We start from the raw sequence: 144,179 nt of genomic DNA on the forward strand, positions 1-144,179 counted from the left end.
GAATATTTCTGGGATACTCTTGCAAAAGTAAAGCATATAGATGTTTGAACTGGTCTACTAACAAAGTCATGGAAAGTGCACATGTGAAAGTTGATGAGTTTGCAGAAAGGACTGAAGAAGAAAGCAAAAGGGAACATAAGACTATAGAATGTTTTTTTTCATAGAATTTTATACTTTTTATATCTAAAAAATAATATTATCTTTTACATTGTTTTTAATATTACAAGTACCCTTACACAAGGCAGGGACTCAAGCTCACACAAAGCTCTTTTTATGAAATAAGTGCACTGCCATAATGCACTATCAAATATTTTAACATTAAATTCACTTTGCACAGTAGTTAGTTAGATTCTCCTTTTTTAAATAAAAAATCCAAATAAATTTCCACATTGCACCATCTTTTTAATATAATTTATATTGATAATTATAAATAAATCAATTTAATTTATTTTTCATGAAATGCACTCCATTATTGTACATTATAAAAAAAACGTTTTGAAAAAAGTTGGAAGAATGTTTGATAATTTTAACATTTAACTTTGTTGAATGATTTCATTTATGTTTCAAAATTTTAAGGAGACTAGAGTGTATTTAGATACTAAACTTATAAGATTGTGTATTTTGGTTTATGCAATTCATTTATATTTCAATTTTTTTGGAGTTTTTTTAGATACAAAATTTATAAGATTGTGTATTTTATTTTGTACAACATCATATACTTTGAATCTAAAAGAAGTATAACTACCTCATACTTATCAATTTTATTTTATTTTTAATTCTTACCATATGATTTTACCAACATTGAATGTTATATGTCAAAATGGTATTTTTACTTCAATTTCTCAAGGACTCTAGAATATATAGTATAAAATTGTTATGATTCTTTATGAAAAATAAAATTTATAATCTTGTAAGTTGAAATATCTAAAAAAACGAAATTTTATTGAGTACGACCAAATTTATATAGTACAATTTATTTTTTACACTTTGAATAAGATTGCATATAAGTCTAGAATAAAATAACTTACAAATAAGAAAAATTCACATCAACACAACATAACAACTTTACAATTCAAATTGAAGCTTATTTAATGTGCATTATGGCACCATTATTATCCACAATTTTAGTCATAGGATGATCAAAGAGATGCGAAGTAAGAGGTATATAAGATGATGAAGCATTTTTAGGAAACATTGATATAGGTAAAATTGAAAGGTGGGGCCTTACCTTTATAATGGTCTCCATAGTCATGTCCCTACAATGCCTTCTCTCTTGAACACTATGTCAAAATGAAAAAAGAATTTCTATAACATTATTAGAAAGAAAGAAGAGCCTCTCCAATAGTTGCTCTCACATGGTACTCATGTATTTTATGTCTACCACACAACCACTTTGATAATTTTATGGTTCATATGATTACTTCATTTACCTTTAGCATATTTCAACTTCTAACACTTTTTAATTTTACATTTTCTATAGGTTCAATCCAGTTGTCAAGATGAAAAAAGTGGATGAATTATTGTGTTTCAAACATTTCATTGCTACATTTTTCTTGATTAATCTACTAGCTTAACATTTTATTACAACACTATAATTTAAATTCATCATGATTAGATAATGCTCTCTAAAGTACTACTTTTTGTAGTAAAATTTTATTGTATAATGACACTTTAATAACTTCATTCAATTTTACAAACCTTCAAATTAACATGTAGATTAAATTCAACATAATTAAGTTTTTTTTTCAATTAGGACAAATTTTTTAGACTACAAATGCACTTCACATTTCAATCACCAAAATATTCTTTGTTTGCAGCTATATTTCCTCTGCTTCAAGAATTGAGTTGGATATATGCAATATGTCATTCGAAAGAGGAATATTAAGGTTTTTCATCTTTCTTGATTTATAGACTCAAGTATTTTTGTGTTGTTTTTTGTTTTAGAATGTTAACTTGGGCTATGTAAGATGTATGTTCCTTGCTCCCACAATTTGATTCATTTCATCTCTTTTATGTTCTATAGCTCACTTCTATTCTTCGTGGATACTAATGGTGGAATGTGTAAAACTAAAATGCATTTAGTTTGTAACTATTCAAACAAAATGAAAATGGAAAATACTATTCTTTCTTTATGCAAGATTCAAGTTAATTTCCATTTCTTGTTGATCAAAAATTAAGTTTTGGTTCATACTTTCTTCCTTTTGTGCCTCTTATATATGAGTTCAAATATACACCATTTCTAATGTGTTGGAATAAATTGAAATGGAGCAAGCAACACGTACAAAATATTATATTTTGGTAAATGCTACTTTCACTTCTATGACCTATCCACATACCCCTTGCACCTTTTCTCGGTGCAAACTTGCTAGTTTATTTATGATTTCTACAATAGGCGAGGATGACTCCTCAAACATAAATTTTTTTTATTAAAGAATTTCAGTTCTAAAAGTATTGATATTTTATGTTTTGGGTCTTCTACATTAAAAATCAACATTTTTCTCATTTCCTTATCATGAAAATAATGTAGCAATTGATTTTTCTAGGGTTTGAAAGTTGAATAAACAATTCTATTTTTAGAAAAACATAGCACATTTGCAAAATTGGTTTTAAATTGCAGATTAAATTTACATTATCATAGAATCTCTATTTTAATTTTGTGCAATAGAATGATAAGTCATCTTTCTACACACACACACACACACACACACACACACACACACACACAAACACACACACACACAGAGTTAATTACTATACAAATGTTCCATGTTAATAATAGTATAGGATAGATATCAAATGTTTAAGGTAGATAGGAAATTCAAATATTTGATTACATTGATTGGGAATAATCCAGTGGAACCCACAATCATTAACACTCCCTCTTAGCTAGGGGCACTAGTACATTTGGGATCATTTTTTGACCTTTATTGTTCAAAATTTTGATGCAATTTTTGACCAAATTTTTACCAAACTCGACCAACCCACTGGTCTCTATTTTTTTGGTCAAAATTTTGACCAGTTTGTTGGTTGGTCAAAATTTTGACCAATGTATTGGTTGAAAACATTTTAGAGCATTTTTGCGAGTTCCACTAAGAATTGGTCAAAATTTTGACCAACAAAGGTAGTACAAATTTAAGCGTTGGTGGAAATTTCAACCAATGAAGGTGGAAATTTCAACTAACAAAGGTAGAAAAATAATTAGGCATTGGTGGAAATTTTAACCAACAAAGCTAGAAAAAAATTTAGACGTTGGTGCAAATTTCGACCAATGAAGGTGGAAATTTTGACCAACAAAGGTAGAAAAAGATATATGCATTGGTGGAAATTTTGACCAATGAAGGTGGGAAAAAATTTAGGCATTGGTGGAAATTTCCACAAATGAAGTTAGAAAAAAGCCAGGCATTGGTGCAAATATCAACCAATGAAGGCAGAAATTTCCACCAATAACTAGGTGTAAATTTTTTTTAGGCATTCTATAAAATAGTTCACATGCCTTGCCTATGATATGACATTTTGCATGCATTCTACACTCCCTCATCTAGCTGATGATGTATTACGTAGAGTGATTTGAAACCATGATTCTAGAAAACACACAAAATCAAATCCAAAATGAACTTGCACTACAAATGGATTGTGGAAATCTAATATTGTTAATTTTGCATGCATGTCTACTATGACAAATATATGTTTAAGTTGTGATTGTCCTAGTAGACATGCATGCAATTTTACTAATATCAGATTTCCACAATCCATTTGTAGTGCAAGTTCATTTTGGATTTGATTGTGTGTTTTTTAGCATTATGGTTTCAGATCACTCTCCGTAATCCATCATTAGCCGAATGAGGGAGAGTGCAGGATGCATGCAAAATGTCATATCATAGGCAAGGCATGTGAACCGTTTTATAGAATTCTTGAAAAACACTAACAATAACTAATATGAAGAATGTATAATTATTTATATGATTCAGACAAATCATGTACATTGTATGAAGATAGTCCATGGCTGACAGGGCCCACCAAAAGATAAAACATATGATAAAAATAATTGTTTTCATATTTTTAACATATGGGGTACACATATAACATGACTTATGAAATTTCACAGTTCAACTAAGTTAAGTTAATTTCCACAGGGATTGTCCCCATTTAATGGTGAACGTTTTACCACATTTCAAACCTTTTGATTATATAAAGAGATGGATAGCATGAAAAGTTTAAGTAATGTCAAGCCATTTATTTACTTGATATATAATGTGAATAGAACTATTATGTTGCTCAACAACCACCAAATAAAATTATCATCATATACCCAAATAGGGATGGATGGAATGTCAGAATTGACCTCCAACTAACTTCTATCACCATCTCTCTATAATATAAGTTAGATTTTCTCTATTCCATCATACACTTTACCATAGTCCATATCAACAAGGTTAGAGAGATCAGTTTCATTTGACTGGTATGTGGAAGACCTTGATGTTGAGAAGTTGTGTGATTCACGTGGAGTGGAAGGTGTTTTGGCCCCTTGGAAGGAAGCTTCATCTCTTTTACTAGCTTCTTTATTTTTACTTGGAGAAGCATATTGCTTTGAATTGTCCCCATGGCTCCTTGCAGATTATGCCAAGAGTGTCCTTGCTATTTTCTTCTACCATAACATAATGCTCACAAAGTATTAGAAATGTCTCTAGATGAAAAGAAAGTATAGAGGCTTAATTGACATGTGATCTTAGTTAATGTACTATCTCGCAATCAACTGGACCATGAGCTTCCTCGAAGAACTGAAGAGGTTTTAGTCAAAATTTTAAACTATTTAAGTTTCAATACAATATATTAAAATCAAGAACAATCTGTTGGAAAACAAAAGCACTTTCCAGAAGAACTATTACTAAGCACAATATAACATAACTTACATTATAGCGAAAGTTGTGTGAAAATTTGCAAGTTATATCATAGCACCCACTTCCAATTACGAAGTCAACACCATACTCACAGCTAGGAGTTGGACACCATTTGGTCTACAAGTACATCCAAACAATAGTTTTAAGAAAATTACTTATTTCATACTCTCTACTAACCCCAAAAAATACTTTGGAGATGGAATAAAGATAAATCTATTAATAACAAACACAAGACCACAATGCAGAGAAAGTTCTAAATTGATAAGCAATAAAACATTTAGCACAAAAGGAAAAGATACTCTAAATTATGTAAACAACCAAGAACAAAAACTTTGTAAATTTCGTCCTTGAGGAAAATCATGAATTTAGATGATATTTTAGTTGCTTTGCTTGTTTGGCTCTACCAAGATCTAGGAATAATGGTGTATAATAATCATTTAGTTTATCTATTATTAACTGTATCATGGTTAGTCTATAGTACCATGCCAAAATAGGTTAAGGCCAAAATCATATTGTGAATAGTAGAAATGGGACATTATATTTTCCAGGTGAACACATTACAATTCGAATTAACTATTGCTTTTTAATAACTATTGAGGCTTGGAACAGGTCTCCCCTTCTACTTTCTTTTTCTTCCAAAAGTAGTCAAAGTGAGCACTTGCTCTTCTAGCATAGCTTTCATTCATCTTTTTAGTATAATGTTGAGATTATATATGTCCATGACATTAGTTTTGTTTGTTGTCATGTCAAGGCCGTTGCATGAGAAAATAAAGGGAGTTGGCTTTTTTGAGTGGGGAAGTTGTTTCATGGAACTGTACAAAGGAACAAAGAAGATAGAGAAACTTATAATTGTACTGATCAAACAATATCTCTGTATGGACGCTAAATTTTTTCATATCACCACAAGTGAAGATGATATCATTATAAGCTCCTGTGATAGTTGAATAGGAAAATGGGTGGATGCCATCCAAATTGATGGCATAATGAGAAGGACTCCTTGCTTTACGAATGGGGAAAAAGGTTATATTGGTTAAAGGCAAGGTGATAAAGGTGTTCTTTGTGTGAATACTCTAAAATAAGCTTTAAACATGCTCACACCTAGAAGCTATAGGTTCAGGACAAAATAAGGTTAGTCTCCTTCTTTCACCTACTTGAGGTCTCCCCTACAATTATCACCATGTCATTTCCTGTACTCTATCCTCATTCAGTGGCTACTAATCTGGAATATCTGAGGTGCACATACTTGGTATAGTTAAGAGGAAGTATAAAGTATTGCTGATTCGAGATTTTTGTTGGGTTGTTTAAAAAGAACATTATGGTTTTTGAGGATTTAGAATCTAGAGTACGAAATTGTAGGCAGAGGTAGAGTAGGTGCATTTGAAGTTTTTCTAAAGCATGTATAATGGAGAACTTAATGGTGCATCCATACATCAAGTATATGTTAAAAATATCATGTTTAAAAACTCTTATTTTGCAATGAACATTCTCTCAAGTATAACTATGGATCAATTCATATTAAGAAACTTCATACTAATTTATAGCATAAAGGATAACAAATAATTTGATTTATTAATATCCTCTAATCTATTTTATCATGACATTCTAGTACAACTAGGATTTAAAAAGAAAAAAATGTATGCTAACCTCATGGTTGACACTAACAAGAGGAGCAGCATGAGTTGATGTTCTTTTTCACGTAACAGGAGTAGTAATGGAGTCATGTTTCCCTAGCACACGGTCCAATTCATCATTCAATGCAAGACCCTAACCAAGAAGCTCCTCATTCCATGACATCCATCTTGTTCCATGAAATGTACCCTCCCATCAACATATCCAATCCAAATCCTTGTTCCTAAAGCACACAAACATTGAATAGCAATAGATGAATGCATGAATTCCTTAGTACGATTACCCTGGCAATCCCACTGCACAAGCAATCCATTTACATATCTAGTTCAAATCATTTGATTGCTCAATGTTGCTAAAGCTTTTGTTCTTTTCATATCATCTTCAATTTGAGAACATCCTGTAGCATGCCTAATAGCATCAGCAACCTCCAAAAAAACATTTTTTGAGCGCTGGAAAATGCTCAAGGCACCCTTTGTCTTTTCCTTTAGAGAAAATGTAGCGAACTTTATATTAATCTCATCTTTAGAAGGAAATTTCCTTGTTAAAGCAATGTCTTTGCTACAAAACTCTGCATTTGTTACAAATATTTTGAGAACATCCCTTGTCTGGGTATCCCTGTCAGATAAAACAATACAACTGAATATTAACATCACCAAAAATAGGTGGAATAATGCTCCAACTAAAACAAACATTTTCAAGATGAATATGCTAGGCAATGACACTAGTCTGAGTATGGCATTGATCTACTGAAGGAGAGAATCCTAAAGAAGAATCCTAAAACATGTAGGAAGTACACCCCAATTTGGAGGAAGCCAATTTAGATGTATTCCTTCCAAGGCTACTCTATGTGCTAGAGGTATTAAGGCATCAAGTTGAATTAATGAAACAAAGGAATGTGGCATTTTTTTGAAGGCTACACACTATGGAAAGAGAAAATATTCTTGCAACATGGTGCAAGATAGTCATGTGAACATAAGCAATAGTGTAGATCTACTACAAGCTTATGATAATTTAAAAACATGCTAAACCTTGAATAGACAACACAAATACCAGTCATTTACCTCTTCAGTTGAAGAAGTCCTTTGATGGGATGCTCATTTAACTGTTATAACTTTATCATCTAGCTTAAATTTTGAAGACAACATGTTCTTCATTGCCTTTTCAGCACATGCTTTATAATAATATTTGACGAAGGCAAAGCCTTGGTTCCTTATTGAGTCCTTTGGATCCTAATGTTAACATAAAATATATATAAGCTAAATACAAATAGGGAAGGAGAAAAGAAGAAGGGAACAAAGATAATTTGACTATAATAGTGTTATACACATAAAACAAAATAACTAGAGCTCAACATAGTCTTTCAGTTCTCACATCTTTATCAACAAACTTCTACTATTTTGAACATCTCTAGTAGTTTGATTAAACATAATTGACAAAATCTATCCCATCTGCACTCTATTAGTCTGATTTTTTATGTATAAATTCTCCTGTGATCATCTTAAAGAAAAAAAAATTGTTGTGAGTTCTTTGGTAAGATCCTAGGGTTTTGAGTCTTGGTCATTTTTCCTTAATACTTTTCAAATCCATGTAAAACCCTAGTTCTTGTTTTTAAGTCTTGCCTTGGCATAGAAAATCTCTTCTCTTCTCACCTATTTTGAAGTGTTGATTAAATCTTTCAAATTTTCTTTTTTTGATGTTGAATCTTGTTAAAATCTACAATTGTCACATACTCGCTATGGAAAGTTGCATGATTTTTTCCCATAGCGACTTGGCGACTATCAAAGAATCTCATTGCAGCGATCAAAACTAAGTTGGGTGCCAGAAAAGAGCATTTTGCAGTCACGTGTTTTTATCCCAGAAATGTTAGTGTTGAAAAGGATGCACAAGGAGGATTTCGTGAATGATGTCACCAGAATTGAAATTTTCTCCGGTGAGTTGCTAAGTTGCTATCAAAAAATTACTCTACAGAATGATGTCAGCAGCAGAACAATTACAAGGTACATTTCAACCTCTACACCTGCATATGCTCAAAGACCAACAGATCAATAAATTACGTTTGGGCATATAAAGCCAGGGAAATTGGGTACAAGATACTAATAAGAAGAAAACACCAATGATAATCCAATTTGACAATCACCGTGGTTGACTCACGAACTCGAGTGCTGGCAGCTTCTAAAGCTTCTAATGTCAACATTGCTATTTAAAATTCCTCTGGTACTTCTTCCTCCTCCTCCTCCTCCTCTCCCTCTTCTGGCTCCTGTGGCTCCTCCTGTGGCTGCTCTCCCTCTTCCTCATCATCCTCAAGAGGAGGGTCAAATGGCATTGGGGGAGGAAGCGGAGTCTTCAATGGGCTAAATTGAGGGAATATATCACGCCGACGAGGGTTCCTTGGTTTTTCCCATTCCTGCAAGTATGTTGACTATCATATCACGTCTAATATTGATGAAACATCTCTAAAATATTATGATGCTTCAGCTTCCTTAATGACCAAGAAACGGCTAATAATGAGGGACCAAGAAATGGTTTAAAACACCCTTTCATTAATCCTCAGAACTTGGAATCGTTAACAGTTCTAATAAATTCATTCAAGCTTATGCATTTTTATTAGACAAGTTCATAGGTCTTATATGTTTGGAATAGGATAAACTCTAATATTCCCAGACATGATTGCTCTACAGGAAAAATAACTAACAGTACTTTTGATGTCTAATTAACCCTATGCCAATTTTGAATTTGTAACAATATATATTAACTTTAAGTTGGATAAATATAATATGTTTATTATTTTAAACAAATCTATTTACTTAAATGATATTTTTTTGATTTTTATGTTAATAATTTTAAAGTTAAATTTTTTTAATAAAAAATAAAAAATTTACCATTTTATTTTATTATTGATATCTCTTTTAAACATTTATAAATATTGATATTTATATATGAATACATTATTATTTTTTAATTCTATTTTGAAATATTTAATTATAAACTTAAAAATCAATATATTTGATTATAACTATTTGGATGTATGCTTATTTACAATTTTCAACATAGTTTAATTTAGTTTTCTATAATTATATAATTTTCTAAATGATTTAATTTAGTTTCTCATCTAACACATTTCAGTGTCATTTTAATTGCTACGTCATTCATGTATTTATATGTACATATGAATACATTTATAACTCTATCAAAAAAATATTTATTTCTAATTTGTTAATAAAGAAATATGATATCAATAGTTATTTATATTTTTTAAATAATTGAACATTTGTTTCTATCTAACACATTCATTATGCTGAGAGGCATTCTATACAATGGCAGCACAAATGCCCAGCATGAGAATATGCCAAGATTCCTTATCAATAAAAAAAGAAAATGGAGCAGTTACAAACTTTTATTTTAAATAAAAAACATTCCCGAAATAATAGCTGGCGAACATAAAAGACAATAAAAAGCATTCCCGAAATAATAGCTGGCAGAAAAAAGAAGCAGCCGAATAGAATCTGAAATAATAGGGTGGGAAAGGAGGGAGAGAGAGAGAGAGAGAGAGAGAGAGAGAGAGAGAGAGAGAGAGAGAGGACATAAGTAAAGAATTAGGCCATAGGAGGGTTTAGGGAGAGAGGCTAAGATAGAGGGATGGGTTGGTTGGAAAGGGGGGGAGAGAGAGAAAGAGAGAGGGGGACGGAGGCAGGGATGGGGAGAAGGAGAGAGAGAGAATATGGGGGTTGGAGGGTAGAGAGGGAGGGTGGGAGGGAGGGAGATAGAGATGGTGGATAGGAGAAAAATAGAAGTAGAGAGAGATGATGGGTGGGGGAGAAATGGAAGTGGAGAGAGGAGAGATAAGTCTAACCCTGGCCCTAACCATAACCTTAACTACTTTTTTTAAAGGAAATTTTAATTTTTAAAATTTATGATATAATTCTCAATATTTTGATATTGAAATAATAATTATTAATATATATATATATATATATATATATATATATATATATATATATATATATATATATACATATATATACATATATATATATATTTCAAATAAAGTGTAAATATAAAATAAAATAGTGAATTTATTTCTTATTATTGATTTAATAAAATTTTTAACTTTAAAATTATTTCTTTAGATAACATAAAACAAATTAATTTAATTTTTGAAGTTTAATTTTTCATCATGTTAAATCTTCATCTTTTAAATTTTTCTAGATATCTACATTAAAGTTTGAAATTTCAATCTTTAAAGTTGTCTCGTAAAATAATTAAAATATATTTAAAAAGTCCAACTAAATTAATGTTTAAGTTTATAGTGAAAGTTTTAAAATTATTTATTAGATGACATAAAATAAATATTATAAAATATTTTAATAAGTTACAAATATATATATATATATATATATATATATATATATAGTGTAATTAATTATTTTGAAATAGAATTAAAAAATAATAATGTATTCATTTATAAATATTATCACCTTTTTTGTTAATGAGTTGAAACATGGTTACCAATGGAGGAAGACTGAATGAAGAAATTAGATAGAACCTTAATTCTATTAAGGATGAGATCCTCATGAACGAAAGAACATCGTCTAGATGGAAGGCCCTCTGGGTTGGACTACTTGAGATGATATCCATTATGATATTTTGCACTAGTCTCTTCCTTTCTCAGTATTTATGCATATGCACTCGGTACTTACTCTAGTGTAACTTTTTTTCAAATCAATATATATCTATGTGTGTGCGCGCGCACACGTGTGTGTGTTTAAAAGAGATATCAATAAATAAAATAAAATGATGATTTATTTTTTATTTTAAAAAAATAACTTTAAAATTAATTAACATAAAAATTAAAAAATAATCATTTAGATTAATTTAAAATAATAAAAATTATACAATTATGCAACTTAATGCTAATATATATTCTTACAAATACAAAATTGATACACAATTGATTAGACATCAAAAGTACTATCAGTTATCCACAGATTAGTCACATCATGGCATGGATGGACAGTCTAGCCTAGTGCAAATATGTTCTATTCAAGTACAATAATAGTTATATTCACATTATATATCAACTAAATAATGATCGTTTATTTATCAAAAGATGGTGCTAAGTATGCATGACCATCCTCTCTGATGCCAGTTTTAATTAGCAATAAATGTGTCCTATTCTCCAGTGCCAAATTTTGACTTGCCTAGAACGTCGCTATCTGGCTAGCCGAGAAGTAGTTGTTTCTCCCAGTAGCAAGGTAGCGACTAGTCAAAATGCTGTGATAGGTTGGAAGCTTTAACTAAAGTGGGCCCTAAGAAAGTTCTTGATTCCACTAGAGCTCGCTATCTCGCTAGCTGAGAAGTCAATATTTCCCTAGTAGCGAGGTAGAAACTCAGTTGAAAATGACAAAAATAGTAGGGTCTAGGAGAGGTGATGACATTTGATATTAAGTATATATGCCAACATGTAAGACAGCTCAGTGATAGTGATACTTTGGACCCACACCCCATGGATAAAATAGGTAAATGATTCTAACTCATCAAATCAACTCGAATCAAGGGTTATCGCTAACTCGCTATGGAAAAATGTCTTAAGGTTTTGCATAGCAAGGTACCAAGTGACAGACCCACCATTGTTTTCTAACATGCTATATCAAATGTTTGCCACAAGATCAGAGTAGAATCAATGGTTATCGCTAACTCGCTATCAAAAGGTGGTCGAAGGATATGTATAGCGAGGTAGCAAGGTGATGACACACGTCCCCAGTTATCAATGGGCAATATTAGAGGAAAGGTATAGGTGGAATTATTTTATTGGGTTGACTACTAGTGTGTTAAGAAGAAATGTGAGTTAGCCCAGTTCTCTTTTCATGCTCGTAAGATTTTTTGGAAATCGAGAGCACAAATTTAAAAGAAAGTATGGTGCTTCTTTGTTGTGCAATTTGGCACATTTATGATGAATGAAGGCTTCACATGTGAGAGAAAATAGAGTATGATCTAGGAGATTTTATCGTTTCCAGTCTCATCAAACAAAGTTTTTCACATCCTCAGAGCACAACATCCTGTTGATTGTATTGAGCCTAATAAAGAGATGAAGCAATTCCTTAGTTGTTTGAAGAGCAGTTACAGAGATTCAGAGATGAACGATTTTGGCCATCAAGTGAGTACTCATATTATAACCTCTGTAGCATTCCAATTCTTTCATTACAGTCCAAATGCCTCCTAAGAAAGCATTTTCTAGGCAAGTTAATTATATGCATAGGAATTTTCATGATGACTTGCTAGAGTTACTGCCACAATCCACTACTGAGCCTAGGTTAAGGATTTCAGATGGCTTGTATGATAAAGGAAATTGCATTAGGGATGCAACAATTACATAGACTGGTCTTGTTTTGTTTAAAAATTGGTTTTCAGAGAGGAATTTGTTTGCCCCGCATGCTAATGTTTGGAATTTTTATTTGGGGAAACTGGTAGTTCCAATTGTTTTCATGGATTATGATTTGCTTGAAGCCATTGCTAAGAAATATGACCAAGCTATTCAGGTAGTAAGAAGAACTGATGAAATGCTTCTAATCTCAATTAGTTCAGAGGAGATTAGGGCGGTTTTCAAATTAGAACCCTTTTCAAACTACCATGTGCCCATTAGTTTACTAGAATTGGAAAATGAGTACAAAGCAAAGAAGGATGAAATTAGGAAGGGTGCATTGAGGGCACATATTGGCACAATAGGAGCTTTTCTAGTAATCACTGTAGCTTCTAGGGAACCTTTTAAGAGGAATCTTTTCACATCTTGGGGTGTAGAAATATACATGACTTTGTGCCATGTTCTTGGTGAAGATGAGTAGGATTTCATGCCCATCGACCTCATGTATATGACGATTCAAATTGCTTCTTTTGGTGTAGATGTTATTTTTTATTTTGCTTCCTTTTTGGCTGAAGAAATTCATGATAATATGGTGGGAATTGGAAAAGGGAAGGTGGATAAAACCTTTGGGCTTTACTCTTTATTGATGCATATGTTCTTGTTCAAAGGGGTGACCAATTTTGGTACAGAGATAGAATTGAATAGAGAAGAGAATGGGGAAGTGTTGCTAGTCTAGTTATGGAGTGCATATATGACTTGGGATGTCAAAAATGCTAGTTATGTCAGGTTTGATAGATATTTTGCATCCAGATTAAGGTGCCTCATTTCAATTGAAAATCCCAGGATCCCAAGGGCATTGATGAATCTCATCAGGCCCATGGATAAGCCCCATAATTTAGAAGTATCACATAATTGGGGAGATATCATTCCTTACCTTGTTTCTACTGTATTTTGAATTTATGGTTACAAGGGTACACCTCATGTGTTGCCCTATCAAGTACCTCTGAAAGTTGGAGTGGCTAAGATTTTGTGGTAGCTAGGAGGTTTGGAGGAGTCTTACTTATTGAAGAGATCACTGGGGTCAATATTTCCTATGTACATAGTTGCACATCAGTTTGTGATTACAAAAGGAGGATGGCTCTTTCTATATAAGTTTTTAGATCAGTACAAAATGGCTATCTCCCATTACCATTTTTGTGATACTGAAGGTTTTTACAATCAAGCCTTAAGATATAGGATTAAATTGGGAAGTATCAAACATGACTCATACTATCCATAGGACATTATAAGGAATGAATTCTCCTTGCAGGAGCAAGAGACCAAAAAGGAAAAATGGAGAGTCTACTCTCAAGTTTTAGAATTTATTCATTGTTTTGATCAGAAATATAATCCTCTAGATAATGCTGGTATAGAGGCTGGTAAGATAAATAAGCTCATGAATACTTTCCCTGAAATAATGGAAGCCATGAATGAAAAGAAGAAATTTTTTATTGATTCATTCCTAGACAAGGCCAAAGAGATTATGAGAAAGCTGGTTTTTACTCCAAAAGTAGGAGTTGGTGAAATAATTGTTCATAAGAGATCGGGATACACTATAATTCAAAATAAAAAGGTTCCTGTAGATAAGGGGAAGCAGATAGTGAAATCCTGGAAGGAAGACCTCTTGAGCCATCCCTAAAGAGAAGAAAATACATAAGAGAAGAGGGGTCAGATGACCAAGATTATTCACCTACCCAATCCCCTTTTAGGATCAGAGAAGAATAGCTCACCAGTGAATAGGTTGAGTAGATAGGGTCAGAAGGAGTTATTTTTATTACCCAAGGAAAAATTGTTGTGGGTACCCTTCAAGAGCCTTCCCCACCCAGTTTGAATTTGACTATAGAGGCAAGGAATTGGACCTTGTACTAGAGAAGGTAACTCATCAATTTCTTTCTGATGATAAGTTTGTAAAATCTAGAGATTTCCATCAGTTCTCCTGGATAGTGAACATGAAATTTTTTAAGGAAAGATGCACAAAATTGAAAGCAGAGCATCTAGAGATGGATGGAGCTTCTATCCAAGGCCATGTAAAAGAAGAAATGAAAAAAGAATTCTAGAATATAAGCCTTCAAGAGGGAAGGCAAATGGTGAAAGCATCAAATATCTTGTTGTTGCCCAATTGGGATATTGTTGATGCTTTAGTCTTTAATTCTGTTTCCAATAGATTAAATCTCCAGGATCAAGACAAAGAAAACTTTCAGGGCACTACCTTTATTCAAGATTAGGCTGCATTAGTCAGTTGGTCTTTAAGGAGAGGGTCTAGAGCTATGACACAACCAGATGAATCTAGATTACAAGGAAGCATAATTTTAAGAAGAGTTGATGATACCTCACATGTACAGGTAGCACGTATGGATGTGGATCATTCTCAATTTACCTTGGCAACTATAGTAAAAGAGGAATAGAAAATGCTTGAATTATAGAGTAAGTATGAGAGGGTTGTAGAAGCATACAATCAAGAGGTTAAAAGAAGGAAAGAATTGGAAAACAAAATGTTAAAAGGAACCTCCAAGCCTAGAATTGCATATCACCCAAGGCAATCTGTAGAACCTTTTAAGTCAACCCCAATTTTTGATATACCAGACACCCCTTAAAGACCTCAGTTTTACAATGTAGAGGATTTTGAAGAAGAAAAGAGTAAACTATATGTACTACATGTAGAGTTAAACATAGAATACGAAGAAAAGTTGAGACATGGTTTCGTGTACATGGTGGATAGGGTGGAATGGTCATCCTTTTCTGATTTGTTAGCAAGGATAGCAACTGCCAGGGATGAGATGAAAAGAAAAGAGGTTGTATTCAAACCCTTGGTACAAAAAAGGAGGGAAGGAGAAATGACATCACTTTAATTTATATGTCTATCATAAGCTTGACTTGTCATCAGGTAGAAAAGGTTTTTTATTTGTTAAATAAATTACAAGATTTTGATGACAAACAAGACTCCTTTCTCAAAAGGTTAACAATTTGTTTCTCTAAGTATTTGGCTGGAAAATTATTAATGAAAAAGGGTATTTGTTGTGGGAAATAACTAATGAAGAGCTAGCAAAGGTACAAATCTTCTACAATGATATCAGAAAAGACCTTGTTGATTTGGAGGCAATGGAAAATTTCTTGATAGCCATGCATAGGGAAGTCTTGAATTTTGATTGGCTAGATGATACTATTTTTGGTGAGTGGAAAGATAAAATCATGCATTTGGAGCAACCTATAGGAGGTGACAGAAAAGAAGATAGTATTGAGGTAACTGTCACCCTCACGGTTGATGAAAAAGATAAGGAAGATCTACGACTTTGATTAAGCATGCAGGCAACTAAAGATGATTCATCTCTAAAAAATTTGAAGGCCACTTACTCTGATGATTTAGAGTAAATCAAGAATCATGTACATGCTCTTGTCTTAAAAATAGAAGGGGACCCAATAAAATGAGCTTTCCATGTCAAGGTCTTTTCTGTTATTCAAATAGTTTTGGCTTTTGTGATAGGTTGTTTTCTTTTAGTCAAAGGACACCTGTCAGTCACAATTTCCCTTTTCTTGTTGCAACTCATGTTATATAAATGAGTTTTCAAGGCATTGTGATGGTCCAAATTTTGATATTTTTTGGAGTGTCAAGAAATAATACAGATGGTCTTGTGTTCATGTAGCTATTTTTGGTTTACATCCTTCAATGGTTTTCTAATGTATAGAATTTAAAGAATCAGTTACATATTCTGAGTTTTCTTTGAAGTCTATTGGTCCTTGTATTAGTCATTTTGAAAGGATAATACAAAAGTGTATTTGCAAAATATTCTGTGTCACTACTTTTTGACTCCAGTTTATGAGTTTATTTGTTTTGAAGTCATTTGAACAAGTTTTGACTGGGTCAATGCAATCTGAATGGATAGTCAATTGAATATATTGTTTCTTTTAATTCAATGAATTATGTAAATGCTTCAACTTATTAGTAAAATTCATAAGTTCATGAAAGTAATCTTATCAGAAGGGAAAGAAGTGATTATTATTGATAAATACATTCACAAGTGGTTTCTATTAGATCTCCTGCCAATATTTTGAAGTTTTTTCCAATGGATAAACCACTACTTTTGGAAGTCAGAAGTTCTTTGAAGAAGTAGATTGTAAATTCTACATGCCAAATTATTTCAAAAATCAAAGTCATTTTCATTAAAGATTACATTGCTGGTCAATCACTCATCTACATTTTCTTTCTAAGTTATAAGTAGCTGCTATTGCCAGGAATTACTGTAGATCTAAGGAGAATTGTGACCAAAATCTACTTAAAAGAGGATATGTATTAAATATGAAATATCAATTAATGGATAAAGTTGCAAGTACAATAGGAATGGAAGATGAGAATCATAATGAAACTAAGATAAGTTTCATATAGCAGTATCTTGATCAAGTATCCTCAAGTATACCCACCTTGGTTTAGTAGGACCTAAAGAGTAGGAAACCATCTTTGGTTTTGTTGAAGTTGGCTTGAAGTTGTGAATTCATATAGCTATGACTAGGACTTAGCTAATCCTTAGGTTATAGGCTTTTTCCACTAAGATATTGGTCATTTTGTTGTCTAGTAGTTTTAGAACTCCAACACACTCTGTTAGTATACTCAACCATGGAGGTAATAATGCTCTAGGGTTTGATATAGGTTTAGTGGAAAATAGATCCCAAGACTGGTTAGTTCAAGTTTGGAAAAAATCATCAAAAGAATGAAAATGAAAAACATTATCTACTAAGTAAGAATCCAATCAAAACTCACAAATAAAAATTACTTAAAAAAACATTTAAAAAAATGATGGTCAACTCAGCAAGAACAAAAATCATAATCCTCATCCAGAACTTCTGTTGCATTCACAACTAAGCACATCTAGGGTAGTAACACACCACATTGAACAATACCAAATAAAATTCCCCGAATGAAAATTATTGAATTGAGAATAGAAACCCAAAATTTATCAAATGTCAAAAAAATTGAATCAACCCCAAAATAAAAAATCGCGTTCACAAAAACCCACAACAACATAGTTCAAGCAACAAAAAAAGTTTATATGAATTTTAATCATGTCATCATGACTTAATTATAAAATGAAAATTCTGAAAAGGCTAGTAAGAGAACAAAGCATCACAAATAAAAGAGAATCAGTAACATATAACGGATAAACACTTCCCATAAAAAATATTTATATTGGGCATACAACACAGACCAAGAAAGCATAATCTCATATCAAACAAACTAGATTGATGCAGACCAAAGAAACATAATAAACAGAGACTAAAGAAGTCAAGCCCAGTTGAACAATTCAAAGCAACTTGTTTCATGCACTCCATCATTATTCTAAAATAGCACTATAACCTATGTAACCTTGAGATGTCAAGGTTTTTAGCAACTCTGAACTTCACTGCAAAGAGAAGCAATAAAATGAAGAAAAGTTCTATTTCTACCAAGCCAAACACAAAACAAAGAATTTGAGCATCCCATCTATATAACACATTGCCATGGGTTGTTTCCTTTATAACAAAAAAATGGCTTCTTTCCGCACTATAGCCCACTTCTCTTGACAAGAGTGCTGTCAGTTATGGAACCAAAGCAAGGCTTGAATTTGCTAATTAAGGATACCAATAGCTTCACACAAAGGCCAAAATTGCTCATAATAACCCTGGTCACTCTTTTCCCCATCTGCCAAGCCCTACGGCAAAATGTCATAAATAACCCTCAACATTCTCCAAGTGTCTAAACGTAGTCCAAACCTCTTTGAATTGCATGTCACAAATTCACGCGTATCCTTTTACAAACCAGTGTATACCACAAATGATGTCACAAATTCATGCTTATCCTTTTACAAACCAATGTATACCACAAATGATATATGTTTTAATCGGCTAAAAGCACAGATCTGTGTCACCGTTTGTGATATCAAAACCTGTTTTGGTCAAATTTCATTTCTCTATCGAAACTCAATTTTACTCAAAAATTTAAAATACCCTTTTATAGATCTTAGATTCAATATCAACATTATATAAATTTTTAAGTGTTTTGATTAGTTATAATATGTTAGAATTTCAAAATATTATAAATCGATATTTCAACATTTCAGAAGATGCTCACTTAAAAAAAGGAAAAAAATAGTAAATCATACCAAAAAAAAAAAAAAATTATATTTATCTCTAGAGGAGAGATTCCTCTTCATGAATATGTAATTTTTTCTCAAGAAGGTGTAGATTTGATTGGAACGTTTTGACAAGAGGAAAAAACTGTTGGCTTCTGAGAAGGTCGAGCTTGAGTACTTATAACAAAGGAAATATAGATAAAAAATAATTATTTCTTTTTTTGTGCACTAGATATACATGTCATCTATAAGATATTTTCAAATCAAAACAAAAAAAGATGATTTGCATTTCTTTTTTTGACAGGAACTACACCCTATATTTTTTATAGTTAAAAAAGGGACTTCAAAATAAAATAAATGAATAAATTCTTACTCAAATTTTTTTAAAAAAATGAAAGGCATAAAATTCATCCAATTCTACACATTTCATCAGTTTACATCATTTCCAAATTCTAAACACAAATACCATTTTTTTTGTCATTAATGTTGAACTATCGCATTTTGATATCACATTTCTTCATAAAAGGTGACACAGGTTTGTGCTTTTACCGAATCATTACAAAATTTCAATCTACCCATAATGGTCATTTAAGTCACCTAATGCATAGTTCAGAATATCATTATTGACAACTATTGCAGAGGGAAAAAAAAAGGGTAAATATATAAAGACAAAAAATTATCAAATATCAAACATTGTAGGTAGCCACACATAAATACCATATCACATTTGCATTGTATGTTATGGGCAGCAGTAGTTGTAGATCATTTTAGACCTATGACATGCAAAGTGTCCATTTTATGTTAGTTTGAGCTTCACTTGGTTTCAAGAATACTATAATATTCTCTACTTAACAAGGCCAACCTCGTGAAGGTGGAAGCTCATCTGGCCTCACCCCTCCCTGCCTAACATCAATCTAAAGTACCCATTATCATCTGATTACATACTTCATTCATTCATTCATCCCTTTATGAACTATAACATTCAATCAATACAATCACATAACATTCATTAATATGATATAAAATTCATTAATACACAATACTAATCAAGACTTCATTAACACATAACAATATTCATTAACATAAAATAAAAATCTGCATTAATACACATCATTCATACAAAATTACATAAAACAAAGTTCTTTCATTATCCAACAAGGCTTATCAAAGGAGATTTTTAAAACATCATTTCATTTTTTTTTTGTCTTGAGAGCTCTCTTAAGATTTTTAAAACATCATTCTACTTCTCTTCTGGCACATGTAATGTCAAATTATGATGGCTCCTTCTCTTTGGAGGAGCAGGAGGTTTCTACACTAAAGGGGGCTCTGTTGGAAGAACAAGTGAATGAGATAAATTGGCACACTTTTTTTCTTTTTCTAACTATTACAAGTTTGTAATTAAGCATGAGTACAACATAAAACGCATTTTTCTTACCTAACAATGCCACATCATGTAGATTATCATTTTGATCAGCCATCGTGTCAACATGTTGAACACTTGGAACATGGTCCACTCCTTCAACATGATGTTCAACATGCTCTGAAATATTCAAAAAAATGATACATGTCAAATTCCAATTGAAGATGTTAAATTGTATCAATAATTACATAATTAATTTCAAATAGAAAACTAATACCTCCACCACTATAATGCACATCATGGCCTTCATCATGAGCAGGTTCTGTGGTAGGATATGAAGGCTGTAGTAAAATGTTATGCACATTGTTATGTAGTCAATTTATGTTTAAAACTAATACGAAAAAAAAACTTCTCAACTATTTAATTTCATTTAATTTTCATCTAACCAATTTACCTATGAGATATCATTTGGTTCATTGGATTGTTGGGCAAGGGTTACAGATTCTTCGCGTAGGCATGCAACCACAACTTTATAGCCTTCCTTCAAGGCAATTTTTCTATCTTCATCTGTGACCTCCACATTGAAATCTATACCCTGTGTTTTTTGCTTGATAACGTCAATTTTCCATGTATGGTTTCATTAAAAAAAACTATTTGCAACATTATATTAAAAAAAAAAAATGAAATTTCATTGCTCTAATTACAAGTCGACATTGGAGATTCATAGAGCCATCAGAGCCAAGTTTGTGTTGGCCAACCTTTTCTACTCTCGCTTTTGTAGCCATGGATGTGTCCTGCAATCTATGAACAATTTCAAACATTTAGATTATATACTTACAAATATCAATAATTAGTGCATGATTGCAATGTACTTAATACTATAATGACATACTTCTTTTTTCACTGTGCTGCTTCATTATCTCTATCTTCACATAGTCTTTTCTCCTTTGCATCTTCTACGATTTCATTCCACTCGATCGGCAGAATCGTAGGAGGACTGTTGTAGTTTGGGTTATCCATAAGAGCCCTTCTATATTGATCACTCATGGTCTTTATATGCTTTTCTGCTCTTTTTAGAAGTAGGCTAGTGTCAAAAATGTTTTTCCCAAATTTCTCCTCAATAGATGCAATCAACTAATTCTTTAATTCCACAGCTTGTAAATTCCACCTTTTAAAAAAAAATAGATTGTTCGATCAATAACTTTAATATATTAGAATAAATAGAAGAAAAGAAAAAACATGTAGCAATGATATGAAACTACATACCTTTTATGTATGGTGGGTTCAAATAGTCTCAATGTGATATGAAAAAGATGTTCAAAGAAAGCATTATTACCTACAAAAAATAAAGGATTTATCAGTCCAAAATGAGTAATGTAAAAGTAAACTAAATTTACACTTTAAATAATAAAAATTTTAAAGCACCTAGAAGCTTGCATTCTTTTAATGGAAACATAGTATTCTGATTCAGCAAAAATGCCCCTTCATACGAACCAGTACTAATCACACGAACTGCTCTAGGAAATGGATTAGCTTTAGTAGTACTACTTTCTATTAGTCTATCACCTAGAACATCATGACAATTAAATGAAAATTTTAGTAATGCTCTCTATTGGTCTACCTCCCTGCCTATGTCCATGTCTCTCTATGTGTGGGTATATATATGTATGTATGTATGTATGTATGTATGTATGTATGCGTGGTGTGTGTATGCATGTTTTTGTGTGTATGCAATATTTTGTATACATCATTTAAGCATTGATATGCTACTTCATTGGTCATCAACTTGTAGAAAAACATTACAAAATATAGCACATTAAAAAATATAGAAAACCAAGGTTTTACCAGTTCTAGTGGGCATAGACAATGATGTTTGCATGGTCCTTGCTGTCGATAATGTAGCAGGCAATACTGGACTGCCAACTGAAGGAGGAGTCCACACTTCATCATGAGCTAAAGAATAGAATATTGTTAGCAAAGAAATTTTCAATGGATAAAGATCAAATGTGATACTAGTGAGAAACATCCACACCAAAAAAAGATAAGTGTTATAATGTTGATTAGAACAAATAAAGTGTTACTTACACGAAGGTTGTGTGCAACAACCCTAACCATGTTCACCATGTGATGTGCAACAACCCTAACACATAAAATTAGAGATGATGATCCATAAGATACTATAAAATATTAATATCTATTGAACTTCTATTACTGCTTTCGTCGAATTACTACTTACCTTTAAAGATTGGATTCTACTGTCCAATTCTATTCTCAGTGCCTCTTTCTCCTCACTTCTATCACCCTTGATGATAATGTTAACAAGTTCATTAGTGTATCTTTGCTTAATTTTTTGGGTGATGAATATAGGTTCAGTACTAAGGGTAATGTCATGTAGATATGACGCCCGTATTTTAGATAGCATTTGATCAGCGATCATTCTAGCTTTTTCCTATCATTTGTGACATCAAATATTCATATAATTTCATCAAAATAAGTCCAAATCCATAAACAAAAGAATATAATAATATGACATTTGTTTCTATATTAACATTAAAATTTAAAATAATTAATGTTTACCTATATTAAAGGTGTCTGAGATGGTGCATCCATATTGCCCTATGAAAAAAATTAATATGTCTTAGAAATCAGCAACGAAATTAAAGTAATAGACTTACCAAAAAAATATTAATAATAAAGTAGATTGTATATGTATATCATTTGTCTTAAAAATTTAGTTGTTTATATGTGCACTTTACTTTCAACCCACGACAAACTCGACCAACATCATGTGCTCTCCTAATTATAATCATATATTATACTATCTGCCCTTTGACATCATTAAAGTAAATAATCAACAAATAATAATAATGATCAAATTATATAAAAAATATTAATGTTATTTTTTAAAGCTAATATATGACTATTTTTCACGAATGTTTTAGATAACATTTTGTGATTTAGCATCAGAATAAAGAAAGAAAGCATAAAGAGATAATTCAACATAGAGAAAATTAAGAAAAAACATCCACTGAATTTATATAAACATGCTTTTATACAGAATTTAGGAAAATGGGCCCGTCCAATATCCCATTAACATCTTACTTGGATTCAACATTCACTAGAGTGTAATAACAATTTCATAAATTTTGAAGTGTTCTTGGTACATGTATTCAAAATTATGAATTGATAACTATGTATTAGTGATATTAGATTTCCACAATCTATTATATTGAACAACTAAATAGTTAACATGCTAGTGAAGGATGTGTGTAAGAAGTATAGTAGGGTGGATTTTGAAGAGGTGTGAAAGGTCTTGCATTATCAGAGTTTAGAACTCTTTGACAAGAAAGACACATTTATTAGAGTTGTTGCATGCATTGAAAGGTATAATGGAGATAGAGATGAAGGTGATACAAGTCTTGCAGATCTCAGGTGTGCCAACTCTTCTTGCAATCTTTTTTTTTCTTCTATTAATGACTCATAGCATTTCCTTAAGAATTTTCAATCCACTTCAGTTTGTTTGAGCTCGCTTTTGCAAAATTCAAGAAATATTTTTAATAATGATTTTGAATTTGATTATGTAACAAAGTTTCTCTTTAGTCAACATTTTAGTTCACACTCTATTATATATTATTTCTCTTTTCCTAATTATTAGATCAACATAATGAGTCATGAAATATATTTAGAAACATTAACTAAAAAAGGTTTATATTAACATTTTAGATCTTTCATTATAGCCCACAATTCATCCGTAGATAACTATTGAAATTGGCACTAAATCAATCGGTAGCATGGAAAAAGGAATGTGGGTCAGGGTGATTATTACCTTTCCCTTCTATTTTGAAACCACACTTCAACTTATTGACATGTTCTACTTAATGTTTATATGTGCACATATGGTTTGGAAAGAAAAATTTGGTCATACAAGATCCCATCATAGTTGACATTGATCCTACCTAGACATTTCATTGATCATCATGATCTATATTCATGTCATCATCATCATCATCATAATCATCATCACTATCATCATACTTGTCACTTTGATCATCATCATCACCACCACCATCTTCATCACCATCATCATCCTCTTGATCACTATCATCATCATGACCATAATCACCATGATCATCACCATCTTCATCACCATGATCATGATCATCATCAACATCATCATCATTATCACCATTATTGTTAGCATGACCAAAATCATCACCATCTTTTTCTTCTTCATCATTGGGTAACTATCATTCCTAATAATCATTTACTTTCTCTTGTGCTTCTTTAATATCTTCTTCTTCAATCACATTATACTTTATTGACCTTCCTCTTTGGTCATGTCTAACAAAAAATGACCAACCTGGTTTGCGTGGAACACCAAAGTAAAATAGTTGCTTGCATTGGCTTGGAAGAACCTAAGGCTCATCTTTGATTGGCTCAAATGACCCTGTATTAATCATAGTAAATCCACTATCGTGTTCAATAACAGTCCTATCAGGATCATTTCGATTCAGTCATAACCTGAACCACTTGATGAAAAATAGAACTATTTTGAATGAATTAAAGTTGCACTCAAGTTTATCATCCAAAATTCCATAGTATTAATTTTTAGATTGTTGAGGATGTATGTCTATTCTAGATGAAATATTTGTGACCACGAAGACAACACTTATCCTAGAATCACACATTTTCTTCGTTTCATCTAACTTTTTTGTGCAGAATTTATAGCCATGGTTATACATAGCTTTGTGGTGTTTGACCTACAATTATTCAAACATGTCAAGAATCTTCTCATTGATCTATAAGTTGATATTAAAATTATTTCTCATGATTAGTAATCTTATGTGTACCTTTCTATCTCTTAAACCATATATTAGATCAAGTACCATTGACATAACATTGTGATCTCCATTACGATGAGCTTCTTTAACCAACGCTGGAACACCATCCCATGTTAATGAGCGACCATTTTTTTGAGACTGTTCAATCCATGCTATCATCCAATCAATATTGTTTACAATATACAAGTGTAGTGGATCCCACTCATGACCAACTATAAAGAAGACAATTACACTAGTTAGAAACAAATTATATATATTGATGATGGATAAGAATTGTTAAATTACAAAAGATAACTTATAATTACCTTTCACCCTCCTCAATCTACCTTTCCTCATCAGGTACTCCCCTTTGAATTTGTCATTACATTTGGGATCCCAAATGTGATCTACATGGATACCTGCTACAAACTTTCGAAGATATTCACTAATATACACCATGGTCTGGTATATCATATATCCCTCTATCATAGAACCCTCAGGATGTAATCTTTTTGAAACCAATCCCTTCATAATTTTCAAGTGTCTCTCAACCATCCACATTGATCTAGCTTGTACAGGTCTACACAATTCAATCTCCTCAACTTGATGTATGATGTAGTGTTCTTGAGCATTGAAAAATGTTGGAGGTAAACACTTTTGCATTTCACACATAAGCTGTGGAATTTTTCTCTTCCAATATTTTATATCTTTTTTATCAATATTTTTAGATGATGACCACCTAAAAGAGATTCAACACACCAAAACACATAAAGAAGATTTTAAATAAAATTATACAATAGATTTCAGATAAAAAGCTACAAATCTAAGAAAAAACACTTCTAACCTCATGTGTTTTCCAAGATCATATATAGCTTGTTTAATACTATTGTAAAACTGGTGTGGAAGGGATAGAGGTAGGACAAACTGCAATCATTAAAAAATGATCATTTCAATATATTATTAAATAATGCAATTGGTAGTACATTCAATCTTCCAAATATACTATAAATAGAAAACATGACTTAACTTGAGGAAGGGATGCCAATCATGTGTTTTCAACCCTAGCCCAAAATCATATTTTTTTGATAGAAGAGTACTTATATTTGTAGAAAATCCTATTGGAAATTTTTTTTTATTTAATTACTTCATTTAATGCATCACTTTGTTGCTTCGTTAATAACCAAGGAAGGACACTTGTATTTATGTGGTCTCCATTGCTATTTGATTCAATGAAAACTTTTAGTGCATGATTGGATTCATGAATGTCAGTACAAATTTTAGCAATTTGTTCTATATTGTACCTTCCATCCAACATTTTCCATATTCTCTCTCTTACATTCTTTCCAATATGCATAGCATCAAACAAATGTGCAATTGAGAGATCCTTGTTGTATGGTAACCTACTAAGTTGAGTAGGCTAAGTTTTCATTCCTCTAGAAAGCTGATCATTTATGCCTTGATTACCTTCATGAGCATCAATTACAACATTAATAAATATACGACAATATCAAAATAGAAATTGTAAACTTTGGATGACAAATTGGACATTACCTCGATGATTTAGTTGATTGTATTCCAACTTCCATAAATGAGGTGTCATTCTTCGTGGTCTTGATGATGTCTCTTCTTTCCCATTCAAAAGATGTTTTTTGACAATTCGATACCTATGATTATTGTGGAGAAAGTGTCTAAACTCATCAAACACTTGGTTTCCTAAACTTCTCAAATGACAACATTTCATCTTTGGACCAAAAACTAGCCATGCAAATTTTCCCTTTTTCTAAAGACCTAAAAGATCATGTATAATTGGATCATTTACAATTATCATGTGCAACTTAAGTATTCAATAGTAATGTGTAAGCACTATAATAGACCAAAAATATGTGATCTTAACAATATAACATACTGCAAAAATGAGTTAGCCTAGGGGCATCATGTATTGTCCATATAAGCATTGCATGGAATTGAAATTGTCAATGTCCTATCGGTCTAGAGATGTCATACATAGTGATACCATTCGATAACTTCAACAACTCACCAATTAGGAGCTCAATATACACGTTCGTATCTTTAACTTGGTATTTAACTAGCAATTGAATGAACATAAACATTACGTAATTATTATAACCATTTTCATGCACTATTTATAAATTGATTTAGATAACTATAAAATAAAAAATTACCTTGCACAATAATTGACAACATTATGTGCTCCCTCTTTATGGACATCCAAGGAGGAATGTTATTGTTAATAAAAACAATAGGCCATACTGAGTAAAAAAATCTCATATCTCCATATGGATTGACACTGTCTGCCGCCAATGAAAGTTTTAGATTACAAGGTTCTTCTTTAAAGTGTGACCATATTTCTTCTATCTCTTTGAATGCAAAACCATCGGCAGGCATTCACATAATGTCATCCTAACTTCTATTGCGTACATGGTAATCCATAAATTCTGCCAAGCTAGCACACCTAAATAACCGTTCAAGATGTGGAATAGTGAGAATGTACCGAAGAACCTTGTGAGGCATAAAATGTGATCATTAGGACATTCATGTATTGTCTAATACTTCATTCTAATCTGATCCATAATGTTAGATAATTCTCGGTATGAATGAGGCAAAATTTTTGATGGTGGTAACAAAAACTCACTAATCAACCTACAACAACAAATATGTATTGATAATGAATAGTAATTGTATGCTAAGATTGAAGATGACAAAAATGACATACCTTACCATACATGAAAGTGCTACATTGGATATACTATTCATAACCTTTAAGTTCACCAACAACACTATAGCTGACAGTAGAGGTTTTTGGGAGCCTTCATATAAGGGCTTGTGTGCCTTATCGATTAAAGGTATATCAAGACCATCTTCATTATTATTATTAGATTTTATAGTACCATCATTGTGAGCCTCTTTATGACCTACCCCAATACCATCTTCTTCAATCATGTCCTCTGGCACATTCTAAATTTCTTCCATGGGAGTGTTATCCTCAGCTTGGATATTCACACCTCCTTGTTCCCCTAGTAGGAAATCACCATTTAGCAATGGACAAAAATCTTGGCCCCCTTCAACATGACCATTCTTCGATTCTTTAAGCCCTTACAATTTTTGCAAGGACAATAACATTTATCAGGTTTTCTTTGGAACTTAGCCCACAATGAAGCGATTGTCTCATTATTTTGCTCTGGAAATTTATCAAGGCCCATCAAATCTCCTCTCTGGTCCTCGCTTAGGAGACTCATTCTTTCATTTAGTGCTTTGACATCTTCTGTTGGGGTCTTGGGAGTGCTTGGTTCTTTGTATGCCTTGTAAGTTTTAGCTACTATCTTTTTGTTGGTTTAGGTTTGCAGGTCTACAGTCTCTTTTTATTTGGTAGTGGTTTGTCTTTGTGGTGTACCAGATCCCTATCAAAATATGGTTGTATGGGGTTTCAAAGTTCCCTAAAAACCAATTTTGCCTTAATCAAAAACATTTACAGACTAGGAGAAATCCCATTACAAATTAATTTAATGTACTTATGAAATAATGTCCACTAGTGGATAAACAAAACAATAGGAATGTTTACAAGTAAAAGATAGTGCTTCTTCGATAAAGCAAATGGCAAATTTAGGAAAGCGCAATGTAAAGCAACAACACTAGTCGGGTGCACTCATAAAGAAGACATTTTTAAATTCTTGACAATATAAATATTCTATAGGAGATTATTTTATAGTGTTATTTATGTCATATTATATATCCTTCTTGATGAATGTTATCCTGAAGTATGAAAATAAAATAAAATCTACAGTAAATGTTGATGGGAGAACCTCTTGGATCTAGGGGACCACAAAATGGCATTAAAGCCATAGCATTTTTAGATAAATTGATTTCAATTGAAATAATATCTAGAAACATATGCCAAGTTCAATTGAATCCACAATGTACTAATTTAGTTATAGGATACCTTTAAGGTATCTACCCAACTTCATGATTGATAACACCCTGTTTAATACAGGACCGAATTGAGGCTACTAATATATTAAAAATAATCGCCTATACATGAGTGTAAGAGGCACAAACATGTATATGGCTCTGAATACACATTGGATGGTAAGCATTTGGTTTGAAAGATATTTATCTATGCAATGTCCACTCCTTGCAAGAAGTATTGATTAAGCTTGTTGCCTCACTCAAACCTATAAAGGGCTAGTGGCTCAGTTGTTAAGATATGGTATTCGAACCGAATACCTTCATTTAGAAGCTTCTTTTACTTTGCAGGCACTAATCTACACAAGACTAGACAAGGAGCATGTATTTATAACTTGCCTCCTTTCAAATTATCATCAACTGGATGGTCTAAACCATTGATGATTAAGTACACTTAGCACTAAATTTAGTGGTCATAATGGTAACTACATACTAAGTCAATACAACATTATCATCTAGTTAACTATAAGTCTAAAACCACAAGAATTCATTGTCAAGAAATTGAATGCACTGAAAATTGAATGAGTCGATCTTTTCTCTGCTTGACCAAAAAAAAGTCAATGATAATTTCACTCAAGCATTGTACAAGTCCTCTGTTCTATGAATCTATTTTATAGTTATTCCACAAACAAGATGCCATCAAACTCTAAAACTAAAGAAATAATGGTGCTCTAGGAAGAGTAATAGATAAGTAAGCAGTTAAGATTGCACCTATAATTAAATAAATATTTTCTTGCAATTTTTATTTCTTTTTAGCCAGCTATGAGAAGTGTAATGAGAACAATCTGGTGCATAGTTCTCTTAGTATAATTATTTGATTTCCCTATGTATTGAATCAACGATAAATAACAGTAGCACTTGTTTTAACCACCTATTCTTTGCTAGATAATAACAACAGAACACAAAGATCTCAAGTGTTGAACTTGATATGTAAGGCTAATTAAAAAAATTGCATCAAAGTTCTTCGATAAGACCTATGGATATATATAAGAGAATGCTTTGATTTTAGTATGCTATATTATGTTGTGTCGAGTCTCCAAAATGATTTGAAATTCAAATGGCCTCAACCCCCTCTATATACATTGTACCATTTTGAGTTGATATACATTATGTGTAGGATTTAAAATTGGAAAATTATAATTTGATTAGAGAAAGATGACAGATTGATACCACAAGGTTTGTGCCCACAATTCCTAGATGAACAATGGTCACTAGTAGCTGTGCACTTGATAGAAGCTTTCAAGAACATCAATTGCAATAAATATTTGAAAATGTCATACGATTTGCTAGGGTGTATGAATTGTACTTTGAAATGCTAGATTTTTAATGGGTTCCTTGTAAGTCATTTAATTTTTAATGGATTCATTCTAAATCATCTAGTTCAAAGCAAATGGTGACTTTGAAAAATTATTTTGTTGCATTGCAAAATGTAATTTATAAAACACATAAACAAAACAAATTTTGCGTAGAAATTGATCCTAATAATTTACCTATGAAAATTTTGTTGAAGCATAAGCCGTTAAGATGCTATAGTTTTTCAATCCCAAATTTTCATTCAAATATTCAAAATTTGCAATAGCATTTTAATAAGCCTATAGTTTAGAAAACTAGAGGAACTAAGTAAACAAAAAATTCACTAAACAATGGAAAAACTATCTGATTTAGATAAATCAGAACAAAGAAATGAATATTCATTGGCATAATGTAGAGCATACTGTCTGCATCTAATTTCTACATAACATCGACTTTGAAGCAAACCTACATAATTCTAAGGGTATACAAAGAAATGAAGAGCTTCATAATATGAAGGATCTCATTAAAACCATAAACCTAACTGCACTGAAATGGGAGCTTTGTAATATGTAACAACTACCATAATAATGTATGAAAGACAAAGAAGCATAGATGAGGCATGTAAACTCTTTTACATAACACCACATTGAAATTGTCCTACCCTCCATGTTCCAAACATGTACCAATCTTTTTTAATAAGTAAAAATATTATAAAATTATTTATGGAATGGAGAGCTCTACAAACTTGTAGACAAAGTTTTTAGTATACTTTGAAATTCCCCCCTTCTCTTGCATCGTGAGACTACAAGTCTCTGCTTCATTGAATGAAGACCAATAATAAACTTTCAAATTTATCCTTAGTTCTTTTGTGAGAACTTTATATCTTTAATATTTTGAGTACATATAAAGAAAACTTAGAGCTAATTTTTTATTGGAAAAGCCAAACAATTTTAGTCACTTGTTAACTAAATACTAAATAGTTTCCTGCCATGGTGATAACTAAATACTGTTCATGTCATGACATCAACACTGCATAATCAAATAAGGGTTTAAAAAATAACCATCAACATACAAAAGGTAGTGTTCACCTTGCATACTACCATCTAATTTTTGGACATAAACAGGATGGCTTAGAATCTCTAGATCACTAGACACTTGAAACAAAAATGCTTTTAAGAGACAGCAAATGAAACCCACTCATTTTTAAAGATTGTTTCACTACTAATCACAAGAATATTGTCCAGCTTTGAAATGATAGAAGCAATGACAACAAGTAGTTTTTTTCACCATGGAAACTTTTGAGGCAAAAATCCAGTACAACTAAAAAATTTCATTATCGCAAAACATCAACAATTTTCCTATACAATAATGAAACTCTCTTACGTCATTTTTTAGTATGTGCATATATAAATAAGACCATTGTAAGAAGTATTACATATTGCATGAAATCTTGCAAATGATGAACATAAATACTAAATGCAGACATGAAAAGAAAGAAAATTCAAAATAATACCTTTGTTTCATTTTTTCTGATCGACTTGTGATACTGATCTCATCCATACTAGTAAACATAGAAACATACAGGTCAAAGTACCAAGGATACTCTCCCACCCATGCGCATGTTAATCATATACAATATGGGCATCAATAATTTGCCAATTTACAGGTCAAAATAGCGAGAATACTCTCCTGTTCGCATGCGTGTTAAGGATATTGAATACGAGCATCAAGAAATTGCCTTTCTACAATGATAATGGGCATCGACAAATTTCCTTTTTACATATTAAGCTCATGTTGGTGAAAATTTTGACCAACACGGGCATGTATTGAAAAGAAAAAAGTGTTTCCTTCCATTTTCCAACCAATTCGACTCTATTTTATTAGATGCTAAAAAATTTTGGTCTAAAAATGTGGTCAAATGTACTAGTGGGGTGATGATTTCTATGCAAATATAACAACACAGAGTAGATTTATTAGCTTATGGTAATATCAAGCATATGGTATGTCCAAAAATACCAACCATATAATATTCGCCATACTAAAATCTTTTCTTGGTATACCCATTGACATTACATACCATACACCATGTCATATCTCAATAACCTTAGAGACACATGAGATATGCACTATCCTATTGTATGGTATTGTTCAAAGATATCTTGACTTGGAGATGTCCATAATAATGGTATCATCTCATGATATTTACCAAGTACTCAAAGAAACGGCATACAAATCTAATTCAAATTGAAGCTTCTTTTTAGAGTGTAAATTATAATTTTAGGGAGTGAAGATCAAATTCAAAGATGTCCATATTTTGATTAATAAGCATTTTTGACTTTAACATAGTGTGCATAAGACTTTTCTTCTTTATTTTAACTTTCAATTAAGGTGGCATCTTGAAATTTTTGTTCCTACCTTGCTATCCTCTTCTCTTGTCTCCTTGTAGTGACCTAATGACTTAAGAGTAGGTTTTTTCACCTTTTTGTGCTCAAGCATCTACACAATAAAACATGATTTACATCATACTTGCAAAGTTTTCAAAGTTTAGGTTTGTCTATTTTAGGTGCTATAAGGTTTTGTATATATGTGTTATAAGACTATTTATAGGTGTTATAAGAATTTAGTAGTAGAATTTAGACAAAAAAGAGAGTATTCTCCATAGGTGTGGTAGTAAGTTTGGTAGATGTTGTAAGAACTAGAATAGGCATCATAATACTTCCTATAGGTGTTATAAAACCTAATGTAAGCATGGCGAGACTCTATAAATATCCTCATGTACCTACAAACTTGTTAAATCTACAACAAAAACACTTCAATTTAGTAAACGAATATCAAATTTTGTAAGATTCAGGCTCCAACTCCAATCTCAGCACCATTTTGTGTACTATAAAAAGTATATTCATGAGAATTTAGCTCAGGATGCTCACTTTGAAAACAATTAATGATTCGACTTCTTAAATTACACTCTCAAAAATGTTTAATGTTCCTTTAACTAAGAAAACTAAGGATGCTTTCACATTTACAAGAAATCTTAAGTCTTAATTCCTATAATGAAATGTAAATAATAAAAAAATTATGAGAAAAATGATAATAATAAAATTGTCATCCTTGTATAATAATTTGTTACTATTTTAAAAAAAAAAATTATTTATTACAAAATTCTTATAATTTTAAAATTTAATTTCATGTATATTTTAAAAAGTAATAACTATATTATTCACATTGCTTTATTAGAACTGAAAACATATTTGTTTCCACATTCTATATGTATACTATAATTGATATAAGTATACATAATTTTAACATGTATACTATAATTGATAAAGTATACATAATTATTAGAAAGTAGAATATATTTCTTTTAATAAAGCTATTATTTTCTTAAAATATCAAACAAAAGTTGGTACTAGGGTTAATAGTCAAATTTCAGCCTGAGGTCTAGTAAAGACCCCCCAAGTTTTCTTTATTGTTGGTAGTGGGAAACATCTAAATAACTAAGTAACTAAAACACTTTCTATAAATCTTGGAGTATGTTCCATAGAGCTCGAAGTGCATCTATGTAAACCCTCCCATTATGTAATTTTTTTGTTATGAAATGTTGCCACATTTTTCAATGGAAACGTCTATCCAATAGACATAATGGACATTTAGATATTATTTAGTATTAAAGTAAAATTATAATATAATAGTTTTATAGTTTCTAAACTATTAATAAATTGAACTATACAACCAATTCATTTTTCAACAATCCTATATTGTCATAGTTACTTTATACTGGTGGGCCTTCCCACATCTTATCCATGTGATGTTAGAAATTCATTTCATTGGCTTGTAAATGTGATGCGTTTATCGAATATTACTGTGGTAGCTCCATCATGACGAGTTGTAACAACATCGTTTGTGAAATCCTATAAATTATCCTATCACTACCCACTATTTACGTAGTCAAGTCTCTCTCACTTAAAAACTAAATCACATCTCTCAATATTTTTATTTCTTCATTTTGGTGGTATTTGTATTTATTCACATAGTAGATCTCTCTTTTCTCTTGTTATGGCAGATTCAAATGCACCAGAGCATTAGGATTGTGGGATTTTCAACTTGTTTGGGAAGAAGAAAGAAGAGTAGACACATCTGCAACATGGTGGTCCTATGGAGAAACACATGGTAGGCATAGCTCCACATGAGCAAGGCCACGTAGGAAAGGATCATGCTACCCCTCTTTCTCATGGCCATCTCAATGGAGGCAAGCCTCACCCTATCTATGGTCGCATCATCAAGGCTCATCCTACTCTCATATTTCATGGCCATGTAGACAAGATTCACCCTGCACCAGTGTCTCATGGCCATATAGAGGAGGGGAAATCCCATGGTGAAAGTGACGAGAAGAAAGAGGAAAGGGGACTCAAGGGAAAGTTGCATTGCAACATTATCTCTTCTTCAATCTTTGTATGTTTTGCATGCCCATAACTTCTTCCCTAATATGTTATAATTTCAAAGTTCACTTATTTGGATGTATTTTTTTTTGTGTAAAATATATTTGGTGTACATGCCTAATTTTCAAGAGTATTATACATCTATCATTTTCATTCTCATTTCTGCAACTCCTTTATAGGAACTACCCCTATAAAACCAATTCCACATTAGCAATCCCCATAATATGCACAAATCAAGGAGAGTTAAAGTCATTTAAATATTGACCAGTCAACATTAGTTGATTAATTATCATTAAATTTAACAAAAATGATAAAAATACATATATGCTTGAATCTAAAAGAAATTGTAATTTAGTTACTAGAATATCAAGATGTATCGATTATGTTAGCCTTTTTGACAAAAGCTCCAGAACCTGTCTAAGAACATAAGAGCGAGAATATTATAGGATTGCTTTACCACCCTACCCCAAAGGTATTAAGTTTTCCTAGAATCTTTCCTAACATAAAAGACCCCCAACTTGACATCGAGGAAGACTAAACAAGAAAAACTAAGAGGAGAATAATGGAATTGTGTACACATTTTTGATAATATAATAAGAAATTTTCATTCATAGTTTAGCAAGAAAGTAACACAACCTATTAAAGCTAATGAAAGATAACATATTTGAATCAATTACACAAGAATAACATTTGTGACTCAATAGAAGCATATCACAAGATAAGAAAAACTCATTCTAATATCATAACTTCATTATGTAGTTCATTCACTCTCATTGTGACTCATAGTTCAAATCAATGTAATCATGTCACAATATACCTAAGTGTTGACCAAACTATAGAGAATATTTACAAAGCTAAATTGTCTAAGCATTATTTCCAGTCATGTTATCCAATGAAGACAAACACCACTATGAGTGTAGACAATAACATCTATTAATTAGAACTATGCAAATTGCATTCTTATAAATTGGACCTATACTTTACAAGAGCACAAATTAAACAAAAATCTACTTCTCTTTAAATCCCATATTCTACACAAAATTACTCACACAAGGAAAATTTAATGAGTAATGAAGACACATCTCATAATCTTTAATTTGCAACATGAAACAAAAAATAATTATTTAAAGGAATTGCAAGCCTCACTCCTTTGAGTAACTCCAATGATGAAGAGGATTTGTCCAAGTGATTGAGATGTGTGCTCAAGTGTGCCTCAAGCCCTCAATGGATGGGAGATTTACTATGAAATGAGTGTGAATTTGAGCATGGTAAGGGTGTAGTTGATGACTTTGTTCTTCAAAAGATGATTATAACTTTAGCTTCAAGTGTGGCTATAAATGTGAAGGGAGAGGGGTTCATTTTATAGGAAAAGGGGTAGTGAATTGGAGGGCCAGGATGCATAGTCAAGAGAAGGTGAGGGAGGGCTAGGATGCAAGGAGAGGGAAGAACATGGATTGTGCTTTCTCAAATCCATAGCATTGTGACAAGTGCCACAAGGAGAGAGGATGTGAGAGCATAAGCAAAATGGAGATATGTCTTTTAAATGTCATATAAATATGCATTAAGAATGTAATTTGGAAATAATAGAAATTAAAAATAGTGTCAGTACACTTACAACATTCTTCTAAAAATAAACATATTCATCAATAAGAATTTAGAAACTTGAATCTTAGAAGGCAAACACTTTCTCATGAGAAAACTTGATGGAAATCTTGTTTTTCTTCATTAGACAAATCTCTTTCTATCCTCTAGCTGAGTTATTTACTAATTACTAATTATATCATTTTGTTATTAATGGAAGTAAGGTTAATCTCTATCAGTTGATAACGTCTAGAATCATCTAATGACAACTTGGTTGAAGGACTGACACTTGTAGCAAACAAAGGTGGAAAGTCGAAGATAGATCTGAAACAAATTAAAATTAAAATAAGTTTTAAAAATATCCAAAACAAAAAGTGAATAAGTTGAGTTCCAAGAAATTGTAGACTAAAAGTGACTAGAAGAGAAAAATCTAACTGTATGAGTTCCATGACATTTTAGAGTACAAGTGAATAAAAATAAATCAGACTTGTGACATTAGAAATCTGCATTACTCTTAAACTTATAGGCTCCAATTGCTAGTAGTATTAATTGGATAGAGCATAAAATCTCATTCAAATTAAAATTAAACAAAATTGAATGCCTTATATTTCAAATTTTCTAAATTTAATATGTCTTAATTTAATTTCGCTAAACGCTCATACCAGAGGGTCCTTGACTAAATTCAATGTGTCATAATTTAAATTTTCATTTGACAGACTTCCATTTTTAAATTGGTAAAGTGGGGTTATCTATAATACTATACTTCTAATAACTTTCTTCAACTATTTGAAACACATACGTGTCAAATTCTCTGATAATGCATGGAGCTCATTCCGTAGAACGTGGAATACATACCAATCGTCCTGACTCCTTATGAAATATGGTCAACTTTTCAACCATCCTCTATTACCGACCTTTCTTTGCTTTGCAAAGAAATTTGGATAAGAGGGACTAAATCTTCAACCCTCTTCATTTTTTGATTGGCTTTATTGAAACTTATTTCATCATAACAGATCACCATGCCCTTGTTTCTAAGTTTCCATTTTCTATTCTATTTTCTCCTTCTATTTTGCATATGATCTAATATTTATGAGTAATATTTAATATAGTTATTAGATAGAATATGTGAATAAATAGATGAAATTGTATTTATCTAACAAGTTGATAATATGTTATGATTCTTCCTATCACCTTCTATGTAAGAATATTATTAGCATTCCTTATTTCCTCAACAATTCAAAGCATTATTCCAAGAATATTGATCAAGGAGTATGTTGAGAAAGAACTTGACCAGAATAATTAGCAACTAAAAATAAGGATAGACTATTTTGCATTTTCTTTCACGAATAGATATAGATGAATCTCAAAAATTCAAGACATGGGTATTGTCCAGAACATGCCCAATTACAATCCCTCATGGCAGAATCTTCAAAAAGTGATTGATGTTAAAGTTAGAGGCTATTTTCAAAACGTGATTTTTCTAGTTTACTATTATGGGTTCAAATTTCAATTTTCAAAGTTTGTTCTATCTTTTATCGGTGTTATAACCATATTACTAGCTCAACATAGAACTCCTACAACATAGCTAAATTCTTACGTGGGTAGCGAAGAATCCAACCAAGCATAAAAGGTTATTGCTGCCATGGAGAAGAGATAGTATAGTATCATGTGGAAATCAAAATCACTCATCCATAACAAACTGTTTCAAATCCATATTTTTGCAAATAATTTTAGTTGAAGACAACATTGTTGCTGCCAAGAATTGCCTATTCTTGGCATGGGATATATTTTTGTTCTAAGCCACATATTCTACCTATACCTACAAAAAATCACATGGCAACATATGGAAGTAAGCTTGGATGTAACAAACCACTATCATTGCTTATAATAAAACCATCGCTGTGGTTCAACAAATGTCAATGAAGGAAATACATTTTGTTTGAGCAATGACAACAAATTGGCTATTCTTTGCAAGCCATAGATTTTTGTTATAACTCTATTATGTAATACCCACTCTTTTTATAGAGTTCCTAACAAAGTAGTTATTAAATTTTTAGAGCTAGATCTATATAAACAACAGGAGATAGAAGTAGGGAGACACATATAGTTTTGAAAAGCACACAACATTGTAAAAAAATATTGTTATTTTAAATCATAAGTTCTATATTCATGTGCATGGTTAAGAAGATGTAAAAGAAATTTCTCTCTTCATCACCAGGAAGTTGAGGAGGAGGGTCCACTCTAAAGTCACTTGGTGATTCTTTCTTTTATGGAGTGTGTTTAAGCTTTTTTTTGTTTGTATTTTGATTAGTTTAGAATTAAATGGTATGTGTTTTAATAATGTTATATTATTTTGTACGTTCAATACCTATTTTTATTACATAATAATATTTCATATGAATTTGATCTATTGTGAGTTATAGTTATCTTTTATTGTAGATTAATTTTGTTTTTTTTGTTTCTAATGTTCGTGTCGCTGGGATTTCTTTAGTTTTTCATAGATTTAATTTTGTGTGTTGTAGTTGCATTTATAATCCCTTATTTCACAACTATCATCCCTTGATGGCATATTGCTCGGACACCTTTCGCAAGCTTATGCTCTCGAATTGACACTTATAGACCAACCAAACTTCATCATAAAATAATTAATTGTTTATTATTATTTTCCCCATCGTTGGCCTATCAGTTCCCCTGAAGGAATAGTATTCAATGGTGTGACATAAATTTTGGCAAAGGTATACTCAATCACGATGGTCTTGTAATTGTTGGGGTAAAAAATTGGCCTTGTCTTATGAAACAGATGGATTACATGCCTCGACCAAGCCTTCAGAAAGGTAGTACAAACCACTCTATTAAAGAGTGTGATGAGATAGAAGCCAATCACTGAGCTATGGAGCTTGAGTAGTTTTACCTAGAAACCATACTCATCAACAACTCTACTAAATTTCACCATTCTGACGATCTCATAGATGATGGAAGTAGTAAAGATATCATAGTGAGGGTATGAGATGAGGTGAAGAGGAAGTTGTTCTAGGATTTCATAAAGGGTGGTGGTGTGGGAGATGATGAAGCATAGGTCAATGGAGCAAGGCAGGGTGGATACCATGGGAACAAGGTGCACCAAAAGGGCTTCGGGTCCTAGCTAAGCATATCATGTAAGGAATTGAAGTGTGAAACAATGTAAGCAAATTTCTTCACATGAAGAAACCAATGGTAGAAATGTCAAAAATTGATAGTAGCTGAAGGGAAGGTCTCAAAGGTTAAAGTCATAGGACGGTGAAAGGATTTAGGGTTGGCATCAAACCAACAGTTCATAGGGCACTTGCTCTAGTGCTTTAACCTAAGGATAGGGTGGTGGGGGATGGAAAGGAAAGTCAACTTCCACATGGCTATAGTTAAGAGATAAAACATTGAAGAAGCATGGTTACACTCAAAGAAATAATAGACGAGAGGAGTCGATGCAGGTGGAAAATGAAGAGGTCCCCATCACCCTAGGCAAAGTGAAAGTAAAAATGGCTAGGGATATGATCCAAAGAAGCCATGGGGGTGGGGATGTGGGTGAAGGTGTGGAGTGGCCTTCCTCATAAAGGGAAGGCAGGACTGATGAGAGGGGTGAGAAGTGAAGCACTAGGCACGAAAGAGAATAGTAGGCAAGCAAGAGATGGGTGATGGTGATGCTATAGATGCAAGAGATGAAAGATGCATCAATAATAATGTAGTCAACCACACTACACCCCCATAGTGTGGCTAATAGGTAAAAGGCTCAGATCTAGGAAAATAAAGAAGGTCATTCAAAATAACTAGATTAGACGACACACAGCTAAAGGAGGTAATGACCATAGATAGATAAAGGTCCATGGTGATCCTCAAAAATATGTTGGAGTCCCAAACTAATATGATCAAGTTCTATAATATAGGTCCAGTCCATGCCTCAGTCATGTATAGGGGTTTGCCATTCCCTAGTCTATGCATTGAAGTCACCTATGATAATGTTGTTACCCAAGGCACTGAATCTAGAAATGCACTTAATTAGATCAATAAGTGGATCACTTTCCTCAGTACTGTGACTGGCATATGGTAAAGAGGTTGGTGGAATGTAACAAATCACGATTATGGTGTTTGTCATGGCATACTTGAATCCACATAAATCTAGTATGTTTGTTAGAAATAGACCATAGAAGTAGCATTGAAGAGGTTGTCTCTAATCAGGTAGGCAACACCTCCAGACCCCCACACACCACTTGAGGAGTGAACCTCATCCCTAAAGACTGACAACCATTGATAACCATCAAGACCCAAACTTTCGTTGGTCTCAATGATAGCTAAGATATCTATTGACCCTACAACATCCTAAAAAATAATTTGAAATGTCATTTTTTTAATAGAATTAGAATTATTTTGATCTTTAAGATACCACAATTAACCAACATACGAAGTGATGAACCCAAACATAAGAAACTTACCTTCATAATTAAAAATAAATGAATAGAAAGTATAATAAAGAAATAAATTATCTTCATAATTAAAAAATAAATAAATGAAAATTTTAAGAAAACAAGTTTAGCAATTCAGAACATTTAACTACAAAGAGTGGTTGTGCTCTTTAAAGTTATTTAAAATAACTATTTAGAATATCTAAAGTATGATTTAGATAGAATTCAAATATAAATAGAAATGATATATGATAGTTGAAAATACATATAATTGATTTTAATAATTACTACCAAAAATGTTAAAAATAGGAAAAAAGATAAACAATTTTGTGAGATAGATAGAATAATAAACTTTAATTGGGGGAAATTTATAGATATGTGTTTGATTGAAATAAAGTGGAGTTCAATTCTAAGCACCATCAATTTTAGGAAAATACATAAAAATAAAAATTAGGAAAACACTACGCACAAATTTTAACTTATGCATATGCCATTGTAGAAAAAAGTAAGAAGAGACATTACATAAATGTATACGTGAGGTGGTTAAGGTTGTCATTAAAATTTAAAATTTTTAAAATGTAATAAACCCAACCATAATCTTAACTATAATCTCTAGGCCTTGGTCATTATCATAAACCATAACCCTAATAATAATACAACCTTACCTAATACTAATCCTAATCATAATCATAATTTGAATTGAAAACCCTAAACCTTAACCCCAGCCTCAAACGCCCTAATAATTATTGTAATGAAAATATTAAATAAATTATGATTATGATTATGCTTAAAATTAGGGTTGGGATTTTATATAGTTATTAGGATTAAGATAGTACATTAAATTTTAGGGTTAAAGTTACAAGTCAATTGAAGTTAGGTTCATGGTTAAGATTGTTTTTATAAAATGCATGTTTTAGCCTTCACCTGAGCTCTGAATCTTTTTAACCCTAAATCCTATATACTAAACCCTAATCCTAGTCCTACCATAAAATATATTCCTAGATAGGGAATCTAATAAAAAATGTAAAACTCTAATTTCATATTTTTTTATCCTTTCATAATCCAAACTATATAATTTATCATTATCCTAAGTGCAAAGTAGACCTTTTGGCAAAATATCTCACATATCATAATCAAAACTACAATCTTTGCACTACTTATAATTAAAATCTAACCCTAATGCAAAGAAAAACTCTATTTTGACTCCTAAATTTAATTGTAATCATAATCTAAACTCTATTCCTTATTTCAAAAATATATAATATAAGCATCATCCCTAACTATAATTTTTAACCTATACCTTAAAGTTATCTTAATAATAGATTTACTCCTGCCCCTTTCTCAAAACCTAACCATAGAATTAACTATAATTACCATTCTAAAACTAGCCTTAATCATAAATCTTAAATGTAATCATAATCTTAAGCATGCCTTTACTCTCTAAATTATATTAATTTCAATCTTAAATTTAATTTTAATTACTTGCAAAAAAAAAAAACATATACTTTTATCATAAATAGAAAGACAAAAAAATCATTATTTTAATAGAACTCTATTTTTCTAAACATATTTGGAAATGAACATCATAAAATATCATAAAAATATTAAATATTAATAATATAATTTATTATATAGATTAAGTATATATTTAACTATAAAGAACATGATTGCTACTAACTTGTGTTTTTGTGTGTGTGTGTGTGTGTGTGTGTGTGTGTGTGTACAATCAACAGATATCCCTGTCCAAGACACCTCGAAATATATCTCTTGACTTATTTTATATATAATATATATAAACTAATATATGACTAGTAATATATACCTATTTCCATCATCAAAAAAGATCAATATAGCGATCAAATGCAAAACTTGAACTAGTAATATATGCCTATTTTCATTCACAAAAAAACACAAAATGTAGGCATTCCAAGTAAAGTTGATAGTCCATGCATGAGACCTTCTATTTTTCAAATGGCAAAGCAAAGTGATCCATACGCCATAATTATAATATAACTATCTTTCACTATTTGAAAAGCATACGTTTCAGATTCTCCCTGCAAAGCCAAGAGCTCGTTCCGTAGAGTTGGGAATGCATGTAGACCGTATCCTTATAATATCTTTGTCATAGAATTTCGTTGACAGTCCTATGTTGCTGACCTTACTTTTACTTCAATAGGCCCAATCACATCTTATCTGCATGATGTTAACATTTATTTCACTGACATAGAAATGTCATGCATAAGCCTGAGATGGTAATGGTGGCCCCAGCATGCCGCATCAGTCATTCGTGAAATCTTATAAATTGGCCTTCACTCAACACTCATTTTCCATCCAACTTTTAGAGCTATCGTGATGTTGTTCTATCTTTTTATTTCTTGAAAAGTTTCTCAATTTCTTGGTAATGGTGGATTCAAATGCAATAGAGCATTAGGATTGCAATTTATTTGGCTTGTTTGGGAAGAAGAAAGAGGAGGAGACACATCAACAACATGGTGCTGTCATGGAGGGACACGTGGCGGGTGTAGCTCCTCATGAGTTGGGACATGTAGGTGAAGTTCACCCTATCCCCCTCTCTCATGACCATGTTGGTGTAGGCAAGGCTCCCCTGTGCCAATGTCTCATGTCCACATGGAGGAGGGGAAATTCCATGGGGAAGGCAAGGAGAAAAAAGAACAAGGGGGAATAATGGGAAAGTTTCAATGCAACAATAGCTCTTCTTCAAACTCTGTAAGTTTCTTTTACCCATCAACGCTTTCATTTCTAAGTTGAATAGATTAGATGGAATAACAACGTTCTTTGATATAAACTATTTGAATTGATTTTTAAACCCTTCTAAAGTGCTTGTATTACCCAATAGCTGAACTAATTATGGAACCCCTATTGTTCAGGGTATCCAAACCCTCAACTATCCTGTTATGGTCTCTTCTTTTTTGTGTTTTATTTGGCTTTTGGAAGTGCTATTAAAACTCGACCAATAGATCACAATCCCTTCATCTTTTTAGGTTTCCTTATAGATTTGGTTGCATTTTGTTCCACCTTTTCCCTAACTAAATATTTCAATTTTTTGCATTTTATTGACATTCTTCCCACCTTACTTACTTTCCTTGGTTAAATCTTATTTTATTATCCTCTATTTTGAGGCTAAGAACCCGAAAGCTGCTGTATGCATTTATCAAGACTTAGATTTGGTTAAATCAAGAGTTACTCTGTACACCACTTTTTCATAATACATTTCCTTGAAGATCATGCTTTTTGGTAAACCCTTCAATTTCATCATTTCATGAACACATTCTACACTCATCATTTCTATTACTTGAATTTCTATTCATTCAAGATTGCACATTCCCTTCAATCTTCCCTTGAAATTAGTTTACTTGGGAATGATGAAATGATTACATAGATTGGTTTATGATCTAATGAAAATGGATGTGTTTTCAGTCGAGCGATGAGGAAGAAGATGAGAAGGGAGAGAAGAAGAAGAAAAAGAAGGGTGGATTGAAGGACAAGTTAAAGCTTCATGGACACAAGAAATAGGAAGAAGAACATGATCATGAAAAGGCTCAAGAAGAAGGGGGCGAGAAGAAAGGTTTGATGGAAAAGATCAAAGAGAAGCTCCCTAGAAACCACAAAGAGGGAGAAAAAGAGCATTGAAACTGTGGATTGTATGTATGCTATGTTTTTCTATATATAATAAAGAGTGTAATGGTGTTGGTTCTGGTATTTAATTTCAATGTTTCAATGAGGGCTCTATTTCTAACGGAGATGCATTTAAACAATCTTTCCATAAGAAATTTAGGGCAGCAAGGGCTAAACAACATAATTTTTTTATTTTAAAATGTGAAGTTAAAAAGTTTGGTTATACCATGGTGCTTAAGGAGACAGGGAATGCATTGATAGGTTTCAAAGAAACTCAAATTATTGATGGATAGATTACTCAATACTTGTGAATACTTTTGTATAAGTACACAGACATATAAGGAATTTAGCACTTAGATTCATATGTCAAATAATAACTAAGGAATCTTACTATCATAGATATCAGTAATATCTCTTTATCAGAAGGAAAAACTAACTCTTACTATCACAGATACCAGTACTATAGCATATCATATATATACTATTAGCTTAAAGAATAAATTTGACAACTGAGTGTTAATAAACTTAACCAAGATCAAAAGTAAGTGCCGAGTAAGATAAAGTGTTGAGTGATAATAGGTGCCGAGTGATAACAAGTGCTGAGTCATAACAAGTGTCGAGTGCAATACTTGACGAGTGTTAACAATTGCCGAGTACAACAGGTGCTGAGTGTTACCAAATGCCGAGTACAACATGTGTCAAGTGATACAATCTTGTTTAGGTACTGAGCTATCCAGGAAATAACATGTGCTGAGTATCAAAAATACTTCAGGAGCCTAGTAACATAGTAGATCAACATAAAAGTTTGAAATTGCACAAACTATGATTCAAACAGTTTTTGCGGCCGACAGAAGGTAAGCTTCGAGGGATTTAATGATATAATCAAATCTTTTATTTTTTCCATGCAACTCACATGCATCCAATAAGAAAAATAATAAATGCATGCAACCAATCAGTAAAAAAAAACAAGTAGTGGGCGGGAAATTGAGAATCAATATGGATCGTAGATCCAAATCAAACCCTAAGTCTTTGAAGTCTTTATAAGGAAGAAGAAATTTCATTGCACACATATGGAAGGACAGACAAGGGTGCATAAGAAAATCTATTTTCAGAAGCAAGGGTTATCAGATCATAAAGGATCAAGATCAGGAGAAGGCAGAAAAGGAGCCTGCATTCGGCAATCAAGGATTGTAATCTATCAAGTTTATTTTATCTAATACTCTCTAGCAATTGTATTAGAATGAAAATCCTATGGTGATAGGTTAGCTTTATAGCTATTTTGTAATTTTCTTTTGATTAGGTGATTAAAATCATTTAACCAGGTGACACTTCATGTTAAGTGTTTGTAAATCCTCTAACCAGGTTACTATTAATAAAGTGTAAAGCCTTTAACAGGGCAAACCATCAGAAGTGGTTGAACAATATTGCTGCAGTAAATTTTTGTGGGTATTATCCCCACCCCAATTTTACCTTCTTATTCCTAGAGGGTTTCTGGGTTACCAAAATTCTGGTGTTGAGAGTTATTGATGCATGAGTTTTGTTACATGTTTATTTGATGTATTTTACTTTAAGATAGAAGTTTTATTGACTAAAGTGTGATACTTATGATTCACCCCCCCCCCCCCACCCCTCTCATAAGTACTCTTTCCATATTTGAATATTCCAACAATTGGTATTAGAGCAAGCCAGGTTCTCACAAGGAAAAGCCTAACAGCTTGGAGGAAAAGATCTAAAGATGGAAGCTTTCAAACTTGGAAAGATCATTGAAAATCAGGTGATAGATGTGCAACTTGCTCTGCATAGCTTGCAGGAATTCAGAAACAAATTGAGAAACTCATTAGAAAAGAGTAAGGATCTAGCCATAGCTGAAAATGATATACACTACAAGGAGATTGATACCACCAACATATTTTCCAGTGGAGACACTAAAGAGTTTGATGAAGCAATAGCAGAACTAATGGAGAAAAATAAAATTCAAGCAGATGAGATCAGAACTCTCAAGATGGAACATGAATCACAGGCTATAATGCTCTATGAAATTACTGAACAAAAGAAAAGAGAAGTTGATGATAAGGTCATGATGGAAAATGACAAAAGGAATCTTGCAAACAGACTTGAAGAAAAATGTACTGAATTGACAAGGATCTGAAACATTGAGATGGATACACTTGCTCAAATGATGAATCTGCATCATGAACTCAATATGAAAGATATTGAGATCTCTACTTTGAAGATGTAGAAGAAACAAATGCAGAATGAATTGAACAGAGAAAGAGAGGTGGCAAAAAATCTCAACAAATCAAGTGAAGCCATCAAATATTTTGAGCAAATACTGAAATCTCCAAGATCAACCCATGATACAACAGGGCTTGGATATAACAGCACTGAAGTTGGAGAATCATCAAAGAGTGCAGAACAAAGAAGTGAAAAAGGTAAAGATGTTAAACCTACATGTCATTTCTATGGAAAGAAAGGACATACATCTAATGTCTGTAGAAGCAAGAATGCCCATCAGCATGACAAACCCAAAAGCTTAAATCATTGTCATAAATGCAAGAAGCAAGGTCATCAAGCATATGAATGCAGAACCCAAATTGTCAAGACATCAAGATTTGATGGACATTGTTATAATTGCAAAAAGTATGGACATAGAGCTTTTGAATGTAGATCAAATTCTATGTGGACAGTAAATTAACCAGCAAAGACATCAAACCATGAATTTTGGGTTTACAATACCAGGTACAGCTGTCACTATTGTCAAGAATATGGACATATCCCACAAAACTGCATAAGAACACATTTTAGAGGGAACTACAAAACATGGTTGAGTCAAACCACATATTTTAGTTGCTTCAAAATTGGTCATGTCAGCAAGAATTGCCCAATAAGGTCAAAGGCATCAAGTTTTGAGTTCAGCAACAGAAAGGTAAAGATAGATGTTGGACATATTAGAGGTGAAATGAGTAAGACATGGAGGAAGAAAGATGAGTCTAGCACATCAAGTACAACTAGCACATCAAGTACAGAGATCACTTCACCTAATAGGTCAAGTGATCACACTTCATCAAATTAAGCAAAGAACAAGTGTGAGGGATTGATAAACCAAGTTACATCATAAATCAGTCCCAAGACATATAAGAACTACAAAAATGAAATCAGCATAAACTAAGATGCTAAGTCAAAATTGAGAATTTTTGTGAAGATCTGTCAAAGTTGCCTTTAGGAGGTGAGTTGCTAACAACGACCGAGTTGATAGTTGATGTCGAGCTATGAAATATCAATAGGAGCCGAGTAAAGTAAAACACAATGGGAGCCGAGTCATGATGAAACTTTTCAAGCGTCGAGTAAATAGTTGGCAGTGTACTAAGCATTTATTACTCTATTTTGAAGGGTACATAAATTCAACTTTTGATCATTTTCCCACCATTCGAACAAGAAGCAAAGCCAAAAAGAGCGGAGAAGATCAAGATCAGCTTAGAAGCCATTTGTGAATATTTCAACAGCGATTCAAGACAAATTTCATCAATTTAAGGTATTTTACTTAAGCGCCAAGCTATGTACGACTTATAAACTTATTTAAATCATAAACCCTAGTTTGGCAAATATTGGCATCTAGGTTAGGAACCACTAAGGGTATAGAGAGTCATGAAGTTCATTTGGTCAGCAATGAAGTTGAACAACCTGAATTTAAGCCCATTCCAGAAGTAGTGTACAAGAGTGACCCTGCAGGTGCATTATCAGTTATTCTGGATAAAGTTGTTATGGTCCAAGATGTTCGCAGATGTTATAATTGCAAAATTGGTTCCATAGGAGACTTAGAAATTCATAATGCATATTATAAACTGTGTGAAAACAAAGTACTGAAAAATGAGTTTTCAATAATGGAAAGAAAAGGATTGACCAAAACCCTAGCATTTCCGACTATTTTCAAAATTCAATGGGTATGAATAGTTTTGAGCCAAATACATGATGGAGCTTTTTGGTTAGAGTCAGGGCTAGTAAAATTCAGCAAGAAAACTACTCATAGGGTTACTGGTATTCCAACCCTAGATCGGCCAAAGACCCTATGAAGTGACAAAAGGGAAGTAATAGAGAAAAATACAGGTGCCAAATGGAACAATAGAGGAATGACTATCGACACAGTCACAGATCCCCTACCAAATTTTGCTGTGAGAATCATTTCACATAAATTCTATCAATCAAGTAGGTTAAACAGTGTACCTTGTATAGCAGTTGATGTTGCATACAAGATAATCAAAAGGGATCACACTTATGATTTGAAAAAGATCATGTTTCAACAGATTAATGAAAATCTAGGAGCTATAAGGAAGAGCAAGGGAGCTCAATGAAAATTTGGATCAGTTTTGATGTGCATGTTTTTCTATCTGATGAAATAATTTCCCTCTATGGGTAAGGTAAGATGGAATCCAGATAAAACAATTGTTGAATAAATTAATGGATACATTGAACAGATGGGTGAAAATTTTGATGCCCAAATGACTAGTTATTTTGAGGACTTCAAAAAGTCCATGCAACAAAGAATGAGAATTCCAGTCTCATTGACTGAGAAATATGAAAAAGATATATTTTTTCTTGTAGATATAGATTATACCTACATACAACAAGTTATACCTAGAGTATTATGGCTTAGGCCACTAGGTTATGAACTTGATATTGATCAAGCCTCTACAGCAATAACAGCTCTACTTGCAGAAGAAGCTGATAAAAATGCAAAAATTTTGGAACTTATGATGTTGTCAAATCAAAGATTATCATAGATTTGAAGATTGATTCAACAGTAAAGAAGAAAGAGAAAATGGTGAGACAAATCAAAAGAAAATTTGGCATGGAAGAAGAAGAAGGAATAGTAGAAGAAGAGGGAGAAGACATTGAAGAAGAAGGAGATAAACTTCAAGGTTAGACTCAAGGGTTAGAAGAAGGAAAAGAGGAAAGTGTTGAGGTAGAAGAAGCCAAGGAAGCACTAGTTAAGAGAAAGACCACAACTCCTTCTGTTCCTAAATCCAAGGGGAGGAAAGTAGCTGCCCCTGCACCAAAGAGACCTACCACAACGGCTGCAGCACAAAAATCCCAAGAGGAGGCAAAAGGAAAGAAGAAAGACTCAAAGAAGACTGCTGCTGACTCAAAGTAAAGGAAATTTATTCCTTAGCTTGAAATAGATGAGGATAAAATAGAGTCAGAGGACAATAGTCAATTTCAAGTGGTAAGACACAAACCCTAGACTGCTGTTGATAAATTATGTTCAAAAATTAGAAATAATGATTTAAAAGGTTTAAAGAACTTGAATTTTTCTAAGCTCACCAAAGAAGAGCAAAATAAATTAGAGGAATCTATGTATGCTATGATGGTTGATTATAAGCACACACCTAGAATTAGATGAATCTATGACAAGAGAATTGTATAAAATTGTAGAGGATAAATGACATTTTTGTTTACAAATGGAAAAAGAAATAAGGGAGTCAACATTAGAAATATTGTTGCCTAATTTTACTAAAGATCAAATAATAAATGCCGTAAAAAGGCATAATAATAGATTCACTCCCAAGTATAGAGCATTCACCATATTGCCGAATAAAATCAAAGAGGTAGTTACTAAATCCACAAGATTGTGGAAAATAGTTTACAAGAAAATTGAAGATGTATATAATGAAGAATATAAGGCAGAGGCAAGTGCCAAGACAAAGGAAAAGAAAGTATCAGAAACCAAAGAAAAAGAAAAGGAACTAGTGGAAAAGAAGAGTAAAGAAGAAAAGGAAGAAGAGGCACATAATGAGGAGAAAGAGGAAGAGAAAGATACAGCTGAGCCACAAGATCAAAGTATGCAAGACATACAAGTATCTCCTCCTAGTCCTCCTCATGCCACCATCACACCTGCAAATATCATAAAAATAAAGGATGTTACAGACACTTCAAATCTAAACATAAATCCATTAACTGCAGAGGATTTGAAAATCCTTGACCAATCATCACTAGTAGCAAAATTAAGTTCAAATCCTGTATTGGTCAGTGTTGATGAATTATAGAATCCAGAACTCAAGGTAAAAGCAGTAGTGCCATCCTCGACCATAAAAACTACTAGTATTCTATTCCTTCCACCACCACCTCCACCAAGTATAGTCACTTATAAACTCCAAATGCCAAGTACAACAGCAGGGGAAATAAAAGAAACATCTGAACAACCAACAAGTTCAACCCCACCTAGCAATCAAAAAAGGGATATTCAAGCTGAAGAAAAAGATGAGACAAAGAAGAAGGAGGAGACTGCAATACAAACACTGGTTGCATTACCAAAATTTGGTACTCCAATACAAACTCTTCAGCGACCAAGCACATATGGATTACAATTGTAAATCAGGACTCCAGGCTCGAGCTCATCAAAGGTGGTCAAGAAACTTAACTATGGAGTTCCTAAGCTTGATGAAGAAATAAAGATCCCATATTATGAATCTAGCACTCTTACTGAAGAAAAGATTAATGAAATTTAGAGTGCATTAGACAAAAGAAGGAGACAAGAAGCACTAAGAAAGGAATACAAGCATAAGCTTACATTGAATGAAATTAAAGAGATATTCACAGAAGCTATTTGCTTACAATATCCAGATGAGTCAAGATCAATTATGGAACAACTATTTGATATAGTTGACCAGGTAACTAATGAAGACCAGGAAACAAATGCCAGATTCCTTGAATGGTCAGAAAAGAAGTTCCAAGGTAAAGTAAATAGTAAAATATCCGGTGATATAGCACTGTCTAAAGAAGAACAAGAAAAGAAAGTTATAACAGTTAAAATTGTACTAGGAAACATCTTTTCCTTGTACAACAATTTGTGTTATTTTTCCACATTCACACAGGGCACGAGCCAGAAAATACTAAGCTTGGAAAACAATTTGAAAATTTCTAGCATTCAACTCCCCACAAATCCAGCTCAAAGTGAGAAGCATTTTGTCCAATCACTTCACACATAAAGAGAATTAGTTGTCTTAGCAGCAGAGGAGGCAACCACAAAAGAAAAATTGATACAAATTCAATTGTCAATTACTCCTCATTTGGAACTACTTCACAAGGAGCAAATAAAATGTAGAGACAGTCCTCAGGAAAGACCCCAATCTTTCTTCATCTGATGGACTTTTACACCTAGCAGCAGAGATTGCTATCCAGCATAAGACATTGGATGTCACATTAGCAAATTGGGATGCAGCTCTAAAGGTACTCCTTGAAGTAAATAGCACATTTTTGGCTAAGTATGGAATTTCATTGTAAGACCCTTGACATAAGTGTCAAAAAGGGGGAAAATAAGTAATAAGAGTTAAGTACAGGAATGAAATGATAAGTATGATAAAAAGGGGAGATAGAAAATTTTGATAAAAGGGGGAGATAGAAAATTTTGGGAGCAAATTTTGAATGTAGGATAAATTACTAAGTCACATGGATCTTAATTAAATGTTTTTGCCACTCATGTCAAAGGGGGAGATTATTAGCTTAAATAATAAATTTGACAACTGAGTGTCAATACACTTAACCAAGATCAAAAGTAAGTGCCGAGTAAGAAAAATTGTCGAGTGATAATAGGTGTCGAGTGATAACAAGTGCCGAGTGATAACAAGTGCCGAGTGATAACAAGTGCTGAGTGATAACAAGTGTCGAGTACAAAAGGTGTCAAGCGTTAACAATTATCGAGTACAATAGGTGCCGAGTGTTAACAAGTGTCGAGTACAACATGTGCTGAGTGATATAGTTTTGTTTAACTACTAAGCTATCCAAGAAACAGCATGTGCTGAATATCAGAAATACTTTAGGAGCCGAGTAACATAGTAGATCAGCATAAAAGTTTGAAATTACACAAACTATGATGCAAACAGTTTTTGCAGCTGACAAAACGTAAACTTCAAGGGATTTAATGATGTAATCGAATCTTTTATTTTTCCCATGCAACTCACATGCAGCCAATAAGAAAAATAATAAAGGCATGCAACCAATCAGTAAAAAAAAACAAGTATTGAGCGGGAAATTGAGAATCAATATGGATCATAGATCAAAATCAAACTCTAAGTCTTTGAAAGTCTTTATAAGGAAGACAAAATTTCATTGCACACATATGGAAGGACATAAAAGGGTGCATAAGAAAATCTATTTTCAGAAGCAAGGGCTATAAGATCACAAAGGATTAAGATCAGGAGAAGGCAGAAAAGGAGCCTGGATTCAGCAATCAAGGATTGTAATCTATCAGGTTTATTGTATCTAATACTCTCTAGAAATTGTATTAGAATGAAAATCCTATGGTGATAGGTTAGCTTTAAAGCTATTTTGTAAGATCCTTTTGATTAGGTGATTAAAATCCTTTAACCGGGTGACACTTCATGTTAAGTGTTTGTAAATCCTCTAACCAGGTCACTATTAATACAATGTAAAGCCTTTAATAGGGCAGGCCTTTAACAGGGAAAACCATCAGAAGTGGTTGAACAATATTGCTGCAGTAAATTTTTGTGGGTATCATCCCCACCCTAGTTTTACCTTCTTGTTCCTGGAGGGTTTCTGGGTTACCAAAATTTTGGTGTTGAGTGTTATTGATGCATGAGTTTTGTTACATGTTTATTTGATGTATTTACATGCATGAAATTTACTTTAAGATAGAAGTTTTATTGACTAAAGTGTGATACTTATGATTCACACCGCCGCCACCCCCCCCCCCCCCCCCCCCCCCCCCCCCCCCAACCCCTCTCATAAGTACTCTTTCCATTTTCGAATATTCCAACATATACAAGGTTTGGATTGTGGGCAAGAATTTTTTATATTAGTTATTAATTCAAAATGATTTCCAACTTATTTGACTATAGAGTCAATGTTTGCATTATTCAAGGAACTAAGGTTCCCATTTGTTTCATTCTAATTGATCACTTCCAATTTTAAGTTTTAAAATTGTTTTATTTTTAAAATATTCTTAACAATTTTTAAGTTTCATTTCTCCAAAATTAGTAGTCTTGGAATTTTTGTCAAGAGTATTTTTTTCATAACTGTTTGATCATGATAATGCCTTTCATTTTACGCTTTATAATAAGTATTGATTGTCATTTTTTAAAACAATTTAATAGTTCTTATAAATTTTAATATTTAAAATTAGTAATATTTACATCTTGTATCTTAAAGTTTTTAAATATATATATTTTATGAAATAATATAACATTCTACAAATCAATTATAAATTAGCAATATATGTTAACCTAACAAAATTTGTCAGCTTATATTTTGCATACTAATATTTCAGTTGGCATTAATCTTTAACACTCTTACAATTTGCATCTAGAAAGAAAAGTGGGCTAATAATAGAAATGATTGAAAATAGAGATGATGTAAGTGTAGATGTATAAATCCAATTGATTCAGCTTCATCAGTTAAATAACTTCATCAATTTCATATAAAACATTAAGTAGTCGTTTCATCTTCATGATTTTCATAATGACAACTCTTAATTATTTTTGCAAAAAAATGTTTTGCAACTCCAGAACATTCTTTATTACATATGTCAATACATACCCCTGTCAAATTACGATGGATGCTCCCACTCGATAAGCCTCTCGGCTTAAAAATATTAGATTTTCAAATAGATCATAATTTAGATAGTTTTATTTTTATTTTTATATTTATGTTTTATATTACATTGTTTTATATAAAAGAATCTCATAATTTTCACATGTCATCAAGATTAAAAATCTTTAAAAATTGGAATTTTAGAATCTTAGTTTGTTCGCCGTTTGATGATAATAGCAAACAATGAATCCACCAATTTAAAAATATGGCAAATATTCAATGATAATCTAAACCCTCTTTCTAAATATAAAGAAAAGCAATGTGGTGTGGTGTGCCTGTGGCCAGGCCTCAAATTTGATGGTTGTATTAATCATTTCAATCGTATTGATTGAAATTTGTTATAGGGAATGTTGTTTATCTTTTGATAAATATTATTTGCCAATTCTATAATCATGCATCCAATTAAGTTGGACTTCACATTTGGATCGATTATTAATACAAGAATTTAATGACTTTGCAATTGGATTCAGTAATTTTAAAAATATTTTTTTATAGTTTTAAATTTAAAAAATCTTATTTTTTTCTTTCACATATATAAAATTAAGAATACTGTTATAATTATATTGATATATTTATGGATTCAATTGTGGTAAGATTTTTACGATCAACTTTTTGAATCACACTGTGTTTTTCTTCCCTTGCTCTTCATACCGATGATGGATCACGTAGTATGATTTGAAATGTTGATGGTAAAAATCTTAACACAATCAAATCCAAAAACATATCAATGTAATATTATGGATTGTGGAAACTTGTTCTCTTTAATACCATTATAGTCAATAGTCTCAATATTCTTAAATATTTGCTTACAATTTAAACAATATTTTTCTAATGTTTTCTTTGGCATATATAAATTTAAGAATAGTATTATGCCAAGATTATCATCTTTCTTTCTAAAAATATTCTACATCCAGCTAAAGGAGTTTTAGGTAACAAAAGTTCTAATAATTACAAAAGACTAGCAATTGCAACTCATTACTTTTAAAATTATTTGATTTTTACTATTAAATATACATGCAGTCTTCTATTTGCCAAAATTAAATATTATATTATATTTAAGTATTTAAATATAAATAATCTAATGAGTTGATATATTGAAACAAAACATAGACTTTAGCTATTCTATTTAAGAATAAGCTTAAGAATATACATAAATGTTATTTTTAATTAAAATGGTAAACTACATATTTCCTAAGTAAAAACTAATATTTAAACTTTTTTTTAAACATTTACTTATATGGACATGGTTAGAGGTGGGAGGGGGGGAGATGGAAAATAGGTAAGGGAGAGAGACGAGGTAAAGAAAGAAATAGGATATCTAGGGCCCAAATTAGATGGAGACACAGATGAAAAGCAAAAGAATGAAGGGAGGGAGGGAAGGATGAAGATAGAGAGAGAGTTAATAGTAAGAGGGGAAATGCTAGAGAGAGTGAGACAAGGGGGGGGGGGAATGAGGGTGAGACATGAAGGAGACATCAAAAGATAGGATCAAAGATAAAAGTCACATAAGAGAAAGATAGTAGGTGGTAATAATAGGATCGAATATAATAGATAGAGAGTGACATAAGGGGGAGAAGATATTATGAGAGGATGGGGGAAAGAAAGTGAAGAGAGAGAGAGAGAGAGAGAGAGAGAGAGAGAGAGAGAGAGAGAGAGAGAGAGAGAGAGAGAGAGAGAGAGAGAAGGGGATAGGAAGAGGAAAATGAGATAGGATGGAGAGAGTGAGATAAAGATGGAGAGACAAAGAGTGAGGAATAGGAAGAGGGAGAGAGAGAGGGGGGGTTATTGAGAGAGTGGTTTAGGGATTACTTAGGGAGAGACAAAGGTTAAGGGTAAATCGTTAGAGAGAGAGAGGTTAGGAGTTAATATGATAATGAGACAAGTTAGGAGTTAGTAAGAGAGATATTTTTGGAGTGTGTGTGTTTGTGTGTGTGTGTGCGTGTGTGTGTGCGTGTTTGCATGTGTGCATGCGTGCGTGCGCGCGCGCGCGCGCGCACGTGTGTGTGTGTGTGTGTGTGTGTGTGTGTGTGTGTGTGAGAGAGAGAGAGAGAGAGAGAGAGAGAGAGAGAGAAAGAGAGATTTTATGGGTTAGTCAAAGAGTGAGGGTAGGGTTACTTAGAGGGTGTAATGTCCCCACTTGAGTAGTTAAATTAATTTCTTATAAAGTCATTAAATAAATTTAAAATTAAAAGGTGACTTTATATTAAATTAATTAAATTAATTATTTTATTACAAGGGAGAAGCTTCTAGAGTGTGTATTAATTATTGGAAAGGGGGAAGCCTCTAGTAATTTAATTTTGTAGAAGCACAATTAATTATTGTATTGCAAGGGAGGAGTTTTTAGAGAATGCATTAATTATTGGAAGGGGGAAGCCTCTATAAATGAAATTAATTAATGTTTTAGTTCCTTCTAGAAGGGTGAAGGAAAAGGATAAATAGGGGCAAGAGTCTCATTGTTTAGTATCGGATGATTGCGAATTGCATTTGATAAGAGCTTGGATGTGTGAGTCACATATCTTTCTTGGCATTAGAGGACATTCATCCTCTCTTGTAACATTCTAGACATAATTCCCTTGGGGTTTGGCCTTTGGAATACATTTCTATGTATGGAATTTGTCATTTTGAGAACTATTATTATTTTAGCAGTTAGTTTAGTTCTTGGGCATTTCCAAGGTGCCTCTTACAGAGTGAGAGAGACATCACTTAAGGGTAATAAGTTAGAGAGAGAGAGAGAGAGAGAGGTTAGGAGTTAGTGAAAGAATACTAGAGGTTAGGAATTTGTAAGAGAGATATCTTATCATTTATTTAGTGAGTAAGTGAGTATTTGTGTGTTTGAGAGAGAGAGAATTAAAAAAATGTTACCATTTGTGTTTACCTATTGGTTCTATATTTGTGAAACAATGACTACCTATTTTAGACCATACTTAATTCAATTGATGGAAAATAAAAAAAATTATATCATAGGTTTAGTTTGTCTATATCATTTTGTAGATCTCTTCAATAGCTTTCTAATGCATTTTGAATGGAGTAAATCAGACTTTGTATCTGAAAGTTATGGTCTTTGGAGTAGAACCCATTTTTACTTCTTCAAAACCCAATCGAGATTTGAAGAAGTAAAATTTTACTTTTTCGAAACCCGATCAGGTTTTAAAACCTAACCAGGTTTTGAATGTACTTTTTGATTTGCATAAATTGATCAAGTTATTTGAATCCTAGAAACCCGATCAGGTTATGGTTTGGTAAAAGCATAGGGAAATGACCCACAAGCTTCGCAAATTATTTTCCTTCCATTTTTTTCCTTTAGACATTTTTTAATCTTCTGAGATGAGTTCTCATCTTTCCCTTCATCTATTTACTAATGGTAAAGTGGGTATTTCTAAAATTGCCACCATAATCTTACATGTCCTCTTAGCTTTCTAACAATACAATTTTTTCTATTTTTGGACAACATTATCATTGTAAACTTTAATTATTTTTAGCAATGTCTTGATAGTCCTCACAAACATATGGGTACCTTTTTTCTTAATAACTTTTGATATAATTATCAAATTCAAAATAAATTACAGATTATTGTTTTGCACTTGATTTCATACACTTTTAAAAAAAGATTCTTTCATTTTCAATTATTTCGATGCAAGTTATGCTCAACACATGAACGTGTACCAAAATTTTAGGATGTAGTCAGTTCAATAATTCATAATTTAAAAAAAAAATACAATCTCTAAATATCACTCTTAACTATCTTCCTACAAAAGGGATTTGAAAAATACAAAATATAATTGTCTTTTATGTTGCACATGAAAACAACGATGTTGTGTTTTCTAAAAAAATCAGGAGCTATTTTTCATGTGCACGAGGTTTGACCCACATAATCGTATCCATCTTGTGAAAATTCATGTAGTTTAGAAAATAGATTCATAGTAAGTTACAATTTATGTGTTTTACATATTTTGTCATTTTGAGTGGATGACCCTCAAAGTCTAGTCCAAGTTCAGGTTTACCTAATTTCAAAAAAAAGTTGTCCACTTATACCCCCCTTTTTGTACAACATCTTAGTGCACTTTGTTGATCTAATTTTGGTTTTGACAAGTTAGTGATAAAAAAAACTTATTGTATTACTTAACAAAACTGAGTATGTGCTGAGTAAGTAGTGTATGTCAAACAATATACATAGGTAGTGCTGAGTAGATGGTATGTGTCGAGTCACTCAAGTTTCGAGCAAGTCATATATGTTGAGTAATTCAAATATCGAGTAAAATAGTGGATGTCAAGTCATTCAGAAGCTGAGTTACAACATTAAGAATATAGTGAATATCAAGCATCAGAGATTTCAAGTGCCAAGTAAACAAATTTTGGCATAGTTGTTTGTAATGGCACCATTTTTGGGCTGACTTACAAATTGTTTTACAATTCTAGAAGATAAATACAAAGGTATATTGAGAATCCCTATGCAATACATGTAACCAATCAAAAAAGGGGAAGTATTAAGTGAAAAAATGGATGAATCAAAATCATTGATTCCTACCTAACCACCGAAGTCTTCTTAAGTAGGGAAAACCCTAAAGAGTTTGCATGTGTCTATGAGAGGAGAAGAATGAATGCTATGTGTAGAGAGACAGAGAATTTGTGGTGACTATGGAGCTTATGGTAGGGATATGAATTACAATATTTGTTAGAGAGAATAGAGACATATCTAATTAGGAGGATCAAGGATATACTTACAAAGAGAAGATTTGATAACTAGTAGCAAAGTGCTAACCAAAGGACCATGGTGTTGAATTATTTTAACAGGTGATACATAGAAAATCTCTTAACTGAGTAGTCTTAATAGGCTTTTGCAAATCCTTAAATAGGGTGCTTACTTCATTGTGAGTTAAAGTCCTTTAACAAGGCACACTTTTAATAGGGTGTTGAAATCCTTTAACAAGGAAAGATTTGATAGTCTTTGTAAGCCTTTAACAAGGAAAACCTTTCATAGAGTAGATCATATTTTATGATCAAACAATTGTAACCTTAATTGGATACACTTTACAACTACAGTATTGAAGATTTTGGGTGTCATCCTCACTCCAGTTTTACCTTCTCATTGGAGGGTTTCTAGTTAACAAACTTATTGTGTTATGTGTTATTTGTTTCATGCCATGGATGAACATGTATAGTTAGTTATTTTAGTTTACATGCTAAATTATGAGATGGATGTGTGGTGAATGTTTCATAGTCAAAGTTTTGAAGTAATAATTCAACATACCCCCCACCCTACCCTCTCAAATTTTACTTTTCCATTGTTATTTCCAACAATTTGTATCAGAGCCTTGTTCTCTAGAAAGGAAAGCTTTACAACTTTGAAGAAAGATCTTGAAGATGGAAGTCTACAATTTGGGAAAGACTATTCAGAACTAGAAGATTGAAATCCATCTTTCCCTACACCTATTAGATATAATTGTTAATAGAGTGTTGTCTTTGATTTTATACAAATGTCCTATCAGTCATTAGACAGAGTCGACTGAGCTCACAAGATCAGCAAAAGAAAGTTTGTATCTACCGAACTCACTAGGTCATCAAAGGAAATGTGGTAGAAAGTTAGTATCTACCGAGATCACTCGGTCATCAAAGGAAATGTGGCAAAAATTTAGCGTTTATCAAGTTCAATCGGTCATCAAAGGAAATGTGACAGAAAGTTAGCTTCTGCCGAGCTCACAAGGTCAGTAAAGGAAGGTCAGTGCTAACCGAGTTCACTTGGTCTCCAAAGGACTTTTGCAAGATTTGCAGTGTTTACTAAGCTTCACTTGGTTAACACTAGAAAACCATTCTAGAGCAGTGGTTACTGAGCTGAGTTGGCCAGTGAAGGATTTTAGTTTTGATATTAATGTCAATTGTTTCATGGAATAATTGTAGCCAGCTGATGTTTTTCAGTTGTTGTAACTTATATTTGAGCCAACTTGGTAAATCTGAAAGGTATATATATATAAATGTTCAAGCTGGTGAATAATGTATGAGTGTGGAAATGTGAGTATATGGTTAAAGAAGGAATAAGAGAATAATGAGAATTTTTTTATCAAGGATTGGATATCGCGGAGGAGCTGCAAAGTTGTATTCAATCAGTAAGGATCTAGTAAAGTAGAACATAGATCTGTACTTAGCAAAATATAAGTTGCATATCATTCAAGTCATTTCATTTTTACTTTCTAAGTATTGTAATAGTGAATTCAAAATCTCTTTACAGAGTTGGTTTAACATCCATTTTGTAAATCCTCTAACAAGGTGACAATTTAGTTGAATTTCTCTAAAGATCTCTAACTAGGACACTCCTAACAGGGTAATTAAATCCTCTAACAAGGTCACACCTAATAGTGTGTATTGTAACCTTTAACAGGGTTGGCTCCCAATAGGGCTCACTTCAGAAGAGTGAAAATTGGTGACTAGTTACTTGGTGGTTTTTCCCATATTGGGTTTCCACATTAAATATGGTGTCTCTTGTGTTCATTTAGTTAACCTTTGCATGCATATTAATAACTTTGAATGCTAGATGATCAGTAACTAGTTAACTTACCTAGTTACAATATTTCTACACTATTTACTAAGTATCTATAGTAATTAAGCATTATAGACATCTAAGAAATTTTTGGAATTGCTTTTGTGGTAACTGATTCACCCCTCCCCTCTCAGTTACTTCATCTATATTTCCAACAATTGGAATCAGAGCTTTTGGTGGTTTTAGGAAAAGATTTCAAAGATCTATGCTAAAGATCAAGATGTCTTACAAAAGGGGAATTTCAAGACGTAACAAGAATAACTTCTCAGCATGGCAAGGACTGATGAGACTTCATCTAGCATCCATTTGTGATACAGGACTAAAGTACCTTGATGAAAAATATGTAGAACCTTTTGGTACATTATCTGTTAATGATATTGCTGAAAAGAGGACTCACAAAATTATGATGATAGATATAGCATCTGCTCTGAGTTATGAAGAATTTGATGACATCAAGGATTGCAAAATTTCCTTTGAAATGTGGAACAAACTAAAAGAAATCTATGGAGGAGATGATAATGTGAGAAGAGCCAAACTAGAAAGTCTAAGAGGACAATTTGACCAAATGAAAATGAGAGAGGATGAAAATATTGCCAATTATGTTGAAAGAGTTAAAGCATGTGTCGGTGCAATCAAAGCATCTAGATGAGATATCAGAGAAGAGATAGTTATAAGTAAAGTTCTCATAACATTACTACCAATCTATGCAATTAGAGTCACTGCAATTCAAGAAAGAAGATGTGAAGCAAATCATAAGATAAATCTAGAAGCCATAGTTGGAAGATTGACTAGATTTGAACTAGACAACTATGACAACTATGTTCTAGTTTCCAAAAATATTGAATCGGCATTTGAACCCAAGCTTTCACTTAAGAAGAAAAGTAAAAAGAACAAGGAATCTCAGTCAGAAAGTGAAGATGAGTTAGAACAAAGTTTAGATAGTGATCTTGAGGTGATTGAAGCTCTACTAGCAAAGAAATATTCTAGAGGTAGAGGAAAATATAAAGGTAAGGTTCCTCTAATCTATTTTTCATGTGAAGAAGTTGGTCATAATACTGCTAGGTTCCCAAACAAGTAAAAAAAAGATGAGAAGAAAGATTACAAGTACAATGGCAAGAAAGACTTCAAATACTTCAACAATAAAGGTAAGAAAATATGTTTTATAGCCAAAAATTCTAATGATTCTAATGATGAAGAAGAAGATGAAATTGTCTACATTGTTGTGAAAGATGAGTCAGATAATGATGATGAAATGGCACTCATTTCTCACTTGGGAAAAAATGATACATGGATCATAGATAGTGGTTGTTCTCATTACATGACTGGTGATAACACTAAGTTTGAATATTTTGAAGACTATGATGGTGGCAGTGTAAGATTTGGTAACAATGAACCTTGTTGTATAAAAGGAAGAGGAAAAATCTCTCTAACCAAAGAACTTGTATTGATAATGCCTATTGGGTAAAAGGACTAAAGCATAATTTATTGAGTGTCGCATAGCTACTCAATAATGGATTCAAAGTAGAATTCATGCATGGAAAAGAAAAATTGCTAGATGACAAAAGAAAACTGATTGGATCAGGCACTCAAACAAAAGGTAACTTATTTTATCTTGAACTTGGTGAATGTTCATGTTTTATTGCTCAAGTCAAAGAAAGTTGGTTATGGCATAAAAGGTTGTGTCATGTCAATTTTGATAATTTGGTGAAGATAAGAAAATTCAAGAAAGTAAGAGGCATTCCTAACATAAAAAAACCTGAGGTCAGTCTATGCAAGAATTGTCAGACTGGCAAAATGGGAAAGACTAGCTTTAAAAGTAAAAACTATAAGTCTAAAGATATATTAGAAATTGTGCATACTGATTTATGTGGACCCATTGGAATTGAAAGCTATAATGGAGAAAATTTTTTCATTCTTTTTGTTGATGATTACTCAAGAATGATGACTATCATGTATCTAAGGAACTAATCATAAGCATTTGAGAAATTCAAATGGTATTTGTCCAGAGTAGAAAAGGAAATAGGGAAAAGATTGAAATGCTTAAGGTCAGACAGAGGTGGAGAATTCATTTCACATGAGTTCAATAACTTTTGTATTGAAAAAGGAATCAAAAGACAAGTGTCAGCCCCTGGAACTCCTGAGAAAAATGGAATAGATGAAAGAAGGAATAGATCTATCATGGATTGTGCAAGAACCTTAATGATTGAAAAAGGCATTCCTATAAAATACTTGAAGGAAGCCGCCAGCACTACAGTTCATACCTTGAACTGAATACAGCTAAAAAGGGACTCATTCAAAACTCCTTATGAGCTATGGTATGGCTATAAACCTAATGTAAGTTATCTAAAAGTATTTGGAAGTAAATGTTACATTTTGAAAGAATCTAGAAAAGAAAAATTTGATGTGAAAAGTGATGAAGGAATTTTTTTGGGATACTCTTGCAAAAGTAAAGCATATAGATGTTTGAACTTCTCTACTAACAAAGTCATGAAAAGTGCACATGTGAAAGTTGATGAGTTTGCAGAAAGGACTGAAGAAGAAAGAAAAAGGGAACAAAATATTATAGATGTTTGTTTTCATTGAACCTTATATAGTACCAATTAATCAGGAATCTTCTACTCCCAAGTCATCAGTAACTGAGTTGCAAGAAGCTTAAACCGAGCTACAACAACATGAGTTACATTCAAATGCTACCGAGCAAGGGTCTATCAAGTCTGAAGGACCCAAGCCAATATCTACCAAGTGAGAACAACGAGAACCTGAAGTTGAAATGCAAAAGGGTAACAATGAAATTCATTCAAAAGGTAAAGAACTTGTATTCGAAAAATGTGTTAGGAGACATCATTCAGCAAATCAGATCATTGGAGACAAATCTAAAGGAACCATGACAAGAAATAAGTTGAAAGGTACTTGTTTACTTGCTGATTCTGAACCTAGAAATATCAGAGATGCATTAGGAAATGTTAGTTAGATTGAGGCTATGAATGAAGAGATAGAGCAGATAGAGAAAAGTAAGACATTGACTCTTGTACACATGCCTAAAGATAAAAATGTGATTGGAACTAAGTGGATATTCAGAAACAAGTTGACTGAAGATGGTAAGGTATCGAGAAACAAAGCTAGACTAGTATTGAAAGGATATGCTCAAGAAGAAGGAATAGACTATGGAGAAACTTTTTCTCCTGTTGCAAGATTGGAAGAAGTTAGAACCTTACTTGCATATTCTACTCACAAAGGATTCAAATTTTATTAGATGGATGTCAAGTCAACATTCCTCAATGGTATACTGGATGAAGAGGTTTACATTGAACAGCCTAAAGGATTTGTTAATCCAGATAAAAGAAACATGGTCTGCAAATGACACAAGGCACTATATGGTCTGAAACAAGCTCCTAGAGCATGGTATGAAAGATTGCATAACTATCTTATTCAGATTGGTTTTCAAAGAACTAATGATAATAGTAGCTTGTATATAAAGGAAGGACCAGATGATAAGATTATCTTGGCTGATATATTTGTAGATGATACTATTTTCATAGGGAATGATAATCTTTGCAAAGAAATTTTAGAACAAATGAACAAGAAATTTGAAATGTCTATGTTTGGTGAGATAAAATTATTTTTTGGTCTTCAAATTCAAGATAATAGAAATGGTTTCTACATCACTCAATCAAAACACATCAAGGAGCTATTGAAAAAGTTTGGTATGGAAGATTGTAAACCAGTTGGGACTCCTATGTGTACTGGATTAAAACTTAGCAAGGAAGATGAATCAAAAGAAGTAGATCAAACCTTGTATAGATCTATGATTGGAAAGTTATAGTATGTAGGTCATACTAGGCTAGATATTGCCCTTTTAGTTGGTATTGTAGCAAGATTTTTAGAAAAACTAAGAGAAAATCAGATGATGGCAATCAAAAGAATAATGAGATATTTGAAAGGAACTGAAGATTATGGTTTGTGGTATAAATTTGGAGGTAATCTGGATTTGAAAGAATTTACTGATGCTAATTGGGTAGGAAACCTTGATGACTAAAAAAGTACAAGTGGAGGAGCATTCTTTCTAGGAAAGAGGTTGGTTTCTTGGACAAGCAAATAGCAGAATTGTACATCCCAATCTACAGTAGAGGCAGAGTATGTTGCTACAATAGTAAACTATTCTAATATTGTTTCATTTAAACAGTTGTTGGAAGGCATGAAGGTGGAAATCAAAGAACCAGTTGTTATGTTCTGCGACAATACAAGTGCAATAAACATATCTAAGAATCTAGTGATGCATTCCAAACCTAAGCACATTGTAATAAAATATCATTTTTTTAGAGAATTGTTGCAAGATAAGGAGATCAGATTGGAATATGTCCATACAAAGGACCAAATTTTTGACATATTCACAAAGCCATTACCTAAGGATGCATTCTTGTATCGAAGAGGTAAGTTAGGGGTCACTCCCCTATTTGAAGTTCACTAAAATAAAGTTTTAGTGATGCATCAATGCATACCAAGTTTAAGAAACATTAGTTGATGCAGCATAGTTAGGAAACATTGCATATGAATCAGTACTAAAGGTACATTAAAATTCATTTGAGTTGTGTTGTCTTTTGCATGTGTTGTCAAAGAGGGAGAGTTTTACTATCATATCTTTCTGAAATTTGATTGAGAGGAAGAGTTTGCCATGTAATTCCTTCACAAAGGGAGATTACTGAAAGAGGGAGAGTTTGCTTAAAAAAAGTTGTTCTAACAGAAAAAGACTTGTTAGACTTGTTTTCAAAATTCATTCTGCTATGACATGTTGTGTTACCATCAATGCTAAAGAGGGAGATTTTTGGATACAATTATTAATAAAGTGTTGTCTTTGATGTTACACAATTTTCATATTAGTCATCAGACAGAGTCTACCGAGCTCATAAGGTCAGAAAAAGAAAATTAGTATCTACCGAGCTCACTTGGTCATCAAAGAAAATGTGGCAGAAAGTTAGTATCTACCAAGATCACTTGGTCATCGAAGGAAATGTGGTAGAAAGTTAGTGTTTACCAACCTCACTCAGCCATCAAAGGAAATGTGATAGAAAGTTAGCTTCTGCCGAGCTCACAAGGTCAGCAAAGGAAGCTCAATGCTAACCGAGTTCACTCGGTCTCCAAAGGACTTTTATAGGATTTGCAATGTTTACTAAGCTTCACTTGTTTAACACTAGAAAAATATTCTCGAGCAGTGGTTACCAAGCTGAGTCGGCCAGCCAAGGATTTTTGTTTTGATATTAAGCTCAATTGTTTCATGGAATAAATGTAGCCGACTGATGTTTTTCAATTGGTCTAACTAATATTTGAGTCGACTTGATAAATCTAAAAGGTGTATATATAAATGTTCAAGTTGTTGAATAATGTATGAGTGTGGAAATGTGAGTATATGGTTGAAGAAAGAATAAGAGAATAATGAGAGAATTCTCATGAAGGATTAGATATCCTGGAGGAGCTGCAAAGTTGAATTCAATTAGTCAGGATCCAGTAAAGCAGAACATAGATCTGTACTCAGCAAAAGATAAGTTGCATATCATTTAGGTCATTTCATTGTTTCTTTCTAATCATTGTAACAATGAATTCAGAATCTCTTTAGAGAGTTGGTTTAACAGCCATTTTGTAAATCCTCTAACAAGGTGACAATTTAGTTGAATTCTTCTAAAGACCTCTAATCAAGCCACTCCTAATAGGGTGATTAAATCGTCTAACAAGGTCACACCTAACAGTGTGTATTGTAACATTTAACAGGGTTGGCTCCTAACAGGGCTCACTTTAGAAGAGTGATAATTGGTGACCAGTTACTTGATGGTTTTTCTCATATTTGGTTTGCACGTTAAATTTGGTGTCTCTTGTGTTCATTTAGTTAACCTTTGCATGCATATTAATAACTTTGAATGCTAGATGATTAGTAACTAGTTAATTATAGACATCTAAGGGATTTTTGGAATTGTTTTTGTGGTAACTAATTCACCCCTCCCCTCTCAGTTACTTCATCTATATTTCCAACAACACTAGCTTATGGAAGCAAGAGATGAACTACAACATTTAGTGAGGAGAAGGAAAGAGATGGCTATTGAGAAAAATGACACTCATTACCAAGAGGAGAAGGAAAGAGATGCTATTGAGAAAAAGGACACTCATTACCAAGAGGAAAACACTATTGAATTGTTTGAGAATGGAAACTCAAGTGAGTTTGATGCAGCAATTGCAAATTTGATGGAAAAGAATGGTTCCCTAACTGAAGAGGTCAAAAATATTAAGATAGAACAAGAAGTCCAATCAGTATTGCTATGTGAGGTGACCAAGAGGAAAAAGAAATTTGAGAAAGACAAAGTCATGATTGAAGATGACAAAAGAACTCTGACCAACATACTAGAAGAGAAGACATCAGAGATAAATAAGATTTTTCACATGCAACAGGAAATAATGAATCAAGTGAAGATTTCAAATCATGAATTGAATGGAAAGGACATTGAGATCACAACCCTAAAGTTACAAAATGAACAACTGAGGAATGGACTAAGAAAAAATAAATTTACTAAAAGTTTCAAAAAACCTAGTGAAGCCATCAAATACTTTAAGAAACTGATGAGATCTCCTAGATTTAACAATAATACTACTAGATTGTGATAAAATAGTACCAAGGAAGGAGAATCATCTAAAAGTGGTGAAAAAAGAAACAAAAAAAGGTAAGAACTAAAAACCCACTTTTCATAATTGTGGAAAGTTAGGTCATACAATAAATTTTTTTAGGAGCAACAATGCAAATCAGAACCCAAAGCAAAAATTCTAGGGTTACTACCATAAGTGAAAAAAGTAAGAACATCAGGAACATAAATGTAGGTTCAAGAGATTAAGCACATAGAGATTTGAAGAATATTTCCATTATTGTGAGAAGTATAGACATAAATCATATGAATGTAGATCTGAGGCCAATTAAACATCAAACAAGTAGACAATGGTACAAAAAAATTGAAAATCCTACAATTGGGATTACAACAGAAGGTATAGTTTTCAGTATTGTCAAGAGTATGGACATGTTCCTAAGAATTGCATTAGAATACATTTTAGAGGCAACTACAATAGATAGTTGAGTGAAACTACATGCTTTAGTTGTTTGAAGACTAGTCATATCAGTAGAAACTATCCTACCAGATCACCAATGTTAATTAATTGAAATAATAAAGGAAAAGAAAAGGCCAGTGTTGAGAAGGTCAAAGTGTAGATGAAAAAATCATTGAAGAAGGAGGAAGATTATAGCACATCAAGTTCAGATGAGGTCACTTCATCAAATGGATCAGATGATCACATCACCCCCAACTAAGCAATCAAAAGGTATGTGTGGGACTGATATTTCAAAGTTATTTCAATAATCAGTTCCAAGAATCTGAGTTTTGAAAAGATAAAATATGCATGAATTAAGATGCAATGTATTGGTTAGAACTTGAAAGAAATTTATAGTTTTCTTAGGTTTCACAGTTATTGTCAAGTGATGGAATTATGTTAGTAGTGGCCCAACTCATTGTGGTTGTTGAGCATAGTGGAAATTATGTATAAGCTAAGTGGGAGGGAAATCCTATGATAGTTGAGCTTATAGTTTTATAAGCATTAAGCATTTATTGTTGAATACCAAGGGTTATATAGTCAATTTTTTACTCATTTGTATTCATCAGAGATAGAAGAGTACATGAAGAGCATAAGGTGAACTGAGGAGAAAGATTTATTTTTTTCACAAAATGGATTTTGTTGCTACTCATTATCATACATCAGATTCAAAATGTATTTCACTAGTGCTAAGTTTCATTGTTTGTATTTTTGTGAGCCCTAGATACATAAAATGGTGTCTAGCTCTTTTGTGAATATTAGAAAGGAATGAAAATATGTTTTTAATGTGTAATTAATTAGTAATGGAGTTAGACAACCACCCTTCTAGGATATTCTTGAGATAGCATATAAGGGAGACCTGTATTGTGTGTATCGATGATACCACAAAAAGTCTTAATGATACAAGATGCCAAATGTTGCTACACTAGAAAGATATGAGATGTTGGAGAAATGGAAATAAGTGATGCAAAGGAGGTAATTGAGAAAAATACAAGGGCAATATGGAATAAGAGAGGGATTTCCATAGACACAATTTCAAATCCCCTAATTGACTTTGTAGTGAGAGTAATTGCACACACATTCTTTCAATCAAGTAGATTGAACAATGTATCATGCATGGTTGTGGATTTGGGATACAAGATAGTGAAGAAAGATCACACTTATGACCTTATCTAGTTACCACTTCAAAAATTATCAAAAAACTTGGAGGCCATAAGAAAGACAAAGAGTGCACAATATAAATTTGGTTCATTACTTGTCTGCATATTCTTCTATGTGTAGAATACTTTTCTAACATTTGGTCAAATAGTGTGGAAGACCAACATGCTAGTGACATTACAAATTTTAAATCTAATTGAGCATCTTGGAGACAATTTTGAAATAGTAATGAAAAGATACTTTGAGGAATTCAAGAAGTCAATGAAATAGAGGCTAAGGATTCCTATATCACTAGTTGAACAATACTACAATGATGTTTTCTTTCTAGTTGACACAGATTACACATATGTGTAGGCAACCATACCTAGGGTTAGATGGATGAAGTCCCTGCCTTATGAATTCAATATAGATTAAGCATCTACAACTATTACAACTTTACTAGCAGAAGAAGTTGGCAAGAGTAGATCACCTCATTTGGAATCCATGAGGAAGCCAAATCGAGAATCACCATTGATTTGAAGACATCTACTATGATAAGAAAGAAGCTTCTGAAGAAATTTAAGGAGAGATTTGGTGAATAGGGAGAGGAAGAAGAATAAGGAGATGAAAATTATGAAGAAGATCATCAAGCTGAAGCCCCATTGGTGCTCACTCAAGGCTAAGAAGAAGATCATGAAGAAAATGTCGAAGGTTTCGAGCAAGAAACAACCAGAGTTTCTTAAACAAGAGCATAAGAAGAAGCAAGTACTTCATGACATAAAAGAGATATTTCTTAATGCATTCAGTCTACTAGAGTCGAGTGAGGGAAAACCAGTCATTAAGAAACTATTTGATAAGATCAAGGATAAAGACCTAGATTACAATGCTAAACTTCTAGAATGGTTAGAAAAGAAGTTTCACTCTAAACTTCTTGAAAATATTTATAGTGCTATTGTACTAAGTTAGGTTGACTTAGCCACCAAAATGGAGGATGTGAAAAATGTGTTAGAGAATATATTTTCTCTATACACTAAAATTTATGATGTGAATTTATTCACACAATAAGTACAAAGGGCTATTGACTAGCTGTGAGGAGATCTACAGTCCACAAGACAACATTGAAACTAGCTCTTGGTCAAAGACAAATTCATTTTTTAGAGACTACTATCTACTCAAGAGAAGCTAGCCACACTACAGAAACAAGATGCCAACATAAGGGCTCCCTTGATTAGTATCCAGTCCATGTTGACCCCACACATGGAAGTATTACATAAAAAACTAGCCTTTACTGAAACATTGATGAAGAAAGATAATCAACTTTCAACACATGATGGCCTAGTTGACCTTGCTACCCAACTAGATGTTCAATACCACTCTCTAGAGGTAGCATGCAATAACTAGGATGCAACATTGAAAATAATCATAGAGGTTCACAAAACATTTTTGGAAAAACACACTATCAATGTACCACCTAAATGACATAAGTGTCAAAAAATGGGGATCATAAAGATTTTACAGATTGACAAATGCATTGTATTTTGAGTTAGGGGGAGGACTCATGCAAAAATAGGGAACATCAACCAATCAGACACTTACTCAACAAGAGTACAAAATTTAGTTATAGAAAGGGAATATCAACTCAGGGGGAGATATGAGATTTTTGTGTTATAAGGTATGTCAGTTATGTCATCCATTTCACAAATTTTGTAATCTTGTATGAGAGCTAAGTAATGTATACTATTTTTTTGAGTTATACACATAAATTAGGTTGTATATGCATGAAAAAGTGTTTTGGCCATTCATTTCAAAGGGAGAGATTGTTGATCTCATTTTGGTTTTGACAAGGCAGTGAAAAAATGCTTAAGTCATTACTTAATAAAACTCAGTATGTGTCAAGCAAGTAGTGTCTGTCGAGCAATATACATAGTTATTGTCGAGCACTAGTATGTGAGTCACTCAAGTGTTGAGCAAGTCATATATGTCAAGTGATTTAGATGCTAATTAAAACAATGGATTTCAAGTCATTCAGGAGTTGAGTTACAACATTAAGAATATAGTGAATGTGGAGCATCAAATCTTTCAAGTCCTTGTTCTCAACTTGTTCCTCTCTAATCTCTATTTTTTAAATCATGGAAATGATTGGAATTGATTCCCCTCTAGTTCTAAGTGCTACTTCTAGCCTTATCCTTGTTCTTTTGATCATCATTACAACCTCCATAAGATCATCTGCCATATCTTCCACCGCGATCTCTTCCACTATTCTTGTTATCAAACTTCTTGCAGAGTTTCTTTTCAACCGTTAGGGTAAACTACTATGGCTCCTCAATATTGGTCACTCGAACAAGAATCATCTTATCCTGAATGCTTTCCTATAATCCATTAAGGTAATAGGCAAATTTCTCCTTATCATCTTTTGCATGGCCAGTTCTAATGAGAACTTGGTAGAACTCTTCAGTATACTCTTGAACAAATTTTCCAGCTTGCTTCAACCCTTTCATTTCCTTCAATAGATCAAGCTCATAATCTATGAGAATGAATTGTTGCTTCATTTAAACTACCATTTGATCCCATCTAGTGATTTTTTCCTTTCCTCTTTTATTTCAATCCAACTGGATCCCCTTTCACTAGATCTTTGCATGACCCTTCAGTTTGGCCTTCATAAACTTGACCCTATTTGAATCTTCAATATCTTCATATTCAAAATACTCTTCCAATTCATTGATCCAGTCGATCAATTCCTTTGGGTTGAGATTTCCCAAAAATGTACAAACATCAAACTTAGGTCTTTTTCCAATATTGGAAATGGCCCTAAAAAGCCTCGCCTCCTGTGGGTTAAGAACTTCCTCTACTACATTTGGGTTCACATTTCCTTCTTCTCTTTCATCCTCACTTTCATCATTTCCTACAACAAGATTCATTCCTCTATGAATCTATTATTGCATTGCTTGAATTTTCCTCTAGAGGGTTCTAAAATCCTTAGGTGTAACATCTTTGACTCTTCCACCATGCTCTGTTCATGGACACATTTGTGTGCTTCCATTGAAACTCTAGTGCAAGCTACCTCATAATTGGTGATTTGTCTACACGCTCAGCCCATACCACAGTCCTGGTGTGAATTGCCTCATGGTTGGTGATCTATCCACACACTCAAGAACTCTAGCTCTTATACCACTTGATGAATGGTGCTCCCCTTAATACCATAAACCATAATGGAAAACAAAAGATAACAACAAATGTGAGAATAAAATATGGACTTCTTATTTGTGCCACAAATGCAGAATTACATAATTCAAAATTAAAATATGCTAACCCACACCGGTGCCTTCATTACAATAATTTGCAAGACAAGTTGTGGACTATCACCCAGAGTTGTTCTAGACAATGTTTAGGCCTTTCTTAAATAGTCAATTTTATGTCACCCAAGAAGGTTCTAGACATTGAAACTTAATACCTAGGGTTGAAAAACCCTAACAATACATATAGAGTCAACCAAATACATCTTTGACAATTATTTTAGATATTTTGGGTAACTCAACTTTGAAAGGCCATAACTCACAAACTATTACTCTGATTGGCTATTATAACAACTTTTTGGAAATTCTAGCTCATGATCTACAGGCTTGGAGCAATGCAAGTGCCCTTTGTCAAGTTTTACAACCTCATCCAGGCATTATAAGGCCTCCCACAATGATCCTAGAGATTTTCCTACAAATATTTTTACAAAAAATCCACAATAATTTCTTTTATACTTAAGCTAGAGCAATGAGATTTTTATGGTGGGCTTATAACTCTAAAATGAACCTTCATGTAGAAAATGAGGATATTTTGAGATTTTATGAAAAACTTACTAAAAATAGAAAGTTACCATAAATAGTAACAACCTTGTCTACTAGTCCTTATTAAAATAGAAAATATGTTTGGGTGATGCAAGATTGCTCTTACACCCAAGATATGCTTGCATCAAGTAATATGGATACAAAATGTTATTGTAAGGAATAAGAGATTTGATAGCATACAAGGTAACATCCTAGAAGATGTTTACAACCAGTTACTAAATAGAAAGATGATAGTACTAGAAGAAGATCCCAAACTAAGAGAGAGCATGATTAATAAATTGTGTGAAGTGAACACAATGGAAGATTCAGACAGAATTTTGAAAGACATTGGACCTTTCCTAAGAATTAAAAGAAGAGATATTCTTCTTATGGGAGAAAATTATGAGGAAGTCAAGAAAGAAACAAGCAAAGCTATAATCAAATGCATGACTTCCATGTCTAGCATCACAAAGGAGAGTTCACAGCCACATTTAGCAAGCCCAGTCTATGTTGAACGCAGTACACCATGTAATGGTGAGGAAGAAGTTGAAGAGGTGCAACAAACCATGTCACCTCCTAATATAGTTATGGCCATAGAATCCATGCAAGTGGATAGTAAACACATCACATGGATGCTAAAGAGGATCCATTTTCTCAATATGGAACAAACATTATTGGTAATATCACTGCATATTTGAGTTCAAATGAAGAGGATGAAGAAGAAGAAAGAAAGAAAGAAGAAGAAGAAGAAAATGTTATAAGAATAGGAAAGGAAGAAACATGAAGAAGATGAGAAGAGAAATGAAGAGGAAAGGAAGAAACAGGAAGAAGATAAGAAAAGGAAAGAAGATGAAAGGAAGAAGAAGCAAGATGAAGAGTTAGAAGAAGAGAAGAGAAAGAAAGTAGAAGAATTAAAGAAAGAATAGGAGAAAAGAAAAGAAGCTGAGAAATAAAAAGAAATATTAGAAGAGGAGAGGAAGAAAGATGAGGAAGAAATCAAGAGAGAAGAAGAAAAAGTGAAAAGAAGACTAGAGGAAGAAAAGAAAAGTGCAAAGCTAAAAGTAGTTACATTTATTCTAGTAGCAACTCTAGTAACAATAGTAGCAATGTTCAATAATATCTGATGATTATGATGATAAAAAATGATTAATGAGTTCTTTGAGAAAATTGCTCCAAAAGAACAAATCAGTTACGTCTTTGGAGAGAACATTGACTGAAGTCTTGGATAGGATGCATAAGATAGTTCCCACAACTGTTACAAATCTAGACTTGTAGACTAAGGAAAAATAATTGGTGAAATATTTTGATAAATAATTCACAACCTTGTCTAATATAGCTTAAGTACAAGCACAAGACAAGCATGATGCATTAATGTTTGATACAATATGCAAACATGTGAGAAATGATATGAAGACATTAGATGTATGCATCAAGGAATTGAGGAAGACTATTGATGAAGGTAGGAAGTTGTATGGACAATGTATACTTTAGACAATCAGATCAAGGGTCAAATGAGAAAGTTTTGTAAAGTCACCACTAGATTGCAATCACTAGAGGTTGTCATTGAAGATATTCGAACTGAAGTGGAGAAGATTCACAATGCAATTAGAGGCATTGAGATTAATAAAGAAAAGATAATGAGAAGGTTCTCTACTCTTTGATAAATTTTGTCACCCAAAATCAACATTTTGCAAAGGAAATCAGAGTAGTTTCTTGTAGTTAAGGCCTCCTATGATAAATTTTCCTATATTGACTTGAGTGTGGTTGAATTGGCTCTTTTGCACTTTGCACACTCATTATTATATCTAGCATAGTCAAGGAGAACTAGAAGAAAGATCTGGAGAGACTGAAACTTGGTTTTGTAGAGTGCTTTTCCAGAATTACAAGTTGATCAAGATAGCCAAAACAATTTTGTAAATAGATTTTTGACACCTTTTTCATTGATGTCAAAGGGGGAGAAGTATATGTAAGGAAAATTGTGTATGCAATAAAGAGAAGTATATATGTATATGTAAGAGGGAGTACCCATATGTATTGTTGTAAGGAGTGATAAGGAATGTAATGATCCATCAAAGCATGAAGAAAATATTTTTTGTTTTGAAGGCAATTTTTTTGTAGTTGTTATTTTTTATTTATCTTATTTTTGCATGCCATTATTTTGGGACCAAGCAAATTTTTCCAAATGTTTCCATCAATGCCAAAGGGGGATATTTTTGGCAATATGGTTAGATGTCTAAAATGTTATCATTTATGGAAACATGTATTCAATATTTCATTTATGTATTTAGAGTTAGAAAATTATGTGTTAGATAATTTGTAGCAGTATAGAGATAGATGTGATGTGTACAAACAACATAATTTGAGTTAGCTCATAAATAGTTGAGGATAGCTATATGGAAGTGTCATGATGATGTATGCCAATCCATAAACTTGTACAAATTGTAAGATGCAAGTTATAGTTGATTTACCAGTTTAGGTATTTAACAGAGTAGAACAAAGCATATCAGAGCAGAAGCGTGAAGGCCGATAGAGCATAGTTTTATAATTAGCAAGGTCTATATGAAGATATTGCACATATAAGAGTGTATTGTGCCAGAGATAAGTGTTGATGCGAACTATTATGAAGATAGTATATATGGTGTTCAAGATTTATATGATGTGAGATCTAAAGTGTAATCTGAGAAAGTGCAAGATACAACAGTAAGACAGTAATGTATGTATATCTATTCTTGTGAAGGAACTTAATTGTATATGTGCATGTTAGGGCAGTGGGCTCTTCTTGCATACATTGTATTTGATCTACCAACTCCTAATAGGATTGAGGCTTTTAACATGGCCTAGTCCTCTAACAAGGACTCGAGACACTATATGTATTTCACTGACTCCTAACAGGGTCAATATCCATAACATGATTCTTTTGTTTAGTGGATCATCTTGTAGGTATCATCCCCACTAGAGTTTTCCCTTGGTCACGATTTCCCTAGTTAACAAATAATAGTATTATGATTTCTCTATGTGTATAGTTATATTTACTATTCAACATTGTTGGTTTACTTTCGTATGCAAGTTATAAAGTAATTAACAATATTCAATTGTGGGAAAAAGTTTGTAGAATACTAATTCACCCCCCCCACCACCCCTCTCAATGTTATCTATTTCGAACATGAACTCCTCCCAATGCTAAAAAAAATGATTCTTTCTAGCACAAGGACACTACTATTTTGAGAAAAATGTACATGCTCTTCCTTGTGATCTTCACCTCATGCTCTAGACTAAGAATGATTAGGGGAAACTTGCATTTTTGTAGAGCCAGATGCCTTATACAGTATTTGCTTGATGGCTTTGGGTCTAGCCAATAAACCTTGACCACATTATTGTACTCTACAACCTCCAAATCCTTATAATCAACAAGGGTTAGCTCTAATGTTATTGCTGGTAGTGTGCTCTCCTCTTGTTGCAACTACTCATTCTCTTCATATGGGAAAGATGACTTTTAAGATAGACATGAGGCCTTAAGCTCATAGAAATCAATCTCTCCCATCCACTGTGATGTCCCCATGTTAGAATAGTCTCTATGATGGCTTAAAGAAGAAAGAAACTCTTCGCCTTGGATTGTCTTCTTTATTGTGATATTCCATGTAGGCTAAGGAGAAGCTTCATGCACACCAATGAGTTCCTCCTCAAGGACATAGATTTCCTTATGACATTCTTCCTCCTTAATCTCCTACCACAACACACATTCTTCAATTATTGGCTTCTCTTTTGGTATCTTTGATGTGGGCAAAGATATATCCACTTGTTCATCAACAAAAAAGAAGGTAAAATAGTCATTTGGGGGCTTACAACCATTAACATGTGGAGGTGTCTGAACTATAGATTGAGGACTAGGGGAGCTTGGAATGGAAGTCTGAGGAGGACTTCTCTGTCTAAAGATAGAAAATTTTCTCCTTGGAGGCTCTTGTGTTTCAACTTCTTGCATTTGGACAAGCTTGAGCCTTGCCTCCTCCTCATATTTCCTTTGTCTTAATTCTTCCTCCTATTGCAACCAAAGGAGGGCCTAGTGAGCTTCATAAAAAAAATTAAAAGCCTCAGACACCATGCTATAAACACAAGGGTCATTCTCCCACATCCACTTTTCATCCTACTACTCCTTAATCCAAGAGGTCATAATGAGCATAACATAAGGAAAGTCCCCACAATGTGTATTTGGGAATGGATTTTCAACATGGCTTAAAAATTTTTCAAGGTCAGCAAACTTGAACCCCACACTATTTAAATGATCCTATAGCTCAAATAGCTTTGTCCTAAGGTCGCTACAAGGATCTATAGGAGATTTAGTAGGTTAGCCATTTGATGTTGCAAGTGAAACCAAACTCAAGGAGGAGTCTACATATAGGCTCGATTGGTTTTTCCTCTCTTGCTACTCCTGGAACTCTTTGCCTATGATAAGCTTAGAGGGAGAATTTTTCACATATTCGTGGCCATAAAGGACAATGATGGCTTTGAGTAAAATCAGCCTCTTGGTGATCTAGGTAATCATATTGGTCATAACTAGGGTGTGGCTGAGGAATAGCCTCTTCATGATAAGGGGGAAAGTGGGAGTAGTGTTTGTATGAATGGAATCCATGATAAAGCATTTAAACAAGAATCTTCATAGAAATCCTAAAGAAACATAAAAAACCAAAAATCATTTATTCATACTAGCATGTGATCTATTGAAATAGGTAGATGCATATAGCCACCATGGTGTTTGATTTGAATGCCTCTTAAGGGTGATGTCATTGAGAAAAACACCCAATTTCTCAATGAATGGATCTTCAAATTGGCTCACCAACAAACTTATGAACTAAAATCTTGTCACACCAGGCATTCAAAAAACTATTGACTAAATAGTCTACACCCTTGCTTGAGGTATGACCCTTAAGAAACCTCGTGTAACATGGAAAAAATCTCCAATTGTCAAACTTGTGCTTTGATGTTGAATCTCCAAAGTAATTTAGCTTCCTTACAATCATGATGCACCTACACTACCACTTGAGGAGAATAGAGGAGGATTTCATGGAAGCAAATGCTAAAAGGCAAACGGGGTGATGCACCAAATTGAACTTGGTTACCATCTCTACCTACAATACACATGACACCAATAAAATATCCAACATATACATTTCCTAATCTTATACCATTCCAAATACATATATGAAGGTTATAATTTAACATATGTTGCAGGAATAACATTCATAAGACAACAACTACTAGCTAAGTAACACAACATATAAGATAAAGACGGAGACAAGACTCACTCAACATAGGCCAATAAGAATATGTGCAAGATATTTGAATATAGAAAAAGGTAAAACAAGAGATTTCATTAATGCATGGTGAAATAAGAAATTATAGTTGTAGAGCATAAGTTGCTGCAAAAGAACCAAAGAAGAACCTAGCAAATATTTACAACTTTTCTTTTTAAAGAGCTCAAGCATGAATCATATCTAAACTTGAAGTTCAAACCCCAACAAGGCTGGAGTTGATTTACAGAGAAAGCAATAAATTTCATATCAGAATAAAACTTGATCTTGAAGTGCAACTTGCAATTTCAAATGACAAGAACAACCAAAAGTAAATGCACCTAGCCATAAGAGATTAAATCCAAAAATATTTGATCATTATATGCATTAAAGAGGCATGGAGATGCATTGACATCATGTAAAAAAAGATCAAGAAGTTGCTTAACATTAAATGAACTATCCTTGTAACATATCATGGCCACAAGAAGTCTATTCATGTTGTTGTGAAAACAATGCAAGAAGGGATAACATGCAACTTGGAAAAAGAAGAGACTGAGCTACTCAGCCAAAGAATAGACTAAACCAGTACCTAAGCTACTCAGGAGAAGAACAGATACAGAGACTCAGAAAAAAACACTAAGGATAACATGACTAGTCAATAGCCAACTAATGTGTTAACCTACCAAAGAATCTAGACCATTGAAGATCTCTTAGATTGGTTATATGTGGGGCCGAATGGGGGAAAAAATAACCAACAATAAGCACAATAATTAAAGGAAATAAAAATGTAAAGTTATATTTAAATTTATTTTTTTTTACAAACAAAGTGATAGCTCAAGTAGAACCTATTGGTACTGATCTGATTAGGATCTAGGACTATTACAGAGGAATGCTAATTTATTACATAGAATTAATTTAAAACTTTTAACGAATCAAATTAACGTAAATGAAATAAGAGAACAACAAGATTAAGCTGATAAAAGAGACAATGAGAGAAAGAAGACGCAAACAATTTGATCCCGGAGTTCATCCGTATGGATTACGTCTCCGGGTCCAGCTCCAATAGGGGGACCGATCCGATTATCTCCAAAAATCATGTACAAATGTTTACAAAGTCATTCCTTTGAAGTACAACAACATCGCATTGTTTCAAAGTACAGGAATAAACGCTTCAACAAATCTCCCTTACTCTTAGCACTTCGACGCTCTCTGCTTTTTTTGAATGCCCCAAGAGTCTCCTAAACCCCCTTTTTATACATGAAATTAGCCAAAATAAGGCTATAACAAAATCATGTAATATTAGACCCTTCAATCAATTCCTCCCTTCGAATTAACCTTTACCCATTTTTGAAAGATTTGGATTAGGTTAATTTTGGGGTCAAAATAGATAATAACCTTATTTTACTAAGGTTAGGCCGTCGGTTTAAAGGATAAAATAAAACTGTGCTAAATATATTTTAAAGTGCCAAAATAGCGTATTGGCAGTTGAGTGTTTTAAAAAAGGCGTCAGTCAGGGGTTCCAACCCTGGCGGCGGCTTCCTTTCTCTACAATTTTCGGCGGGAAGGGGTTATATATAAATTGCGCTTTATATATTTCAAAAGAAACGAATGCTCCAACGGTCATCGACGGAGTCTTAGGATGAGGAGGTCACGGGTTCGACCCCCTCGACCATCACCTATATTTTTTGAATGGCATTTTTAATTTTTTTTTTAAATATATATATATATTTAATGCCACACCACCTTGGACTTCAATCGAGCACCATTTTCACATACAATCTCCATTTTTGACAAAACGAACATCGTTGGAGAGCTCTTGATGAGACCATCGATTTGATGCCAAATTTGACCAAATTTGAAGAGTTTTTTTTTTTTTGCCTTTTTAATAGCCTCTGTACCTGAATTTGACCAACCTTTGACTGGTCGTAACTTTTGTGTATGGACTCCTTTCTCGCCCATTTAAATTGCGTTGGGTCCAAAATTTCAAGGAGTTTAATCTGATGCTGATTGTTGGAGTTTTGGAGATACTTCAATTTTGATGAAAGTATCCCCCGGATCAAGCCTCCCCACTAAGGAGCTTTCGGACCACCGAAAGTTTGGATTACTCAGAAAGAAGGTGAGGGTATAGTTCCCTCACTTTACCAATCTCCATCCATCTTTTCTTGCTTGGATGCATCCCCTTCAATCCCACTCAGAGGTATTCAACTGGTCCTCTTCGTGAAGTTCTGACATTCCTGTCTAGGATAACATCTTCTGGCAATTCTGACATATACTTTGGTGAAAGATCATCAACTAATGGAACCTGAACACTAATGTCTTCATCCAAGATCATTGGAGGCCCATACAACTTCAAATTCTCAACATTGACAACTAAGTAAATTTGCATGTATGGAGGAAGATTAAGGCAAAAGGCATTAGTACCGATCTTTTCCAAGATCTCAAAAGGACCATACCTGATAGCTTTGAGATTCCTTCCTTCGCCTTGCATTCTTTCCTTGCTGATATGTAACCAAACTCTATCACCAACTTGGAATTGGTGATCAATGCGATGCTTATCATGGCGAGCCTTTTATTTTGCTTGGCTCTGCTCTAATTGTGCTTCTATTGCCTGATGGATTGCTTGGACCTTCTAGATGAACTTTAAATCCTTTTCTGCATCATGGCATCCATCTACAACATCGTCCTTCCCAAAATCAAAATCCATTGGTTCCTTAGGCAAGTAACCAAAGCAAGTCTCAAAAGGAAACCTCTTTGTAGAAGAGTGTGCCGCATGGTTGTAAGCATGTTGCACATAATAAAGACTTTCATCCCACAACTTAGGATGTTTGCTGCAGTAGCCTCTAAGTAGATGCACAATTGTCCTGTTCACTACCTCTGTCTGTCCGTCAGTCTGCAGATGGAAGGCTGCACTCTTCTTCAGCTTGGTGTCCATGAGTCCCCATAAAGATGACCAAAATTCCCCTAAGAATTGAGAATCTCAATCTGATACAATAGAAGTGGGTAACCCAAAATGAACCCATACATTTTGAAAGTACAAATGAGCAGTCAGTTCAGCAGTAACTTACTTTTTACAAGACATTAAAATACACATTTTGCTGAACCAATCAACTACTACATACAAATAATCATGACCCTTCCTAGAAATAGGTAAACCTCCCACAAAGTCCACAAATACACTTTCCCATGGATGGGATGGTATAGGTAATGGTGTGTACAAACCTAATTTCCTATTACTTGGTTTACTAGTTGCACACATCACACATCCTTTTATATACTTGGTGACAGTTTCCTGCATATGAGGCCAGTAACAATATTTCTGCAATTGAGCTAATGTCTTACTTACCCCGAAATTTCTTGCAATCAATGAGGTGTGTGGTTCACCAATTACATGTGCTTGTTCATTTCTAGGAATACATAATTTTCCCAAGTGGTACAACAAATTATCCTGCACATAGTAATCTTTCTCTTCTACATGTTTACCCTGGATTAAAGCTGCATAGATATCCTTAAATTTCTCATCATTAGCATATTGTTCTTGAAAAATTTCATGAACCATAGAACTATTTTGAAGGATTATCAAAGCATTTTGAATAGGAGATCTAGACAACATATCTGCTATTTTGTTATGGGAACCCTTCATATACTTAATTACCAAATGAAACTTTTTTAGAAAACCCATCCACCTAAAGTGCCTACTTTATTGCAACTTAGATTTTGAGTGCAAATATTATAATGGTTGGTGATCAGTGTGGATTATTGTTTCCTTTCCCATTAAGTAATGTTTCCATTTTTTAACACTCTGAACTAAAGCATAAAGTTCTTTATCATACGTAGAATAGTTACTTACTACTCCTGAAAAAGTTTTAGAGTGGTACTAGACTCGTTTACCTCCTTGCATGAGTACAACTCCCATGGCAAACCCACTCGCATCTGTCTCGATCTCAAATGGTTGATGTAAATCTGGTAAAGTAGGAACTGGTGCAGTGCTCAACTTTTCTTTTAAAGTGTCGAAAGCCTTCTATTGTGGACCTCCCCACTGAAAAGTTTCCTTAGTACTGGTTAATGCATGTAATGGTGATGCAATGTAAGAGAAGTTTGCAATGAACTTCCTCCAGTATTGAACTGCACCTAAGAAACTCCTGACTTCAGTAACTGTACTTGGCTTAGGCCATTTTACAATACATTCAACCTTTGTAGGTTCTACGTTCAATTGACCATTCCCTACAACATAGCCTAAGTACACTAAAGATGTCTTTGCAAATTCGCATTTTGACATCTTTACATATAGTTTTTATTTTCTCAGTATTTCAAATACTTTCTTTACATGAATTACATGATCATCCCAAGACTTACTAAATACAAGAATATCATCTAAATAGACTATGACAAAATCATCTATAAAGGGACGGAAGACATCATTCATGACTCTCATAAAGGTAGCTGGTGCATTACAAAGCCCAAATGGCATGACCAACCACTCAAAAAGTCCCTGTTTTGTCTTAAAAGCAGTTTTCCAAAGATCACTTTCTGCAATTCTTATTTGATGATATCCACTACGTAAGTCTAGCTTAGTGAAATAGATTGCATGTTTCAACTGATCAAGTAAATCATCAATTCTAGGAAGACGGTACCTATTCTTTACCGTTATCTTGTTCAAAGCCCTATAGTCAATACACATTCTCCAAGTCTCATCTTTCTTTGGAACCAACAAAATAGGAGAACCACAAGGAGAAGTACTAGGATGGATAACTCCTTTCTCAATGAGCTCTTGAACTTGCTTTTTGATTTCTTCATTCTGCAAGACTGATAAATGGTACATGCTGATATTAGGAAGTGGTGCATCTTGCTGCAACTGAATATCATGTTGTATCTCTCTCTTAGGAGGCAATCCTTTCGGTTCCTAAAACAAGTCATCGTAAGTGGAAACAACTTTGACTATTTCAGCCTTATGTTTTGGATCACATCCCTTAAATGCCTTAGATGTTTCATCTTCTTTGGCTTTTACAAGAATCAACACAAAATTCTTACTAGAGTTGACTAACCTTTTCATCTGACCAACATTAACTAGTGCCAGATCAGTCTTAACCTTATGTGCCCGTACAATGTATTCAATCTTGTCTTTAAACAAATGATATTTATTTTCCCCCCTATAAAAGATAGCTTGACGATCAAACAAATACGGACTCCCAAGTACGAGACCACATATATCTAAAGGGACTACATTAGCTTCTACCTCATCTACAAAGTTTGCAGTGATAGCAAATCTTAACTTGCATTGTTTAGTTACCTATAGCTGTGCATCATCGCAAACCCATCCAAGAGGGTATGGTTTTGGATGAGGTGTTGTAGTCAAGTTAAGCTTTTTAACAACTTCCTTAGATATCAAAAATAACTTGGGAACCCGTATCGAATAATGTATCAACCTTATTATGCTTGATAACAACTCAAATGTGAAATAATTCATTCCTTTGCTTATCATTCTTAGGAGAAGATTCTTTACTTGTACTTGCACTTATGCTAGAAGAACTTGGAGCTGATGAAAGAGATATACCTTTTCCTTTACCTTGAATCCCGGTAGCAACAATCTTTGTCTCATCTCCAGAGTCAGATCCATGATCTTGTTGAGTTACAGCAGCAGTTTTCTGTTTACCTTTGTTTCCACCATATCGCTTTGGCCTCTTTTCAGGATGTAACTTCCAGCACTTAGAATCATCATGCCCTTCTTTCTTGCAGTGTGAGCATGTGGGTTTCTCACCCTCTTTCTTTACTATTGCTATCTTTTTACCATTTCCTTTTCCTTTGGACTTTTCCTCAGACTTAGATGGCTTTTTATCAGACTTATCAATGAAAGTACCCTTACCCCTTGATTCTAGATGTGTTGCCTAGACACATACTTCATCCAAATTACAAGGATTCAGGACGAGAATAGAATGCCTTAGGTAAGAATGAAGACCACCTATATACTTGAGTAAGGTGTCCTGGGTATACAATGGGATATTTAATGAAATAGCCTTTTTGTGAAATTCATGGGTGTAATCCTGGATAGACTGACCTTTCCCTTGCCTAAAATGTTGCAAGTACATCATTAACTACTGCATATGGCCTAGGGGGTAGAATTGCTTTTTTAAAGCAGTAACAAATTTTGACCAAGACAAACTAAACTTACCAAGTTGTGAAGTTTCAACCCGAGACCTACTCTCCCACCAAGTTAGGGCTACACCACCTAAACAAAGAGTGGCTAACTGAATTCTGTCAACATCATCTACAAGGTTTTGAACTCTACAGTAGACTTCTACTTGCTAAATCCAGTCATCTAGTTTCTGGGCATTTAACTCCCCACAATATTTTGGTAAGTCAAACTTTACATCCAACTTAATTCGAGGCTTATGTCCTCCTTTGAAAATATTAGAAGACTCAGAATGGGTAGAAGAAGGAGAAGAGGGGGAAGAAGGAGAAGAGGGAGAAGAAGGAGAAGATGGAGGTGTCTTTGGTGGATCACGATTAGCTCCTTTCTTTTTCCCTTTGTCCTTTCGAGCTGCACATCTTTGCATCTTCTCTTCTCTTTCTCGTACCAAAACCTCTAAAATTGTCTGCAAATTTCGAAGAGTCTTCTGAATGCTCTTATCTTGAGAAGCTTGTCCACATTCATCTGCCATTTGTGATGATGGTTTAGTCCTTCATTTTCCAATCTCAGGATTGTATTCCTCAAGCTTTCCTTTGCCTTTCTCAATCCTAGATCTTGTTAACATTCAAATCTGCAATACTAGTCCAACAAAAGCTCTGATGCCAAATTTGATCTAATTAGGATCTAGGACTATTACAGAGGAATGCTAATTTATTGCATAAAATTAATTTAAAACTTTTAACGAATCAAATTAACGTAAATAAAATAAGAGAACAACAAGATTAATTTGATAAAAGAGACAATGAGAGAAAGAAGACGCAAACAATTTGATCTCGGAGTTCATCCGTATGGAGAATGTCTATGGGTCCAGCTCCAATAGGGGGACTGATCCGATTATCTCCAAAAATCATGTACAAATGTTTACAAAGTCATTCCTTTGAAGTACAACAACATCACGTTGTTTCAAAGTACAAGAATAAACGCTTCAACAAATCTCGCTTACTCTCAGCACTTCGACGCTCTCTGCTTTTTTTGAATGCCCCAAGAGTCTCCTAAACCCCCTTTTTATACATGAAATTAGCCAAAATAAGGCTATAACAAAATGATGTAATATTGGACCCTTCAATTAATTCCTCCCTTCGAATTAACCTTTAGCCATTTTTGAAAGATTTGGCTTAGGTTAATTTTGGGGTCAAAATAGATAATAACCTTATTTTACTAAGGTTAGGCCGTCGGTTTAAAGGATAAAATAAAACTGCGCTAAATATATTTTAAAATACCAAAATAGCGCATTAGCAGTTGAGTATTTTAAAAAAGGTGCCGGTCGGGGGTTCCAACCCCGGTGGCGGCTTCCTTTCTCTCCAATTTTCGGCGGGGAGGGGTTATATATAAACTGCGCTTTATATATTTCAAAAGCAACGAATGCTCCAATGGTCATCGACAGAGTCTTAGGACTAGGAGGTCACGGGTTCGACCCCCCCGACCATCACCTATATTTTTTGAATGGCATTTTTCAAATTTTTTTAAAATATATATATATATTTAATGCCACACCACCTTGGACTTCAATCGAGCGCCATTTTCACATACGATCTTCGTTTTTGACAAAACAAACATCGTTGGAGAGCTCTTGATGAGACCTTCGATTTGATGCCGAATTTGACCAAATTTGGAGAGTTTTATTTTTTTGCCTTTTTAATAGCCTCTGTACTTGAATTTGACCAACCTTTGACTGGTCGTAACTTTTTTGTACGGACTCCTTTCTCACCTATTCAAATTGCGTTGGGTCCAGAATTTCAAGGATTTTAATATGATGCTGATTGTTGGAGTTTTGGAGATACTTCAATTTTGAAGAAAGTATCCCCCAGATCAGGTACCCACCTTGGATTTGTGGATGATGAAAAATGGTAGTAACCAGTTAGGATTTTCTCACTCCACCAATCATTGTAACTCCAAATGCATCTCTTTTAGGCTCCAACACAAGTTGTTTCAACTAATATATATATTGATCTAATCCCACCAAGTACCCTACCTTATTAGGTGGACATATAGAGTAATCCTTCTCTCAAATTTCATTTATTTTTTTCTTCCATTAGTTTTTTCAAAGTATCCTTGAGATCTTTATTCATAATATTTTGATTCAAGAATAAATTTCAATTCATTTAATGCATCTCAGACAGAGAGCCTTCCATATGTAGACTACTAATCTATAATTTATTTTTTCCCAAGTGCTACGTTCACCATAGAAATATTCTACATGAACTTGTTGATAACTTCTTGCAACATCAAAGCTTTTTTTGCCCTCCCAAATCTTTCAATAATATCTAAGTTTATCCACTATCATGTACTACATTTTTGGCTTGGATATACATCAAGTTCAGAAGTCACACTTATTCCTATTATGGTGAGTTGATAGTCATTTCATACATTGCATCAATGGTTTGTGAGAATTCATTAACAACTTTTCAACAAAAATTCTACAAAGTTTGAAATAGACAAGGAAGAGAGAAGTGACATGGTAAAAGGCCCATGTGAATAGAAAATTTAAAAATGATTCACACCCAATTTCCATTTAAGCGGAATTGAAATTAATTTTTTGAAAATTCTACGTTTTTAGATGGAAGATTAAAATGATGGTTTTGGGGGTGAAGGAGAATTAACAAATCCCTATAATTTTTTCATGTATTCAAAACAAACATAGAATATGTTGATTCCCATATTTGACAAGGACACTTCCATCCCATTTCTAGTCCAATTCCACCAAAGAAAAATGCCCAAACATAAGGTCAAACCAAACAAAAAATCTACAGTTACTTCTTAATGCCCTTTTTCTTACTCATTGTGGTGTCCAGGGAGCTTCTCTTTGATCTTTTCCACCAAATCTTCCTTCTTGCCCCATTCTTCAAAATTTTCATGAGAATGTTCTTCCTCTTTCTCATGTCTACAAAGCTTTAACTTGTCCTTCAATCCACCCTTCTTTTTATTTATCTTATCTCCCTTTTTACCCTCTTCCTTATTACTAGACTACCAACACATTCATTTCCTCATATTACATTCCAAGAAAATGAACTAGATATTAAATGGATTGTACATTCTCTATATGAACAATGAAATGAATCTATGCTTAGTAATAAAAAAGTAGGATGCAAAAGTAGGATGTATAGTATTTTGAAAAATTAGGCACACATAAAAAATAGTTTTTATTCACCAAAAAAAACATCTAATTAAAATTTGAAGCTATAATATATTAGGGAAGTGAGTAGGAAACAATAACTTACAAAGCTTGTAGAATAGTTGTTGTTACGATGCAACTTTACCATGACACCCTCTTCATGTTTCTTCTCCTCACCTTTTCCATGGACTTCTCCCTCTTCTATGTTTCCATGAGACATGAGAGAAACTGTGGGGTGAATCTTGTCAATGTGGTTCTACACATGCACAAGGTGAATCTCACCTACAAGGAAATGACACATGGATATAGGATGAGCCTTGATAATATGGCCATACACATGGTGAGTTTCACTTATGCCAATTTGGTCATAAAACACATGGTTACAGTGAGTCTTTCGTACATGTCCCTGCTCATGAGGAGCTACACTCACCATGTGGCACACCATGATATCACCATACTATTAATGTGTGTCATCTTTCTTTTTACAAAACAAGCGAAATAGCCCATGCTCCTAATGATTTTTTGTATTTTCCTCTGCCATTGCAATATAAAGAAACTTGTCATGAAATACAAACTCAACAAAAGGAAAGAATAGGAATATCAAGAGATGGGAAATATTTTTGACTGGCTGATGTTGGAAATGAGAATAGAGTAATTGAGAGGGGGAGGGGGTGGATCAATTACTACAAAAACTTTCCACAGTCCCTAAGATTTCTGAATATACCTTTGATCTGATTAATAAAATTTTGAATCTTGATAATGCAACAAATGATAAATATTAAGAACTGATATGATATTATGAACAAAGTAATCTAGCAATTAAGAACACAAAAGACACAAATTTTAACGTGGAAACCCAATATGGGAAAAACCACCAATGTAACTTTTTCACTATTCTAAAGTGAGCCCTGTTAGGAGCCAACCCTATTAAAGGTTACAAAAATACATTGTTAGGTGTGACCCTGTTAAAGGATTTAATCACCCTATTAGGAGTGGCCTTGCTAGAGGTCTTTACAACAATTCAATTGAATTGTCACCTTGTTAGAGGATTTATTGAATGGCTGTTAAACCAACTCTGTTAAGAGATTTTGAATACACTGTTACAATGGTTAGAAAGCAACAATGAAATGACCTGATATAATGTGCAAATTATCTTTGCTGATTGCATATCTCTGTTATGCTTGACTGGATCCTTACTGATGAAATACAACTTTGTAGCTCCTTTAACACATATGATCCTCCATCAGACTTTTCTCAACATTCGCCTCTTCATACTATAATTCACATTCATAAATTTTTCATAATCACACACTTTAATTCATAACTTGAATGACCATATATACCTTTTAGATTATCTTAGTCAGCTCAAATCACTGACTAAAACAAAAAATTACAATAGTCGACTAAAAGTAATTAATTAGCAAATCCCTATACTAGCTGACCCTGCATGGTAAACTTTGTTCAGAAAATAATTCCTGTGTTAACCGACTGAGCTCGGTTGATACAACGAACTTCACGACAAATCATCAATCGTCAGGAGAACTCGATAATTACTAATTTTCCTGAGATAACCAAGTGAGCTCAGTGGAAACTAACCTTTGGAGACTGAGTGAAGCTCGGTTAACACTGACTTTTCCATAATTCATTTGATGACCGAATGAGCTCGGTGGAAACTAACCTTTGGAGACCGAGTGAAGCTTGGTTAACACTGACTTTTCCATAATTCATTTGATGACCAAGTGAGCTCGGTGGAAACTAACCTTTGGAGACCAAGTGAATCTCGGTTAACACTGGCTTTTTACATTTCCTTCGTTGACATAGTTAGCTTGATTAACACTGTCTTCCACATTTCCTTTGATGACCGAGTGAGCTTGCTTGGTACTATAAATTGCATTGCAGACTGTCTGAGCTCGGTGAACTTGAGACTAATAACTGATATGACATTTGTGTGACATCAAGGACAACATTATCCAACAATCTCCCTCTTTGGCATTGATGGCAACACAACATGTCTTAACAGAAATGAAATTTTGAAAACAAGTTCAACAAGATAACAAACTTCTCCCTCTTTGTTCAACAAGATAACAAACTTCTCCCTCTTTCAATAGTCTCCCTCTGTTAAGGGACTTCATGGCAAACTTTTCAAAACTTCACAAATTTCAGAAGGATATGACAGTAAAATCTCTCCCTCTTTGACAACACATGCCAAAGACAATAGAAGTTAAGTGATTTATAATGTACCTTTAGTACTGATTCATATACAATGATTTATGATGAAACTGCATCAACAGATAGATCTTCAATCTTGTATGCGTTGATGCATTACTAGAACTTATTTCTAGTGGACTTCAGATAGCGGAATGACCCCTAACTTACCTCTGAGATACAAAAGTGCATCCTTAGGTAAAGGCTTTGTGAATATGTCAGCAATTTGTTCTTTTGTATGAACATATTCTAATCTAATCTCTTTGTCTTGTACCAAATCTCTGACAAAATTATATTTTATTGCAATATGCTTGGTCTTGGAATGCATCACTTGATTCTTAGATATGTTGATTGCACTAGTATTGTCACAGAACATGACAATTGGTTCTTTGATTTCCATCTTCATTCCTTGCAAAAACTGCTTAAACCAAACAATATTTGAATAGTTTACTACTGGAGCAACATACTCTGCCTCTGCTATAGATTGGGATGTACAATTCTGCTTTTTGGTTGTCTAGGAAACCAATCATTTTCCAAGAAAGAATGCTCCTCCACTTGTGCTTTTTCTGTCATCAAGGTTTCCTGCCCAATCAGCATCAATAAACACTTTCAAATCCAAATTACCTCCAAATTTCTACCATAAGCCATAATCTTCCATTCCTTTCAAATATCTCATTATTCTTTTGATTGCCATCAAGTGAGTTTCTCTTGGCTCTGCTGAAAATCTTGCAACAATACCAACTGCAAGGGCAATATTTGTCCTGGTATGAACTACGTATTGCAATTTTCCAATCATAGATCTATACAATGTTTAATCTACCTCTTTGGATTCATCATCTTTGGTAAGTTTCAATCCAGTACACATTGGAGTTCCAACAGGTTTACAGTCCTCCATACCAAAAATTTTCAATATCTCCTTGATGTATTTTGATTGAGTGATGTAGATGTCATTCTTATTTTGTTGAATTTGAAGACCAACAAAGAATTTTATTTCACCAAACATAGACATTTCAAATTCCTTGTTCATTTTTTTTGAAAATTCTTTGCAAAGATCATCATGCCTTGTGAAAACAATATAATCTACAAATATTTCTGCCAAGACAATCTTATTATCTAGTCCTTCCTTTATATACAAGCTACTATTATCATTAGTCCTTTGAAAACCAATCTGAATAAGATAGTTATGCAATCTTTCATACCATGCTCTACAGGCTTGTTTTAGACCATACAGTGCCTTGTGTAATTTGCAGACCATGTCCCTTTTATTTGGATCAACAAAGCCTTCAGGTTGTTCAATGTAAACCTCTTCATTCAAATATTCCATTGAGGAATGCTGACTTGACATCCATCTGATAAACTCTAAATCCTTTGTGAGTAGCATATGCAAGTAAGGTTTTGACTCCTTCCAATCTTGCAACAGGAGCAAAGGTTTCTCCATAATCTATGCCTTCTTCTTGAGAGTATCCTTTGCATACCAATCTGGCTTTGTTTCTGGATACTTTACCATCTTTAGTCAACTTGTTTTTGAATGCCCACTTCGTTCCAATTACATTCTTATTTTTAGGCCTGGGTACTAGAGTCCATGTCTTGTTCTTCTCTATCTGTTCTATTTCCTTGTTCATTGCCTCAATCCAACTATCATTTGTTGATGCATCTTTAATGCTTCTAGGTTCAAAATCAGCAAGTAAACAAGTATTTTTCAGTTTGCTTCTTGTCAAAGTTCCTTCAAACTTGTCTCCAATGATCAGATCTGGTGCATGATGCCTTCTAACATATTTAGCTAATATAGGTTCTTTGCCTCTTAAATGAGTTTCATTTCTATCTCCTTGTGCTTCAATTTCATGTTCAGGCCGTTCTGGTTCGGTAAGAACTTTTTGCAGCTCAGTTACCGATGACTCGTGAGTTGAGGATTCTTGAGTGAACGATATGCTTGGTATAGTATCTAGTTCAATGTAAACAAATCTTCTATAATTTTTAGGTACCCTTTTTTTTTCTTTGTCAGATTTTTCTGCAAACTCATCAGCTTTCACATGTGCACTTTCTATAGCTTTGTGAGTGGATAGGTTGAAACATCTACATGCTTTGCTTTTGCAAGAATATCCTAAAAATATTCCTTCATCACCTTTTTCATCAAATTTTTCTTCTCTAGATCCTTTCAAAATATAACATTTTCTTCCAAATACTTTTAGATAACTTACATTCGGTTTGTAGCCATACCATAATTCATAGGGAGTTTTGAATGAGTCCTTCTTCAACTGTACTTGGTTTAAGGTATGGACTATAGTGCTGATGGCTTCCTTCCAATATTTGATAGCAACCTTCTTTTCTATCATCAAGGCTCTTGCACAATCCATAATGGACCTGTTTCTTCTTTCAGCTATTCGATTTTGTTTAGGAGTTCCTGGTGCTGAGACCTATCTTTTAATACCTTTTTCAATGCAGAAGTTGTTGAATTCATGTGAGATGAATTCACCACCTCTATCTGACCTTAAGCATTTTAGTCTTTTTCCTATTTCTTTTTCTACTCTTTCTAAATACCATTTGAATTTCTCAAATGCTTCTGTTTTGTTCCTTAGATACATGACAATCATCATTCTTGAGTTGTCATCAACAAAAAGAATGAAAAACGTTTCTCCAGTATAGCTTTCTATTTCAATGGGTCCACATAAGTCAGTATGCACAATTTCCAATATATCTTTAGACTGATAGTTCTTACTTTTAAAACTAGTCCTTCCCATTTTACCAATCTGACAATTCTTGCATAGTCCAACCTCAGGTTTCTTAATGTTAGGAATGCCTCTTACTTTTTTGAATTTGCTTTTTTTACTAGGTTATCAAAATTGACTTGACACAACCTTTTATGCCATAACCAACTTTCTTCAATTTGAGAAATAAAACATGAGCATTCACCAAGTTCTAGATAGAACAAGGTACCTTTAGTTTGGGTGCCAGATCCTATCAGCTTTCCTTTCTCATTTAACAATCTTGCTTTTCCATGCATGAATTCCACCTTGAATCTAGTATTGAGTAACTGTGCCACACTTAGAAAATTATGTTTAAGACCTTCAACCCAATAGGCATTATTACATACAAGTTCTTTGGTTAGACAGATTCTTCCTCTTCCTTTTATGAAACAAGGTTCATTATTACCAAACCTTACACTGCCACCATCATAGTCTTCAAACTGATTATCAGAATCTTTAGAATTTTAAGCCATGAAGCATGATTTCTTACCTTTGTTCTTGGATGTTTTGAAGTCTTTCTTGCCATTCCATTTGTAATTTTTCTTTTCATCATTGTTTTACTTGTTTGGACACCTTTCTGCAATATGACCAATTTCTTCAGAAGAAAAACATATTAGAGGAACTTTACCTTTGTATTTTCCTCTGCTTCTAGAGTATTTTCTTGCTAGTAGAGCTTCAATCACTTCGAGATCACTGTCTGAACTTTGGCTTGATTCATCTTCACTTTCTGACTGAGATTCCTTCTCCCTTTTGTTTTTCCCTTTGAGTGAGAGCTTGGCTTCAAATGCTGATTCAATGTTTTTGGAGGATGGAACATAGTTGTCAAAGTTATCTAGTTCAAATTCAGTTTGTCTTCCAACTATGGCCTCAAGATTTTTCTGATGATTTTCTTCACACCTTCTTTCCTGAATTGCAGAAACACTGATTGCATAAATAGGAAGCAAAGTTCTGAGAACTTTGCTTATAACTGTTTCTCCCTTGATATCACCTCCAGATGCTCTGATTGCACTCACACATGCTTTAACTTTTTCAACATATTTTGCAATGTTTTCATCCTCTTTCATCCTCATTTGATCAAATTATCCTCTTAGACTTTTTGCTTTTTCTCTTCTTACATTATCATCTCCTACATAGATCTCTTTTAGCTTGTTCCACACCTCAAAGGTAGTTGTGCAGTCCTTAATGTCATCAAATTCTTCATAACTGAGAGCAGATGCTATGTGTATCATCATATTGTTGTGTGTCTTCTTTTCAGCAATGTCATTGACAGACAATGTGTCAGGAGGTTCTTCATATTTTATTCAAGGTATTTTAGTCCAGTATCACCAACAGTAGCCAGATGAAGTCTCATCAATCCTTGCCATGCAGAGAAGTTATCTCTGTTGACTTTTGGAATTTATCTTTTGTAAGACATCTTGATCTTAGGCTTAGATCCTTGAAATATTTTCTTGCAAGCACCAAAATCTCTAATACCAATTGTTGGAAATGAGAATAGAGTAACTGAGAGGGGGAGGGGGTGAATTAGTTACTACAAAAACTTTCCACAGTCCCTAAGATGTCTGAATATACCTTTGATCTGATTAATAAAATGTTGAAACTTGATAATGCAGCAAATGATAAATATTAAGAACTGATATGATATCATGCACAAAGTAATTTAGCAATTAAGAACACAAGAGACACCAGTTTTAATGTGGAAACCCAATATGGGAAAAACCACCAATGTAACTTTTTCACTCTTTTGAAGTGAGCCTTGTTAGAACCCAACCCTGTTAAAGGTTACAAAAACACACTGTTAGGTGTGACCCTATTAAAGGATTTAATCACCTTGTTAGGAGTGGCCTTACTAGAGGTCTTTAGAACAATTCAACTAAACTGTCACCTTGTTAGAGGATTTATTGAGTGCCTGTTAAAACAACTCTGTTAAGAGATTTTGAATACACTGTTACAATGGTTAGAAAGCAACAATGAAATGACCTGATATAATGTGCAACTTATCTTTGCTGATTGCAGATCTCTATTATGCTTGACTGGATCCTTACTGATCAAATACAACTTTGCAGCTCCTTTAACACATTTGATCCACCATCAAACTTTTCTCAACATTCACCTCTTCATACTATAATTCGCATTCATAACTTTTTCATAATCACACACTTTAATTCATAACTTGAATGACCATATATACCTTTTAGATTATCTTAGTCGGCTTAAATCACTGACTAAAACAAACAATTACAATAGTCAGCTAAAAGTAATTAATTGGAAAATCCCTATACTGGCCGACCCTGCACGGTGAACTTTGTTCAAAAAATAATTCCTGTGTTAATCGACTAAGCTCGGTTGATCCAGCGAACTTCGTGACAAACCATCAATCGCCGAGTGAACTCGATAATTACTGAGTTCCCTGATATAACCAAGTGAGCTCGGTGGAAACTAACCTTTGGAGACCAAGTATAGCTCGGTTAACACTGAATTTTCCATAATTCATTTGATGACCGAGTGATCTTGGTGGAAACTAACCTTTGGAGATCGAGTGAAGCTTGGTTAACACTGACTTTTCCATAATTCATTTGATGACCGAGTGAGCTCGGTGGAAGCTAACCTTTGGAGACTGAGTGAATCTCGATTAACACTGGCTTTTCACATTTCATTCGTTGATCGAGTTAGCTCGGTTAACACTGTCTTGCACATTTCCTTTGATGACCAAGTGAGCTCAGTTGGTACTGTAAATTGCATTGCAGACTGTCTGAGCTTGGTGAACTTGAGACTAATGACTGATATGACATTTGTGTGACATCAAGGACAACATTATCCAACAACTAATTATTTAGATTGAGAAATGAAAGCTAATTTATAGGATTTCATGAGCAATACAATTAGGACATGACTTGTTTGTGCCACTAAAAAATATTTGACTGATGCATGACATTCATATGTTGGTAAAATAAATATCAACAATATGTAGATAAGATGTGGGTGGGCCAATGGGAGAAACAATATTGTCGATAGTATGGAATGGTGGATGGTTTAAAAGTAGACCAATTTTCTTGAAAAAAAAATTGTAACAAGACTATTTAAATCCACTTGAGTCCTACTAAAGATTTAAATATGTTATGAAAAAATGGCCCTCCCATGCAATGAAAACATCATTACAACATAAAGTGGGGTTTCAAGACAATTGTTGAGATAATTTTCAAGTGAATTGTCTAGACTTGAGGAAAACTAAAGTTGCTTGTTGTCTTAAATATTGTCTTTAAGTGTATGTCTTAAACTATCGTCTTAACTTATTATCTTATAAAGACAATAAGGAATGACAATATTATTATCTTTTACAGATAATTTCAATTATGTCCTTATAGAAACGAATATACCTTTAGTCTCACTTATTGTCTTTCTTAAGATGATTAGAGAGATAGTATAAAATAATAAATAAGTAAAAATATTATTAAATATAAACTATAATATAATTAACTAATTCATGTTAGAGCATGATGGACTCAAACCACCATCTCGCTTCTTGTAATACAAACACTTTCCAATGAGCTAACACCTTTTAAAATAAGAAAAACTAAAAGTTTAAGGTTTTGCAAATATTAGGTAAAAGATGAGGGCAAGACAAATTAAGTCAATCAGTAGAAACATTGGTGGTGATTTGAGACTTACATGGATAGAGAGTGTTAAGTTTTTGCATGTTCAAATCTTGCACTAAAGGTTGCTAGCTCACCATACAAACATTTGAACAAATTACATGGTACTTAACTTGTTTTACTTAGAGACGATAAAACATGATTTTAAATGTTGATAAAAATAAAATTAAAAAGAAATCACAAATCTAAATTCAACCTAATTCGTTTATAAATGTATACAATCAATATCAAATTAGAGTACACACCTATTAATCTTTTGTAAGATTTCTTACAAATGTTTTCATATTACTTTATCTATCATAGATGGCTTTTTGATGATTTTTTAATTGTCTAAATAGTAGAGAATTTATAAGAACCACACTGGTATTAAATTCATGTTACTACCAAGTTCAAACTATATTAAACTATCACACTCCATTAAATAACTGCCATGGTTTTATCAACATATCTCAATAAATTGACATTTAATTGCCTCCTCTTTAAATTACATGAAACAAAGGTTAATTTTTTTTGATATATCATTGCTTGATTTTTGACAAGGCATGTTAGGATACTAGCAAATAAATGTTTAAATAATACCTCATAGAAATGTTTTCTCATCAAATGTCTCAATTTTAGAATATAAGAAATATATTACTATGAATATAAACAAGGTAAACTTTAAGAAACCCCCCTCCATAAAAAGATATAAAATATTGGCAAATCTTTCATTATTTTGAAAAACAAAATTATTTCTTTTGGCGAACCACTAAATTTTTTAATTTTAAACATTATTCATTTTGGCGATTATTTAGAATCATAATTTATTTAATAGAAAATATTGGTAAATCTCAATAATAGTAGGAAGTTCATTAATCACCATGGAATATTACAAATCAAAATTGTCATTACAATATATTTTAAATTAATAGGGAAAACTAAATAAATGTGATATATCCCTAAAATAACTAATAATTATGATAATTATTGGTGAATTAATTTTAATTTATCCAAGAGAATATAATATTTAGGTGAATCGAATCTAATCATGTATCAAATATTGTGGTGAATCTTTGAGTTTACATTTTTAAATAAAATAAATTGCTAAGAAATTTTAAATATTTTGTAACTAAATTTTATAATAATGTGGCGATTTAGATTGCATCAAATCTTAAATTACTAGCCAAATTACTAGCCAAAAAATTCTAAAATTAGCTAAATAACAAATATTAGCCACAAAAACATACCTTGAATATGAACATACATATAATTTGTAACATACAAAATTATAGCTTAAGGACAAATCATCGATTCCATTTTAAACAAGTTACATCAAAATCATATAAATAAATAAAAAATGAAGACAATGAAGCACAATAGAGAAATAATTGTGCATAATGAAGCAATTCATTAGAAAAGGTTGGCAACCAAGGCTCTATTTTTCATCTCAAACATGTGTTTGTAGTAATCACAAAGAAAAAGTTTGGAATGGAGAATTGGCTCAACATGTAGAAGGGTTGTTACCTGGACAACTTTCAAACCTTTCTAAAGGGTGAATTGATGAGTTTTTTGTGGAGCAAAAGAAATGACGATCGTACCAAGGAGTATTCCAAATGAGAGTTAGAAAGGATTGGAAAGTAAAAGTTAACATTTTCTTTTGTATTTAAAATTTACATGAAACTAAATTCTAAGCCTTAAAAAAGATTATATAGAGTTTTGTGTGATGCATAGCTTCAACTTTATTAATTAGTAAAAGCTTTGTAAGTGGAGCATAACTTACTAAATGGTGACCATATCGACGAGTATTCCAAATGTTTGTTAGAAAGGATTGTAAAGTAAAAATTAACATTTTTTTTTGCTTTTCAAATTTACATGAAAGTAAATTCTAAGTCTTAAAAATGATTATATAGAGTTTTGTGTGATGCATAGCTTCAACTTTATTAATCAGTAAAAACTTTTTAATTCAACTTTATTAATTAGTAAAAACTTTGCAAGTGGAGCATAACATATAATTTACTCTTGAATTTTTTATTTTTAGAGTCAAACCATCAAACCTTAAATACCAAAGGGAGAGGAAAATAGTCTATTTTAACACTTATAAATTCAAACAAAACACACGCAATTTTGAGCTAAATGTATAATACCACCCTTACAATACTACAAAAATGAAAAGCTTATTTTCTTTGAAAATTTTCTTAGAAGAGATTTTGGAAATAAAACCAAACAAAATGGAACACTTGAATCATTTTCCAATTCCAACATTATTAGTTCCTGCCGTAGGTAGTATACTATTGCATTCGTTGGATGCATATAGTCAATTAATCTGGCCAATCACCAACCAATGATATTAAATTATTTTTCAAACAATGAAGTTTAAAGTAAAGTTTATAAATCTATATATTTTTTAAAATTCTTAAAATGATAAATATCCTTTATTCTATTGGCTCTCACGAAAAATGGCAAGGAAAAAATTTAATTTCACAAAAAAAAAAGAGCCAAAAAGAGCAGATCTTTCCAACAATGTTTGTTCGTGAGCATTGATGCCTTCCCCCATAATTTAGTGCCCTCTCTGAAGACAATCAGATTGTCGCTCTCATTGAAAGGGCAAGAGCCCATTGTACAAGTTAACAATAGAAGTTGCAGCGTCTGAACGAGGAGCATTTGAAATCCCTTACGAATCCGCTAGGGCACGGACGGATCTTTTTCATATCTTTAATGTTTGGTATCAGTTTGTCTTGGATCTGATAATGCAGTGAAATTTAATGAAATATTCATTGTGCTATTCTTCAGGTGAACAATAATGTCAGCTTCTTCTTTGAGTCTTTGGCATTTAGAGCGGAACCGAAGTTAGTGTAGACAAGGAGCGAGTTAAAAATAGATTGACCCCTAATGCTTGTGTCAGATGCCAATTGCATCAATCTTTGAATATGGTGCTTGTCATTTCTATCCACATCCTCCTGGTATTTCCATACATGACACTACTCAATAATAGACAAAACAAAATCTGGTTTCTCTACAAAGTACTCCATTTTGAAAGCCTTTTGTTCCAAGCACGCATCCAGAACCTCTTCCCCTGATGAATTCCCACCCTCCTCCATGGGGTTTTTAACAACATCAAACACAGACATAAATATTTTGTCAATGTCAGATCATCTGGAACAACTGGCAAAAAATTAAAGGGGTTTCTAGCATGAAACACTCCTCGAGAAAGGGAAGGTTCACTTGAAACACCGAATCAAACATGAAGAAAAGCCTGAAGCAAATCCCTTGTAGTAGGTTTCCTAAAGAAGATAAAGAAACAGCCGAAGCTCCACATGGAACTGAGAAAACTTGGGATCATGAAAACTCCTTTAAATGTTTAGAAAGTGGATTATAGACACATTCTAGTGCTAATGCATAATAGTACAAATGCAGCTCCTCACTTCCCTAGCTTGAAAATTGAGCAAAACTCAATGTTATCCACTCCAGTAATCTTACTACATAGCTATTGGGGATATATAGATAACCTGTCTTTCCGAGCTATCAGCATCAAAGTGCATTCACTTTATGATGTCTAGGACATCAATGTGGCTAAAACTTTAGTTTGGAAAACCCAGTAAATTGTAATGAAACATATTCATATAACTATGTTGTATTCTAGAAAAAGTTGAAGTAAACATGATTTGAGCTCATCAATTAAAAGAAAGAAAATACAGACATGATAAATTGCCTTTACTGTCAAATGTTAAGGACCAATTTTGCAATGCATGTCAAATGAGTCATCCAATGACCTGCACAGTCAAAATCAATAGTCAATCAACTTGAATTTCTATACAACATAGTAAATCTTGACAATATATAGACTATCCTTGTTGCAATTATGTTGTAAACACAACGCATTTCCAGCAGTTGGCTCACATACTTTGCTGAAATCAAACATGGTTAATATAGAAGAACATTTATTAGGAAATCAACATGGTTATCAAAGTGGATGGAAATTGAACTGCAAAAGAAACTTAACAGCAATAATAACGGAGGAGTGTCTTCTTTGGGCTCTCCATTCAGGACAATTGTGACTAAGAAAAGTTATTTCATTTGTTTTGGCCACAATCACCCCTTCTAATTACCATTTTAATTTTTCTAATCAATATGATGATAAAACTCTTATTAAAAATATTTTTGCATGAAGCTTGATGATTTTTTGCCTAGATATCTTTTTCAAACTACAGTAGAATGTTTTTAACATTAAAATGATCTTAACGCCAAAGAAATACGCGTGTGTGGCATGCAAACCTTGCAAGCATTGACGAACACATGTTTGTATCACTCATACAAATCATTATGTTCAAGAACACTATGGTTACCATTAATTACTTATTAATAATAACAAGAATATAATGGTTTTCACTTGTTTGATACTCTTCATCATCTTTGTGCATAGGACAACTCCAAGAATATAATGGTTTTCAGTTGTTAGATGCTCTTCATCATCTTCGTGCATAGGACAACTCAAGTTAACTTTTTTACTATGCTATGCTGTCCTAGATTTTTGGCTAACATCAACTAAGTCTACTTGATGATAGCTGTCTAGTTAAATTTGATGGCATTGCTCATGTTCTAATTAGCTTGAATTTTTACTGTTTCTTCTTTTTTAGCCTCATCAATCACTATATTCAGATAAACTGTGGTTTTTAATATTACATTTTATTTCTTTTTTACATATTTAGACAATGCTTATTAATACATGCAATAAAATCTAATTAAAATTTTATTTTAAACCTTTTTGTTGGTTTTCAACAATTTCTTTTATGCACTTTCCTAAAATATGGTAGTATTTTTTATGACCCTTAATGCTAATGACTTATCATGAGAGTATTATTGCCATCCTTCTATACATTAAGTCGGGCTACTTAACTTAACCTGATTCAAATCAAGAAAACATCTAAGCTCATAAGTAAATTTCATGTAGCTTATCTTCACAAATTAAACGCTCTCCATGCCATTTTGCATTGCATTTCATCACCTTCACAAATTAAAATCTCTCCACAACATTTGACATTCTATTTCAAGTTCTCGCCACTAAAGGCAAGAACTTTGGCACTTGCGCCCCTTGTTTTTTTATGATGCGGAAGCTCCACCATTTAGAAATCATTTTTTTCACGTAAGATGCCAAATGAACCCCACTCTTTTATACTTGTATGCCTTTGTAAAAATATTGCACATATGATATGTCCAAAAAAATAACCAAAGAAAATGCATTCCATGTCTTTTAGGCAGAATTTTGATCTTGCAAACCTTTTTATTTCAAAATTTCAAATTTTTATTATTATTATTAATAATACTATTTTCTGTTACTTAATCTCAAGTGATTAAAGGCATCTCCATCTCCGAAATAAATGAGAAAAAAGAAACAAAGAGTGCTCCAAAAAACATTGCAATTAGAAAAATGTAACCACCATTACAATCTTATTATATTAATGTATACAAAAACATAGCATACATACATAGGCCAGTGTATGCTTCAAACAATAAAATAGGAAACACACGTAGCCACACTAAACCTAACATAACGTTGAAAATCAATGGTCCTTTTCTCCCTCTTTGTGGTTTCTAGGGAGCTTCTCTTTGATCTTTTCCATCAAACCTTTCTTCTCTCCCCCTTCTTCTTCAGTTTTCACATGACCGTCTTCTTCTTTCTCTCTCTTCTCTCCATGTAGCTTCAATCCACCCTTCTTTTTCTTCTTCTTCTCTCCCTTTTCATCCTCTTCCTCATCGCTGGACTGTCAACACATGCATTTCATCAGATTAGATACATTACACTTACATAAATAATAGACCTAATTATTGGAATGCACTTTCTCCTCATGAAGAACAATGAAAGGAATCTATGCAAGCACTTGCAAAAACGAGAATGCAAAAGCAGGATGTATAATACTTTTGAAAATTTGGCATGTACACCAAATATGTTTTATGCAATAAAACACATTAAAATATGTGTAACTTTGAAATTAAAAAATATTATGGAAGAAGTTATGGGCATGCAAAACATACAGAGCTTGAGGAAGAGTTCTTGCTACGATGCAACTTTCCCATGAGTTCCCCTTGTTCTTTCTTCTCCTCACTATCACCATGGAGTTTCCCCTCCTCCACGTGGCCGTGAGACACTGGTGCAGGGTGAATCTTGCCAACATGGCCATACACAGGGTGAGGCTCGCCTCTGCCAACGTGGCTGTGAGACACAGGGGTAGGGTGAGCCTTGCCTAGGTGGCCTTGCTCATGTGGAGCTATGCCTGCCACATGTCCCTCCACAGGATTTCCATGCTGTTGATGTGTCTCCTCCTCTTTCTTCTTCCCAAACAAGCTGAAAAGCCCACGATCTTGATGCTCTACTGCATTTGAATCTGCCATTACAAGAGAGAGAGAGAGTTTGTGAAGAAATAGATGTGATATACCTAGTCATGAAGTGAGAGAGAGTTGAATGTGTTCAGAATGGGGAGTGAAAGCGCAATTTATAGAGGATTTCACCAACAACGCGGTTACGACATGGCTTGATGGAGCTGCTAGAGAAAAATTGAAATAAATGTCTAACATTAGGCGCATAAGACGTGGGCAGGCCCACCAGAACAAAGCAATGTTGACAATACAGAATGGTTGAAAACTGTAGGAAAATTTCATGATGAAAATAGCACATTAAAATCATTGAGCTTAGAAAATAAAGGGTAATAAAATGGTTCTCACTTCTTAGAGAACACAACACAAAAGATCAGTAATGTGTAGAAGAACTTGGATGAATATTTTGTAGCCAAAGCATCTTATGAGAAATTTTCATATACAAACTTCAATGCAGTTGAAGTAGCCTCTTATGGACTATGTGTGTGTGCATAAAAGTTTCACACTTCTATAAACCATTACTCTTGATAGAACCCATTTAAGAGGGAGTCTCAAGAGCTGGCTTATAGCTCTCTATCTATGATGTGCAAAGGCTATGAGATGTTGGCTCTCAAATGAACCAAAATATGCAACCCTTGCAAGGTGCACCATAGAATGAGAGATTCAAAGAGTAGAGGCAAGAGTGCCAATATCCCAAAATCTAGAATAAAATGAAATGCAAATGCAAGCTAACAAAGAGAACTAAGCTAAAGCATAAATGAAACTAAGTTAAATAGTATGTAATAATGTAAGTAGAATGAGAGCTAAGCTAAAATGAAGAAATGCAAGAATGCTCCAAGTCTCCAAAATCACCAAGAAAACAAGTAGCATAACAATAGCATGAGACTAAGATTTTTTGAATGAGGAGAGAGTCCTCCCTTTAAATAAAAATAGATGGTAGAGACTAAGAGGCAAGCTGAATGTAATCAAGGGTGGAGTTTGAAAGTGAGAGTGATCCATGTGGACAAGCAGCTCAACCAATCACAATTAATTGTTGAATTTTGAGAGGGTTTGAAATGTGTGGAGGAGAATTAAAGTTTTTTTAAATCTAGAAGATTCCTCTCACATAGAAAAATGTGAATTCATGTGTAGACAAAAGTACCTTTTCTTGTATTTCTAAAATAGGAATAATGCTTTATGTGTGTGCACTTAGGATAAGAGATAAGTGGGGAATTTTATTTAGTTAAAAGGGGGACATGTTCTTTTAATTAAATATGAACTTGGGATAAAGTGGCCATACCAAAGTTTATAATCAAATAAATAGGATTTTGAGGATTTGATAAAAAATAACCATTATATAAATCATGGAAAAATGCTAGAAAGGGGACTCATAGTCTAGATGGCCATTTTTAGTTGATTACATTTGCCCCTCTTTGACTAATGTGTGATCGATCTGAGAACACATGATGTCAAAGAATGAAGAAGCGAAGATGGCAGCGATAGATATAGATATCTGATTCCAAAGAATGACATACAGAGAGAGATAGCACATCTTGAATGTACAACCTAATAGCGGTATTACTAAAAATTAGGAAAAAGATGATGTTATAATTCAAGAAGAATGCTAACACATAGCAAAGTAGATAGACAAAGAGTAAATGAATAGATCAAACAAATGCTCCTAAGAAATAGATAGTTGTAGCAGGTGATGATAGAATATTTTTGTCCCCTTAGGATCGAAATCAAAATGAGATAAGGGGATGCAAAAAAGAGCAAGATATGAGCAAATCAAGATATAGCAATGTCCAAGATGACAAATAGAAGATTAGAATCAAACAGTGACCACCAAACATTGAAGATATGCCTTAGTTTGACTAACTTTGACCAAGAAAGATAAAGTATAAGAATCAGGTCAAGTGGAAGAGAGTAGAAATAATGAAGAAATGATTATTTCCCCTACAAAATTCACAAATTAAAGAAATTTTTGAGTAGCATGATGAATCTGAATTTTGATTTAAATCCCAAAAATGGATCTAGGATGCCAAGATTAACAAAGATAGGTCAAAAGAATAGATGAGATGGTAAGATAGAAAAGAAGCAAGAAATAGGAAAGAAGAGATAAGATAAGATCTAGAAGATACAAGAGAAGGATGAACATAGTTAGCTAACATGTCCATGAAAGATAAAGAAGAGAGCTCTCTCAACATGAAAAATGCAAAGCTAAGCTAGAATGAACCCTATAATGCAAGCTAGTATGAAAAGGTGTAATTGCAAGGGTTACATAAGTAGGTCCTAGTTTTTATCATCGAGCCTTATTAGGGACATCATGAGATCATACAAGCATCACTAGTATAACTATGAGGATATGAATATGATCTATGTTAGATAGAAATCTAGGAATCCAACTTAAGCATCAAAGATGTATAAGTAAAGATGACTACGCAATTAGATTCCCTATGTTTAGTATAGCAAGATTACACCTATATCAAGGCATAAATGCCAAGATAACCCCTGAGTGCGGTCTTATGAAAAATAGTCAAGGATTATCTACATTTGTAAGCCAATGTGTTTAGTAGGATAAGCATGAACCCTAAAAACATTATAGACTACAAAAGTATACCCATAAGAAGAAAGCAAGTAAAACATGCCCCATGCCCCTAGTCTTCTAGTCCATGACATCCTTGAAACACTTATTAGGGAGGGAACATATAGACAATAAATCATCATAGACAACACAAAAAGAAGATAAAGTTCATCATAGCTCAGTAGTTTAAGTGTTGAAGTGTGTGTGTGTAAGTCACTTGGCCATTTCTTTAAGACTTGAATCTGATAGTGAGAAATATTCCAACATCAGAGACTGTAGGTAAACTATGTGAAAAATGCTGAGAAACACTTGATGTTAGGTTGGGGGTAGTGTTGAGAAACACTATTTTGTGAGTTTCCACACAAACCCTAATGCACAAGGAGACCTCAAATAGGATAAGTAGTTGTGCTCCCAAGATGAGGAAAAGACTGATAGACATAGGTGTAATGGTCTCAAGTAGCACCTATTTCAAGGTTTTCACCACTTGGTAAATTTTGTTAGGACTTTTTTCAATTTTTTTTGTTTTCTTATTTTTAAATTATTTTTGTGATACATCAAAGAGCCTATTGCTAGGTTTTTACTAAGATGATCATTTTTTCACGACATTTTCTAATTTTTAGGATTTTTTCAGCATCATATATGATTTTTAAAATTTTTTTAGAACGTTTTAGATATTTCAAGTAACATCACATCATTTTCTCCAATGTTTAGCAATGTATAGGAAATGATGGAGTAACGAGATGGTAGATTACAAAAGACATATAAGAAAGGAGTATGAAGCAAGTGAAAGTGATCATGAAGGACTGACTCCTCAAGAGTAACCGAGCTAGGGAAAGAGGTGAAATAGTTAGATGAAGTATGTTTTGGATAAGCAATGGAAGTAATGAGAAAGACAACATGTAGAATAAGTAGTATAGTCAACAAGTGAGATAACATGAAGCATGTAGTCCAAAAGAGTCGCCATGTCAAGACACCTATGAGAACCATGTTTTTCTTTGTTGTGATCAAGATCAAGGGGTCAACTAGATAGGATAGTGATGGGATATAGCAATAAGAATAAAGCTCACGATGGAGGCTATGAGTGAATGAGAGAGAACAATAGAAAATCTCATGGATAAGATAGCCAATATTTAAAGATAGCTCAACATTGTCAAGATCAAAGAGAGAAGAGGGAATAGATGGATGATGGAAGAATTATGCATGATGCATGTTTACCGGGTTTTCATCATGGTACTTATCCAAGGTGCCACAAGAAGTATTTTTCACCATAGGATAAATTTTATTTCTCTTCACTTTTGCTACCAAGGTGCCACAAGAAGTGGTTTTCACAAGGCACATTTTCTATTTTTATTTTTTTTTCTTTTTTTCTTTTACTATTTTTTTTTTTTGAATTTTTAGAAAGAGCTAAGAATTAACTTTAAAGGGATTCCAAAGAACTGCTAAACCTCCAGAGGCACCCAAACCTTGCATATGATAGGCCTTCCATTTTTTCCATCTTGCAATGGTTTTCTCAAAAAAAATTTGGGATAATTTGGTTTCTTGCAATAAAATAATATCTGCCTGCAACGAATTAATGGCTTGTTTGATTCTTTGTCTCTTGTCAAAGGAATTTAAACGTCGGACATTGCATGAGATGATTTTCATTGGGGACAAGGAGAATCCCTAGTTCTCCTTGTTGATCTTCTAATAACAGTGAAACTATAATCCAATGTAGTTTGAATACCTACTGCAATTTCTGATTTTATTTCGGAACCTTTTTGTATACCTCTGGCCTTTGGCATTTTAGCAAGAGAAGTTGATGTAGATGGGGTTTTCACTATTGATAAAGGTTGGATTTTAAAGCTATCTTGCATTTGAAAATCTTGAGGATGAATCTCTTGAGGAGACAAAACCGTAGACTTTTGCACTAGTTGATAAATATTGGACGCTAACCCCATGAAATCTCCTACCACTGAGCTTACAATTCCTACACCCGAATCTTGAGGAAGACTATTAAGAACTGTCTAATTGTTAAATTGGTTAAGAACTGTTTGTTTTTCAAATTCCTGACTTGTGATCAATTTATTCCAAAACTAACATTCTGGAAGCAAGTTGTCAATCACAGGTGACTTATAATCTTCAGCATGCAAACCTTCCTCTTTGGAAATATAAAAAATGATAGAGGTAGTAATTTTAGATAAAATTTGATCACAAATAAAAGTCAATATGACGGGAGAAGGATAAATAGAAAGGCAACAAATGGGCTACCTTAGTATTGAAGGTGAAAAAATTATGTTCTGGAAAGTGATCAAACTTAATGACTTTGAAGATACACAATGTGGAAGGTCTACTAGAGGAGAAAAATTTGAGCTCACGTCTATAGAGGAATCCATTCGAAATGGAGGGGCATACTCCAACATAAAAGTTTTACTATTGCAGCATACACTCTTGAATAAAGCAAAGAGCCAAAAAAATTTTTGAAGAAAGATCATGAATGAGTCTGACATAAATTGAGCTGCATGCATATTCTCTTCATATATAAAGCTATCTATTGAATAATCTTGGCCTTCAGTCTTGGAGACTATATTGTTTACCTTAGAAGTATTGCATTTCATCATTTTAATTTTCTGAGAACAAACATTAGGATCTAAAGAATGATCTAGACAAACTTGTAAGACATCTTGTTGACTAGTTTGGCACCTATAACTGAAATGACCAAGATTATCTTGGAAGTTTAGAACCACAAAAGGATTCTGGAGCTTAACTAATTGTATCAATTTTCCCCATTTGGATATGAGAGCTATAGATTAAGGAAATGATTTATACATATTTCTCAATAAACACACCCTGACTTCCAAATGAGGGCATTCATACGGAATCAAATCATGCTTCAGAAAAATTCCCAACTTTTTAGCTATAATTTCCAATATCTCAAGATCACTATATTTCAAAGGCAAAGAAGGAAAAGAAATCCAATATGGAAAGAACTGGATATTTATATCTTCAGGGTTAATGTTTGGTATGCACAACATGGTAAATAACCCCACACCATGACAAAACCAAACCTTCTACTTATTTACAACATCTCTTTCTTCTTTCAAACTAAAGATAACAATAAAGAAATTGGATTTCAAATCATGATAAAAATTATCTATCAGGCCAGACCAAAAGTTGAAAGCCCAATTCTTGATATCTAAAAAAGATAATGAAGCAGAAGAAAACTTACCTATGAGAGCTTTACGCTAAAAAGTAGAGATAAAATTTTGTAACATTTGATTTGAAAAAGTAACATGTAACTGTTGTTGTGAAGAGTTCAGAGGATCTTGCTCCAAATTTTGGTCCACATTCTTCTGATATTTCTCTTGACTATTATCTAGTAATTATGGACCATGTAATTGTGGACCCCGTGCAAGATGTTGATGACCTTGATCTACCTTACCCTTATCTTTTTTCTTCTAGATCTGTTTTGGTATGAAGGGGACTCTATCAATTGTCGAGACTAACTTCTGTTGAGCCAAACCTTTTTGGAACTGAACAAATTGCATTTGAACACAAGAGCCAAAAGAAGCACCTTCACATATATCAAATACTGGTTATTTTTTGAACACCTTTCAATTGTCACTCCTCTATGCAAAGTTAGATTTGTGTCACACATTCACCTTTATAGGTAGTAATGAATATGAATCTGAAATGTTATGCTGCTGAAATGAACGAACCGTTGAGGGATTACTGTGGAAAATATTGTCCCGCCTAAAGGAATTTGGTAGCCGAGATTGGTGACGATGATGGGATGATTCACCTTTTTCAAAGTAAGGGGAAGTCCTAGGTTTAAAAGGTGGAGGGCATTTAGATGTCAGCTACGATCGACGATCATCCAAATGAGGATTAAGGAAAAAAGGTTTTGTAGGTTGAACAATTGCTTTCCCTTTGAAGATTGACTTGTCAATAGTACTTGAAACCCTTTTGGAATTAATATCTTTGAAAGGGCATCTCTAAAATGGAAAAGAGTTTGATATGGAGTCGATTGGTTGTACGACTGGTGTAGCAGAGAAGATCTGGTAGAAATCAACAATTTAATTACAAGTAGAGTATAATTTATAATTTAAAATGTTGGTTCCTAACATAAGAATGAGATTTTAAACATACATATTTTATTTACATATGTAAATAATAATTTTATTATTTAATCTAGGTCATGGAAAGTTATATTGATGAAATAGACATGGCTAAGAATCCAAACATCAAAAATCTTCTAGAAGAAGTAGAAATCTCCAAGATTGCAGATGTCAATTCTAAAAATTTAGTCATGAGACCACATTTGAGTACTGCTTCAAATTATTTTACAGTTATAGAAGTTCAAAATTTGGCAAGTGATGTTTTGAATCAACTCAAGGAACTCATTGATAGGCTTAAATTCATAACATCACGTTTACATGCAGTGGAAGGTGAAGGTGTTACATTAGTTCAAGAATATGTTCAGAACGTAATTTGATATAGAGATAATAGATTTGGAAAGAATCCAAGTTTTTGTTACTACATGATGAATATGATCATGAGACACCGAGCCCATAGCTCAAAAAGTGTTTGCATGAAAAGAAGTCTACACAAAATATGAATCACAATACAATAGTTGTGTGAGCATATGGATAAAAGACCACACTCCCGTCTAGCAAATAGATTGATGCATTTTGGAACTAGTTTAAGGGGAACACGGTCATTTTGGACAAAGTATCAAGCAATATTAATAGACCTGCTTCATCAACTTCGAACACCAACAATATTTTTTACATTAAGTGTAGTTGACTTGTACTAGCCACATTTGTGTGCAATGATGCCTGGAACACAACCAAGTGATCCACAAGAAGTACAAATGTGGAGGAAACAAAATATCATTGACTATCCACATATTGTTGCAAAATACATGCATTTATGAAATACAACCTTCAAAAAAGTGATACTTGAGAATGGTATGAATGTTGAAGACTATTGGTTCAGATATGAATGGCAGCATGCAGGATCTAGACCTGTCCACAGTTTTATATGGTTAAAAGGAGCACCAAAAATGGAAAGTATTGATTGGAACAATCAAAGATCAATTATATTATGTTGCATCATATCTCCAAGATTTGGTTCATGCATGTAACCCTTGACGAGATACACACCTCTGGAATATACATATATGATTATAGAAAGTTATAAAATTAAACATTCGTTATTGTGGTAACTTTAGATCAGAACATATATGATATTAAATATTTAAATTTATGTTTCAGGCATATCAAAATTTCAGTCTACACTCATTTTTGAAAAACATGAGATAATTGGTCAAAAGTGATTTCAAAACGAACTACAACGAGATTCTAAATATTGTACAAAGACGCATAATGTGTAAAGAAGGTGCATATTTGTGCAAAAAGAGAGGGAAATTAGTTTGTAGGTAAACACTTCCTACCAAATTTTTTTCATTCAAAATGTTAATATTCTTCTCCTTTAACGTAACATTGTATTTACCAATAAAAATATGTTAATGAAATATAGGTATAATGCACCATGGTCATTGAATTTACAAGGATCTAGACTAAAGAAAGATTTAGAATTTGGTGAGAAAATAGCATCATGTCCTTATAATTTTATATTTGGTTTGCTATCTCAAGTTATTTTTGTGACAATTCACCTTGTAAAAATATTAATCTCTTATTCTATGTATTGTTAATATTTCTAGCACAAAATGTAGTCCTAAACATTATTTATTCTAACTCTTACTTTTACAAATTATGGATAATTTTACACTCATAATTTTGAAATACTCATATTTTGTATTTTTAGTTTTTTTGAAGTAAAGAATTAAAACAATGGATGCTTCAAAAAAAAAATCATAAATCATTATTGGAAGCCGAAATGGCTCCGTAAATTCTAATGCTTATTTTGAATTTGATATTGACAACTGTGTAAGATTTGTTATAGAGTACTACAAAGGTATCATGAAAACTCTTGAACACATGGCCTTAATGATTGATGATCTCGATGAGCTACAAATATGGAAAATGGTGGATGTTGCAAAAAGGGTTCGTGAGGCATCTCATTATGTAGATGTATTTCCATGAATGATGAAAGAAGTTCATTGTGATCATTGCACAAATAAAGGTCGTAATACCAGTCTGATCACTGAAGATTATGTCATATACTTACATCATTGCAAAAAAGTGCTTTACATTTAGTTATTACTTCTTTGACCTTTGGTACTTATTGCTTATTAAATATGATTGTACAAGAACATCTCTTTTCTCTTTGATTTATGTAAGTTTGACAATCAACAATTTATTTTTATATATATTTGGTTTTATAAATGTCTTCCATATTCCTTTTTAACTTATTTTAGAATGCAAGGAAATTGAGTTTTTTTAATTCTTCACGTGATGTGCATAGCATACTTTCATTACGCTAGATTCGAAAGAGTTGTAGGCTATACTTTAATAAGTATTTATACACGACTTTCTAATATGTTTGGTATCAAAATATTGCTTTATATGGAAGTGACAAATATGTGGTGACACAAATAAATCAAACATTAAATTTATTTGTAATAAATCTTAATTCTATGCATAATCCTAACCATCATGTATAAATCCGAAACCAAACCATTGTTGTTTGTATAACTTTATATAATATGTATCATTAACACAATTCTAAAATGGATAACATTAAATGTTATCTTTAAATGTATGTGGAAAATATAGATGAAATATTATTTACAATGTATTTACCAAAAAGAAACAAAAATCTAAATGTCTCTCGAAGAAACTCCCAATTATATTCATAATCCTAAACATAATATAAATCTTAAGCTTGTCCAATATCTGAAGTCTTATATTAACACTAATCCTAATCATATTAACCTAACAATTGTTGTTTGTATATACGGCTTTATATAATATGTATCATTAATATAATTCTAAAATGGTTAACATTAAATGTTATATTTAAATGTATGTGGAAAATATAATTGAAATATTATTTACAATGTATATACCAAAAATAAACAAAAATATAAATGTGTCTCAAAGCAAGTCCTAATTATATGCATAATCCTAAACATAATATAAACCTAAAAATTGTCCAATATCTGAATTCTAACATTAACAAGTAATCCTAATCCTAACTATTTGACCTATAATAACTATTATTGTATCATAAACATATTAATAATATTCTACATCCTAACTATTTAATTTCCCTAATCATAATTCTAACATTAATCCCTACTGTAACCTCAAATTTGATTTAAAGGTTGAACGCAATCATAACCATAAAATAAATTATGACCCTAATCATAAATCCAACCTTAACATAAATCTAACCCTAACAATAAACCTTAACATTAAATTGTAATTGTAAATGGTATCATGATAAAAACTATATTTCTAACTTGAGTACATTTTTATAATCATAATATAAGCCTAGGCCTTGACCCTAACCTATCCCTAACTTTAATACTAACACTAAGCATATTTCCACTCATAAACACATTAACACTAAACCTTATCCCTAATTATTATTATAATAAATATATAGTAATAGTAATCCTAATACTAAACCTAATGACGATATAAATTGTAAAGTTATATTTTAGACATAATCAAATTAATTATTTAATGTGTTATGCAAGCCGCGACTACTACTAGCTAAAATATACTCTATATGCAAAATATGTTGAGATGCATCGAGGCATTGAATTTTTTCATTATTCACTTTTAATATCCATTATAAAAATTCAACGCCTCGATGCATCTTGGCATATTTTACATATAGATTATATATTAGCTAGTTTGACTCTACAGTCAATATTTGTTTGTCTTATTAGTCCATGCAAGGAGCTAATGTTCCTACTTCATTCTAATTAATCACTCCCAAAAATATATCTTTTTACATTAATTCCTATTTTTCTATTGGCTATACCAATTTTAGCTAGGACTTTAAGTTTTTTTTAATTCAAAAATAAGAAAAAATTCTACTTAATTTTTTAAAGCTGGAATTCCTTCAGATAATGAATTTCTTGCATTTCTAAATGGTTTATTGCAGAACTTTTTGTCCATTAAATCACTTAAATGATTTAAATGTATTTTTGGTGTTAACACATTTCCTATTTTTTGGTTGTTTCCCATAATTGACAACTAATGTAGTCAACCATTTTGTTTTTGGTTGTTTCTTATTTATTATGGACTCGTTATCAATGTTATGACATTCAGATTCTCCATCTGTAGAGCTTGCTTCAAAATGGTTTGAGGTTCTAACCACTTTAACTAGAGAATTTCATATGCTTTTTTAATTTCATTTCATGGATGCTTGCAATCTATGTTATCTCTATACATTGTTAGAATAATGCTTTCAAATCCTCTCTAGAAAAGTTGCTTCTTTATAAAGGCTTTAGGCCTTACTATCATATCTTTATATCATTTTTGCATATAATATGAAATTCTTACTCTATGCATTACTATCCATTTAGTTGCTATATTTGTCAACAAGATCTAGCAAATAATGTATTTTTTAGGTTTTCATATTGTCATTTACTTTTCCTTCTCCCCATCATTTGAATTTTATTTTTCTTCGGGGGGTTACTTGTTTGTGCTGCTTAGTGTGACTTTTTCTTATAATGTTTTCAATAGTGGCACCTAATTAATTAATTTAAGTCAAGATAATTGTCATATCATAAAGTTTAAATATGAAATATTTTTAAAAACTTTTTTCTAATTTAAATTATAATTTTCTATTGGTTAAGAGGATTTTTGCTAGGTATAATTTTATTTTTTAATTGTAAAAAAGAGAAGAAAATTTTCAAAGACGTAAGGTTGTATTAATTATGACAATAACCATTGTCACAAAGTATTGGATGGGATCATTTATTGCATAGCTCTAGGCCGCGTGTAATAATTCCTCTTTCCCCTCTTTTCATCATTTTCGGCATGATCACCATCTCGGTCGTTATGATTGGAATTTCTATCAATTTGAGCCTTCTTCACAAATTGGGAAACCCTAGTCATAATCACACAAGGACAGAAATAAACGGCAGTGAGGATTGCTGCGTAGCTATAGGCTTGGCATAGGCCATAAACATTCTTCATCTTCTTCTCTTTGTTTCTCTTAAACTAATTTTATTGTTGCAACTTTCACTTGAAGATCCAAGAATAGTGAATTCTTGATCAGATGGAGATAAATTGGGCATGTCAGTTTTATGAAAAGTTGTGATCTTGAAAATTTATGTCAATTGAAGCAAATAGTTTGGTAACATACAAGAAAGTTATCTACAAGAGTCAGCAAGCAATCCAAAAAAAAAGGGGCAGATATCGGAGGCAAGCCCATCTTCATATTACAATTTAACAATTTGACTTGGCTATGTTTTCTCTGGATTTGAAGATTACATTTGTGGGCCTTTCCGTTGATTGACAAAATTCGGTCCCAATAAAGAGGCGAAATATAGCGCGGCAGGATATATTCCATTCTAGAGCATGATATATTCCATTCTTGCAATCAAAGTAATTTCTCCTTGAAAATGGTAACGTGGGACTCAATTGTTGGGGAGCATGAGAACGCGTTGAGAAAAGTATTGAATAACTAAATGCATGCTACAGATAACTTTTGAAATCAAATTCATGGCACATCATGACTGGAAATTGGCATCAAAGTTTTACTTTCGTCACAAGAATACAATTCGACATCTCCTAATATTTTCCTACATTATTTTGCATAACATCATTACATTTTTTACAAAGTAAATTGGGTAGTGAGGCAAAGGAATTTTTAACAATATTGAATGAATTGCATTGTTAGTCCCAGGGAACTAATGATCCCAGTGGCACTTGTCGATTAATTTATAATCTAAAAACATTTCAAATTTCTAATGTTTAAAAGCATCTATTTTCAAAATCAATTTTTATGTGTTAATTTCTTTTATCTGATTGGATGAGTCTTTTTTCCCAAGGGTTTAACTGTTTTTTAAATTTAGAAAAATAATAGAAATTCAGATCTCTCCAAAACATTCCCCTTTTTAACTTTATCAATTGGAAAAAAAACATAAAAATTAAACAGTGGGTGTGACCGACTACAATTAGGGGAAACTATGTAAAGGGTTTCGTCTGTTGGGGGATCCGCAACGAGGTTTGATTACTGTTGAAAATCTAAGGAAAAATTCTCCAATTTCAGGGGTGGAATCTTTGATAGATTTGAAAATAGAAGCGATGGCACAAGAAGGAGATTTATACGGCTATGGATCTCTGAATGAGCATGAATTTTGCATTCTGATGATTTGCCTTAGCCCTTCAAAAAAATGAAAATTTTTCTTTTTCCCTTCTCTATAATTTTTTGGTATGTGGTCTAGAAGCTTATTGAGAAGAACTTAGATGTGTTCATATGCATCGAAGGCATTGCTTCAGCTGGTTGAGATTTTAAGAACCAAAGTTAGTCTCAGGGGAACCACCACATTATGTACTGTAGATGGTGGCCAAACTTTCATCTCAAAGAAAGAGGAGGATTAAATCTAAGATGAACATGCTGAATCTCGCCAAAATTGTCTTCTCTCACTTAACACTAGTTGTTTAAGAAATTTCACTCTCCTTGATAGTCCATTACAATAAGGCGCTAGATTTCTTGCTTCTTCCTCCTCATTTCCCTTATCCCAGATGTGTTTTCTTTCTCCTCGAATGACTTTGTTTGTGATTGTATAGAAAGGATTTCAAGTTGTTTATTTATCAATAGATCTAGTTGCTTGATCTTCTATGTTATTATTTTTGGGCCATTATTTTCATGCTCAGTTTGTTGGAGCTCCCTCCAAAGTCATTTTACTAATTGAAAATACATGTGGCTGAGTGGTGGGTGTGGAGCCTTTCTCGCCTCCAGTCTGCAGCCTGGCCGTCTCCAAAGTCCCCACTGACTATGAATCGGACCATTGGACAAACATCTCCAATAATTGACCACCTGTAAGGGGATTGGAAGCATCTATTACTCTCTAGTATCATCCTCTTTCAAAAATTTAATAATGAAAACTCTATATTCGGTTTCTTGTCACTTTCTTTTTAATTCAAATATTGTTGCACACATTATGGGAAGCTGTCATTTATATTTATGTGATATTCAACACTATCATTCATCTTTTGGGGAGAATGCATTATTTGTTTCCAAAATTAATTTTGTTTTGTGGACTAGTGATTAGCACTTCCACCAATAGAAGGTGCAAGGGATGTGGTTGTATGTATTTAATTGAAATTTTAAATAGATAAAGCTAGGATAAGAAATTTAGTTTCAACACAAATGAAGACAAAACTTTGTTTACTCAGCAAAATAGTAGATGATAAATAGTTTTCTTAATTCTCATTTTACAAGCATGTATAATATTTGAAAGAGCATTTTATGCAACAAAATTAAGTGTCACAAATTTGATTGTACAATGTTGTTGTATGATATAACTTGTTGATTCCCCAACAAGTTTTAGGAGTGCGATTCTTTGGAGTTCTAAACTAAATGTCGTATATGTGGGAATCAAAATGACTTCCTTCCTCTTTATAGAGAGCCTCAAGGTAAAAGATTGGATTGTATGGCCACCAGTGAATTATCAATGCACTCACACTTGACAAATTAATTTTAGGACCGATTGGAGCTAAGAAATGACAAACAACAAAAATCATTCTTTCAAAAATATAATTAATTTTAGAATATTAATTTGTAAAATGACTTGTATTTATATAAATCAAAATTCCTTTTTTTATATAGATATATCTATTAAAAAAAATTAGTTCAAAATTCAATGATTAATGATTATATTTATTTATTGAATATTTTTTCTAAATTAGTTCAAAATTTAATTATTAATGGTTACATTTATTTATTCAATATTTTTTCTTCCAAACTTTCTAAATAATAATAATTTATAACAAATATTTATCTAAAAGTTATCTTTTTAAATGAAGGAATATTAATTTTCTTATATGTCTCATTATTTTAATTATTATAGAATTAATGAAATAAAATTTAACATTCTTAGAGTGAATTTTTTTCACTTATAATAATAGTTAGCTCTTAAAGATAGTTATAACATTTCAAAAATGCAATTATTCATTTTAGTTGTCCAAATCATATTTTTCAATTCCTTTTTTAATATATATTGATATTTTCATCTTTTTATTTTTTCACAATAGAGGATATGTTAAATAAAATTAACTATATATAAAAATTGAAAAAAATCACGATTACAATAAAAGTTGAGCACATATATCATATAGAGACAAAATTAATAAAGCCTAATGTGATATTCCACACACATATGCTATAGACACCTACCTTCTTGATAACTATTGTTGTCTCACCTAATGTATACAAATTTTTTATCCAAGTTTATTTTTTATTCCCCATTTTCCATTGGGATCTACTCTTGCATTTATGAATAATTAGTAGTAGAATTCTTTATTGATTTTTCCACATTACCGAAATGATCAGGTAGTCAGTTCTGGAGAGTTAACATCAGCTAGATAATACCCTGGCCAATTTGTAATCAGATGATGGGGTGTCAACTTGGCATATGAAATGTTTGACAAAATATCATTAACAAATGTGACTCCATAGACTAGTGATTGCTGGATTTGCACATTGAATTCTTAAAAAGACTTTAGAAACTTTCAACTACATGTGTTTTAGAAACTTATGAAAGATATGGCTGAAATAATCAAAGGGATTTCATCTCATGAAATGCATTGACAACAAGATTTGACGAAAATGGATTGCTGAACCAAATTTGTAGAAGCGTTTAGAAATTGGATTGATTGATATGATTACACATGTGAAATCCTAAAGAACGAGTCCAAATTGTTTAATGGAAGGCTTTAGAATACACGACACACCCCAATTGTTTGACATAATGCCTATAAAGATGTAGCATTGGGAGATACCATGAATAAAAAATATCCTTGTGACAAGTTTATTGAAATAGTTTACCACCTCCAAAGAAATAAAATTCATAGCAGTCAATCCAAAACTCGCAGTGGGGTCATTGCGGTTAATCCAAATTTCAAATAATACAAAACTGTGGAATCATAGATGATGATGTTGTGAATTGTTTGACGGAATGCCTCAATTAGATGTCATAACTTCTACAAAAGTAATGAACCCAATGTGAAAGCTTCGAAGCATAGACATGTTGTTTTATGGAAAGGTCTCCAAATTTTTAAGCAAATGCAATGGCACAAACAGTGCCAATTTTTTAACATTTGTCAATACCCTACTCTGACAGAATGAGAGCTTTGGAATATGATATTAATATATATCAGTGGGTGAAGCTGAATATAAATTAGAAAAAATATTTTTAAAATGAAACCATTTTTCATCCTATTTTGAATTGAAGTATTAAAAAGTTGAGGAAAGATTTATACATAAAATAAAAATGCATATCTTACCAAATGGGAATTTAATAGATATCCACATGGATTTATATTCATTCAGTACTATATCCAGAAAAGTATGCCTCTTAAAATAAGTCAAGACTATGGCACTTGCTAAATCATCATATATTTGCACCTGCTAGCAGTGCCTATTTCCCATCCTTCCAGACACCAACTATTGAATGGGTCCTCAATCAATCTGTACGAGACCACTCTCCACTATCAAAAGATGATTAGAACTTTTTGAAATTATAATAGAAGTTATAAATTGCAGAACTGTACTCAGTACACTTAAGCTAGAGATGATCTATTTATTCAATAGGCAGGGACTCTAGAGCTCTTCCAGAGCTCTTGTTTAGTATTATTTTCCCCCTTTTAGTCAAGGACAAATAAAATGAAATATTTCTTGACTACATTGCTTAGGATTCTCGCTGCCCTTGCCACCTCCAAGAGCTTCTTCACAACCCTACCATGGAAACCCCCAAAAGTTCCCTTTGTGAGTTGCATGGAGAAATAGAGGTCCAAGGTTCAAGACTACCTCAAGGTCAAATTTGTACATTTTTTCTTAACAAAAAGGGGGAAAAAAAAAGGCTGGGTTCTATAGTTGTTAATCTCAAGTTAGTGGAAAATGTCATGCACAAATAATTGTTAACTAATAAAGTAATATTTAAATATTATTAATTTATATTATATTATATTTTGTAAAACAATTTTTAGAATTTTTAATTATTTTATATTTATATCAATATTATTTTGCAATTTTCTTAAATATGTATTTTTATTAATTATTCATTGTTCAAATTGTATTATAAATCACATTTTAAAAATTCTAATATTACAATGTTACTCAGTAAAATTCAAAATCAAACATAAAAAAGTACATGAAATATTAAATATAGGGCAATATAAATTTTTAATACTAATACAATTATATTTGTATTTTCGTTATTATTTTTCTATTCACTTAAGTAAACAGATAAGTGCAAAAAATAACACATTGATTTATAAAATGAAAGATGAAGCTCTAAAAATAAATAACTACCCCAAATTCCAAACAAAAACATTAAATTAATAAAACAATACTCGCATAAATATTCTTAGTGTGAAAGAGATTTTTTTGTCCTTTTTTAAAATATTTTTCCTAATACTCTATTAATTATATAATTTATTTTCTTATTTATAAATAGACATATTGATAAGGACTCATAAATTATGTTAAAATATTTTGAAAGTTTTATAAAAATTATCTTAAACTTATGTTCACCTCTAGTAGCTATAGATTAGAGAGAGCAACCACTTTATATTTTGGTACTTTTAATTGATTTTTTTTTTAAAATTTCCAAATATAACATATGAGTAGACTAAGTTTAATCAAATGAAGTATAAAGTTTCCTAAGAGTAGATGACAACTAGGCTAGCCTAAGAAATTTAAATTACTTATATATCAATCTATATCCAACAACGTCAAGTACCACCATTCTTATCAAACTAAATTTTGGGACATGATTCACAATAGAACAACAAAACAAAAAATAGAATTATAGTTACAAATTCATATAGAATTTTATACTTTTGATATCTAAAAAATAATATTATCTTTTACATTGTTTTTAATCTTTCAAGTACCCTTGCACAAGGCAGGGACTCAAGCTCACACAAAGCTCTTGTTACGAAATAAGTGCACTGCTATAATGCACTCTCAAATATTTTAACATTAAATTGACTTTTCACAGTAGTTAGTTAGATTCTCCTTTTTTAAATAAAAAATCCAAATAAATTTCCACATTGCACCATTTTCTTTATATAATTTATATTGATAATTATAAATAAATCAATTTATTTTATTTTTCATGAAATGCAAGCCATTATTGTACATTATAACAAAAACATTTTGAAAAAAGTTGGAAGAATGTTTGATAATTTTAACATTTAACTTTGTCGAATCATTTCATTTATGTTTCAAAATTTTAAGGAGACTGGAGTGTATTTAGATACTAAACTTATTAGATTGTGTATTTTGGTTTATACAATTCATTTATATTTCAAATTTTTTGGAGTGTATTTAGATACAAAATTTATAAGATTGTGTATTTTATTTTGTGCAACATCATATACTTTGAATCTAAAATAAGTATAACTAGTTCATACTTATCAATTTTATTTTATTTTTAATTATTACCATATGATTTTACCAACTTTAAATGTTATATGTCAAAATGGTATTTTTACTTCAATTTCTCAAGGACTCTAGAATATATAGTATAAAATTGTTAAGAATCTTTATGAAAAATAAAATTTATAATCTTGTAAGTTGAAATATCTAACAAAATGAAATTTTATTGAGTACAACCAAATTTATATAGTACAATTTATTTTTTACACTTTGAATAAGATTGCATATAAGTCTAGAATAAAATAACTTACAAATAGAAAAAATTCACATCGACACAACATAACAATTTTACAATTCAAATTGAAGCTTATTTAATGTGCATTATGGCACCATTATTATCCACAATTTTAGTCATAGGATGATCAAAGAGATACGAAGTAAGAGGTATATAAGATGATGAAGCATTTTTGGGAAACATTGATATAGGTAAAATTGAAAGGTGGGGCCTTACCTTTATAATGGTCTCCATAGTCAAGTCCCTACAATGCCTTCACATTAACCATGCCTTATCTCTCGAACACTACGTCAAAATGAAAAAGAATTTGTATAACATTATTAGAAAGAAAGAAGAGCCTCTCCAATAGTTTCTCTCACATGGTACTCATGTATTTTATGTCTACCACATAACCACTTCGATAGTTTTATGGTTCATATCATTACTTCATTTACCTTTAGCATATTTCAACTTCTAACACTTTTTAATTTTAGATTTTCTATAGGTTCAATCTAGTTGTCAAGATGAAGAAAGTGGATGAATTATTGTGTTTCAAACATTTCATTGCTAAATTTTTCTTGATTAATCTACTAGCTTAACATTTTATTACAGCACTGTAATTTAAATTCATCATGATTAGATAATGCTCTCTAAAATACTACTTTTGTAGTAAAAGTTTAGTGTATAATGACACTTCAATAACTTCATTCAATTTTAAAAACCTTCAAATTAACATGTACATTAAATTCAACGTAATTACATTTTGTTTTCAATTAGGAAAACTTTTTTAGACTACAAATGCACTTCACATTTCAATCACCAAAATATTCTTTGTTTGCAGCTATATTTCCTCTGCTTCAAGAAATGAGTTGGATATATGCAATATGTCATTCGAAAGAGGAATATTAAGGTTTTTCATCTTTGTTGATTTATAGACTCAAGTATTTTTGTGTTGCTTGTTGTTTTAGAATGTTAACTTGGGCTATGTAAGATGTATGTTCCTTGCTCCCACAATTTGTTTCATTTCATCTCTTTTATGTTCTATAGCTCACTTCTATTCTTTGTGGATACTAATGTGGGAATGTGTAAAACTAAAATGCATTTAGTTTGTAACTATTCAAACAAAATGAAAATGGAAAATACCATTCTTTCTTTATGCAAGATTCAAGTTAATTTCCATTCGTTGTTGGTCAAAAAGTAACTTTTGCTTCCTACTTTCTTCCTTTTGTGCCTCTTACATATAAGTTTAAATATACACCATTTCTAATGTGTTGGAATGAATTGAAATGGAACAAGCAACAGTTACAAAATATTATATTTTGGTAAATGCTACTTGCACTTCTATGACCTATCAACATACCCCTTGCACCTTTTCCTGGTGCAAACTTGCTAGTTTATTTATGATTTCTACAATAGGCAAGGATGAATCCTCAAACATAAATTTTGTTTATTAAAGCATTTCAGTTATAAAAGTATTGATATTTTATGTTTTGGGTATTCTACATTATGTTAGAATCTGAAAAGATTAATAACCCAGAAAACTAGTGCAAAGAGTAACTATCTAAACTATGAATGCAAATGATACAAAATCAAAATAGCATCATAGAGTTAGTCTCCAAGAGAGTAATGCAAATGTTGGAAGCAAAATAGCATTAAGAGGATGCAAAAACAAGAGATTCAAATACAAGCCAAGTAGCATGCTTATATAGGCTAGGAAGAGGGAGGAGGTGGCAACACCAACCAATGAGGAGCAACCATCTATCGGACTAAAGATAGCAAAGTATCTTCCCAAGATAGCTAATGGATGCTCACATGTAGGAAGGTGACACCTCACAACCATTCACCTAATAAGACATGATTTATTAACCTAAGTGAGATTATTAAAAGTGTAGGAAAAACCTAGCAAAATAGGAAAAATAAAAAAGTACACTAACACATTAAAAATCAACATTTTTCTTATTTCCTTATCATGAAAATAATGTAGCAATTGATTCTGCTAGGGTTTGAAAGTTGAATAAACAATTCTATTTTTAGAAAAACATAGAACATTTGCAAAATTGGTTTTAAATTGTAGATTAAATTTACATTATCATAGAATCTTTATTTTAATTTTGTGCAATAGAATGATAAGGCATCTTTCTACACACACACACACACACACACACACACACACACACACACACACACACACACACACACACACACACACACACACACACACACACACACACACACAGTTAATAATTATACAAATGTTCCATGATAATAATAGTATAGGATATATATCAAATGTTTAAGGTCGATAGGACATTCAAATATTTGATTTCATTGATTGGGAATAATCCAATGGAACCCACAATCATTAACACTCCCTCTTAGCTAGGGACACTAGTACATTTGGGATCATTTTTTAACCTTTATTGGTCAAATTTTTGATGCAATTTTCAACCAAATTTTTACCAAACTCGACCAACCCATTGGTCTCTATTTTTTTGGAAAATTTCTTGACTAGGTTGCTGGTTGGTCAAAATTTTGACCAACAAACGTAGAAAAAATTTAATTGTTGGTGGAAATTTCAACCAATGAAGGTGGAAATTTCAACTAACAAAGCTAGAAAAATTATCAGGCATTGGTGGAAATTTTAACCAAAAAAGGTAGAAAAAAATTTAGATGTTGGTGCAAATTTTGACCAATGAAGATGGAAATTGTGACCAACAAAGGTAGAAAAAAATATAGGCGTTGGTGGAAATTTTGACCAATGAAGGAGGGCAAAAATTTAGGCATTGGAGGAAATTTCCACCAATGAAGTTAGAAAAAGCCCAAGCGTTGGTGCAAATTTCAACCAATGAATGTAGAAATTTCCACCAACAGCTAGGTGTAAAATTTTTTCAGGCATTCTATAAAATAGTTCACATGCCTTGCCTATGATATGACATTTTGCATGCATTATACACTCTCTCATTTGGCTGATGATGGATTACATAGAGTGATTTGAAACAATGATTCTATAAAACACACACAATCAAATCCAAAATGAACTTGCACTACAAATGGATTGTGGAAATCTAATATTGTTAATTTTGCATGCATGCCTATTAGGACAAATATATGTTTAAGTTGTGATTGTCCTAGTAGACATGCATGCAGTTTTACTAATATCGGATTTCCACAATCCATTTGTAGTGCAAGTTCATTTTGGATATGATTTTGTGTTTTTTAGCATTATGGTTTCAGATCACTCTTTGTAATCCATCATTAGCCGAATGAGGGAGAGTGCAAGATGCATGCAAAATGTCATATCATAGGCAAGGCATGTGAACCGTTTTATAGAATGCTTGAAAAAAACTAACAATAACTAATATGAAGAATGTATAATTATTTATATGATTGAGACAAATCATGTACATTGTATGAAGATAGTCCATGGCTGACAGGGCCCACCAAAAGATAAAACATATGATAAAAATAATTATTTTCATATTTTTAACATATGGGGTACACATATAACATGACATATGAAATTTCAAAATTCAACTAAATTAAGTTAATTTCCATAGGGATTGTCCCCATTTAATGGTGAATGTTTTTCCACATTTCAAACCTTTTGATTATATAAAGAAATGGATAGCATGAAAATTTTAAGTAATGTCAAGCCATTTATTTACTTGATATAGAATGTGAATAGAACTATTATGTTTCTCAACAACCACCAAATAAAATTATCATCATGTACCCAAATAGGGATGGATGGAATGCTGGAATTGACCTCCAACTAACTTCTATCACCATCTCTCTATATTATAAGTTATAGTGGTGCTCTAGATTTGCTCTATTCCATCATACACTTTACCATATTCCATATCAACAAGGTTAGAGAGATCAATTTCATTTGACTGGTATGTGGAAGACCTTGATGTTGAGAAGTTGTGTGATCCATGTGGAGTGGAATGTGTTTTGGCCCCTTTGAAGGAAGCTTCATCTCTTTTATTAGCTTCTTTATTTTTACTTGGAGAAGCATATTGCTTTGAATTGTCCCCATGGCTCCTTGCAGATTATGCCAAGAGTGTCCTTGCTATTTTCTTCTACCATAACATAATGCTCACAAAGTATTAGAATTGTCTCTAGATGAAAAGAAACTATAGAGGCTTAATTGACATGTGATCTTAGTTAATGTACTATCTCAAAATTAACTGGGTGATGCGCTTCCTCGGAGCATTAAAGAGGTTTTAGTCAAAATTTTAAACTATTTAAGTTTCAATACAATATACTAAAATCAAGAACAATCTGTTGGAAAATAAAAGCACTTGCCAGAAGAACTATTACTAAGCACAATATAACATAACTTACATTATAGAAAAAGTTGTGTGAAAATTTGCACCCACTTCCAATTATGAAGTCAACACCATACTCACAGCCAGGAGCTGGACACCATTTGGTTTACAAGTACATCCAAACAATAGTTTTAAGAAAATTACTTATTTCATACTCTCTACTAACCCCAAAAAATACTTTGGAGATGGAATAAAGATAAATCTATTAATAACAAACACAAGACCACAATGCGAAGAAAGTTCTAAATTTATAAGCAATAAAAAATTTAGCACAAAAGGAACAGATACTCTAAATTATGTAAACAACCAAGAACAAAAACTTTGTAAATTTCGTCCTTGAGGAAAATCATGAATTTAGATGAAATTTTAGTTTCTTTTCTTGTTTGGCTCTGCCAAGATCTAGGAATAATGGTGTATAATAATCATTTATTTTATTTGTTATTAACTGTGTCATGGTTAGTCTATAGTACCATGCGGAAATAGGTTAAGGCCAAAATCATATTGTGAATAGTATAAATGGGAAATTATATTTTCCAACTGAACACATTACAATTGGAATTAACTATTGCTTTTTAATAACTATTGAGGCTTGGAATAGGTCTCCCCTTCTACTTTCTTTTTCTTCCAAAAGTAGTCAAAGTGAGCACTTCCTCTTCTAGCATAGCTTTCATTCATCTTCTTAGTATAATGTTGAGATTATATATGTCCATGACATTAGTTTTTTTTGTTGTCATGTCAAGGCCGTTGCATGAGAAAATAAAGGAAGTTGGCTTTTTTGAGTGGGGAAGTTGTCTCATGGAATTGTACAGAGGAACAAAGAAGATAGAGAAACTTATAATTGTACTAATCAAACAATATCTCTATATAGACACTAAATGTTTTCATATCACCACAAGTGAAGATGATATCATTATGTGCTCCTGTGATAGTTGAATAGGCAAATGGGTGGATGTCATCCAAATTGATGGCATAATGAGGAGGACTCCTTTCCTTTACGAATGAGGACAAAGGTTATATTGGTTAAAAGCAAGGTGATAAAGGTGTTCTTTGTGTGAATACTCTCAAATAAGCTTTAAACATGCTCACACCTAGAAGCTATAGGTTTAGGACAAAATAAGGTTAGTCTCCATCTTGTTCCATGACATGCACCTTCCCATCAACATATCCAATCCAAATCCTTGTTCCTAAAGTACACAAACATTGAATAGCAATAAATGAATGCATGAATTCCTAAATATAATTACCTTGGCAATCCCACTGCACAAGCAATCCATTTACATATCCAGTCCAAATCATTTGATTGCTCAATGCTGCTAAAGCTTTTGTTCTTTTCATATCATCTTCACTTTGAGATCATCCTGTAGCATGCTTAACTGCATTAGTAACCTCCAAAACAACATTTTTTGACTACTGAAAAATGCTCAAGGCACCCTCTGTCTTTTCCTTTAGAGAAAATTTAGCAACCTTTATATTAATCTCATCTTTAGAAGGAAATTTCCTTGTTAAAGTAATGTCTTTGCTACAAAACTCTGCATTTTTTACAAATATTTTGAGAACATCCCTTGTCTGGGTATCCCTATCAGATAAAACAATACAACTGAATATTAACATCACCAAAAGTAAGTGGAATAATGCTCCAACCAAAACAAACATTTTCAAGCTGAATATGCTAGGCAATGAATCTAGTTTGATTATGTCATTGATCTACTGAAGGAGAGAATCCTAAAGAAGAATCCTAAAACATGTAGGAAGTACACCCCAATTTGGAGGAAGCCAATTTAGATGTATTCCTTTCAAGGCTACTCTATGTGCTGGAGGTATTAAGGCATCAAGTAAAATTAATAAAACAAAGGAATGTGGCATTTTTTTGAAGGCTACACACTATGGCAAGAGAAAATATTCTTGCAACATGGTGTAGGCTAGTCATGTGAACATAAGAAATAGTGTAGATCTACTACAAGCTTATGATAATTTAAACACATGCTAAACCTTGAATACACAACACAAATACCACTCATTTACCTTTTTAGTTGAAGAAGTCATTTGATGGGATGCCCATTTAACTGTTATAACTTTATCATCCAGCTTAAATTTTGAAGACAACATGTTCTTCATTACCTTTTCAGCACATGCTTCATAATAATATTTGATGAAGGCAAAGCCTTGGTTCCTTGTTGAGTCCTTTGGATCCTAATATTAACACAAAAGATATGCAAGCTAAATACAAATAGGAAAGGATAAAAGAAGAAGGGAACAAAGATAATTTGACTGTAATAGTTTTACACACATAAAACAAAATAACTAGAGCTCAACATAGTCTTTCAGTTCTCACACCTTTATCAGAAAACTTCTAGTATTTTGAACATCTCTAGTAGTTTGATTAAACATAATTGACAAAATCTATCCCATCTACACTCTGTTAGTCTAATTTTTTATGAATAAATTCTCCTTTGATCATCTTAAAGAAAAAAAATTAGTTGTGAGTTCTTTGGTAAGATCCTAGGGTTTTGAGTTTTGGTCATTTTTCCTTAATACTTTTGAAATCCATGTAAAACCCTAGGTCTTGTTTTCAAGTCTTTCCTTGGCATAGTTCAAATCTGTTCTCTTCTCACCTTTTTGGAAGTGTTGATTAAATCTTTCAAATTTTCTTGTTTTGATGTTGGATCTTGTTAAAATCTACAATTGTCGCGTACTCACTATGGAAAGTTGCATGGTTTTTTCCATAGTGACTTGGCGACTATCAAAGAATCTCATTGCGGCAATCAAAACTAAGTTGGGTTCCAGAAAAGGGCATTTTGCGGTCGCATGTTTTTATCCCAAAAAATGATGTCACCAGAATAGAAATTTTCTCTAGTGATTTGCTAAGTTGCTAGCAATAAATCCATGCGATCCGGTGGTAGCGACATAATGAGTGCCCAAATTTCAAAGAAAGCGATAATTGTTGATCATAGAAGCTCTGTTATTAGTTCATGAGTACGCGAGAACCGAATATAGTGCAACATATTTGCACCATGCCAGACATGATTGCTCTATAAGATAAATAACTAACAATACTTTTGATGTCTAAATAACCCTATGCCAATTTTGAATTTGTAACAATATATATTATCTTTAAGTTGGATAAATATAATATATTTATTATTTTAAACTAATCTAGAGGACATTATAAGGAATGAATTCTCCTTGCAGGAGCAAAAGACCAAAAAGGAGAAATGGATAGTCTACTCTCGAGTTTTAGAATTTATTCATTGTTTTGATCAGAAATATAATCCTCTAGATAATGTTGGTATAGAGGTTGATAAGATAAATAAGCTCATGAATACTTTCCCTAAAATAATGGAAGCCATGAATGAAAAGAAGAAATTTTTTATTGATTCATTCCTAGACAAGGCCAAAGAGATTATGAGAAAGTTGGCTTTTACTCCAAAAGTAGGAGTTGGTGAAATAATTGTTCAAAAGAGACTAGGATACACTATAATTCAAAATAAAAAGGTTCCTATAGATAAGGGGAAGCAGATAGTGGAATCCACTAGTGAAATCCTGGAAGAAAGACCTCTTGAGCCATCCCTAAAGAGAAGAAAATACATAAGAGAAGAGGGATCGATGACCAAGATTATTCACCTACCCAATCTCCTTTGAGGATCAGAGAAGAACAGGTCACCGATGAATAGGTGGAGAAGATAGGGTCAGAAGGAGTTATTTTTATTACCCAAGCAAAAATTGATGAGGGTACCCTTCAAGAGCCTTCCCTACCCAGTTTGAATTTGACTATAGAGTCAAGGAATTGGACCTTGTACTAGAGCAGGTAAGTCATCAATTTCTTTTTGATGATAATTTTGTAAAATCTAGAGCTTTCCATCAGTTCTCCTAGATAGTGAACATGAAAATTTTTGAGGAAAGATGCACAAAATTGAAAGCAGAGCATCCAGAGATGGATGGAGCTTCTATCCAAGGGCATGTAAAAGAAGAAATGACAAAAGAATTCTAGAATATGAGCCCTAAAGAGGGAAGGTAGATGGTGAAAGCATCAAATATCTTGTTGTTGCCCAATTGGAACATTTCTGAAGCTTTAGTCTTTAATTATGTTTCCAATAGAATAAATCTCCAAGATCAAGACAAAGAAAACTTCCAGGGCACTGCCGTTATTCAAGATTAGGCTGCATTAGTCAGTTGGTCTTTAAGGAGAGGGTCTAGAGCTATGACACAGCCAAATGAATCTGGATTACAAGGAAGCATAATTGTAAGAAGAGTTGATGATACCTCACATGCACAGGTAGCACGTATGGGTGTGGATCATTCTCAATTTACTTTGGCAACTAAAGAAAAAGAGGAATAGAAAATGCTTGAATTACAGAGTTAGTATGAGAGGGTTGTAGAAGTATACAATCAAGAGGTTAAAAGAAGGAAAGAATTGGAAAACAAAATGTTAAAAGGAACCTCTAGGCTTAGAATTGCATATCCCCCAAGGCCATCCATAGAACCTTTTAAATCAACCCCAATTTTTGATATACTAGGCACCCCTTAAAGACCTCAGTTTTATAATGTAGAGGATTTTGAAGAAGAAAAGAGTAAACTATATGCACTACATGTAGAGTTAAATAACGAATATGAAGAAAATTTTAGACATGGTGTCATGTACGTGGTGGATAGGGTTGAATGGTCATCCTTTTCTGATTTGTTAACAAGGATAGTAACTGCCAGGGATGAGATGAAAAGAAAAGAGGTTGTATTCAAACCCTTGGTACAAAAATGGAGGGAAAGGACCAATGACATCGCTTTAATGTATATGTCTATCATAAGCTTGACTTGTCATCAGGTAGAAAAGGTTTTTGATTTGTTAAATAAATTACAAGATTTTGATGACAAACAAGACTCCTTTCTTAGAAGGTTAACAATTTGTTTCTCTAAGTATTTGACTGGAAAATTTAATTTATTCCCACGTGCTCTAAAAAGTATTTATAGAATAAAGGAAAAGGAGGAATGGAAAAAGGAATTGGATAACATTTTATGTGGGAGGTTAAACATAATTATTAATGAAAAAGGGTATTTTTTATGGGCAATAACAAATGAAGAGCTGGCAAAGGTACAAATCTTCTACAATGATATCAAAAAAGATCTTGTTGATTTGGAGGCAATGGAAAATTTCTTGATAGCCATGCATAGGGAAGTTTTAAATTTTCATTGGCCAGATGATACTATTTTTGGTGAGTGGAAAGATAAAATCACGCATTTCAAGCAACCTATAGGAGGTGACAGAAAAGAAGATAGTACTAAGGTAACTATCACCCTCATGGTTGATGAAAAAGATAAGGAAGATCCACAACTTCAAGTAAGCATGCAGGCAACTAAAGATGATTCATCTCTAAAAAAATTGAAGGCCACTTACTCTGATGATTTGGAGTAAATCAAGAATCATGTACATGCTCTTGTCTTAAAAATAGAAGGGGATCCACCTATTAGGATAAACCACAGACAAAAAAAAAAAATACATGCAAATATAGCCAATAACAAAAAATAATAGAACACACAAAAATGAACACAAGGCACCAAGATTTAACGTGGTTCACCCAATCCCTGGGCTACGTCCACCAAACAGCAAGTCCGATCTTATTACAATCCAGTGATTACAACCTGATTACAATCCATAATCCCTTATAGCTCAATACCACCACAAGAACCAATTTTGTATCAAAACATGATGAAAAATACCCAACCCTAAGCCCTTTTATACAAGTATTAAACCACTTTAGGGTTATAAGATGTTGGCCCCACTATTTATTAAGTAAGTACAGTACTTTCCTGATCAGTCACCACAATCTAACACCACCAAAATGAGCTTCTCCATGTCAAGGTCTTTTCTGTTATTCAAATAGTTTTGGCTTTTTGTGATAGGTTGTTTTCTTTTAGGCAAAGGACACCTGTCAGTCACAATTTCCCTTTGCTTGTTGCAACTCATGTTATATAAAAGATTTTTCAAGGCATTGTGATAGTCCAAAATTTGGTATTTTTTGGAGTGTCAAGAAATAATATAGATGGTCTTGTGTTCATGTAGCTATTTTTGGTTTACATCCTTCAATGGTTTTCTGATGTATAGAATTAAAAGAACTAGTTACATATTCTAAGTTTTTTTTGAAGTCTATTGGTCCTTGTATTAGTCATTTTGAAAGGATAATACAAAAGGGTATTTGCAAAATATTCTGTGTCACTACTTCCTGTATCCAGTTTATGAGTTTATTTGTTTTGAAGTCATTTGAACAAGTTTTGAGTTGGTGAATGCAATTCGGATCTATAGTATATTGAATATATTGTTTTGTTTAAGTCAATGAATTATGTAAATGCTTCAACTTATCAATAAAATTCATAAGTTCATGATTGATCTTATAAGAAGGGAAAGACGTGATTATTATTGATAAATACATTCACAAGTGGTTTTTATTAGATCTCCTGCCAATAGTTTGAAGTTTTTCCCAATGGATAAGCCATTGGTTTTGGAAGTCAGAAGTTCTTTGAAGAAGTAGATTGTAAATTCTGCATGCCAAATTATTTCGAAAATCAAAGTCATTTTCATTAAAGATTACATTGCTAGTCAATCACTCATCTACATTTTCTTTTAGAGTTATAAGTAGCTATTATTGCCAGGAATTACTGTAGATCTAAGGAGAATTATGACCAAAATCTGCTTAAAAGAGGATATGTATTAAATATGAAATATCAATTAATGGATAAATTTGCAAGTACAATAGGAATGGAAGATGAGAATCATAACGAAACTAAGATAAGTTTCATATAGCAGTATCCAGATCAAGTATCCTCAGGTATACCCACCTTGGTTTAGTAGGACCTAAAGAGTAGGAAACCATCTTTGGTTTCGTTGAAGTTGGTCCGAAGTTGTGAATCCATATAGCTGTGACTAGGACTTAGCTAATCCTTAGGTTATAGGCTTTTTCCACTAAGATATTGGGCATTTTGTTGTCTAGTAGTTTTAGAACTCCAACACACTCTGTTACTATACTCAACCATGAAGGTAATAATGCTCTAGGGTTGGATATAGGTTTAGTGGAAAATGGATCCCAAGACTGGTTAGTTTAAGTTTGGAAAAAATTATCAAAAGAATGACAATGAAAAACATGATCTACTAAGTAAGAATCCAATCAAAACTCACGGACAAAAATTAGTTTAAAAAATATTTGAAAAAATGATTGACAACTCAGCAAGAACAAAAATCATAATCCTCATCCAGAACTTCTATTGCATTCACAACTAAGCACATCTAGGGTAGTAACACACCACATTGAACAATACCAAATTAAATTCCTCCAATAAAAATATTGAATTGAGAATAGAAACCCAAATTTTATCAAATGTCAAAAAAATTGAATAAACCCCAAAATAAAAGATCACGTTCACAAAAACTCACAACAACATAGTTCAAGCAATAGAAAAAGTTTATATGAATTTTTATCATGTTATCATGATTTAATTATAAAATGAAAATTCTCAAAAGGCTAGTAAGAGAAAAAAACATCACAAATAAAACAAAATTAGTAACATATAACGGATAAACACTTCCCATAAAAAATATTTATATTGGGCATACAACACAGACCAAGAAAGCATAAGCTTATATCAAACAAACTAGATTGACATAGACCAAAGAAACACAATAAACAAAGACTATAGAAGTCAAGCCCAGTCGAACAATTCAAATCAAGTTGTTTCATGCACTCCATCATTATTCTAAAATAACACTATAACCTATGTAACCTTGGGATGTCAAGGTTTTCAGCAACTCTGAGCTTCAGTACAAAGAGAAGCAATAAAATGAAGAAAAGTTCTATTTTTTCCAAGCCAAACACAAGAAAGAATTTGAGCATCCCATCTATATAACACATTGCCATGGGTTATTTCCTTTATAAAAAATAAATGGCTTCTTTCCGCACTATAGCCCACTTCTCTTGACAAGAGTGTTGTCAGTTATGGAACCAAAGCAAGGCTTGAATTGCCAATTAAGGATACCAGTAGCTTCGCACAAAGGCCAAAATTGCTCATAATAACCCTGGTCACTCTTTTCCCCATCTACCAAGCCCTGCTGCAAAATATCATAAAAAGCCCTCAACATTCTCCAAGTGTCTAAACCTAGTCCAAACCTCTTTGAATTTCATGTCACAAATTCACATGTATCCTTTTACAAACCAATGTATACCAAAAATGATGTCACAAATTCATGCTTATCCTTTTACAAACCAATATATACCACAAATGATGTACGTTTTAATCATTACAAAATTTGAATTTACCCATAATGGTCATTTAAGTCACCTAATGCATAGTTCAGAATATCATTATTGACAACTATTGTTGAGGGCAAAAAAAAGGGTAAATATATAAAGGGAAAAAATGATCAAATATCAAACATTGTAGGTAGCCACACATAAATCCCATATCACATTTGCATTGTATGTTATGGGTAGCAGTAGTTGTGGATCATTTTAGATCTACGACATGCAAAGTGTCCATTTTATGTTAGTTTGAGCTTCACTTGGTTTCAAGAATACTATAATATTCTCTACTTAAAAAGGCCAACCTCGTGAAGGTGGAAGCTCATCTGGCCTCACCCCCTTCCCCTAACATCAATCTAAAGTACCCATTATCATCTGATTACATACTTCATTCATTCATTCATCCCTTTATGAACTATAACATTCAATCTATACAATCACATAACATTCATTAATATGATATAAAATTCATTAATACACAATAGTAATAAAGACTTCATTAACACATAAAAATATTCATTAACATAAAATAAAAATCTGCATTAATACACATCATTCATACACAATCACATAAAAAAAAGTTCTTTCATTATCCAACAAGGTTTATCAAAGAAGATTTTTAAAACATCATTTCTTTGTTTTGGTCTTGAGAGCTCTCTTAAGAAAAGTGCTCATAGGAGCATCGATATCCACATCATTCTCCTTCTCTTCTAGCACATGTAATGTCAATTTATGATGGCTCCTTCTCTTTGGAGGAGCAAGAGGTTGCTGCACTAAAGGGGGCTCTGTTGGAAGAACACGTGAATGGGATAAATTAGCATACTTTTTTTCTTTTTCTAACTGTTACAAGTTTGTAATTAAGTACAAGTACAACATAAAATGCATTTTTCTTACCTAACAATACCGCATCATGTACATTAACATTTTGATCAGCCATCATGTCAACATGTTGAACACTTGGAACATGGTCCACTCCTTCAACATGATGTTCAACATGCTCTGAAATATTCAAAAAATTGATACATGTCAAATTCCAATTGAAGATGTTAAATTGTATCCATAATTACATAATTAATTTCCAATAGCAAACTAATACCTCCACCACTATAATGCACATCATGGCCTTCATCATGAGCAAGTTCTATGGTAGGATATGAAGGCTGCAGCAAAATGTTATGCACATTGTTATGTAGTAAATTTGTGTTTAAAACTAATACTAAAAAAAAAAATGTCAACTATTTAATATCATTTACTTTTCATCTAACCAATTTACCTATGATATATCATTTGGTTCAATAGATTATTGGGCAAGGCTTACAGCTTCTTCGCGTAGGCATGCAACCACAACTTTATAGCCTTCCTTCAAGGCAATTTTTCTATCTTCATCTGTGACCTCCACATTGAAATCTATGCCCTATGTTTTTTGCTTGATAACGTCAAATTTCTATGTATAGTTTCATTAAAAAAAACTATTTGCAACATTATATTTTTAAAAAAATGAAATTTCATTGCTCTAATTACAAGTCGAGACTGGAGATTCATATAGCCATCAGAGCCAAGTTTGTGTTGGCCAACCTTTTCTACTCTCACTTTTGTAGCCATGGATGTGTCCTGCAATCTATGAACAATTTCAAACATCTTAGATTATATATTTACAAATATCAATAATTAGTGCATGATTACAATGTAGTTAATACTATAATGGCATACCTCTTTTTGCCCTATGCTGCTTCATTATCTCTATCTTCACATAGTCTTTTCTCCTTTGCATCTTCTACTATTTCATTCCACTCCATCAGTTGAATCATAGGAGGACTGTCGTACTTTGGGTTATCCATAAGAGCCCTTCTATATTGATAGCTCATGGTTTTTATATGCTTTGCTACTCTTTTCAGAAGTAGGCTAGTGTCAAAAATGTTTTTCCCAAATTTTTCCTCAATAGATGCAATTGACTGATTTTTTAATTCCACAGCTTGTAAATTCCACCTTTTTAAAAACAAATAGATTGTTAGATCAATAACTTTAATATATTAGAATAAATAGAAGAAAAGAAAAAATATGTAGCAATGATATGAAACTACATACCTTTTATGTATGGTGGGTTCAAATAGTCTCAATGTGATATGAAAAAGATGTTCAAAGAAAGCATTATTACCTACAAATAATAAAGGATTTATCAGTGCAAAATGAGTAATGTAAAAGTAAACTAAATTTACACTTTAAATAATAAATTTTTTAAAGCACCTAGAAGCTTGCATTCTTTTAATGGAAACATAGTTTTCTTATTTAGCAAAAATGCCCCTTCATACGAACTAGTACTAATTATACGAATTGCTCTAGGAAATGGATTAACTTTAGTAGTACTAGTCTCTATTAGTCTATCACCTAAAACATCATGACAATTAAATAAAAAAATTAGTACTGCTCTCTGTTGGTCTACCTCCCTGCCTATGTCTATGTCTCTCTATGTGTGGGTATATATGTATGTATGTATGTATGTATGTATGTATGTATGTATGTATGTATGTATGTATGTATGCATGGTGTGTGTATGCAAGCTTCTGTATACATCATTTAAGCATTGATATGCTACTTCATTGTTCATTAACTTGTAGAAAAACATTACAAAATATAGCACATTACAAAATATAGCAAAACAAAATTTTAGCAGTGCTAGTGGGCATAAACGATAATGTTTGCATGCTCCTTGTTGCCGACAATGTAGCAGGCAATACTGGACTGCCAACCGAAGGTGGAGTCCGCACTTCATCATGAGATAAAGAATAGAATATTATTAGCAAAGAAATTTGCAATGGATAAAGATCAAATGGGATACTAGTGAGAAACATCCACAAAAAAAAAAGGTAAGTGTTATAATGTTGATGAAAACAAATAAAGTTTTACTTACATGAAGGTTGTGTGCAACAACCCTGACCATGTTCACCATGTGATGTCACAACTAGCACATATGTCTATACAAGAACACATAAAATTAGAGATCATGATCCATAAGATACTATGAAATATTAATATCTTTTGAACTTCTATTATTGCTTTAGTTGAATTACTACTTACCTTCAAAGATTAGATTCTACGGTCCAATTCTATTCTCACTGCCTCTTTCTCCTCACTTCTGTCACCCTTGATGATAATGTTAACAAGTTCATCAGTGTATCTTTGCTTAATTTTTTGGGTGATGAATACAGGGTCAGTACTAAGGGTAATGTCATGTAGATATGATGCCCGTATTTTAGATAGTATTTGATTAGCGATCATTGTAGCTTTTTCCTATCATTTGTGACATCAAATATTCATATAATTTCATCAAAATAACTCCAAATCCGTAAAGAATAGAATATAATAATATGACATTTGTTTCTATATTAACATTAAAATTTACAATAATTAATGTTTACCTCTATTGAAGGTGTCTAAGATGGTGCATCCATATTGCCCTATGAAAAAAATTAATGTCTTAGAAATCAGCAGCAAAATTAAAGTAATAGACTTACCAAAAAAAATATTAATAATAAAGTAGATTGTATATGTATATCATTTGTCTTAAAAATTTAGTTTTTTATATGTGCACTTTACTTTCAACCCATGACAAACCCGACCAACATCATGTGCCCTCCTAATTATATTCATATATTATACTATCTGCCCTCTGATGTCATTAAAATAAATAATCAACAAATAATAATAATGATCAAATTATATAAAAAAAATTAATGTTATTTTTGAAAGCTAATATATGACTATTTTTCACGAATGTTTTAGATAACATTTTGTGATTTAGCATCAGAATAAAGAAAGAAAGCATAAAGAGATAATTCAACACAGAGAAAATTCAGAAAAATCATTGACTGAATTTATATAAACATGCTTTTATACAGAATTTAGGAAAATTGGCCCATCCAATATCCCATTAACATCTTACTTGGACTCAACATTCACTAGAGTGTAATAACAACTTCATAAATTCTGAAGTGTTCTTGGTACATGTATTCAAAATTATGAATTGATAACTATGTATTAGTGATATTAGATTTCCACAATCTATTATATTGAACAATGAAATAGTTAACATGCTACTGAAGGATGTGTTTAAGAAGTATAGTAAGGTGGATTTTGAAGAGGAGTGAAAGGCCTTACATTATCAATGTTTAGAACTCTTACACAAGAAGGACACATTGTTAGAGTTGTTGCATGCATTGGAAGGTATAATGGAGATAGAGATGAAGGTGATACAAGTCTTGCAGATCTCAGTTGTGCCAACTCTTCCTGCAATCTTTTTTCTTCTTCTATTAATGACTCATAGCATTTCCCTAGGAATTTGCAATCCACTTCATTTTGTTTGAGCTCACTTCTGCAAAATTCAAGAAATATTTTTAATAATGATTTTATATTTGATTATGTAACAAAGTTTCTCTTTAGTCAACATTTTAGTTCATACTCTATTATATATTATTTCTCTTTTCCTAATTATTAGATCAACATAATGATTCATGAAATATATTTAGAAACATTAACCAAAAAAGGTTTATATTAACATTTTACATCATTCATTATAGCCCACAATTCATCCATAGATAACTATTGAAATTGGCATTAAATCAATTGGTAGCATGGAAAAAGGAATGTGGGTTAGGGTGATTATTACCTTGCCCTTCTATTTTGGAATCAAACTTCAAATTATTGACATGTTCTACTTAATGTTTATATGTGCACATATGGTTTGGAAAGAAAAATTTGGTCATACAAGACCTCATCATAGTTGACATTGATCCTACCTGGACATTTCATTGATCATCATGATCTTCATTCATGTCATAATCATCATCATCATCATCATCATCATCATCACCATCACCACCACCATCTTCATCATGATCATCATCCTCTTGATCACTATCATCATCATGACCATCATCGCCATGATCATCACCATCTTCATCACCATGATCATGATCATCATCAACATCATCATCATTATCACCATTATTGTTACCATGAAAAAAAATATCACCATCTTTTTCTTCTTCATCTACTTCCTCTTGTGCTTCTTCAATATCTTCTTCTTCAATCACATTATACTTTACTGACCTTCCTCTTGGGACATGTCTAACGAAAAATGACCAACCTAGTTTGTGTGGAACACCAAAGTAAAACAGTTGCTTACATTGGCTTGGAAGAACATAAGGCTCATCTTTGATTGGCTCAAATGACCTTGTATTAATCATAGTAAATACACTATCGTGTTCAATAATAGTCTTATCGGGATCATTTTGATTCAGTCATAACCTAAACCACTTGATGACAAATAGAACTATTTTGAATGAATTAAAGTTGCACTCAAGTATATCATCCAAAATTCCATAGTATTAATTTTCAGATTTTTGAGGATGTATGTCAGTTCTAGATGAAATATTGGTGACCGCAAAGACAACACTTATCTTGGAATCACACGTTTTCTTCATTTAATCTAACTTTTTTGTGCAAAATTTATAGCCATGGTTGTACATAGCTTTGTGGTGTTTGACCTACAATTATTGAAACATGTCAAGAATCTTCTCATTGATCTGTGAGTTGATATTAAACTTATTTCTCATGATTAGTAATCTTATGTGTACCTGTCTATCTCTTAGGCCATATATTAGATCAAGTACCATTGACATAACATTGGGATCTCCATTATGATGAGCTTCTTTAACCAACAATGGAACACCATCCCATGTTAATGAGTGACCATTTTCTTGAGACTGTTCAATCCATACTGTCATCCAATCAAGATTTTTTACAATATACAAGTGTAGTGCATCCCACTCAAGACCAACTATAAAGAAGACAATTACACTAGTTAGAAACAACTTATATATATTGATGATGGATAAGAATTTTTAAATTACAAAAAAAAAACTTATCAATTACACTTGGGATCCCAAATGCAATCTACATGGATACCTGCTACAAACTTTCGAAGATATTCACTAATATACACCATGGTCTGGTATATCATATATCCCTCTATCATAGAACCCTAAGGACATGCTCTTTGTGAAACCAATCCCTTCATAAATTTAAAGTGCCTCTCAACCATCCACATTGATCTAGGTTGTATAGGTCTACACAATTCAATCTCCTCAACTTAATGTATGAGGTAGTATTCTTGAGCATTGAAAAATGTTGGAGGTAAACACTTTTGCATTTCACATATAAGCTGTGGAATTTTTCTCTTCCAATATTTTATATCTTTTTTATCAATTTCTTCAGATGATAACTACCTAAAAGAGATTCAACACACAAAAACACGTAAAGAAGATTTTAAATAAAATTATACAATAGATTTCAGATAAAAAGCTATAAATCTACGAAAAAACACTTCTAACCTCATGTGTTTTCCAAGATCATATATAGCTTGTTTAATACTGTTCTCAAACTGGTGTGGAAGGGATAGAGGTAGGACAAATTGCAATCATTATAAAATGATCATTTCAATACATTATTAAATAATGCAATTGGTACTACATTCAATCTTCCAAATATACTATAAATAGAAAACATGACTTAACTTGTATTTATGCGGTCTCCATTGCTATTTGATTCAATGAAAACTTTTAGTGCGTGATTGGATTCATGAATGTCAGTACAAATTTTAGCAATTTGTTCTCTATCATGCCTTCCATCCAACATTTTCCATAGTGTCTTTCTTACATTCTTTCCAATAAGCATAGCATCAAACAAATGTGCAATTGAGAGGTCCTTGTTGTATGGTAACCTACAAAGTTGAGTAGGATAACTTTTCATTCCTCTAGAAAGCTGGTCATTGATACCTTGACTACCTTCACGAGCATCAATTACAAAATTAATAAATATAAGACAATATCAAAATAGAAATTTTAAACTTTGGATGACAAATTGGACATTACCTCGATGATTTAGTTGATCGTAAACCAACTTCCATAAATGAGGTGTCATTCTTCTGGCCTTGATGATGTCTCTTCTTTCCCATTGAAAAGATGTTTTTTTGGCAATTTGATACTTATGATTATTGTGGAGAAAGTGTCTAAACTCATCAAACACTTTCTTTCCTAAACTTCTCCAATGACGACATTTCATCTTCGGACCAAAATCTGGACAAGCAAATTTTCGCTTTTTCTGAAGACCTAAAAGATCATGTATAATTGGATCATTTATAATTATCATGTGCAACTTAACTATTTGATAGTAATGTGCAAGCACTATAATAGACCAAAAATATGTGATTTTAACAATATAACATACTACAAAAATGAGTTAGCCTAGGGGCATCATGTATTGTCCATATAAGCATTGCATGAAATTGAAATTGTCAATGTCCTATCGATCTAGAGATGTCATACATAGTGATACCATTCCATAACTTTAACAACTCATCAATTAGGAGCTCAATACACACGTTCATATCTTTAACTTGGTATTTACCTAGCAATTGAATGAACATAAACATTACGTAATTATTATAACCATTTTCATGCACTATTTATAAATTAATTTACATAACTATAAAATAAAAAATACCTAGCACAATCATTGACAACTTTATGTGCTCCCTCTTTATGGATATCCAAGGAGGAATGTTATTGTTAATAACAATAACATTCCTGTAGGCATTCACATAATGTCATCCTGACTTCTATTGCGTACATGGTAATTCATAAATTATGCCAAGCTAGCACACCTAAATAACCGTTCAAGACGTGGAATAGTGAGAATGTACTGAAGAACCTTGTGAGGCACTTTTTTAAAAATTTGATTTGACCGATATCTACTAACATGACAATTAGGGCATTCTGTTGCAAATTCATGTTGTTTATGGTATAGAATGTGATCATTGGGACATTCATTTATTCTCTAATGCATCATTCCAATCTTATCCATAATGTTAGATAATTCTTGGTACGAATGAGGCTAAATTTTTGATGGTGGTAACAAAAACTCACTAATCAACCTACAACAACAAATATGTATTGTTAATATAATGAATAGTAATTGTATCCTAACATTGAAGATGACAAAAAAGTACATACCTTAGCATACATGACATTGCTACATTGGATATACTATTCATAACCTTTAAGTTCACCAACAATAGTATAGTTAACAGTAGAGGTTTTTGGGAGCCTTCATATAAGGGCTCATGTGCCTTATCAAGTAAAGGTATATCAAGACCATCTTCATCATTATTATTAGATTTTCTAGTACCATCATTGTGAGCCTCTTCATCACCTACCCCAATACCATATTCTTCAATCATGTCCCCTGGCACATTATCAACTTCTTCCATGGGAGTTTTATCCTCAGCTTGGAAATTCACACCTCCATGTTCCCCTAGTAGGAAATCCACATTTAGCAATGGAGAAAAATCTTGCCCCCCTTCAACATGACCATATTGCCTACAATGACTCTGGGATGTTGTGATTAGAATTCTTCGATTCTCTAAGCCCTTACAATTTTTGCAAGGACAATAACATTTATCAGGTTTTCTTTGGAATTGAGCCCACAATGAATCTATTGTCTCATTATTTTGTTCTGGAAATTTATCAGGGCCCATCAAATCTCCTCTCTAGTCCTCACTTAGGAGACTCATTCTTTGATGTAATGCTTTGACATCTTCTGTTGGGTTCTTGGGAGTGCTTGGTTCTTTGTATGCCTTATAAGTTTTAGCTACTATCTTTTTGTTGGTTCAGGGTTGCAGGTCTACAGTGGCTTTTTATTTGGCATTGGTTTTTCTTTGTGGTGTACCAGATCCCTATCAAAATATGGCTGTATGGGGTTTCAAAGTCCCCTGAAAACCTATTTTACCTTAATTAAAAACTTTTATAGACTAGGAGAAATCCCATTACAAATTAATTTAATGTACTTATGAAATAATGTCCACTAGTGGATAAACCAAACAATAGGAATGTTTACAAGTAAAAGATAGTGCTTCTTTGATAAAGAAAAGGGAAAATTCAGGAAAGCGCAATGGAAAGCAACAACACTAGTCAGTTGTACTCATAAAGAAGACATTTTTAAGCTCTTAACAATATAAATATTCTATAGGAGATTATTTTATAGTGTTATCTATGTCATATTATATATCCTTCTTGATGAATGTTATCCTGAAGTATGAAAATGAAATAAAATCTACACTAAATGTTAATGGGAGAACCTCTTGGATCTAGGGAACCACAAAATGGCATTAAAGCCATAGAATTTTTAGATAAATTGATTTCAATTGAAATAATATCTAGAAACATATGCCAAGTTCCATTGAATCCACAATGTACTAATTTAGTTATAGGATGCCTTTAAGGTATCTACCTGACTTCATGATTGATAACACCTTGTTTAATACAGGACTGAATTGAGGCTACTACTATATTCAAAATAATCACCTATACATGAGTGTAAGAGGCACAAACACGTATATGACTCTGAATACACATTGGATGGTAAGAATTTGGTTTGAAAGATATTTAGCTATGCAATGTCCACTCCTTGCAAGGTGTATTTATTAAGCTTGTTGCCTCACTCAAACCTATAAAGGGCTAGTGGCTCAGTTGTTAAGATATGGTATTCAAATCAAATACCTTCATTTAGAAGCTACTTTTACTTTGCAAGCACTAATCTACACAAGACTAGACTAGGAGCATGTATTTATAACTTGCCTCCTTTAAAATTACCATCAATTGGATGATCTAAACCATTGATGATTAAGTACACTTAGCATTGAATTTAGTGGTCATAATGGTAACTACATACTAAGTCAATACAAAAGTATCATCTAGTTAACTGTAAGTCTAAAACCACAAGAATTCATTGTCAACAAATTGAATGCACTAAAAATTGAATGAGTCAATCTTTGCTCTACTTTGACCGAAAAAAATTCAATGATAATTTCACTCAAGCATTGTACAAGTCCTCTGTTCTATGAATCTATTTTATAGTTATTCCACAAACAAGATTCCATAAACCTCTCAAACTAAAGAAAGAATGGTGCTCTAGGAAGAGTAATAGATAAGTAAGTAGTTAAGATTGCACTTGTAATTAAATAAATATTTTCTTGCAAATTTTATTTCTTTTTAGCCAGCTATGAGAAGTGTAATGAGAACAATCTAGTGCATAGTTCTCTCAGTATAATTATTTGAATTCCCTATGAATTGAAGCAACGATAAATAATAGTAGCACTTTTTTTAACCACCTATTCTTGGCAAGATAATAACAACAAAACACAAAGATCTCAAGTGTTGAACTTGGTATGTAAGGCTAATTAAAAAATTTGCATCAAAGTTCTTCGATAAGACCTATGGATATATATAAGAGAATGTTTTGATTTTAGTATGCTATATTATGCTGCATCGAGTGTCCAAAATGATTTGAAACTGAAATGGCCTCAATCCCCTCTAGATACATTGTATCATTTTGAGTTGATCTACATTATGTGTAGGATTTGAAATTGGAAAATTATAATTTGATTAAAGAAAGATGACAGATTGATACTACAAGGTTTGTGCCCACGATTCCTAGATGAATAGTGGTCACTAGTAGCTGTGCACTTGATAGAATCTTTCAAGAACATCAATTGCAATAAATATTTGAAAATGTCATACCACTTGCTAGGGTGTATGAATTGTACTTAGCAATGCTAGATTTTTAATGGGTTCCTTGTAAGTCATTTAATTTTTAATGGATTCATTCTAAATCATCTAGTTGAAATAAAATGGTGACTTTGAAAAATTATTTTGTTGCATTGCAAAGTACAATTTATACAACACATAAGCAAAACAAATTTTGTGTAGAAATTGAGCGTAATAATTTACCTGGGAAAATTTTGTTGAAGCATAAGTCGTTAAGATGCTATAGTTTTTCAACCCCAAATTTGCATTCAAATATTCA

The 144,179-nt window shown here is 32.6% G+C and overlaps 1 protein-coding gene across 1 annotated transcript; it reads right to left on the bottom strand.

Moving 5' to 3' along the window:
• Positions 1-8,551: 8,551 nt before the first annotated feature.
• Positions 8,552-80,988, bottom strand: LOC149528542 (uncharacterized). The gene is made up of 2 exons (XM_089808049.1): positions 80,929-80,988; positions 8,552-8,946 (listed from the first exon to the last, which is right to left on the bottom strand). Exons 1-2 carry the CDS (start codon positions 80,986-80,988, stop codon positions 8,728-8,730), a joined length of 279 nt encoding a protein of 92 aa, XP_089664175.1. The 3' UTR covers positions 8,552-8,727.
• Between the last annotated feature and the right edge of the window lie 63,191 nt (positions 80,989-144,179).

This window comes from Cupressus sempervirens, chromosome 11 (assembly GCF_028749045.1).
Source record: "Cupressus sempervirens isolate cs-2001-9-10 chromosome 11, ASM2874904v1, whole genome shotgun sequence".
Taxonomy (NCBI): Eukaryota; Viridiplantae; Streptophyta; class Pinopsida; order Cupressales; family Cupressaceae; genus Cupressus; species Cupressus sempervirens.

Excerpts from the sequence above, each read along its gene's own strand:
- LOC149528542 (XM_089808049.1), bottom strand. The coding sequence starts at position 80,988 with ATGGACACCAAGCTGAAGAAGAGTGCAGCCTTCCATCTGCAGACTGAC. Across the intron at positions 8,947-80,928 it reads AGACTGACGGACAGACAGAG|TCAACATACTTGCAGGAATG; the intron begins GTAGTGAACAGG and ends GTGATATGATAG.